Raw genomic sequence first — 142,483 nt, forward strand, 5'->3', positions numbered from 1 at the left:
AAGGTCACAAGTGTGGTGATTCCTGTCTCCCTCCCTCTCCCCGCCATTCCTCTATTTCTCTGTAGAGTGTTTTATCATACATATGTGTGTATCTCTTAACAACCGTTTTGCTTGGTTTGGACTTTATAAAAGTGTTACATCCCTTCTTTCACTGAATATTATGTCCTTAAATTCAGCCAGTGATGCTTGTAACTGGCAGCTCTGGTGCATTTACACTGCAACATAGTTTTCCATTGTACCAGTTTCCCACACGTTCCTTCCTCCACATTTGAAAGGCGATTATGTGCGCAAAGCCCTTACTTAGCACAGCTCCTGGCGCAGAGTCAGCACTCAGTGAACATTTGTTCAATTGTCGAATGAGACTGAGCCCCGACTAACTGCAACACGAACACTTGTTTCCTCCAGCTGGACTCTCTGCCCTTCGACCCAAAGCTGAGCATCCTGCTAGCTCTCCCGCCCTGCGTGAATCACAGTTATAACATTTTCTGACCAGCAATAAGAAACCCAAAGCCTGGGGTACCTGGGTGGCTTAGTGGGTTAAGCGACCGCCTCCTGATTTCAGTTGGGGTCGTGATCTCACGGTGGCGAGATGGAGCCTAGCGTCAGGCTCTGCGCTGTGCATACAGCTTGTTGCAGATTTTCTCTCTCCTTCCCGTGACCTTCCCACTTGTCTTCTCTCTCTTTCTCTCTCTCGCTCATAAATAAACACACACACACACACACAAATGAATAAATGAATAAATAAATAAAGAAATGAATACCCAATGCACTCCCAGCGCACCCACGACCACAATTCCCAGAAAGCATTGCGGCGCTCTCGTTTTGCGTCCACTTGTTTCCTTCCCCTCCTCAGCGTACTTCCGGGTGGTGTGGGCGGGGCCAATAGAGCTATCCAATGAACCCTTCCGCGGGCCAAGGGGGCGGAGAAATTGTCCAATGAGCGTCTGGGCAGAGGCGCCAATGAGCGGGAAGGTTGCTGGGGCAGCTGACGTGAGCGGTGTCACTGACCCGCGCCCGCTGAGGCCGCTGGAGCCCAGCCCCTCTCTCCAGCCTTTTCGGAGGCTCGCTCCGTTCCAGGGCGTTTGTGAAGCTCGCTTCCATGTCCCCGGTGGGCACGGCACCCCGGAACCTCCACGCCCATGGCCGCTAGCCTGAGGAGGCCCTCTTTCTCCGCCTCTTCTTCCTCCTCGGCAGACCCAGACGACGAGGGGGTGCGCGGCACTTGCGAAGATGCTTCTATATGCAAGAGGTGCCTGCCGGGCGCGGGCTTAGGGGCCGGCGTCCCTGGGGGGCTGGGGCCTAGGTGGGAGGCGGGCCTGTGATCCCAGGGTGTTAGGAACATCCTGGTGCGCCAGAAGGTACCCGTCAATTTCGGGCGACCCTGGTTTCACACCTGTGAAGTGCACAGAGCAGCGGTTCATTTATTTAACTGGTAATTGTCTCACTTCTGCCGTGTGTCAGGCCTGGGGAGAGCGTGACTGGGAATCCGGCCCTAAGCCAGCCGAACGGGGTCTTGTGGCCTTCGTGAGGCTCAAGTCTTGCTGGGAGACAGACTTGACTTCACAGACAGTGAAGCAAATAATTATAGTCTTGAGAAGTTAGGGGAAGTGCAAGTTCCTCCTCTTTAATAGGTTACGTTTCATTGGGGGTTGTTACGATCCCCATCGTGCCCCTGAAACTCAGGCCAATCGAGATGGGGGGGCGGGGGAGGGGGGAAATGGCCTGCCCGGGGCCCCATAATGTTGCTGTGCAGAGCCAGCATTTTCCAGAGCTCTTGCCTCTATGCCACAGGGGTCTACATTCTTGGGGGTGTAGTGAGGGCAGTATCGTGAGCACAGACATGTATCACACACCTGGAAGCACGAGGCTCGAGTGTATTTATTCATTCGTTCCACAGAAATTATTGAGCGTATCCGTTGTGCCAAAGCGTTCTTTTTTGAATGGTTGGTGGGTATTCAGTTATTGGGAACACATGATGAATAGGACTGACGTGGCATCTGATGGCAGCACCACCTCGTCGGAAAAGACAGGAAGCAAATAATTCCCTGTGAAATACATAATTACGGTTTTGTGTTGAGTGCTGAGAAATACGGCATGCCATTCGAGTTTGTAATTTAGGCAATAATGTTGAAGCTGAGATCAGAAGGCTGAATGCAAAACGGGGATATAGGAGGGTGTTGGGGCAGAGCAGGGGAGTGCGAACTGTTAAAGGAATGGGTAGAATGCCCTTGAAGCTGGGGCCACTAGGGAATGTAGGTGGGGAATGCCAAGGTTTTGGATTAAGGCTCGCACTTTTTGTAGGTTCTTGGAGACTAAGCATAGTGATTTAAAACATGGACCTCGGGGCCAGGCTCTGTCAAGCTGATCCTAGCTCTGCCACTAAACCATTCTGCATCAAGTTTCTTGATCGGGCTCTGCTTCTGATGCTGCGTCTCCCTCTCTTTCTGCCCCTCTCCTGCTCATGCTCTGTTTCTTTCTCTCAAAAAATAAATAAATGTTAAAAGAAAGAAAGAAAGAAACCACAGATGCTCACGTCCTACTCTAGACTCATGGAATCAGAATCTGCTGGGATAGGTCCTGGGCTATAAAGACTGGGCGTGTTTGCCATCTGGGCGCATTTCATTGAAGCTTCTTTTGCACTGGGCTTTCCCTCATCTGAAAAAAACACGCAAAAAGATTGTGAGAATCCGTGAGTTAGTGTTTTAAGACATGTTGTAGGTCTCTCTCCTTCAAGTTCCGTGATATCTTCACCGTAATGTGTTAAACCCTTCAATCTTGTCAAAAGATCACGTTATTAAACAGGGATTCCTTGCGTGAACCGTGGGCTGTCTGTCGGCTGAGTTTTGAAGTGGGGGGATAACAGTGGTAACCCACCTTCGGGATGCAAGGATTCAATGAGATCACAGACACGAGGCAGTTAGCACGGATCTGGCACAGCGTGAAGCCTTCAATAAATTGTTACTGCTGGTTTTGATTTCCCTCCATTCCGAACACTGTTTGGGTGAAGTTACTGAATGTGTCATCCCTGTGGATCAGGCTGGTTCCCCCCGCCTCAGGTTACGGCCATAACAGCCCTAATTTAACACAGGAGCCAGTTAGCTTCCCAGGACTCGTGCGGTTCTGTTACTTCTCTTGCAGGTTGTTCCCTCCTTCCTTTCAGAGCCCTCCCGGGGATAGTGGTGATGTGAACGGTGTCAGACGGCTGTCGGCAGGATTAAATGTGGCGCGCTCCCCCACACTGCCTGGCACATGGCAGGGGTCGAAGACTGGTGGTTGTTATCAGCACTGTCCCAGTTGTCATCGTCAGTGCCATGACCATCAGCATGGGCCTGTGCTCTCAGTCCTGCGGTCCTACAGTGAGAACTCTTCTGAGCGGACACTCTGGGCTTATGCTTAAAAATTCCATGGGATTCCGCAGGTATTTTTCCAGCACTTACTGTGACCGCTAACTCTCGCCACTACCCATCTCCCCTCTCCTTGTCTTCTCCGTCCTGTGCTGCCCGCCCAAGGCAGTTCCCTCTGTTGTTTACCCCTGACCCCCTCTCCCCAGACCCTCCCTGTGCCCTGGGAAATTCCCACTCCTTAATCGCCAGCCTCCTCTCTTTCCTCAGCCTCTCCTTAGCCATCTCTTCCCTCTCTTTGCTTTGACCCTGGTCCTTCCCCGGGGATATCCTTTTTTGAAGTCCTCTCAGATGGTGCCTCTGTTTTCTCATACCCCGGGGTATGAGATTTCAGGATCAGGGTGCAAGATTTGTGTCCTTGTTCTTTGACCCCCCCCAACCCCCCGTTTCTTTGAGATCCGTGGTCCCCAGATGCAGCATCCTCTCTTCCTCCTCATTACTGTTTTCTCCTGGTTATTCACCTGATTCGTGGACGTCTTGGGTGCCTGGCCCACAGTCCTCCTGTCTGTCTCGACCTTCTTGCCATCAGCCGAGTCGGCTTCATGGTGCGTGTGGAGGACCGAGGCTACGCACAGGGCACTCGTTTTCTGGAACGCCTCGTCTGTAGTGATCACCTCTTCTCATCCATGTCTGTCACCATCGCCGCAGTGGCACCCTGCGTTTCCGCCCTGGTGCCGCGCCGCCTTATGCGTGAGCAGCGCGGCCTCTCTCGACCCCCCCATCTCTGCTTTCCACCTTGCTTGGTCAGTTATTTCTGCTATGTCCTCAGGGTGTTTTTCCTTAGGACCTGAGGGGTTTGGTTTTTTGTTTTTTTTTTTCTGTCCTTTAGATGCCCTCTAGGCTGGCATCTCTGAGTAGAGCTTAGAGTTTCCCCTGAGATGACTCCCTGAGAAGGACAGCGGTGGGGACAGACTTGTAGGAGGTGAGGGAGGGAGCCCTGTGGATGTCTCTGGAAACGGTGTCCCAGGCAGAGAGCAGGGAGGGTAGGAAGCCCCATGGAGGGAGCAGGCCTGACTTGTTCCAGGAAAGACCAGGCTAGCATGAGGGAGAAGGAGGAGGGCTGAAGGGGTCTTAGGGACTTGTGGTGGTGTCCGATGGAGAATTTTGAACCGAAGAACGAGGTGACCTGACTTGGGTTTTAATGGGATCACTCTAGCTTCTCTGTTGAGAGCAGCCTGTAGGGAGCAAGGACGGAAGCAGGGAGATCAGTTAATAGGCTGATGGAATATTCCAAGACAGAGGTGCTTCTGTCTTGGGTCAGGATGGTAGCACTGGAAGGGCTGAGAATCGACCAGATTCTGGGTACGTTTTGAAGGAGGAGGTGATGGGATGTGTTGACAGATCGGATGTGGGTGAGGCCAGTGAATGAAAGAAGAAGCCAAGCCCTCTGGCTCATCTCAGATGCGGCTCCCACCAGGAGGCCCCTGACACCTGCAGACCAGGCCCAGCCCCTTCCGTGTTCTCTGTGCGTGTCCTTGGCGGTGGTCAGTCCGGCTGCGGCGTAGGCATGGTGTTGAACGTTTGTCTGCCCCCGCGAGAAGAAAGGTGCGGGGAATGACCGTGTCTGCCTTAGCCACGTATCTGCTAGACCCATTTCTCAGGCGGCAAAGTGACGAGGAACTGAATGCTGATGCTCAGGGTTGCACTTCCTGATGAGGTCTCAACATTCTGCTGTCCTGTTTCACTGGATTTGAGTGGTCTGTCTGTTTTAGAAACCAGGCCAGGGGCTGTAAGACTGAAATCCTGTTGTAAAAATTACAGAAGTTAATCTGATTTCAACCGAATCCAAAAACGTCCCCCTTGAGGTGCAGGTGGGTCACAGGATCACCTCCCTGGAGAGGCGGCATTTTCCCAAGGGCCAAGGCCTTTCCAGCACACGGTTGCATCTTTGCAGCCGTGCCCAGAGAGCAGCACTTGAGAGATTGATCTGAATATTTGAAGGTGGGGGCTGCTGCTTTCCATCCTCAGAGAAGATGTGTCACTTTAGAATTAGAATATTCTGGTGAGGATAAATTAGCTGCCCAACTTGCCCATCAGGAAGGTCCCGTAAATTGTGGATTTTCTGCAACCCTCTCCTCATGTTTTCAAAAGAGGAACAAATTAAATTTTGGAAAATATCTATGAAAAACAATGATTTCAAATCTAGAATACTAATTTTTTTAAATGATTATGTTTTTAAGATTTTTTAATTTTTTAAACATTATTATTATTATTATTGATGCTTATTTATTTTTGAGGGGGGAGGTGGAGGAGCAGAGAGAGAGAGAGGGCGAGAAAGGCTCCATGCCATCTACGTGGAGCCCAGTGTGGGGCTCGGTCCCACAAACCATGAGATCGTGACCTGAGCCAAAATCAAGAGCCAAGCGCTTAACCAACGAGCCACTCATGCGCCCCTAAGACTTTATTTATTTATTTTTTGTTATTTTTTTAATGCTTATTTATTTTGAGAGAGAGCGTGCGCGAGCGAGCGAGTGTGTGCACGCGGGGGTGAGGAGGGTGGCAGAGAGAGAGGGGGAAGGAAAGAATCGCAAGCAGGCTCCACTCTGTCAGTGCAGAGCCTGATGCGGGGCTTGATCTCACAAAATGTGAGATCATGAGCTGAGCTGATACCAAGAGTCGGATGCTTAACTGACTGAGCCACCCAGATTCCCCCCCACCCCACCCCCATGATTTTGTTTTTAAGTAGTCTCTACACCCAACGTGGAGCTCAAACTCACAACCCTGAGATCAAGAATGACCTACTGTTTGAGCCAACCAGGTGCCCCCTAATGGTTAATTTGTTAAAGGGCAAAAGTGAGTACTTTTCCCCAACTCGTTAGTCTAATTTGAATATACTGTACATATAAGTTTTTGTCTCCATTTTTTTTGTTGTTGTAATGGCTGAACAGTATTCTACAATGTGGTTTTAGTTTATGTGACTGTTCTTCTGTTCATTTGGGTAGCTATGATTTTGCTATTAAAACGGGGCTGCGATAAACAATTTTGCATGTGCGTTTCAGTTTTCCAGTGAGATGGATTTCAGGGGAGAAGCCTTTGCAAAGTGGCCCTCGAAAGAGGTTGTGTCCGTTTCTGTTCTCATGGTAAAAGAGATGCTAAATACAGAATATTCTCAGTCTCTTAAATTGTTTGTCAGCTGGCAGGTGGATAATACCTCTTAAAAATTTTTATTTTATTTAAAAAACTTTTATTATACTCACTAGTAAGACTGAGTATTTTTATTAAAAAAAATTTTTATGTTTATTTTTGAGAGAGAGAGAGAGCAAGCGGGAAAGGGGCAGAGAAAGGGAGAGAGAGGATCCGAAGCAGGCTCTGTGCTATTAGCACAGAGCCTGACGTGGGGCTCGAACTCACAAACTGTGAGATCATGACCTGAACCCGAAGCCAGACGTTCAACCGCCTGAGCCACCCTGGCGTCCTAAGACTGAGCATTTTTAGTTCTTCACTATCTCTGATATTTTTTTACATGACGCCTTTCTCCTTACCATTTTCCTAACTGGGTTTTTGGTTTTTTGTTTCATTTATGTTTTTATTGGTTTGTAAGAACTTGTCATATGTATGGTAGTAGTCCTTTGCCTACGTATGTGTTCCATTATTTTCTCTCAAACTGTTGCTTGTCTTTAAGTTTGGCTTGTACCGTACATTTCATGATGCAGAAATTCTGAATCTTTATGGTGCCAAATCTGACAGTCTAACTTTCTGGCTTGGGGCTTTTGGGTAATGTGTTATGAGACCATTTTCATTCACTGCCTTTTCTTTTAGCACTTTTATGGGTTTTGGCTTCTATTGCTTAGAGCATTCATCTATCTTTATAACTTTGTATGTTATAAGTTAGCAGGTTTTGTTCCTACACTGTCCGTTGATGGTCTGTATCCTCCATTGACTTGAAATATCACTTACATACTAAATTCTTATGTATACTTTAGCACAGCAATGCGTAGATCGTTCTTGACTTCCAGTCGGAATTGCTTTTTTCATTTCGATGCCTAAACATTTTCACTTGCGAAGTGTTAGTCGTGACTTGCCAAGAGCTCCTCTAGCTTGGGGTAAAACAGGGTTGTATCAGGGACTAGCACAATCTCCTTAGTTCATTTGAGCAGCTGTACTCCAGGAAGAAAGAAAAGAAAGCGATACTAACCAAAGCATGTGTTTGAGTCCGTGAAAGCAATAGGTTTTCAGGGAGTCCCACCCTGTAGACTTCTACATACTTCTCATTGGCCAGAATTGGGCAGGTGACCTCACCCCTAGCTGCAAGAAAGTGTGGGAGGGGAGGATTTCTCACGGGGCAGATTGATACCTCAAACAAAATGGGGGTAAGGAGGAAGGGGTAAGTGGATATTGAATGGGGAACTGGGAGGGTCAGCTATATCGCTCATCTTTCTTGTTCTTCAGAATTTCCCCAGGTATTCTTAAGAGACAGAGGGAGAGGGGAAGGAAGAAAATGGAGGTGGGAGAGCAGGGGTGAGAGGGTGATGATTTATAAAATAAAATGCTCAGGTCTTTAGTGTTCAGTTTGATGAGTCTTAACAAGTGTATGTGGTTGACTCTTGAACAACATGGGTTTGAACTGCACTTATATGTGCTTTTTTCGATAAATGCAGTACAGTACTCTAAACGTATTTTCTTTATGATTTTCTTAATATTTTCTTTTTTTTAGTGCTTATTGATTTTTTTAAATTTTTTTTTAACGTTTTATTTATTTTTGAGACAGAGAGAGACAGAGCATGAATGGGGGAGGGTCAGAGAGAGGGAGACACAGAATCTGAAACAGGCTCCAGGCTCTGAGCCATCAGCCCAGAGCCCGACGCGGGGCTCGAACTCACGGACCGCGAGATCGTGACCTGAGCCGAAGTCGGACGCTTAACCAACTGAGCCACCCAGGCGCCCCAGTGCTTATTGATTTTTGAGAGAGAGAGAGAGCGCGCGCGTGCACGAGCAAGGGAGAGGCAGAGAGAGGGAGAAAGAGGATCCAAAGTGGGTTCTGCACTGACCGCAGAATGCCCAATGCAGGGCTCGTATCCATGAACTATGAGATCGTGACCTGAGCTAAAGTCAGACACCTAACCAACTGAGCCACCCAGGTGCCCCTCTTAATATTTTCTTTAGCCTACTTTATTGAAAGAATACAATATATAATATATCTAATGTACAAAATACATGTTAACCAACTGTTAAGTCTTCTGGTCAACAGTAGTCAATTTGTAGTTAAGGTTTGGGGAATCGAAAGTTATACTCAAAGTTTTGATTGCACAGGAGGTTGACACCCCAACCCCTGTGATGTTCAAGAGTCGACGTACACGGTATATCTGTGTACCACTGCCCAAAACAAGATATAAAATATATCTGAAACTCTAGAAACTTCCCTTGTTATATGTTTCTAATTAGTCTCCTTACTCTCACCAGTCATTTTCTGGTTTCGAAATCTGTGGTAGATTAGATCTGCCTGTTTTCGAATGTCATAGAAATCGGGTCATACAGTATGTATTATTTTGTCTTCTTTCACTCAACTGTGTTCCTTGAGATTCGTCCATGTTGTTTGCGTTATCAAAGATAAAGCCAGGGGCGCCTGGGTGGTTTGGTCACTTGAGCATCTGACTGTTGATTCCGGATCAGGACATGATCTCACGTTTTGTGGGATTGAGCCCCATGTCTGGCTCTGCATTGACAGTGCAGAGCCTGCTTAGGATTCTCTCTCTCTCTCTCTCTCTCTCTCTCTCTCTCTCTCTCTGTCTCTCTGTCTCCCCCACCCCCTGCTCCTCCTCTGCGTGTGCATCCACGCACACACACAGTCTCTCAAAATAAATAAACATTAAAAAAATTGTTTTAAAGATAAAGCCAGATAGTAGTTCACGTGGTGAGGACAGAGTTTAATCAGTAATTAACTATTCCAATAAGGAAAAGAGTCCAGAGTGAATGAAACTCAACTTCAGTTTGTACAGAGGAGATTTTAAAGAGAGAATGAGGGAGTAAAGTTGGGGGTGAATAAAGTCAGAAGTAAAAAATTACAAAAGCCAGGAAAGGTATTGGTTCATGTGAAACCACCTGGATTTGCTCACTGGGAGACAGGGACCTGATCTTTCAGTGTTGGCTAGAATAAACAGTGGATGCTTTCGGCAGCCTTGAGTTTTCTTGGGCAGGCACTAAGGGGTACTGGAATCATCCTAGGGGTGGAGCCTTGAGCTGTTAAAGTCTACATTGGTGTTTGTTTGAGTCTCTATACAGTAAGTCAAGGTTGAAGCCTAGTTGAGAAGAGGGCTCGAGGAACCTGGCTAGAGTTTGGTCAAGGAAAGAGTCTTTGTCAGTGTAAAGTAGTTTGTTCCTATACATCTATGAATACACCATGATTTGTTCGTGTGTTCTCCAATGATAGGACATTTGAGTTGTATCGAAGTTTTTGGTCATTGTGAATAGGCTACAAGGGACATTCTTATACAGGTCTTCAATTTCTCTCAAATAAATGTCTAGGAATAGAATTGCTTAGTCACAGGGTGGGTATATATTTAACTGCTAGACTAATTTCCAAAGTGGTTTATCACTTTACACTTCCCACCAGCAATATATTGAAACTCCAGTTGCTCAACATCCTTGTTAACATTCTGTATTGTCAGTGAGGGTGAAAGAGCATCTCATTATGGTTTTAAATTGCATTTCCCTGGTGACTAATGATCTTAGGCATCTTTTTGTGTGTTTATTGGACATTCCTACATCTTTTGTGAACTGTCTGTTCAAGTCTTTTGCCCATTTTTGTTGTTAATGGGTTTTGGTTTTGACTCATTGGAGTTTATTATATATTCTGGATAGGAATTCTTTGTCAGATAGATATATTGTACGTATACATACATGGGTAGGAAAATTAAAATTGAAAATATTGACAATAGCATCCAAAAACCTAAAGTGGGTAGGAATAAATATAAGGAAAGACGCAAAACAACTTTACACAGAAAACCGTAAAACACTGTTGAGAGGAATTCAAGAAGACTGAAATAAATGGGAGATACGCTTTGTTCATGCATTGGAAGATTTGATGTTTTGAGATTCCTGTTCTCCCTGACTTGATCCGTGGAATCAGTGCAATCACCGTCAAAATCCTAGCCATCTTTTTTTTTTAGAAGAAATTAACAGATTGTTTCGAAAATGTATATGGAAACGTGAAGGGTCTTGAATAGCCAAAAAAGTCTTCAAACGAAGAGCAGAGTTGAAGAACTTAAACTGCTTAATACTGCTTAATTTGAAGACTTGCAGTAAAGCCACAGCAATCAAAGTCTTTGGCATAAAGATAGATCAGTGAAACAGAATAAAGAGTCCAAGAAATAGACCAAACACAAGTACTGTTGGTTGATCTTCACCCAGATTGTCAAGCGAATTCAGTGGGCGAAAGGGACGTCTTTTTAATGAATAATTCTGGGTAAAGTGGATATTCACGTGGAAACAAAATGGGCCTTAGCCCCTACCTCGTTCTGTACACATTAATTTGGGATGGATCATAAACTGAAATATAAAAGCTAGAACCATAAATCTTTTATATGAAACCATGAGAGCATATGTTGACAACCTTGAGGTAGGCAAATGTTTTGGATACAGAACCAAAAAAAGCACTACTTACAAAGGAAAAATGGATGCACTGAGAAAATGAACAGGCAAGACAGACTGGGAGAAAATATTCAGACTACATGTGCTTAAATGTTTTATTTTTTCCAAAAGAACTTTAGCATCATTCAGGCCCATGACATCCTGTTACTATATTCTGTATTAACTGGGTTTTTTGTTTGCTTAAGTCAGATATGAGACATTGTACCATGGGAATTTTCTGATTGACTTCTCCTACTTAACTCACCTTCTTGTGAATGTTGGTTCCTTTTTCATAAATGCCTTGCCCACTAGTCAGTGAGTACTTACAGTAGCGGCAGTAGATTTTAGGACATATTAATCCTTGTAAACTAATTGGGTGTTAGCTGAAGCCAAAAGGCAATACCAGTAGCCTCTGTTGGGAAGAAACGATAGCGTGTGAGTTAATTGAGGCTCAGTTTTGTTTTGTTTTTTTTTAGGTGATTCAACACTTAAGGCCTTGCGGATCTACTTAAGAAAGCAACAGAGCTCACAAGAAAGGAAACAAACTGAAAGTCTGTTTAGGTACAAAGTCTGTTGCCCTTAAGACTTTGCTTCCTGCCTTCCATTTATAACCAAGAATAAAACTACCAAGAAATAGAAACAAACAAAAAAAAAAGAGACTAAAAGAAAGAACAATAAAATTAACAATAAGAGGTAGAGCAGTATCTTAGGCTAGTATGCAGTATGTAGTTCAAATTTCAAACTTAAAAATTGATGCTAAGAGTATCGGATTGATTTTTGCAATTGCATTTAAGTACGTTGTATGTATGTGTATGTGTGCATACGTTACATATATATGTTTAATGTACATATATATGTGTGTGTGTGTACATATATACACACACATGACCACGTAAACACACACACATACACACACACACTGATATCATTTAAGCAACTGAAGTGTCGGGGGAGAGATCCAAATCCAGGTGGGTAAATAGGTCAAAAAGCAATAGAATGAAATTGTCTTTTTTTTTTTTAATTTTTTTAATGTTTATTTATTTTTGAGACAGAGACAGACAGAGCATGAACAGGGGAGGGTCAGAGAGAGAAGGAGGCACAAAATCTGAAACAGGCTCCAGGCTCTGAGCTGTCAGCACAGAGCCCGACGCGGAGCTCGAACTCACGGACCGTGAGATCATGACCTGAGCCGAAGTCGGCCGCTTAACCGACTGAGCCACCCAGGCACCCCTAGAATGAAATTTTCTACAGGGTTCTGCAGCTTGAGGGACCGACCTTCACCTCAGTCTGTAAAGTAGTGCCTCCCACGGGGGGTCACTATGAAGGTTTTAGGCGTTCCGTTCCTAACGGTCAAGCATTTGGAATGATGCCTGGCATTGTAGTCAGCTCTCAGGAGTGTTGATAGAAGTAAAATGAACCTGGCCTTGATCCTCACTGGCTGGGAGAGCGCGGAGGGCCCCTGCCCTTTCCTTCAGATGAAGAAATCCCTGGCGGAGAGCATGTCACCCCTTTCCTGTTGCAGGTGGTACTCATGCCTATAGGGCAGAGTCAGTAAATGCTCTCGAGTAAGTAGGCGGTTGGCCCAGATCAGTGTTTCCCACGGAAGGAATGTGAAATGACTAGGTGGCACACAGATGTTTGAAATTTTAATAGTTAGGTATTTATTATAGCGTGTATTAGAAGAAAATCCCAGGTAGCACATCAGACCCCAGTACTAAAAAAAAGCGAGTTGATTTAAAGAAATGTTACACTGAACAGGTGGTATGTGAATGTCATGAAAATTTCAAAAGCAATAGGGATTGACCGAAGACTGCGAAATAGGTCTTCCCAAATCTGAGATTTTTGATGCTTTGGGTTTTAAACAAAGTCAGGATACACAAAGAGAGGGGCTATTTTCTGGGTTTGGGCAACAGAGGACTGTGGTGGGGACAGACAGACAGCAGCACTAGGTGCACAGTGTCAGTGTAGAGGCGACCACTGTTCACCTTTTGGTGCCTACTCTGGGAAGTCTCGATATGTATACTGTACATGTATGTATATTCACGTGTATATTCATCTAACAGAATTGGGAACATTCTGTACATAGAGTTTTGTAGCTTGCTTTGTTCACCTGATAGCGTAACCCCAGGTTCAGTGTTCTTACCGAAACCTTTTTGTGTTCATTCTTGACTATTTCCTTAGGGTAAAATCCTAGAAGTGGGATTGCTTGGTCATCGCGCAAATATAACTCTTCAGCTTTGAGTACCAGCAGCCGAAGTGCCTCGTGGCATGGCAGTGACAGTTTACAGTTCTGGTGGCTCAGGTGCCCTCTTTCTCATCCTCACCAAAGCCGGGTTCTATTAAACAGTTTTGTTGCTGATTTGATAGCAGATATACTGCTTGCTGTTTCTGCTTTCATTTTGCATTTTTTGGTTTCTTTATTTTGTATATTCAGTGATCACTTGGCTCTTTGGTGAACTGCCCATTTTTGGCCTTTCTTCTGGGATATTAGGAATTTTTTCCTTACTGATTCATAAGTTCTTTATATTTTAAGGATGTTACTCTGTGATGTCACAGGTACTTTTCATCGCTTAATATTTGCCTCTTATGTTTGCTTATGATATCTAAGCTTACTGTTGCTCATGTGGTGAAGGCAATACTGTATTTGATCCATGCTGTGACACACGTTCTTACGTCTTTGCCATCAGCTGTGATTTATTCTCGATGTGTCCCGCGGTCACTGCCAAGCCGTGTTAGAGTTGTCATTACCTGTGCAAGTGGATGTGGTCATTGTTGCTTGCAGCATGGCCGGAGGACTACACCGTCAGCTCTTGGGTGCTTCTGGCCACGTGCCTTTTAAGGGCCATTTGCAGAAGGAGCACAAATCCTGATGCTGTTGGAGAACCATCCATTGATACCTCCTGATGAGATCGAGAAAGGCTCAGTAACAAAACCTGCACCGGAGGGTCGGTAGCGTGGAAGGAAATCTTGGAGAGGATGATGGTGATCTCTTGGGGATGCAGCCTTGCCAATGCCCTTGGCGGCCCGAAGGTCAATATTGTGTGGAAACTCACAGATACCCCAAAAGGGAAGCCTTAACCCTCTTATTGCATTCATCCATTCCCTTTCAATCCGTTTAAATAAGCACAAAAGGGCTTTTGCAGGAGCGTCTGGCGGTCAACAGAGCATGCAACTCTGGATGTGGTTGTGAGTTCAAGCCCCAAGTTGCACACAGAGCCTACTTGAAAACTAATTAAACAAACAAGTAAACGGGCTTTTTCCAACAAGCACAAAATTAAAATTGTAAGCAATAAGAAAAACATTAAGCTAACTAACTGGCAGTGTTTCTTCTTTCTTTTTTTAGTCTTATAATTGATAATGTCTTAGATGAAATATGGCATATAGTTCATGGAGAAAAAGTTTAAGACATAGAGATAAATTAAAACACACACACACACACACACACACACACACACACACACACACACCAGAAATCGCCAGTTCCCTAGTCCTTGTCTGTAGATACGCACATACACGTGTTCACAGGCACGTTGGCTACATAGGTTTTTGGCCTAACATTTTTCCCTTCACGGTGTCTTGAACATCTTGGCATGTCTGATCCTTCTAGTTCATGTCTGAGATGACCGGTTAGTGTTTCCTTGTGTGGATCCACCATGTTCAGCTGGGCTCCCAGGGGTGACAGAATTCTGAGCTCTGAAACAGGTTGCCCATCTCCTTTTGGAACTCCCCATCAGCAGTGCCCGCTAGTTCTTTGACCCTTACTCTTCTTAGCAGTGCTCTGTAAATCTTGCCATGTTAGCCACTCTGAAGGGCAGATCAGTGACATCCTTTTCCTCCCAGAAACCACTGGCAGTCTTCTAGATCTGGAGACCGGAAGGAGACGCATGTTGGAAACATTAGGAAGTGGGAGTCGTAAGGACTCGTGACCGGATACGTTTGTGTTCTGTCCCCACCTGTTACGTTTGTGCACCTCGCCGTGGTTTGGGGCTGCTGCACGTGGCTGCAGAGGTCTCTCCCTGGCTCCCACCACCCGCCTCTCTAGTTTCTCCTGTTTCTCCGCTGTTCTCCAGCCTCCCTACCGACTTTGTTACTGGAACATTCCAAGGCGGTTCCTGTCCAGAGCATTTCTGTCTGCTCTTCCTCCTGTCTAGAACGCCTTTTGCACAGCTTTCTCCAGTTCTGTAAGGACCCAACTCAGCCCATTCCCTTTTCAGAGAGGCTTTCCCTCTCACATTCTCTAACGTAGGTCCATCCGTCCTCCATGCTGTTGTCCTTCATCTGTCACAAGCCCTTCCTTCTCTTCGTGTCTGGTTCACTACTGTATCCCCAATGGCTGGCACTTAGCAGACACTCACCAAAGATGGCTTGACGGAATCAATAGTATTAACTTGACGGAGGATACGGTTGAGAGGAGGGGAAACTGCTCCTTGTCAACCAGAGGAGAGCGGTAGTAAGTCCAACGCAGAGCTTGCGGAGGGGGGCAACTCGATCAGCTTTTCAGCAGGTAGGGCTGCTGGGCATTGGAGTGAGTGCCTTCTTTGTGGTGCATAGTCAGGCAGTGGCTTGGTGTTGTTGAAGGATTCTGGCATCGGATGTCAGGGTTGACCAGGTCAGTTCCAAGGCCGCCTCCAACCCTTAGGTCCATGTTTGATGTTTGCATCACTAGTCTGTGGTTCTTGGACTGCAGATACGGCCTTTACCACTAGATGGCACTAGGTGATTCCTTTGAGGCCGGGGCTCCTCAAATCCGCCAACAGTGAGAACAGCATCTTCTCTCTTTTTTTACTTATTGAAGTATAGTTGACATACAATGTTACATTAATTTCAGGCGTGCGACAGAGTGATTTGACGAATCTACATATTACTCAGCACTCACCACGGTTAGGTGTCGTCACATCTGTCACCATACTGGATTCCCTATATTCCACTTTTCATCTTTGTGCGTTACTTATATGACTGGAAGTTTGTACCTCTTAAACCCTCTTTGCCTATTTTGTCCATCCCCCCGCCCCCTCTGGCAACTACCACCTTGTTCTCTGTGTTTCAGAGTCTATTTTGTGTGTTCGGGGAACAAACTTTTCATTGCATTTTACCCCAAACACCCACTTGAACAAAAGCTTCACAAAACCGTCTTAACTCTTACAGTGTGGAATGCATACTGATATTGTCTATTTCACTCTATTCGACTGCATTTTCACAGATGAAGACTTGCAAACTACTACACTGATTTTATTATATGGATGGGTCCTAATTCATTGTTTGAAAAGCACCGTTTTAGACAGCTGAGCCTGTTCACCCTTGGAAAACTTGGACAGTCTGGGCCCGTAGCGAATCGTGTCCCTTAATGAGTACTTTGTGCATTTCTGTGCTGACTTGCTGCCTCGAGAAGCCAAAAGTATGTGCTTCCTTGTGTGTGTGTGTGTGTGTGTGTGTGTGTGTGTGTGTGAACGTGGACATGAGAGAGACTGGGGGGGATAGGTTTGTACAGGATTAGCACCGACCACAGTCAAGGCAGCGGTAAGCCTTGTCAGTGGACGTAAAGAGAAGATACAATATCTGCCTCTGGGAGCTCAGACTCTAGCTGGGTAACAGTCACTCACCCCTTCCCCTCTCCGCTTGTTCATCAAGAAACATGGAAATGAGCTCATACACTCAGGATATCACTTAGGATGCTTCAGGGTGTAGCAGGTAACAGAAGCCTGACTCCGTTTGGTTTAAGCGATAAAGACATTTGGAAACTCTCAAAATGTCTGTGGAGAGGTAGAGCGGGGTGCAGGCCCACAGTGGCTCGGCCTTAAGGATCCAGGTTTCTTCCATTACATGTCCTTGTCCTAAGGCTGGTTCCACTCATGGTTGCCAGAAGACCTTAAGTGGTCGTTGGGGTTTCAGATCCCTGGCTTAGAACACTAGAGCTTTGATTCCCTGTCGTGTGGCCTGGGGAGAGGTTAGGTTACTGTAGCATTTTCCAGGTTGTAGTGCATGCCAGAGAGGGTAAGCTACAACGGCAAAATTTTCTAGGTTGTAGCTGTTCTGTTTATTTGTTCCTGGTTTTCCCTTTTACTCCTTAAGGGACGTGAAATGACAGAGCTGGGGGAAATACTTAGGGAGTCATTATCGAATTTGACAAAACAATTCTAGATCTTTCCTGTGGACCCAGAACTTCTGGTTGAGTAGGGCTGTCTGAATAGTTCTGGCCAGCGAGTTTGCCGAGTGAATAAACGGTTGCACGTCTTCTGGGTGAGGGATGAGGTGAGGTTATATGCTCTCCAGGGTCCTGGGAAAGGAATTAGCAGTCAGAATAAAGAGAGGTGACACATGGCTGCCGTGGTAAGGGTGAGAGGAGTGTAAGTGAGCACCTCGGCGGATGGCTGAGTCTGTTTACATTTGTAACGGAGTGCTAAATGGGAGCGTGTTGGCCTTGTGAAGTAGATGGTTTTCCTCCTTGACCTGGTTCCCGAGAACCTGAATCTACTGCCGTCTAGTCACCTGCCTCCTTTTTATCCCTTCCAGGTTTGCAGTGAGCCTTGGCTACTGGCATGACCCTTACATCCAGCATTTGGTAAGACTGTCTAAGGAGAGGAAGGCCCCCGAAATTAACAGAGGCAAGTGACCCCCTCCCTTCTCACTATTCCCTCATCAGCTGAGAGGCCTGGGGTTTTAGGGATTCATTCTTTTTTTTTTTTTTTTTTTAACAATACAAATTTATTATCTTACAGTTCTGAAGGTCAGAAGTCAAACATGGGTCTTACTAGGCTAACATCAAAGTGTCATCAGGGCCGTTTCTTTTGGAGACCATAGGGGAGAGTCTATTTCCTTTTCTTGTCTACCTTCTAGAAACCACCTACATTCCATGGAAGATGGCCCCTTCTCCATTTCAAAGCCACCAGTATAACATAGGGATTCATTCTTAACGTGAGAGTTCCACTGTTTCTTCTCTCCAGTAGTATATGAAAGTGCTTATTTCCCAACATCCTCACCAACACAGTGTATTATGAAACTTTTCATCTGTGTTAATCTGATCCATGAAAAATGGTATCCTACAGTAATTTTATTTTAGATTCCTCTTATTTTTGGGTGAAGTTGAAGATCATTAGGATTATTTTTTTAATATATTTTTTAAATGTTTATTTTGAGAGCAGGCGAGCGAGCGAGAGTTCACTTGCTTGCAAGCAGGGAGGGCAGAGAGAGAGAGAATGAGAGCATGAGAGAATGAGAGAGAGAATCCCAAGCAGGCTCCATGCTGTCAGCACAGAGCCCGATGTGGGGCTCAAACCCTTGAACCGTGAGATCATGACCTGAACTGAAATCAGGAGTCGGACACTTGCTTAGCCCACTGAGCCACCCAGGTGCCCCAAGATCATTTTATATGTTTAAGAGCCATTTATATATCTTTTACTATGAACTATCTGTTCCTGGAAGGAATTACTTTTTTTAGCCTTATTAAAGTGATAGTAACACTGTTAGGCTGTACAAGTCATTTCTATCAAGGCAGTGAAAGGATTTGAGACAGGTGGGTGACTTAGTCTCAGCCAGATTGAGAAATTGGCCAAATGACCATAGTTCTTGTGGGTGCAGGGCATCTTGGCCCTAAAGATGGATCCTATGGATAGTTTCAATGAGAAATGCGAAGAAATTTTAAAGTGGTGCTTCCTGAGAATAAGGACATGGTACTTACTTTGAGCTGAGGGTGAAACCAGGCATCAGTAAGATTGGACGAGGCCTGGCTAAGAGGCCTTAAGCCTCCCTCCCGCACTCTTGAGGACGCTTTCCTAACAGACGCTGCAGAGGCAGGGCCCCACCATGGTGCCCTGGGTGCTGGGGGCCCTGGGCAGCAGGTCAGCCCTCCGGCCTTCCTTCTTCCTCTCCCTGGGTTGGCATCGCTAGACTAGGGCCCCATAGTAGGAGAGTGCTTCCCAAACAGCGTGTGGGGAGCATTTTTAAAATTTTTCCAATGTCCAGTCCATTGTGGATGATACTCTGTAACCCACGGTAAAAAGGATTTACTAGAAAAGTAAAATGGAAGAGACATGTAACGTTTACTTATTTTTGAGACAGAGAGAGAGACAGAGCATGAACAAGGAGGGTCAGAGAGAGAGGGCGACACAGAATCTGAAACAGGCTTCAGGCTCTGAGCTGTCAGCACAGAGCCCGATGGGGGGCTCGAACTCACAGCCTGTGAGATCATGACCTAAGTCAAAGTCGGACGCTTTACCGACTGAGCCACCCAGGCGCCCCAAAGGAGACATGTAAAAAGACAAGCTCAAATTATTTACTAGTAGAATCCATAGACATGAAATCCCTATGTCAAATTGCAGTAAGTGTCTAAATGCCACTCAAATTTTGTTCTTAAAATAGTAATACTGTAAGCAGAAGGGTTTAGAACACAGATCAATTTTATCTTCCTTTCACCCTCTTTTATTTCTTGTCTCCTCTGTTCCAGCTTCCCACGCCAGAGCTTAACAAGTCAGTTTATTAGGCACCATTTGCCTGTGCACTGCTCCCTCCCCAACCCCGCCTGTGATGTTTTACAAACATCGAGGCTCTAACCCACACAGGATGGAGATGAAGGGAGCATGATAAGAAATATGGCTGTCTTTGCTTTGACATTTATCTGCCCCATTTCCTGACCCCAGAATACTTTCCAGACGGTCTCCCAATTTTGAGTTTCAGCAGAATTCAGAGTAGCTTTCACTTAGCCAGGAAAAAACACATTTCTAAGAGGGACATTTAGATCCCATGTTTTGATGTAAAATATTTTTCTTTCATGTGTAGAATTAGGGGACATTGCGTTTTCCTTAATGTAGTTGATCCAACCATTGGATAGATTGTGCTTATTTTGGTTCAAATGGCTTTAAAAAAAAAAAAAAAGGAAGAGAATGTTAAAGTCGTTACTTCTCCCCTAAGGTCTATGGATAACCTAAACCGCTACCCCTGAAGAAGGGCAGAAGGGTTGTGTTTTGTCCTCCTGGTGTGAACTTTGCAAGGCTTATTTCCATCATCACTGAGTCATGACTTGTCTCTGTCTCTCTCTCAGGATATTTTGCTCGGGTCCATGGCGTCAGTCAGCTTATAAAGGCATTTCTACAGAAGACAGAATGTCACTGTCAGATTCTAAATCTTGGGGCTGGGATGGATACCACCTTCTGGAGACTAAAGGTAAATTTAAAAATACCGCCCCCTTGTTTCCCGAATTGTTTACTTTTGTGAAGGTTCCCACCGGGTTCAAAAATGTCAGGGGCGCCTTGGTGACTCTGTCGGTTGAGCACCCGACCGTTGACTGCGGTTCAGGTCATGATCTCTCAGTTTGTGGGTTCAGGCCCCGCATTGGGCTCTGTGCTGACGGCACAGAGGCTGCTTGGGATTCTGTCACTCTCTCACTCTCCCTCTCTCTCTGCCCTTCCCCCATCTCTCTCTCAAAATAAGTCAATAAACATTTTTTTACATGCTAGAAATCTATTCAAAAGGAATGCGGTGACTGCCTGTCTCGCGTCCCTGTCCCCATCTGCTTGCACCCGCTGTGCCACCACTGTCAGCCACGTACGTGATGTCACCAGGGCCCTAGATATGTGCCTTGCTTCTGAGCTCCTGCTGTTACAAACAGGGCTTTTGATCAGAATCCTTGTATACATTCTCTGCGTGTGTGCAAGAACCCTGCCAGTGGAGTAGCTGAGACCAGGGGCCCATGCATTTGCCGTTTTGACGACAACAAAAGACTTTACTGTCGTCGTGACGGTGTCTTCAGCATAGCTTGGAGATTTGCAAGGCTGGGTGATGGTAGCATGACACAAAGCCCTTTTAAGTTTATTTATTCATTTGGAGAGAGAGAGAGAGAGAAAGAGAGAGAGAGAGAGAGAGAGAGAATCCTAAGTGGGACTTGGATGCGGGGCCTATCCCACGGAGCACGAGACCGTGACCCAAGCCGAAATCCAGAGTCAGAGCCCAACTGCCTGAGCCATCCAGGTGCCCCTCCATTCTCTGATTTGGTCCCTCACCTCCTTCGTTAGGGTTCAAGGGCAGGTATAATTACACTCCCTCACAGAAGAGGAAATGGGTCCAGTTAGTGGCAGAATCAGGACCACAGGCCTGGTCTTTGATTCCGGGCTGGAATTGTAGCACCAAACCTTTTCTCTACAACGATCTCACTGATTGCGTTTTCTTTTTTGTAGGTTTGTACAGATCTCTCTTGGTTCTCCTGTCAGGTCGGTCATGTGGCAGTCGTGGGTACGTGCATTTCCCCAGATTCTTGCAGAAGTACACCAAGATAAACTAGAGTGTGTGGGCCTAATGCGACCTGAGTGTGTATTTTGTCCCTCATCAGCTCACCCGATGAGGTCTTTGGTCATCGGTGCCCCCAGCCTCTCTCTCACTGAGGTGAGAAATCAGTGGCCTCAGCACAGCCTTAGTATTAACCGGTTGCCTCTGCATTCTTCATTCGGGATAAGATAGCTAACGTTTCTGAAGTGCGTGCACATCCATGACCTCGGGAATGAACATGAGAGCTCTGCAGGTGGGGGGGGGTGGTTACCCAGATGGGGCAAGGCGGGCTCCGAGAGCTTGTGCCGTCCCCAGGTCGGACAGCCAGTGGCACTGGAGCGTGGAACAAACGACGGACTGCAGTTCGTCCACGTCCAGATTCCCTCCTTGTTCTCTCCAGAGAGCCCTGCGGCTGCTCGGGGGGTGGGGGGGGGGCTCTTTGCTATAGGTCGGCGGTGCCTCTGGGCCTCAGAGACCACGGTGTGGTGGAAGGAACTAGAAGAGAATGCAGTGGCAGAATGTGTGCAGTGTGAACAGAAGCCACGGGAGAAACTCCTCCTTTGGGCTTGACACCCTTTTCAACGTGGTCCCGTGGTTCGGTTTCTCCCCCCGCCGTGTAGGTGGGTTAATCGTTACTAAATCTGAGATTTTTATTTCTGAGCAAGGTACACTGAAGCTCATGTGCCCCTTCCAAGAAAAAGGTTATCTGTCAGCAGTGAGGAAGGAGAATAGTGCAGGGTCTGAAAAATTTGGTGGAGTTTTTTCGTTTTGATAATGACATTAGTCTAAAGGGTTTTAAAAAACCTAAGTTTCTTTTTAGAAAAATGATGCTTGTTTGCTCTTTGGAGCAGGAGCTGAACGGGCCAAACTTAGGCTGCCACCTGTGTTGGTAAAGAAAGTTTTACTGCGACACAGCCAACTCCCAGTTCCTTCCATCTTCCCTATGGCTGCTTTAGCCCTACGGCAGCAGAGTGGAGAAGTCACAGCAGAGACCGTCTGGCCTGCAAAGGCTAGAGTACTGGCTGTTTACAGCACGTTCGCTGAGCCCTGTTTTTGAGCTCTATGTGCTTCTGTAAAAGAGGAGGGGAAATCCCGTCGGCCAGTCTTGTTGTCTCGTGCACCTTCCACCTGGGAGGGTCCCCTGGCTGCACCAGCAGAGGCTTGGCTGTGGGTCACAGGCTTTTGGCTGCCGCTGTGTGTGAGCTCGTTCTGTATGACGTCAGGCCCCAAGACCACTGGGACAGTTGAAGGCTCCCACCTTCAAGCAGCGGGTGAGAGTAGGGTGCAGGAAAGCCAGCACAACCCCAGACAAAGAATAAAGGGTGAGTGAAACCCTTTAAGGGACCTCAGCTTCTTGGTGTCTCTTGAATCCTATTTCCACACGGCCAGAGGATCAAGGACGCAGGGGGTCAGTCTCAATATGGCAGCCTGTGCAGCGGTCGGCCACGTTGGATCTCCTTCGAGCCTACGGGATACTCTTCCTCACAGTTGTCCCCGGCTGCCCTCCGGTAGCTATGCACGGTCCTGGTTGCCTTCCATGCCTCCTGTGACGTGCAAGCTACTGGTGAGTGGAGTGTCGGAAGGGCTCAGGGAATCCCAGAATAAAAAGTTGAAGCCTCATGTCCCACAGCCATTTGTTGCCCCTTTCCCAAAGGCAAGAAAGAAGATGTCTGTTCCTTAAAAGCCTCAGGTGTGTCTTTTGGAAGCTTTCCCTCCATGGTGACCCCTTAATCGGCATTCTTAAGAGGGCAAGTAGCTGATGAGTGGGAAAGCTGTTTAGAAAGTCAGAAGTCCTAGACGAGCTATAGGATCGTATGCTGTCCTGCATTTGCTTTTGTTCTCCAGGCCTTCTAGAATTTTAGCGTGTCCTTAACTTCATATCGTGTGAGCGAAATCCTTAGAGGGTGTTCTGGAATTTCCTAGCAAAAGTCATCTTCTGGTATGCTCTAAACGTTTCCTCCAAATATCTTCGGACAGCTTTTTACCCGGCCCTGCCCTACACACGGGCAGGGGAGCGCGGCCACACCAAGAGAGAACGGTTGAGATCGGTGAGCGTGTCTCTTCTGATGGGTCAGGAGATTGTCTTTGTCTCTGTCTTCCTGTCTCCCCCTTCCTCCCTCCCCCTTTGTCCCCCAGACCAGATCCCCTGAGATTTTCCAAGGGCTGAGGGGTAGCTGGCTCTCACAGTTCTGACACTTGCCCTTAGGGTCACCTCCTACTGGAAAATGCTTGCTTGTGATTGCAGCACACCCCCCCCCCCCCGCCATCATGCTGTCTTGGGGGGCCGGCTCCCTCTCTGTCCCTGCTGTCCATCGCTCGTTACTGTGCACGTAAATGGTGTTCTGTGCAGTTGCTCAAGTCAGAAAGAGGGGTGTCATCCTCACCCCAACTCTTCCTTAATCCAGGGCCATACCTGTGAGGCCCACCACAGGGTTCTGGGCACCAACCATTGTCTTTTTCTTGGTCTTTCTTTCCACTTTAAGTAAGCGGCTCTGTACTTGTGGAATGTAAGTACAGGTGGATACGGAGGCGTTAGTAGAGCTCTTTGGGGGGGCGCCGGGCAGGTCACCAGGTTGTGGAGCGCCTTGTTTCTTTCCCCAAGCCTCAGGGGCATCGGGAGCTGCTGCAGGCAACACGCAGGGTGTCGCTGAGAGTCCAGACAGCGGTGACCTTACAGCGTGTGCAGTTGGCAAGCTGAGGAGGAGAGAATGCGTTCGTGAATACGCATCGGGGCTGAGGGATTGGTTGGACATGACAGAGAATGTGCTAGGATGGCCAGGGGGCCAAGGGGAGACCAGGCCGAGGATGCAGAAGGGGGAGCAGGGTCGTGTGTGTGTGTGTGTGTGTGTGTGTGTGTGTGCGCGCGCGCGCGTCTGCCACGCTTTTTTACTGCAGCCCTCAGTAAAGATAAATGTACACCCCAGGCCAAGACCTAATTTTAAGTACCCATGTCAATAAGGTTTTTAAGTTTATTTATCTAACATGAGAGAGAGAACCGGTGGGGGAAGGGCAGAGAGAGAAGGGGACAGAAGATCCAAAGCGGGCCCTGGCCCCTATGTGGGGCTCAAACTCATGAGCCGTGAGATCATGACCTGAGCCAATGTCAGACACTTAACCAACAGAGCCACCTCGGCGCCCTGTCCCCGTGACAGTCAATGATAAAGGCACACACGTGGCACTTACTAAGGCAGGCCCTGTTCTGAGTGTCCCTTGTGTGTACTTATTTCCTCATTACTCCTCACAACCCCGTGAGGTGCTGTCCCTGTCTCTGCTTCGCAGAGGAGGGAAACTTGGCCCAGGGAGTGGAGTGACTTTGGGGCCTCGCAGCAGACAGGCGGTGAGGCTGGGATTCGAACCCCCGTCCCCTGCTCCAGAGCACCTGCCCTTTACCACCCGCTGTATCCTCCCCTCACAGAAGAAAGTAAACCTGTCACAAAAGAGTACTCATCCCCACTGTGTGCGATGTTTCGGGATTTTTGCTGTTTTATTCCATTTTATCCCTCAAATGCTGGTCAGCATTGGTGTCCTGACCCTCTCTGATTCATCTCGATCTGCTTTTTGGAAAATTCTGTCAGGTCCTACTCCCCCAGCGCCTCCACATACCCCCGCCTCCATCCCAGGCACTGCTCCCCCAATTCAGGCTCCCTGTGACTTCTTCCCTGGACAGCTGTGAACCCCTGACTCCTGTCCTCCATCCATTCCCCACGTGGAGACCACAGTAAGCTGGAAAATACATCTCTGCCCGTATCGTTCCTGGATGTCAAACCCTTAAGTGCCCTGATGCTCTTCGGGGCCTAGTACTCGCTCGGTACATGAAGGTGGTCAGTAAATGTAGGAGTGAAAACATAATTCTAAAGCTTACTGCGTGTTTTTCCTCAGGACGAAGATCTTCTCCCAAGTAAATATTTTGAAGTGGACTTTCCCATGATAGTCACGAGAAAGCTGCACAGCATCAAGTGAGTATGGCTTTGACCAGATGAGAGAGCCCGGTAGGATTCAGGGGCAGCGTTCAGGAGGTGGCCTGTCTGAACGCCAGAGACCTCATTTTAGGGGACTCTTCCCTTTTACCCCCTTCCCACCTTCTTTCTGGCCCCAAGATCCCCATTCCAAACTGTCTTCAAAATGAAATGTCCCCTCCCTTGCAACTCTTCTGTCCGTTAACGTAATTCTCTGAACACTTAATAGAAATGACCTATAGTGGTATAATTTTAATCTGAAATTTAAAAAAATGTTTTAATGTTTTATTTATTTTTGAGAGAGAGAGAGGGAGACAGAGTATGAGTGGGGGAGAGGCAGAGAGAGAGAGAGAGAGAGAGAGAGAGAGAGAGAGACAGAATCCAAAGGAGGGCCCAGGCTCCGAGCTGTCAGCACAGAGTCCGATGTGGGGCTCGAACTCATGAACCGTGAGATCATGGCCTGAGCCAAAGTTGGACACTTAACCGACTGAGCCAACCAGGCGCTCCGATAATCTGAATTTTTATGTGTGCTCCGGCTACTTCTGTATCTCCAGAGCATAGAAAGGGGCCTGGCTCAGAGCAGATGTGTAGTAAATAGCGTTTGAATGAATAATGGGAGGCCAAATTGGCCATTTACTATATATGAGATAGTATGGGGGCCACCCTGAGTCCATGTTTTAAGAATTCTGCAGTTATAGATGACGAGTTTGTGAATCTTTGCTGAGAGCTTTTGTAGCACCATGTGAAATGCTTCACTCAGATGATCTCATTCAGCCCTCAGAGCCGACTCAGGAATGACATGCTTTTATTAGCAGTTGAGGAAACCAAAGCTCAAAGAAGTTACGCTAATTTCCATAAGGTTACCTGTTGACAAAGGGGTAAAGCTGAAATTTAAACCCTGACCTCAAGCCCAAGGTCAGATTTTCTCAGTGGTTTTTAACGTATACTTCTTCCCCTTCTTTTTATTTAAAAAAAAAAAATTTTTTTAACGTTTATTTATTTTTGAGACACAGAGAGAGAGAGCATGAACAGGGGAAGGTCAGAGAAAGAGGGAGACACAGAATCTGAAACAGGCTCCAGGCTTTGAGCTGTCAGCACAGAGCCCGACGCGGGGCTTGAACTCCCGGACCGCGAGATCATGACCTGAGCCAAAGTCGGACGCTTAACCGACTGAGCCATCCAGGCGCCCCTTCCCCTTCTTTTTAAATTAGTCATTTAAACAAAATCTTAATTCTGACATTTAAAAAAATTTCTAGTGAACATTAAAACTTTCACCTTGTCCTTTAAAGATGTGTAATTCCCACAAGCTAGAAATAGTTTCCAAGTTTTTTTTTCTAACTTATCCTATGGAAACAAGTTTTCCCCCTTTTCCAAATACAAGATTATATTATACAGAGTGTGCATTTTATCTAAATTTTTTTTTTTTAATATTTATTTATTTTCGAGAGAGGGAGACAGAGTGCAAGCTGGGGAGGGGCACACAGACAGAGAGACACAGAATCCGAAGCAAGCTCCAGGCTCTGAGCTGTCAGCACGGAGCTCAACACAGGGCTCAAACTCACGAGCTGTGTGCGAGATCATGACCTGAGCCAAACGAAGTTGGATGCTCAACCGACTGACCACCCAGGCGCCCCACGTAGTGTGCATCTGAGATGCGCTATGGCATCTGACGCTGTGCAGCCACAGAATATGACCTAGCTTGTTAGGACACCAAGTCAAATAAGAGCAGGTGGGCTCTCACTTAAGCCTAGAGGAGGTTTCTGGGGTGAAAGATGTGTGTATGGTGGTTGCGATACTGAAATCGGCTCTCTGATGTCTAATTTTTTGCACATTCTGGAGGAGAGCAGAGTCATCACATAAACGTTACTGAACGTCAGGTCTGAGTAGGAATCGGTTTGTTTAGTTGCCTGTGATTAATAATGGTTAAAATTTTTAATTGAGTGAGCAGAAGCAGGAAACGAGAGATGGCTTGGGAAACACTGGAACGTTTGGAAACCTATCGCTAGCCTATCTTTGGCGATTTCTACGTCTTGAGTGTTTCATGATCAGTTTGTGACTTGACGTCAGGTTCGGAGTGTAACGCTTACTGACCTACTCTGACAGCTGACCCACTGAATTTTTCATGTGTGTGCCTAGGGTCAGACGTGATTAAGCAGCAGGCCCTCTGGAGTCGCCCTTGCTTTGAGCAGTAGCGGTACCTATTGGCCATTTCGGTAGTGGGTGTTTGCGTTTTTTCACTAACTAAGCTACTTGACTCATTTCTCTCTCTTTCCCATCTTCCCATAGATACAAGCCTTTCTTATTACAACCCATTATAGAATTACATTCAGAGGACACACTGCAAATTGGCAAGTACCCTTAACCTAAGTAATACAGTATGGGCTACCTCTCTGCTTTTCTTCCCCTTTCTTTTTAAAGATGGTGTGTGTGTGTGTGTGTGTGTGTGTGTGTGTGCGCGCGCATGCACGTCTGAGTCTGCGCTTGTGTGCACATGACGTCACAGAGTGTATACTTCTGCATCACATTTACTGTAAAGGAACTTGAAACAATTTTTTGTATGGCCCCTCTTAGATGTCCATAGGTCCCAATGTTAAATCTTTTTAAAAACATTTCAGTGAGTTGCAAACATTTCAAATATAGGAGCTTTTTCCCGAGAATCTTTCCTTGGAAAAATCCAGTCCGGCAGCCTCAGACCCTGACTCCTACATGGCTGCTTCACTGAGAGGGAATGCACATCCCCACCACTGTTGTCTCGTACCTGACCCGCTTCACCTGTTTCGTAAGGTCTTTGGCCCCGGGGCTCAGTTTTTCCCCGTAAGTTTTCAGTATGAGTGTTTCCAACAACTCTTTCCTCCCTTCTAAGCCTTTAAAACTAAGATCACAAACACTCTTCCAGAATGTTCCATTGTGTTTGGTGTGTGTCTGACAGAGAAGTTCAAGGGGCTTATTAATAATTCAGGTCAGAAAACATGCTCAGAGAGGATGGCCTTAGATGGTGGGCACAGATAACACAGAAACGTCAGGCAACTAGACAGGCCTCTACACCAGCACAGTGCCCTCGTCATGCTCCTAGTGAACAGACTCCCACAGAAAATAATATCTCCCCCATTCTTTGTTTCCCTTGTACTTAACACTACTGTTAAGCAGGAAAAGCAGTTTTACGAAGAAGAATTGGCCCTGTTTTCTTTTTTCTGTGTGATGTGTGTGTATGTATTTGTGTGACAGAAAATGTCCTTATGTTGTGTGTATGAGTTTATATTGTATGTATAGAAAAAAAGACTGGAATGTTCTATACCAAAACATTAATAGTTGGAAGATGTGATTTTCGTTCATTCCACCCTCCTCCTTCTTGATTTTCTTTTTTCCTTTTTGCAGTGGGACATGTATTTCTGTAATGGAGAAAAAATAATTTAATTTTGAAAAAAAAATCCATTGAAATGATCATCTCTGGATGAATTTCTGTTGAAATGATAATCTCTTCTTGGCTTTCCAGATGGACACCTGTTGGATTCAAAGAGATATGCCATTATTGGAGCAGATCTCCGAGATTTACCTGAACTCGAAGAGAAGCTAAAGAAATGTAACATAAATCCACAGTGAGATCTTTTTTTAACCTCTTACGCGTTTGTGATTTCATGCGAATGCGAAATAAGGTCAGCTGAAAGTGCAGCATGAGACCCGTGTTCCGTTTTTAATTCTGAAATGTTTATCACTTCATTGCTATGAGGGAGGTTTTCCAAGTTTTTGAGAAGCATTGTTTCTCCTGTTTTCACATCAGAATCACGTGTATTGCTTTTATAACATACTGATGCCTAATACCATAAAGTTTGAGAGAAGATAATTATATGTATAGAAACCTACAACTGCAGGGCGCCTGGGTGGCTCAGTTGGTTAAGTGTCCAACTCTTGATTTCCGCTCAGGTCATGATCTCACGGTTAGGGAGATCGAGCCCCATGTCAGGCTTTGCGCTGACAGCTTGGAGATTATATTAAGTATGCGTGTGAAAGCAGTTGAACGGAAATTGGCGCATAAGCTATAATCTGTAGATTATTACAGTTGCAGTGGTAACCAGCAGCAACCCGCTGCGAATGTAGAAACACACCATTTGGGCAAATGTGCTAAATAGCCAGGAAAATAATCACTTACAAATCAGGAGAGCTCTTGGGATGCCTGCGTGGCTCAGTTGGTTAAGCATCCAACTTCTGATTTCGGCTCAGGTCGTGATCTCATGGTTCATGAGATTGACCCCACGTTGGGCTCTGTGCTGACAGAGCCTGCTTGGGATTCTCCCTCCCTCTCTCTCTGCTCCTCCCCTGCTTGCCCTCTGTCTGTCTCAAAATAAGTAAATAAACTTTAAAAAAATTAATCAGGGGAGCTCTTGATAGGCAAGTTTGCCTCACTTGTGGAGATCTACAAAATGGATAAGGAACAGCGGCTATCACAAGCATTAGAATTACATCCATAATTCTCTGGGGTTCATTTGTACTCTGTGTTTTCCTCTGTGGGCTGTTTTTGCTTCGCTTAGATTTCTCTTCTGAGAAGTATTAGTCCTGTTTTTAATATTGGCGATGGCTGCCTCTTAAAAATATATTGTAAACGTGTTTAACTTTTCATTTTAAAATAATTCAAATTTGTAAAAAAAAGTTGCAAAAATTGTACAGGAAATTCCCACGTAGCCTTCTTCACCTGGCTTCCCCATGTGGTAATACCGTATGTAATAATCGGTGCCTTTTACATTAAAAAGGTTTTTGAAGGGGCACCTGGGTAGCTCAGTCGGTTAAGCATCTGACTTCAGCTCAGTTCATGATCTCATGCTTCGTGGGTTCGAGCCCTACGTCAGGCTCTGTGCTGGCAGCTTGGAGCCTGGAGGCCTGGAGCCTGCTTCAGATCCTGTGTCTCCCTCTCTCTGCCCCTCCCCTGCTTATGCTCTGTCTCTCAAAAATAAATAAACATTTAAATAATTTTTTAAATAAATAAAAACGTTTTTGGAACTGTTTTTCTCTAATTACCAACCTATTGAGGTTTTGAAACTTTTTTTTCCACTCACTCACTTTTTCTAATTGTTCCTATTGATACAATCTCGGGTTTTAGACTTAGGTTAAAAAAAAATGCTTACTTTAAACTTCCTTTTAATGTTTTTCTTTCTGATTTTCAACTTCATCTGCAACTTGGACTTCATTGTCTATCCTCTGGATTTAGTTCTCTCATTCTTTGTACCATGACCCAGTTGGGTCCAGAGAGCATTTGTAGACATATACATATATATGTGTGTGTGTATTTGTATACACATACATATATTTTTATTTTAGAGAGAGAGAAAGAGAGCATGTGCAAGTCAGGGAGAGGGGTAGAGGAAACGAGAGAGAGAGATAAGATCCCAAGCAGGCTGCATGCTCAGCATGGAGCGCAACACAGGGCTCAATCCCACAACCCTGGGATCATGACCTGAGCCGAAATCAAGAGTCAGATGCTCAACTGACTGAGGTACCCAGGCGCACCTGGATATATGTTTTTAATTTCTTTTAGTGTTTGTTTATTTTTGAGAGCAAGTGTGAGCACGAGCCGGGGAGGAGCAGAGAGAAAGGGAGACACAGAACCCGAAGCAGACTCCAGGCTCTGAGCGGTGAGCAGAGCCCGATGTGGGGCTCGAACCCATGGACTGTGAGATTATGACTTGAGCTGAAGTTGGATGCTTAACCGACTGAGCCACCCGGGCACCCCTGGATGTATATTTTTAAGTCACTTGAGTTATACAACATTTCCTTGTCAAAAAAAGAAAAAAAAAAAAAACGGAAATCCTGATAAACAGTAACAGTGGATAGTTGGGACTGTCAGGTCAAAGCCAGCAGCATTTGTGGGTAGCCTTTCTCTCTAGCGATCATGAGTCCAGGCACTGAGTCTAACTGCATGGGTTACATTCTGACACTAGCGTACACGATGTTCTTTTCAGCAAATTTCTTGGGTATTTTCAGTTCAGACAATTTACTTGTTTTGAAATTCCCCGCCAATAAAAATAGGCAAAAATAACCTACTTGCTTTGTGAGAAAACTAGCAACCAGCCATGAGGAACAGCAGCGTAAAGGGGCAGAGGAGGAGGAGGATCCAGTAAAGGAGTCAGAAGGAGCAGGAATAAATCAGCAGAGCTCACGTAATTTAGGGCTGCCTGCGTTCCCTTCCAACATGTAAAGCTTTTAGAGATTTCTGTAGGAGTTTATTGCTTTTCCTGTTTCGTAATTTGTTCGTTACTTCGGGTCTGGTAACTCAGACCGCATACTAATGTGTCATTTGCTGAAGACTGCTCGTGTTGTTTTTAATTCTTGACGATAAAAGTTTGTGTAAGAAGAATTAGATTCTGTTAAAGGGACAGCAGTATTTCTGCATTTTATCAGTCAGCTTTTGACGTGTAACAAAATCTCTGCAGCCTCAGCGGTCTCGAACAACTCACAATTCAGAGCAGTTCACAAGTTGCTCGGGATTGTGTGAGTTGACCATTTGGACTGGGCTTAGCTGGGTGGTTCTTCCACTGGAGCCAGCTGCAGCTGAGGTCCCCTGGGGTTCACTCCTGTAGCTGAGATCCCCTGGGGTTCCCTCCTATGCAGATGCCTCATTCTCACGCACAGGGCCTCCCCTCCGATAGCAAGCCAGCTTGCGTTCATTGCCACACTGGTTCAGGCTTCCGAGCAAGAGGGCAAGGGCCAACGTGCAAGTGATTTTCAGCTTCCGCTTGCGTCGTGTTTGCTACTGTTGTATTGGCCACAGCAAGTTACAGGCCTAACCCAGATTCCAGGGGAAGGGAACTAGACTACCTCGGAGCAAGGGGTCTGCAGGGCCACCTCGTCACCACGTGCGGGCATGCCGGGGGAGAATTTGTAGCAAGCCAGACAAAACCTTGCTCAGTGCTCACGTTGTTACGGTCTGAAACTTTGGGTCACAACGGGGCTCTCCACCTCTTACCGCCCTGATAGTTGACGTGCTATTCGGGGCTTCTCCTCTTCCTGCGGTGTGCACCCCAGGGTTTTCCTGCCCTGCCAGCACTATCCGTGGCTGCCGTTAGAGCCCGATTTGATGAATACATACTTAAGTGCCTTTTTTCTTCTCTGAAGATTGCCAACACTGCTGATAACGGAATGTGTGCTGGTTTACATGACTCCGGAGCAGTCGGCCAACCTTCTCAAGTGGGCAGCTAACAGTTTTGAGACAGCTATGTTCATAAACTACGAACAGGTAAAAGGAAGCTCAAGACCTTTGCGTGCTGTATGCATTCGCGTGGTGGCTAACCTCTCTGAGCAACCTCAGTATAAATTTCCACTCACTCTTTTCCTTCTGCCTCTGGCCACACACACATCTCCTTTTTAATCGATTCTAACAATTCCCAGCGTTCCTGATTTCTTAACTTCCTGCAAACTCACAGCCAGGGTTTTTGGAACTTCTCTCTTGGCCTTTACAAAAACTTTGTAAAGTTCACATTTTACCGTTGTATTAATTATAGAGTCATAGACCGCGATGGAAGGAATTTTGGCTAACATGGGTGTCAGGGTAGCGAACCCTGATTCCTTCCGAGGCAGGCAGGTGATGCAGTGGAGGAAGTTGGCCAGGTGTAAGGTAGACAGGAGTGCTGGGGACTCTGATGAACCACAGTTCACCCCTGCTCAGTGCCACCTTGTTGTTCCCATGTGGACATGGGAGCCTGGAGTTGAGAACCCCCAATTTTTCAGGAGAAGTTACAGTGTAGAATTTTAATGTAAAATTCCTAATTTGTAAGATCCCCGAGTTTGGCCCACTGGTTGCCTGTTTTTCTCCTCTGATCTGGTGGGAAGGGTTCTGTTTTAGAGCTTTGGAATTATTCAGCGTGGGTGCGAGTCCTGGCCCTGGCTCTTATGATTGGCCGGGTGCCCTTAGGCAGAATTGTAGGGTGGTTGGGAATCCATGCTCTGGAGGTAGATTGCCTAGCTGTGTGACCTGGACAAGTTTCATAACCTCTCCGTGCCGTCTCTTTATCAGGAAAATGAGAATAATAACAGTCCCAACGTTAATAGGGTGTAGTGAGGAGTAAGCGAGTTAATTTGTACAAGAGCATTTTCAGGATTGCCCGGCTGCTGAGCAGGTATTAGCTGTGATTTGGATCTTTCTGAGCCCCAGGTCCTTGTTTTTGTTTTTGATTTATGTTTTTAAAGTTCACTACTTATTTTGAGAGAGAGCATGAGCAAGGAAGGAGCGGAGTGGGGGTGGGGGTGGGGGTGGGTGGAGAGAATCCCAAGCAGGCTCTGCGCTGGCAGCCTGGAGCCTGACGCGGGGCTTGATCCCACGAACTGTGAGATCATGACTTGAGCCGAAATAAGGGTTGGATGGACGCTCAAGGAACTGAACCACCCCAGTGCCCCCGCCAGGTCTTTGTTTCTAAAGGGATAACTTCTCTGGACTATTACGGGAGTTCATGAGATGATGTGTAGCGGGGGGCACGTGACTGAATACATGACGCTAATTTTATTGCTTATTTCAACTTTATTGATTTTATTTTTGTCATCTCATTTTATTTTTAAATTCCATTACGGATGAGAGCAGTAAAGGCTTTGCCCCGTGTCACATAATTATGGACAGATCTACGGCTAGACCTTACCTTGGTTGACTTTCTCACCTCTTCATGCTCCAGGCCAGATTCCCATAGAGGTGGTTCTCAGTTGAGTTTTCTTCCTTCCCTCTATGTAACTGGGGGCATTCCTCAGACTCAGTCTTCAGTCCTGGTGAGTGGACATAATGGTAGCTGGCCTCATCTGGCTTCTGTAAGTCCTGGGAATCTGTCTTTGCTTGCAGGATACCAAGACTGGGGAAAATGAATTCTGCTTGCTTGCTTTTTTTAATTTATTTTATTTTTTTAGCGTTTGTTTATTTTTGAGGGAGAGAGAGCGCGTGAGCAGGGCAGGGATAGAGAGAGAGGGAGACACAGGATCTGAAACAGGCTCCTCCAGGCTCTGAACCGTCAGCACAGAGCCCGACGCGGGGCTCAAACTCACCAACTGTGAGATCATGACCTGAGCCGAAGTCAGGCACTTAACCGACTGAGCCACGTAGGTGCCCCTGAATTCTGCTTTGTTTTCACACATTGTGGGTGTTCACCCTGCTCTGTTCACCTTGTTTCATTCGTGCATTCTCTATAGCAATGGTGGATGAAGTGAATCTTGACCACGGACCCAGTCACTTGGGAGCAAGCCTGGGAATGTGTCCGTTTTAACTTAATTCAGCAATTTCCTAACAAATGCAAACCATCAGCCTCCTCAGGTGTACTAATTGCTCACATGCCTTCCATGATTTCCTAATCAGTATTTTAAAATGACAAAAATCACATGAATGAGGAAAAAAAAATTTTTTTTAATATTTACTTATTTTTTAGAGAGATAGCGAGCAGGGGAGGGGTAGAAAGAAAGACAGAATCCCAAGCAGGTTCCATGCTGTCCGCACAGAGCCCAGTGCGGGGCTCAAACCCACAAACTGTGAGATCATGACCTGAGCCAAAAATCAAGAGTCGGTTGCTTACCGACCGAGGCGCCCTGAGTGATGCAGATTTCAGTACTGATATAATAAGGGTAGCGAACTTGTAGAAGTTGCTTGCTATATAGCAGGCACCTTCCATGAGTGTGACCTGTATTAACCGACTTGTCACAGTAACCGGGGTGTGGCGGGTGTGGCCGGTAAGGGGACCGAAGCACAGAGGGATTGGACAGCTTGCTGCCCACGGCCGCACGGCCTCACGGCTGGTAAGTTTCAGGCCAGGATTCAGACCCAGGCAGGAAGACGACGGAGCACATGCTCACAGGCACCCAGTGTGACCATCCGTGCCACGTAAGCCTCACACGTCCACCGAGAGAGAGTGATGCTGCTTCTTGCCTGCCACCGTTGTCACAGGAGCTCTGGGAATCATTTCGTATAGTAAACTGTTGACGTTTTGGGACAAAGTAATAATAGTGCGCAGTGTATTATGTATGTTTTGTGACATTTGTGCGTATAGATACGTTAATGGTTTTTTTGAAGTGGTAAATGGGGGGCGCATGGGTGGCTCAGTCAGCTAAGCATCTGGTTTTGGCTCAGGTCATGATCTCACGGCTCATGAGTTCGAGCCCCACGTCGAGCTCTGTGCTCACAGCTCAGAGCCTGGAGCCTGCTTCGGATTCTGTGGTTCCCTCTCTCCCTGCCCCTCCCCTCGTTCATGCTCTGTCTCTCTCAAAAACGAATAAACATTGTAAGAAGGGGGTTAAGTGGTTTCTCATTAGATAAGTAACACCACATGCAAAACTTCAAAAAAAAATCAAATAGTACAAAAGGGTATGCAGGGAAAGGTAAGTCTTTCTTCTAACCCAGACCTTAGTGAGTCCTCCAACCTGGGAAGCAACATGGCCAGATTCCAGAATTATTCTGTGCATATGTAAATGTAGCTAGAGATTTTTTTTTTCTTAAGGGCAGACAGGAGCATGTTATGCACATCCCTCTGTACTATACTTTTCGAGAGTCTGTTATCTGACAATCATTCCACATCTGTATCTGTGTCTGTATGTGTGTCTACATCTGTACCTACATCTACTTGGATGTCCTCTTGCTGTTTTCATGGCAATGTAATATTTCATTAAACGACCATGCCACAGCTGCTTTAACCCCAGCGGATGGGCATGTGAGTCCTTTCCGTCATAGGTCCCGTTACACATCATGCTGCGGAGTAAACCCTCTTGCACCTGGCGTGCACGTGGGAGTCACCTGGCCACGTGGCGTGCACCTGGCCACGTGGTGTGCAGTGGTCTGACCGGCTCCCAGGCCGAGCGCACACCGCCCGGGTGCCCCGCAGGGGGCGGCAGCAGACGACGCTCTCGTCGGCCCTGCGTGCCGTGCCTGCACCCGACTCCGTTGACTGCACTGGGTATTAGCAAACATTGGCCTTGACGGCTCAGAAACAGAATACTGTTGTCTGATTTTGCGTATTCGAGAAGCCCTTCTGGCATTGCCCAGCCTCCTCTTTCCCTTCCCAGGTGAACATGGACGACCGGTTCGGACAGATCATGATCGAAAACCTGCGGAGGCGACAGTGTGACCTGGCGGGAGTGGAGACCTGCAAGTCGTTAGAGTCACAGGTCGGAGAGCAGGGCGGGGACATCCTTTGGTACCCTTAACCCCCCAGGGAAGGGCACGCTCCCTTCTCAGATCAGAGAATGTGAGAAGCCCTGTCGAGTGCCCACCTGAACAGGCAGCTGGGGTTCCACGTGGGCCACTGGTTCGTCACGCTAAAGAAGTCCAAGACCTGGGCCGCCATCTTGGTTTGGAAAATACACATTCACATTTCCCATACCCTATTATTCCAGTTTTTCAGTATGCATATTTTCAAACAACATGAAAGTAGAGGGAACGGTAGAATGAAAACCCATGTCCCACCAGCCAACTTTGGTGATTCACATTTTTCAATATTGTTTTATTTATCCCCATTTTTTGTCGGTGTTGTCATTGGAATATTTTAAGGCATATCCAGAGAGTATAGCATTACCCCCATAAATACTTCCCTGTGAATCTCCTACCAGTAAGCATTTTCTTCCCCCACCCCGGGATAATGGTAATATCATTATTGTACCTCACATATCAGCCGAAACTCCTCCATAGCACCCACTCCACAGTTCGTGTTTGGGTTTCCCCAGTTGTTTAAAAAAAAAAAAAAATTCTATAGGTGGTGTGTTTGAAACAGGATCCAAACATGGTCCAAACTTTGTACTTGACACGTCCCTTACATTTCTTAGAATCTGTAATAGAGACTTTAAATATCTTTTATTTATTGTTTGTTAGTTTGTTTGGTTTTTTCTTTTTCTTTTTTTCTTTTTCTTTTATTTTTTTTGCTTAAGAGACACCACCCAGCCCTGCCCCTATTAAATAGGTGAGGTTGTACATGTCTTATGTCACATTACCCCTCGAACGCATTCAAACACTCTTGCTCACGGACAAGTTCCTTCCTTTATTTCTCTTTAAATATACATTAGTGACTTCTCTCCCATGACAACAATGCATGTTCGGTGCAGAAAATTGGGAAAGAAAAAGAAGAAAGATGGGGGCCGGGATGGGCTTTTGAAAAAGGAGTCATCTAAGAGAAATTCTCATGTGCTCCAAGAGTGCCTTGGATTTGTACAACGGTGCCTTATGCCTTCCCTTTTCTCTCCACTGTACATTCTAGAAAGAACGGCTCCTGTCGAATGGGTGGGAAACAGCATCAGCCGTCAACATGATGGAAGTCTACAGCAGATTGCCTCAAGCTGAAGCGAGCAGGTGCGGACTGGCGAGAGTTAGTTTCACGGCGAACAATTTTGATTGATTAAAGACATAACTGTCTTTTTTTTTTTTTTTTAACGTTTATTTATTTTTGAGACAGAGAGAGATAGAGCATGAACGGGGGAGGGGCAGAGAGAGAGGGAGACACAGAATCGAAATCAGCCTCCAGGCTCCGAGCCATCAGCCCAGAGCCCAACGCAGGGCTCGAACTCACGGACCGCGAGATCGTGACCTGAGCTGAAGTCGGACGCTTAACCGAATGAGCCACCCAGGCACCCCCATAAGTGTCTTTAATGTAAACACAAACACAAAACAAACCTCAAACCTCCAACCCTCACTAGATATATTTTGAACCATGTTAATCTGCTAATACACGCTAAACCATAGCACCTTGAGAGGAACTCATTAGCCACTAACGGAGATAGGGTTTGTGCCAAAGCAGGTTATTTTGGTCAAAACGAAAGGTGTAGTCACACCTGTCGCACTCCCAGAGCACCCTGTGCGGTGGCAATTCTGCACAATCCCTGTGTTTTGGAGGAGGGAGATGACATTGCCCAAGGGCTTCTGAGGGGGAAAAGTCTGCTTGCAGATTTTTTCTTTGAACTTATTTTTATTTTAAGAGAGAGAGCGCGAGTGGGGAAGGGGCAGCGAGACAGGGAGAGAGAATCCCAAGCCGGCTCTATGATGTCAGTGCAGAGCCCGAGGTGAGGGCCTTGAACCCATGAACTGTGAGGTCGTGACCTGAGCCAAAATCAAGAGCCGGACGGACGCTTAACCGACCGAGCCACCCAGGCTCCTCTTTGTGTATATATTTTAAAGCTTCTATTTAAATGCTCTTTTGAAAAAAATCATACAAGCACATGATAAAACAGAAGACGACAGTGTGGAGTACAAAGACCAACCCTTCCATCCTGCTCCCCTCACCACGAGTCTCCCACCTTCTCTCAAGAGACAAGTGCCCTTGCCTGTGTCTTCCAGAAGTGAGCTATGCACGTGGAAGCACGTATGTCCCCCACTTGCTCTTTACGTAGATAGTAGCGCACTCTGCACGTTATTTACTCTACAGTTTGCTTTTCGAATTGCACGGTAAGCCTTAGAGACTGTTCCAGGTCGGTGCACACAGACCCATCGCATGCTTTCAGATAGCTGCATATCCTCCAGTTGTGTGAGTGCGCCGTAACCTCTTGAACCCAGCTCTCCTCGGTTACAGCTATGATGCAGCTGTGAGGCTGCAGTCAATATTCTGGAACGTACACCTTTGTACATACAGGGTAAACTCTTAAAGGCAGAACTGCTGAGTGAAAGGGTGTACATTTTAAATGCGGGGTGGGGGGGGCACCTGGCTGATACAGTCAGTAGAGCGTGCAACTGACTCTTTCAGGGTCGTGAGTTCAAGCCCCACATTGAGTGTGGGGCCTACTTAAAAAAAAAAAAGGAGGGCGCCTGGGTGGCTCAGTCGGTTGGGCATCCGACTTTGGCTCAGGTCATGATCTCCTAGTCCGCGAGTTTGAGCCCTGCGTCAGGCTCTGTGCTGACAGCTCAGAGCCTGGAGCCTGCTTTGTATTCTGTGTCTTCCTTTCTCTTTGTCCCTCTCCCTACTCTCACACTCCTCTCCTTCAAAAAAAAACATAAAAAAAAATTTTTTTTTATTTAAAAAAAAGTTAAAACAGGTTTTCTCATGATGTGTACCAGCTCTTTACATGGCAAGGAAATCTACCCTTTGTCATTTGTATACTAATATTTTTTTCTAGTTTCTCATTTGTCTTTTGACTTTGCTTATGGTATATTTTTGTACAACAAAAGTAAAACGGAACCATACCATACGCACTATTTCATATCCTTCTTTCCTCTTAGTATAAATATGAACATCTTTCCATATCCCTAAACTTTCGGTCATCATGTTCATTTTCATTTGCATAAATTCATACTCTGTTTTTTTATTCTCTCCCCAGAATAGAGTCACTTGAATTCCTGGATGAAATGGAGCTGCTTGAACAGCTCATGAAACATTACTGCCTTTGTTGGGCAAGCAAAGGAGGAAGTGAACTAGGTACGTGGTTTTACATCTGTTGATTGGACCTAGAAATGGGGACCTTTTTCTCTCCAAAGAATATAAGACATGCCTGGAGAAACGAGTATCGTATGTGTGTGTTCATGAGCCTATGCAGAAAACTAGCTGTTCCCTCCTCCGTGTTTTCATAGCACAGAAACCAGGTGAATTGTTCAAATAAGTCATGTGGACCACACTAACAAACCTACGACACTTTAGCAGTCTCGTGGCATTTTCTCAGTTGGAAGGGAAAAGACCTTGAGAGTCGAAAGCAGTAATCTTAATAAAAGTAACCACTGTTTGTCTCGTTAACCAGGTTTGCTAGACATAACCTAGACACATATGAGGATATGTCTTCATCTGTGTCTCCAGCAAACCCATGCAGCTGCGGGTCGAATTTCTCCCTCTTGCCTCTTTTTTATGTTTATTTTTGAGAGAGAGAGAGTGTGTGAGCAGGGAAGGGGAGAGAGAGAGGGAGACACAGAATCTGAAGCAGGCTCCAGTCTGAGAGCTGTTGGCACAAAGCCTGACGTGGGGCTTGAACCCATGAACCATAAGATCGTGACCCAAGCCGAGGTCAGACACTTAACTGACTGAGCCACTAGGCGCCTCACCTCTTACCTCCTATGATTAAGGTGAAGTCCTCTAGCCTGGCAGAAGAAGGCTGTGGAGGGAGCATGGATCCTCGTCTCTGTGTTTCTTGTTTCCTCGGTCTTGACCCAGTTCCTCATTTACAAGGGGCCCATGTTGGTCTCGCTTCTTCTGGGGGGGGTCATCCCCTAGGGCATCTCTCAGAGCCTCGTGGAGACCATGTTAGATCCCAGTTTTGGCCTTGATTGGAGTAGCCGCCCTTCACACTTCCTGCAGAGGTCATCCTGCAGCCGGTCCGATGACATACAGCCTGAGGCAGGGAGCCCACACGAAACAGAACTTGACGGAGCGAAGGCAGAACTTTTCTCCTGTGCGAAAATCCCATGTTGATATGTAGCTGTCAGTCTTCTCCCTGGGGCTTATCATTCCAGTAGTTTATAAATTTACCGAGCAGTTCAGCCCAAAAAATCCTTTTAAATGTGTCTTTTTATTTAAAATGATTTATGATTGGGGTTTTATAGTGTCATTCCCCTCCCCCCCCAATTTTAAAAACAACGTGATTCTTTGTAGACTTTGGAAGCTTCTAAAACGTAAGAGGAAAAGCTTCTAAAAGAAGAGGAAAATTGCCTGTGTGCCTGTCACTCAGAGATAACCCTAGTAGCTCTTTCCTTCCACTCTTTTTCTAGCTACTGTGCTCTTTTTAGCAGAACTGACTTCCTGTGCTGTGTAACTTGGAGTCCTGATCTTCTCCACTTAGTATTTTGACAGCCATCTCCCCTTGCTGTGAAAAACTTGCACTGAGGATAATTTTAACAGCTTTATAAAAATTCTGTCCTGAGGCTACTATGTCCAGATTGACTCAACTTTCCCACACTTTTGGAAACGTAGTTTGTCCGGAATACTGCGAAGCCGATTCTAGTTTTCATTTTTTTATAATTTTTTAAATGTTTATTTATATTTGAGAGAGAGACACAGTGTGCGAGTTGCGGGGGGAGGGGGCAGAGAGAGGCAGACACAGAATCCGAAGCAGGCTCCAGGCTCTGAGCTGTCAGCACAGAGCCTGATGCAGGGCTGGAACTCATAAGCGGTGAGATCATGACCTGAGCTGAAGTCGGACGACCAACCGACTGCCACCCAGGCGCCCCTGATTCTAGTTTTTATAAAGTTTTTTAATACACCGAACACCTCTGTGTCGGGGACAGCTTTGTGACACGGGTGCTGTATGTGTGAGGTGAAGAACCACCCTGTGTCTGCACTTGCTCAGAGTTCATTACTGAAAGGGTAGACTTTGGGCGTTACCTGCAGAGAGCCCGTGAACTGTGACCGTGCTCTCTTAATCCCCTTGTCACCCCTGCACACACAGCCTTGTCCAGTCTCTTGTTTCCTCGCGGCTGATCTCGTACCATGCCAGAGGCCAGAGCTGCCACGATGAGGCGTGTGGCCCGTGCCCCCCGAGCCGGTCGCCAGGGGCATGGGGTCCAGCAGGGCCTCGTTCTCCTGCCGCTGCCTGCTTTCTCTGCCCTACAGTGTGAGTCTGCTAACAGTATTGTGTGTTTCCCCTCCTCAGGTTTGAAGGAAATCACTTACTAATCTATTGGAAGCCCAGGCCGAGCTGGGAGCTGCTGCCACCAACCTTCCCAGAGTGGACTGGCCACGTTTCCTGGGCGGTGGCCAGCCCTGGGCTCGTCCCACACCCTGACAGACCTCACTTCCCAGGGCTGTCGCACCACCTGCTGTGCCCGTTGGCTTACCGTTTAAATAAATCTCTGTTGCCAATTGCCTTTGGTCCTCTGCACTTGCTCGTGTGCTGCTCCCCTGGGAGGGCTCTGGTTCACCACCACGTCAGCCAGAACCAAAGCTCCCGAATCTTCCTCCAGCCTTGGCTTGCTCCCTGTGAGTCAGACTCCGCTCAGACCCCAGCGTCCATTTGGGGGTTTATTCCCGCGTGCTTGTGTTGTGGCAACTGATGTCACACCTGGCACCTTGACCTCGGCCTCCACCTCCAGCTGAGGCACGTGCCTGCCTCAGCCTATCTTGGTTATTGCAGCAGGCTGGATGAAGGCCCCTGAGACGTCTGCTGCTGTCCCTTGAACCTGTGAATGTCTCACCTCATATGGCCAGTGGGGTTCGCAGGTGCGATTAAGCTAAGGACCTTGACCGACATGGGGAGATTATCCAGGCGGGCCCAGTGCAGTCACAGGGTCCTTACAAGGGAAGGCGGGAGGGTGGGAGGAGAAGGAGGTGTGATAGCGGAGACAGAGAACAGCGGTGCACTTTGGAGATGAGGAAAGGGCAAAGCCGACAACGTAGGCGGCCGCTAGACGCTGGGAAGAGCAGGAAGACAGATTCTTGGAGCTTCCAGAAGGAATCAGTGTCGCTGACAACTTGAGCCCAGTGAAGTGGATTCCGAACTTCTGGCCTCTCAGTCTGCGAGAGAATATTAGTGTTTGAGGCCACCAGTGTTTGAGTTTGTGCTGGTTTGTTACGGCAGCCACAGGATACTAATCCAGTTGTACAGACGAATAGGGCCCAGGAAGCCTCCCCAGTCAGGAAACAGAAGGTCTGTCCATCCCTGCTGAGCTTTCTGGCTATTGCCTGGGGCCTGGAACCTGAACCTGCACGAGCAGGACGGCAGTGAGGAAGCTGCTCCCCTTCCCACCTCCAGGATCTTTTGAGTCTTAAGAAATTCGAAGAGAACGGGGCGCCTGGGTTGCTCAGTCGGTTAAACATCTGACTTCGGGTCAGGTCATGATCTCAGTTTGTGGGATCAAGCCCTGCGTCGGGCTCTGTGCTGACAGCTCAGAGCCTGGAGCCTGCTTTGGATTCTCTGTCCCTCCCCTGCTCAAGTGCTCTCTCTCTCTCTCTCTCTCTCAAAAATAAAGTTCAAGGGAAGCTCTCAGGCTGGTACTGGTGTGTTTGAAAAAAAAATTTTTTTTAATGTTTTTATTTATTTTTGAGAGAGAGCACAAGCCAGGGAGAGGCAGAGAGAGAGAGGGAGACACAGAATCCGAGGCAGGCTGCAGGCTCTGAGCTGTCAGCACAGAGCCCGACGCGGGGTCCAGACCCACAAACCGTGAGATCATGACCTGAACTGAAGTCGGACGCCCAACCAACCAAGCCACCCAGGTGCTCCAGGTACCGGTGTGTTTTTAACACTTCTATAACATTCATTAATCCAGTGGTTTTGAAGCTGTGGTTCCAAGCCACGTGGTGAATCCATGTAATGGATCAAAACCACTAGTTTAGAAAGATGCAGAATAGAATAGAAAATATAGCACATTACTAGTAGGAAAAGTGAGTATTGCTTTTTGACACATTTCATTTGCACTGTGGCAGATTGTTCCTAATGTTTTGGTTTTGGTTTTTATCAGTGTGTTAGCACTTTGTGAACTGAGGCAGCCACAGAATCTGGCTAAAATTCAAAACGCCTTGCTTTGCTTCCATTATATTTCTCTTTTCCCTAGAATTTATTTTTTTTGGATTACCTTCTGTTCAAGGCAAATGATAACACCATTACTGTTGACCATTGTGTTATGAAATGTCCACTAAAGTACCTACCAACTTCATTTCATTTTTTAAATTAAAAATTTTTTTAAGTTTATTTATTTTGAGAGAGAGAGAGAGACAGTACAAGTGGGGGAGGGGCAGAGAGAGAGAGGGAGAAGGAAAATCCCAAGCAGGGCTCATTTATTCCTGATAAACTTCCACATTTATCAGATTGGCTTGTTTCCCATTTGGGGGCCGTTCTAGATGTCAGTGATGAAGAGTGACCCCTTTCTCCAAAATCTTACAGTTCTTTGTGAGGCTTTTGAATAACTAGTAGCAGAAATGGCTAAAAAACCAAAAATGAAACAACCCCCCGCCCCCCCAAAAAAACCCAGTCAAACAAAAACCCAAAACATCAGGGGGTATCTGGAATGCTTTCAATTTCAGTAATAAAATATTGGAGAATATCATTAAGGACGTCAGTTTGCTCTTTGTGCTCTGTCTTCATCAAGATGTTGACTCTCAATCTTTTCTTTGTTACCTTATGATCATAAAGTAGCTGCTAGACTGCCAGGCATCACAGCTGCCTTCACGGGTAGGAAGAAAGGTGAGTCTTTTCTTCAGTGGTCTCCATCATTTTATTCAGAATGAATTTGTTCCCAAATGTGCCTGAATATACGTTGCCTATATCTCATGGTGGGAACTGAGTAGCATTGCCAAATAAGATACAGGGTGCCTAGCTAAATTTGAATTTCAGGCAAGCAACACGGAATTGTTAAGGTATAAGTATGTCCCATGTAATGTGGAACATATTTATACTAAGAAAGTTGTATGTTGCTTGTCTGAACTTCACGTTTACCTGGGTGTCCCCTATTTTTATTTGCTAAATCTGGCCACCCTGGAACTTGGCCTCCTTGCAAGAAGGGCTAGGAAACAAAATATCTGGATTTCTGGCTTTTGTAATAATCCCCGATGGGCAAGAGAGAAAGAAATTGGAAAGCTTTTAGGTCATCGGCCACCGAGTGTGGGGTCATTTTGATTGTGTTTGCTCCACTGCACGGAGAATATGTTTACATAATATCAGAAAATTTATGAAGTTCAAAGCAGAATCAAACTATATCTTCATTTTAGAGTTTTTTTACTTTTTGGGGGGGAGGTACAGACGGTTTTGTATAAAATGTCTTCTGTGGGTAAAATAATTTAATTTTAGTTTACTTTTTTATATCCCTCCTCGTTCTACAGAAAGGATTGAGACAGCTGATAAAACTCCTTCATCACAAAAGGCAAAAATAAATACTTTGGGGAGTGGAACATAAGCTTAAAAAATTACCAAAGGCCCTCAGATGTGTGTATTTTTTTAATGTTTATTTTAGACAGACAGAGTGCAAGCGGGGTAGGCGCACAGAGAGGGAGACACAGACATAGAATTGGAAGCAGGCTCCAGGCTCCACAAACTGTCAGCACAGAGCCCGACGTGGGGCTCGAACTCACAAACCGTGAGATCATGACCTGAGCTGAAGTCAGACGCTCAACCGACTGAGCCACCCAGGTGCCCCAGCTGTGCGTATTTTATCGTCGGCACAGGTACTGCTGGGCTGCAAATCTGACTCCCGCAAGTCCTCACAGAGACAGAAACACGCTCCAGCTTCCAGAAAATCACAGCCAGCCTCGTGCTCCAGAGAGGCACACCCCTTCCTACATAGAGCCCCGAGAAGCTTCTCCTGGGCCTTGTCAGTGGGATCTCTGTGAATGCTGGGGGCCGGGCTATGGAGGGCCTGCCCCAGGGCCCTCTGACACAAACCTGTGCCTTAATGCCGATGTGAAACTCCATGAGACCCAAATCGTACGGTCCAATTATCTATCTCTGGGATGCTAGATTAATTCCAGAGTAGAAGTTAGAAAATTTGGGGACAGTGAAAGGCCCGCAGAACTCACGTGCCTCAACATCGTTTCTGAAAGCTGGACACTTTATACAAGATTCCCCTCCAGAAAACCTGGAGGCTCATTGGCTGAGTGGTCCAGATCGAAGCGTTTTTAAGAGCCAGCCAGGGGCTGGGACTAAGGTCTTCATAAGAGAGTATAAGAGTCTGTACAACGGGGAGAGCTTCATTCCAAGGTAGCTGCCTCAGACATAAAATGGGCCGTTTGCGACACCCCCCCTTAAAACCCTCAAGGCCCCCTCTTCCCCTTGGTATGAAGCCCAACTCCTTCCCATGGCTCACAAGCCCGAAGACTCTATGTGGTCTGGCCCCTCCTCCCCTCTCCTGGTCATTTTGTGCCACTCTCCTACCCATGACGCTTCTTCTAGCCCTGTCTTCTTTCTTCTCCCTAACCTGCCCAAACTCTGCCTCTGCTGGCCTGTGCACCTGCTGTTCCCTTTCCTGACTCAGCCTTCCCCCTTAAGGCTTAGTTGAAACCTCAGCTCCTTAGAAAAGTTCTCCCCCTTTACCATGTGTAAATTTCCCCTGTGGCTGTATCTCAGCACCCTCTTTGGTGTCTTTGTGGTTCTTTCCTGAGCTTCTCATCATTTTTATTCATTCCACAAGTATTTATCGAGCACCTTCTATGTATCAGGCACTGAAAGACAGTGAAGCAGGTGAACAAATAAATAAATAATATAATTATGGTGCTACTTGAGTGCTCTGATGACTCAGTGGTCATGATGTGAAAGATGATGTAATCCTACCGTATCAAGGTGTTTGATTTATAGCTCTGGGTAAACATCGCCAGAGTTCTGATGTGGGGGGACTCAGCTACTATCATTAATAGTAGGTTATGAATATGGTGACACCTGGTAGGCTTTTACTTAAAGATCAACACACGAGTGTGGGGTGGGGGGGAAGATGCCTCCAGTAACAACAACTCTTGCAATAATGTGGTACCATTCAAGTGAGGCACCTCTCCAGGCCAGCGCACAAATGGCTGTTGAGCCCCCAGAGAGAAAGGCAGATAGAAAACATCCGAAACCTTGCTAAGCTCAATGTCAGAGAAATCATCTTGCTCTGTCCGCAAACAGAGAACTTGTTAAACTCAGTGGTTGAGTAATAAAGTGTCCTGGGAGAGCTCTTGGGAACTCAGGTAAGGCTCACTGTTCACATTTTACCCACCCACTGTTTCCCAATTGTGGCTGAGTTTGAGTGCCGGGAGGTCTGAACCCTGAGGGTGGCTCCTGGCTTGCAGAGCGGGGAGAATTTAGAGATGTAAGGAGATGGGACCACTGACGGAGTGGGAGGTGGAGGTGGACCACCTTGAGGGGTGAGAATCGGGGAATGGGCTCTTGGAATATCCTGGTGAAATCATGCCAAAAGGAACACTGCAGGGAACCAAGTGTAGGAAAACGAGTCACAAAGGGCAGCAGCTTTTGGCTTTGGTGCTGGTGGTGAGGGGTGGCAGATCCCAAGGAATGGCCATAAAGTCTTCCATAGTCTCTCTCTGCAGCTTGAATCAGGAATGGCCATGCGATTTGCTTTGGCCAACGGACCAATAAGAAACAGGACATGGGCATCAACTTGAAGGTGCTTGTGCACTGGGGTTCTCCTTCTCTCGCTGCTGGGGAACCATGTGGTGACTAGGATGTGAATAAGCCCCAGCTTGCCTGTGGGATGGGAAGACCACGTGGGAGCAGAGATGAGCTGTCCCAGATGAGGCCCTCCCTGGAGGCCCCAGCCAACACACCAGCGGACCACAGATGTTCGGGAGAACTCAGAGGACGTCAACCAAGCCGGCCCAGACTAGAAGAACTGCCCAGCCGACTCGCAGAATCGTGAGCTCAATGAATGGTTATTGTTTTAAGTCACTGGGTTTGGGGATAGCTGGCTATCCTTCAGTAGCTAACCAGTACAGGTGTGGGGGTGTGAGGGTTGCCGGGAAGAAGGCAAGTATTGGTTGATCGGTTCTTTCATTAATGATTATTCTGTGCTGAGCTGCGTGCTAGGTATGAAGATTTCACAGTGGACACAGCGGATGTGGCCTCTGCACTTGCAGAGAACCATGCAGCAGCGGCCTTGATAAAGAACTTGGCCATTTCAGTATCTTGTGGCAAGTCCAGGCGATGCTGTGGGAGGTGCTAGGACGTGCTGGGTTGGGGGAGGGGCGGTGCCTGGACCAGAGGGCAGGAAGAGAGTTTCTGGCTGTCAGAGAGTCTGGATGGTTGAAGAGAGAGCATGGCCACTTGGCAGGAGCCTGAAAGGGGCTTCAAAGGGGCACACATTTCATCTGGAGTCACGGATTGTTCCCAGGGGGTCCATGAGGATCCTCGCAAGGCGTCCATTCCCAATGGAGGTGATAATGCTTCCAACGGGGCAAAACTTCTTTCTTGGGGGGAGGTTTGTAGCCCTCCAAAGAGCCAAAGTGCACGAACAGATTTAGTGTGTCTGTGGCATTAAAACTTGATGGAGGGGAGATTGGGAAGAAAAAAAAGTCTAGAAAGTCTCTATGGGGGGGGGGGGACAATGAAGAAAAGTGGAGACACTGCTTAAGGGACTCTGTTTCCAGATCCTCACCTCGTGTGCCTGGCTCGCTTTCTCCACTGCTGTCCTAGCTCACAGAGGAGCATCCTTTTCCCCCCAAATCCAGCCTGGTGCGTGCCCTGGGAATTAAAGCCTGGGATAAGGGAGCACTTAGAAATGCTTAGTGCGGGCATTGAAGAAGTGAGTTGACGGTGACCCAAGCAGCGAATCCTTTTGCAGGTATGGGAAGGTTTTGTTGCTTTCAACAAAATTGAAGGGGATACGATAGGATTGTCAGCTGGATAAAAACATTTGTAAAAGGGGCGCCTGGGTGGCTCAGTCGGTTGAGCGTCCGACTTCGGCTCAGGTCATGATCTCATGGTTTGTGGGTTCGAGCCCCGTGTCGGGCTCTGTGCTGACAGCTGGAAGCCTGGAGCCTGCTTCAGATTCTGTGTCTCCCTCTCTCTCTGCCCCTCCCCTGCTTACGTTCTGTCTCTGTCCCTCAAAAATGAATAAACATAAAAAAAAAACTTTAAAAAACCCCACATTTCTATAAGAATAGACACTAGGTTATGTTTGGCATATAACTCAAACAGTGTTCAAAGAAGTGTGCAGCATTGCTCTAGAAAACGTCTTACAATCTCCTTCTATTTATTTTTGTGAAAGGTCTTTCCATGCCTACATCTGTAAAAATGAAAAATGGAAATTGAATTGATATTGAGCCCTGACTGGTGGAAACAAGCTAGAGTCATCTTGAGATATATAAACTCAATTGAATAAATAAGTAAAACCTGCTCTATCCATCCCATTAAAAGATGCATTTCCAATGAAGTTTTAGTTTTTATGTTTAATAATTATCAACATTTGTAGTACATTGGGTTACATGGATTGATTGCCTACTACTAATAATTATAATGATAACTCAATCCAGAAGGGAATAAAATTAACTTTTAGAGCCAGTGGTCACAGTGAACTTTTATAAAAGTATTCTTTGTGTATGTATGTGTGTATATATACACGTATATGTATAATATATGCAATATACCATAATATATTTCAAGTATGTAATTATTAGGGGGAGAGGTATGACAGGATGACCAATAAAAAACTTTGAGCTTAACAAAATCTGGGAATGGTGGGGAGGGGGTTAAGTTAAATGAAAATGGAAGTTCAAGTTACTCCTTGAAAGAACCACGTTAAGATTTCCGACTCCTGAAGTTGAGCTTGTCTGTATATATTTTTTTCAATATATGAAGTTTATTGTCAAATTGGTTTCCATACAACACCCAGTGCTCATCCCAAAAGGTGCCCTCCTCAATACCCATCACCCACCCTCTCCTCCCTCCCACCCCCCATCAACACTCAGTTTGTTCTCAGTTTTTAACAGTCTCTTATGCTTTGGCTCTCTCCCACTCTAACCTCTTTTCTTTTTCCTTCCCCTCCCCCATGGGTATCTGTTAAGTTTCTCAGGATCCACATAAGAGTGAAACCATATGGTATCTGTCTTTCTCTGTATGGCTTATTTCACTTAGCATCACACTCTCCAGTTCCATCCACGTTGCTACAAAGGGCCATATTTCGTTCCTTCTCATTGCCATGTAGTACTCCATTGTGTATATAAACCACAATTTCTTTATCCATTCATCAGTTGATGGACATTTAGGCTCTTTCCATCATTTGGCTATTGTTGAGAGTGCTGCTATAAACATTGGGGTACAAGTGCCCCTATGCATCAGTACTCCTGTATCCCTTGGGTAAATTCCTAGCAGTGCTATTGCTGGGTCATAGGGTAGGTCTATTTTTAATTTTCTGAGGAACCTCCACACTGCTTTCCAGAGTGGCCGCACCAATTTGCATTCCCACCGACAGTGCAAGAGGGTTCCCGTTTCTCCACATCCTCTCCAGCATCTATAGTCTCCTGATTTGTTCATTTTGGCCACTCTGACTGGCGTGAGGTGATATCTGAGTGTGGTTCTGATTTGTATTTCCCTGATGAGGAGCGACGTTGAGCATCTTTTCATGTGCCTGTTGGCCATCCGGAGGTCTTCTTTAGAGAAGTGTCTATTCATGTTTTCTGCCCATTTCTTCACTGGGTTATTTGTTTTTCGGGTGTGGAGTTTGGTGAGCTCTTCATAGATTTTGGATACTAGCCCTTTGTCCGATATGTCATTTGCAAATATCTTTTCCCATTCCGTTGGTTGCCTTTTAGTTTTGTTGGTTGTTTCCTTTGCTGTGCAGAAGCTTTTTATCTTCATAAGGTCCCAATAATTCATTTTTGCTTTTAATTCCCTTGCCTTTGGGGATGTGTCGAGTAAGAGATTGCTACGGCTGAGGTCAAGAGAGGTCTTTTCCTGCTTTCTCCTCTAGGGTTTGGATGGTTTCCTGTCTCACATTCAGGTCCTTTATCCATTTTGAGTTTATTTTTGTGAATGGTGTGAGAAAGTGGTCTAGTTTCAACCTTCTGCATGTTGCTGTCCAGTTCTCCCAGCACCATTTGTTAACGAGACTGTCTTTTTTCCATTGGATGTTCTTTCCTGCTTTGTCAAAGATGAGTTGGCCATACGTTTGTGGGTCTAGTTCCGGGGTTTCTATTCTATTCCATTGGTCTATGTGTCTGTTTTTGTGCCAGCTTGTCTGTATATTTTTAAAAATAGTTGTCAACTACATATGAAAGTCACTATGGTATTTGTATTTTATTGCTTAGCTTTGAAATAATAACACTTAAGTGACAATTTTGACATCAGCTCAGATCATGATCTCACAGTTGGTGGGTTCGAGCTCCATGTCGGGCTCGGAGCCTGGAGCCCGCTTCTGATTCTGTGTCTCCCTCTCTTGGCCCCTCCCCTGCTCATGCTGTCTCCCTCTCTCAAAAATAAATAAACATTAAAAAAAATTAAAAGAAAAAAAATATTTTCCCTAAGGCTGAAGTTTGTCATTTCACCCCCTTACAAAATTTTTTGAAGAGCTAAAATTGGCATCAAACCTCAGAATTCTTTGTCTTGCCTAGCTCTAGATCCTAAAGGTATTCTCTTATGTTTTTTTTTCTAGAAGTTTTATAGTTTTAGAACTTACATGTAAGTCTATGATAAATTTTGAGTTCATTTTTTATGAGATGTGAGACTCTGGTTGAAGTTCTTTTTTTTTTTTTTTAATTTTATTTATTGTTGCCTATGGATGTCCAATTACTTCACCATAATTTGTTGAAAAGGTTTCTCCTTTGGATTGCTTTTGCAACCTTGTCAAAATTGTCAGTCTTTTTCTGTACATGGTATGTATTTTATGTCCTGCTCAGACAGGTCGTCCCCATTTCAATAGTAAAAATTAATCTACATTCTTCTCGATTTTTTTACATCTAAATTTTTACTCTATCTGAAGGTGATTTTAGTTTGATTTTTAAAAAAACATTTATTGATTTCGTTTGAGAGGGAGAGAGTGAGCTAGTGGGGGAGGGGCAGAGACAGAGAGGGAGACAGAGAACCCCAAGCAGGCTCGGCAGTTGTCAGCGCAGAGACTGACCCGGGGCTCGGTCCCTGCAACTGTGATATCACTACCTGACCCGAAACCAAGAGTCGATGCCTAACTGACTGAACCGCTCAGGTGCCCCAAGGTTATTATTGTATTTTGTAAGGAAGAGCTAATGATCCAGTTTTCTTTTATTTCCCCAAAGGTCACCTAACGTCCCAGTATCCTTGTACTCCCACTGATTTGAAACCTCACTTTTATCATAAACTAAATTCCTAAAAATATTTGTGGCTGTTCCTGGGCTCTTCATTCAGTCCCAATGGCTTGTCTGTTTGTTTCCTCTCCACTCCTAAACTGTTGAATCTATTTTAATTGTTGTTATTTGGAACCGGGTAGAGCCAGTTCCTTCTACTTCTCCTGTTTCTCTCCTGGATATTCTCACGTGTACTTTTCCTTAGGAAATTCACTGGCAGGTGTAGTTAGCTATCCCCCAGACATTCCTTCCTTCCTTCCACAGTGTTGGGATGATGGGTATGAAGCTGCTGGCCAGCCTCAGACTACATTTCCCAGCATGCCCCTCCCTCTAAGATGTGGTCATGTGACTAGGTCTCACCAATGGGATGCCAGGGGAAATGATAAGGGTCCTGCTGCCCCTGATGGGGCTAAGAAGTGGGTCTCCTTCTCTACCTTTTCTATTCTCCTTTTCTGACAACCTTGGGAGCCAAAAGTTTATAATTGTGGGGACGTGGGCCGGAAGCAGCTGGTCTCTGAATCACTGTGTAGATGGTCCCCTGCTGAACACTCAGGCGTGAGAACAAAAACAGCAAAAAACCCCACTGCACATTTGGTGTGTTTAGCCAGTGACATGAAAAGTTTGTGTCACAGCAACTCCTGGTATTTTAACGGCCTTAATATCACTTCAGCAAGTTCTCCAAAACTCCTCGTCTTACTTAGGGTGGCATTGAATTTATAACTCAGAGAGACCTAGTATCATCACAATATGGAACATGACATCTTTCTGTATAATTAGGTCTTCTTTTGTGACCATCAGTAGAATTTAAAACATCTTTCTTACCATCCAAAGATAGTGATAATTAATATATGGGACTATATTTCAGGAATCTCTCCATGCAGTCATATACGGTATACATATTTACTTTTCCCTAAATGGAATCATATGACACATGCTGTAATTTTATAAATATGCATGTTTTTTCATGTTTATTTTGAGAGAGAGAATGAGCGGGAGAGGGGCAGAGAGAGAAGGGGATGGTTTTTGAAGCAGGCTTTGCACTGACAGCAGATAGCACCTGAGCTGAAGTTGGATGCTTAACTAACTGAGCCACCCAGGTGCCCCTATAAATTACATTTTTATTCCAAACTTTGTACAACACTACATAGAGATCTACATACAGAGGCTGGAAAAATTGTTTTCAAAGGCCAGATCATTAATATTTTTGACTTTGTGGGTCCAGAGTGTATTATTACAGAGGTACTTAACCGTTTAAAATGTAAAAACCTGCTTAGCTTCTATTCAATAAAATAACAGGCAGCCAGCCAGAGCTGGCCCACAGGCCATAGTTTGCCAATCGCTGGTACACGTCATCATTTAAAAAACTACTTACTTAAGCAGTCTTATGTTAATGTACATTGATGTGGCCTTCCATATCAATTTGCTATTATAAATACTGTGGCAACATTGTGTGTAAACCCCTTCACACTAATGTATTTACCCCCAAAGGGTGAATTCCTGGAAATAGAATTGATAGGTCAGAACATATGATATTTTACTCTGTGATACATACCATCAAGATATTCTCATTTATGTTTACAGTCTCATCAGTTATGTGCAAGACCTCCTGTTTCACCACATACTTATCAACACTGGATATTATCAAACTTTTGATTTTTTCGGTCCAATAAGTGGGGAACAATGATGTCTCACTGATGTTCTTACACTTACTATGGCTGTCTTTTTGCATATTATTGTGAATTTATTATTTATGAATTCCCTCTTTGTGCGTTTTGCCCATTTATCTCCGTGATTTTTTCACATTGATTTGTAACAACTCTTTGCATAATAGAGATAGTAACACTTCATCATTTGTGGGCAATATTCCCCCCCCCCCTCCCCAGTTTTTCATTTATCTTATTTCTGGTAATCATTTTTCCTTTCCATTGTATAAGTTTTATATTTTACCTGGTTCAGGTCGTTAGAAACTTTTACTATGTAATAAGTGTCTGCTATGCATTACCAAGCCTCTCCCCTTTTATGATTACAAAAGCATTCGCCTGTGTTTTGTTTTAGTGCTTTTATGGTCTGTCTTTTACATTTTAACCTTTGGTTTATTCAGAATTTATTTTGAAGATTCACCCTTATTGTTTGTGTTTTTTTTTTTTTTTTGTAATAAGGCTAGCCAGTTTTCCTAACATTTTTTTTAATGTTTATTTATTTTTGAGAGAGAGAGACAGAATGTGAGCAGGGGAGGTGCAGAGAGAGAGGGAGACACAGAATCCGAAGCAGGCTCCAGGCTCCGAGCTGTCAGCACAGAGCCCGACACGAGGCTCGAACTCACAAACGGTGAGATCATGACCTGAGCCGAAGTCAAGACGCCCAACTGACTGAACCACCCATGCGCCCCTGTTTGGACATTTTTAATCCACAATTTTGAACCCTGTTATAAATTTCCATGCATTTAGCCTAAAAAATGTCATTGAAAAAACTCACCAGATATCAAGGAACTGAGTATTTTGATTCTAGCAAGTTATTCACTTCTGGCTTTAAATGAAGAATTCCTTGAAAAATGAGGTATGCCTTATCTTTGACTGGAAGCTTTTTTACCTGATGGTAATTTGTGTATCAAAGATAAAAGTCTTATTATTCAGGTGGATAGGGTTGTTTGTATGTCCCCTGAGCAGACAGATACAATTATTTAGAATTGAGAAATACAGCTATACTGTTGCTGTGCAGCTATACTTTGCGTGTATGTGTGACCACGATTACAGACACGAACAAGTTTGCACAATGGGTCACCAAACCTAAATGTGGGGTGTCCCGATCGGAACGGGGCAGGGGCACCAAATGTAGGGTGCTCTGATTGGGTGGCAGCCGGTGGTGCGGGAGGTGAAAGAATTCACCCAGAGCAGAACAGAAGAGATCAGAGTTTATGGAATATACTGCAGGGGGGCAGCGGGCAGGACAGCAAAGGAGAGACTGCCTTATAGAGGGGTGTTGAGGGGTCGCAGTTATAAGGCGGAGTGAGGGAGCCTGGGGACGGATGGAATTTTCTGTTTTTTGGGAACTTAGGCGCTGTGCCCGGTTGTGACTGGTCAGTGAGGGCCTCTGGCTCTTTTGGGGTGGGTCGCCTAAAGAGCCTGTTTGCATTCAGCTCGGTGGCTTTGGGCCCTTTGGTTTTGCTCTATGCTAAAGAGTTAATGATCCTAAGATGACGTTTCACCAAATTTAAAGAATAGAAAAGGCACCAGTTTGGGTGCAGCCTTGCATCCAAATTCCAGCTCCAGAGTTCACAAGTCTGTGGTCCTGAGTGCGGCCCTTCCCATGTCTGGGCCTCCGCTCTCTCATCTGTAAAATGGGTTAATAAGTATAACACCAATCTCACACTGCTGTTGGCAGGACTGGAGGAAAGCTGTAATCTGCTGTGGCCAGGGTTAGCCGCTGACACCCCAGTGCCCTCACGCCTGTGGTCTTAATGTAAACTCCCTTCCCATCTCACACCAACACCTCAGTTTCTGGTTTTTTTTGTTTTTGTTTTTCTTTTTGTTTTTATTTAACAAGGCACAGTACATGTAGCAGAGTCCTTGACCTCGGCTTTGTTCCTGCCCACCCTTCCCCCACTGCTCCCGGGGTCCTGCACCCACTGAGGTCCAGTGCCACTCAACTTCCATTCTCACCCCAGCCCGGAAAGCCCTGGCCCAGCGTGGGCGGGACCTTGTTGCTCCATCCAGAGCTCGCCCTGTCCTCTGAGCCCCCTCTGCATTGGGCTGCTGGCTGGGGTCCCACTTGGTCCCGCCACCTTTCCCTTCCCTTGGAGGATACTTACCCCGAGGTGTCTACATTCCCAGAGAGGATGATCGGGAATACGGATGTCTGCTCTTACTGTCCGACTTCCTGGCGTCATGACAAAGAGGCTGTCGGATGGCCCAAAGTCAGGTCATCAGGGTGGCAGCCATCCATTCCAGGGCACTTCATCGGAAGGTGGCTTTTGCCCTCACACTTTGCCTTATGTAACAGTTCTTTATGTGCCTGGCACATGTCCCTGATTCACGAGAACTTATCTCTTAATCATCTCTATTCTGGGTAGGCAGGCGTGCCTCTGGGTGACTAAGGCCTTGCCCTGCCCCGCACCCACCAACAATTGTCTGTGGTCCTGACACACCAAGGACAGGTTTGCTTGCTCAGATTTCAGAATTCTGAAATCTGAAAAAACAAAGGAAAGCTGGGGAAGAAAAGAGAGTGTTGTAAGTAGGAGTCTTCTTTTTTTTTTTTTTTTTTTTTTTGCAAGGGAAAGAAACCCAGCTCCAACTGGCTGAAGAAGGACAAAGACCTGACCGGGGAAAATCCAGCCTGGCTGGCTCGGGGCCCGGTGGGCGGACAAAATATCGAGCTCATCCACCTTGTGCTCCGTTTGCTTTCTTCTCCTCAGTGAGTTTTCCGTTCTCTTTGGGCTCATCCATCATGGTGGCAGTGATGGCCGCTGGTGACTCCTGGTCCCTCCGCCCCTCCGAACCGCCACCCCCTTCCCAGGAACTCCGGAGGAATAGCACATCTCGTTCCCAAAAAATCTCCAGAAAAAATGCCTGGAATTGCAAGTCAGGGCCTGACTTGGACCATAAGCTCATCCCCAAGTCAGTCAGGATGGCCTGAGTGTTTGACTGGCTCGACCCAGGTGGATGTCCTGCCCTTGAAGGGGTGGGGAGGACAGGTTGGGGAGCTGAGTGGTGGCAGAAGGCTGTCAGCTCTTCCCAAATTGTGTGAACCGAGAGAGCCAATGGAAGACCTGTGGTTTCCCCTGGGAAAATCAAGAGGCTATCACCCAAAGAAAGAGGGATTAGGTCTTAAGTAGACACTAATGCCAGGTATCCATTACGGGGACAGAGCAAGAGAGAGAGCAGATGAGAGAGAGACACATACAGAGAGACAGAGATATTAGGGAAGCCGACCACTGACACAGAGGAAAAAGACATTTGCAATTTTAAGAAAAGAAGTTCCTTTTTTTTTTTTTTTTTGCTAGCAATCAAGAAAGAATTATTATACCCATGTTCCTAGTAGCATTATTCACAATAACCATAAGGTGGAAACGACCCCAATATCCATCGATGGATGAATGGATAAACAAAATGTGGCATATCCGTGCAATGGACTATTATACGGTCTTTAAAAGGAAGGAAGTTCTGACACCTGCTCCCACCTGGGTGGCAGCTTCGTCGCAGGATTTTTTTTACCCAATACCCGGGATTCGTTGTCTTGCCACTTTGAAGCATGAAGAGGTGGACAAAAGTTTATTAGAGCATCCGATCAGAAAGGAAGATTAGCAGGAAAGCTCTCTTTACAGAGAGGGGGCATCTGAAAGTGAATGCCCATGGACTACAGGCGAGGGTCCTTGTTTTATAAGGTCCTGGTCAGCCCTCCCTTCCCTTCCCCCTCGTTCTTTCTCAGGTCCTACGCTTACTGGCTGGATAGCTCTACGTGCTGGGCTGTGCGGTCCTGACCGGCTCGACTCCATTGTGTGAGAGCTCAGACTGGTCTGTGGCCATATCATTCCTTGTGGGTCATACGTTTTATGGTCCACTACTTATCTTTTGTCATGTCTTTTGTCAGATTCCTGAGGGAACCTGAGGGGCGTAGGTGGCATTGGTTACATTCTTAAGAGGGACCTGACGCTGGAGGGGGTTTGCTGTGATTAGCCGCTCCCAGCATTGTTCCAAAATCTGTTTTTTCCCATCCAGGGACCTCAGGCCCTAACCTTTCCCTCTCTTTTTACCTAATTTACCTATCTTTTCCTATCATACCTTGAGGACATTATGCAAAGTGAAATTAGCCAGACATAAAAGGGCAGATACTGTATGATTCCACTTATATGAGGTCGTCAGATTCAGAGACAGAAGAAGGTGTTTGTGAGGGACTGGGTGGGGGGCAGGGGGATGGCGAGTCATTGATGGGTAAAGAATTTTGGTCTGAGAAGATGAAAACATTCTGTAGGTGGATGTCATGATGGCTGCATGTAATATGAGCACACTTCATACCCCCCGAACCGCACGCTTACAAATGGTTCAAATATTAAATTGTCAGTGCGGGAGACAAGCCTCAGATGAGGAGAAAATATTGCCAAACATATCACTGAAAAAAGGACTTGTATCCGGAGTATATATGCTAGTCCCAAAACTCAATAGTGAGAAAACAACCAAACAGCTAACATATGGGCTTGAAAGATTCGAACAGACATCTTAGCAAAGAAGATAGGCACGCGGAAAAAAAAAAAAAAAAGTTCAACAAAATGAGTCATAATTAGTGCAAATTAGAACGTCTGAACTCCAAAAGACAGGTCATACCCGCTGTTGGTGACAATCTGGAGAGCCCGGAAGTCTCATACACTGCAGGCAGGACCTGGAAAACAGCTTGGTGGTTTTTTAAAAGTTAAATTCACACCCACCGTCCTTCTCTTAGGTAGTCACTCAAGGGAAATGACAACACATGTCACTGAAAGACTTGTACAAAAACGTTTACAGCAGCTTTTTGGGCAGCATCCCCAAATTGGAACAAGGCCCATCCAAGGGCGAGTGGGGGAGGAGGCTGGGGCATGATCACACCGTGGAGACATCCACAGCAACCAGAGGCAGGGGACCTCGTGCGTGCTAGAACCTGGATGATGCTAAAATACATACGTCCAGGGAAGGAAGCCAGATGCTTGGTTTCACTTATGGAAAATTCTGGAAAACTCAAACCTATTCATAGTGTGAGAAAACAGATTAGTGGGGCGCCTGGGTAGCTCAGTCGGCTAGGCGTCCGACTCTTGATTTTGGCTCAGGTCATGATCTCACGGTTAGTGGGTTCGAGCCCTGGGTCAGGCTCTGTGCGGAGCCCGCTTGGGATTCTGTCTCTTCCTCTCTCTCTGCCCCTCTCCCGCTCATTCTTTCTCTTTCTCTTTCTCTCTCTCAAAATAAACATAAAGAAAGAAAGAAAGAAAGAAAGAAAGAAAGAAAGAAAGAAAGAAAAACAGATCAGTGTTTGCAGACAAGAACAGGGTCACAAGGGAACTTTGGGGGATGATACATCTGTGTTTGCCGTCTTGATTGTGATAAAGGTCTCATGGTGTCAAAACATCAACGTTTAAATATGTGTAACGTATTATCTATCAACTAAACCTCAGTAAAGCTGCTCAAGAATTGATAAAAAAAAAATCCAAAAGATACTTCTGGTTTCTATTTTGAGATCGTTTACCGTTGGAAAGCAAACCGATTCTGAGCCCAGTTACCTTTGACCTTAATTGAGTTGCTGGGCCTTTGAACTTTGATTTCCACATTTGCAAAATGGGGACAATACCTGCCTCACGAGACTGCCCTGAAGAAGCAGCAAGGTCAAGTTTGTTAAATGCTCAGTAGGAGGTCTGGGAGCGGACTCGACCCCTAACTTTTGTTGTTATTGACAACAATTTCAATTACTGGAATACTAAAGGGTGTGGAGTAAAGCCTTCCGATTTTTAAAGGCAGTTTCTAAAATGGCATATTCTTATATTATGGGCATAAAACCTGGCAGCCCAGGACACAGAGACTGAATTCAGTGTTCTCTCCCAGGGACCCGAGATTCGCCTGCAAATTCCCTCCTGATTTTATCCAAAAGGTAACTTCCTAAACACAGACCGGTTTTATTTGTAACTTTTTTTTATTGAAATGTAATATACACACAGAAAAGCACACAACTGTAACAGCTCAGTGACCTTTCACAAACAGAACTCACCCTTGCCAGCATCCAGGTCGGGAGACAGAAGGTGGTAACGCCCCGGAAATCTCCACGTGCCCTGTCCTTGGCTTTGCTTTGTTTGGAACTTTTTATATAGGACGTGTGCTTTTTCATGTCTGGCTTCTTCCACTTTGTGACATGCATCTAATTGTTAGCTAGCCCACGTGATTTATATTTTCCATACTTTCTCTCTTGCTACCTTTACAAACATTCTCATATCTTTGTTCAGACTTGAAGGATGAGAGGTTTTGCCAGATTTAGAGAGCAGTGTGGGTAAAAGAAACAGGCCATCCAAAGGCTTGAAGATGTAGAGAACTATGGGAGACATGCATTCTGGGGTAGATATTTCCTACTTAGTTCAAGTGTTTTCATAATTATGATCCTTCAAGTAGTTCCCAGATTTTTCTACAGCAAACAATGATGAAATCAATGTCCCTGTGTATATACTCTTACCTATTGGAGGTTATCTTTTGTAGGATTGATTTTCAAATATGAGGCTTGCTGGGTCTGTGAGTTTAAATATTTAATAACTATTGCAAGATTGTGTTACAGAATATTGTAGCAATTTACATTTCCACTAGCAATACAGGAGTTGACCTATTTCCCCATCCCAATCAGTATTGCTGTTTTTAAAAAGGGGGTGCCTGGGTGGCTCAGTCGGTTAAGCATCCGACTTCAGCCGAGGTCATGATCTCGTGGTTGTGAATTCGAGCCCCACGTCTGGCTCTGTGCTGACAGCTCAGAGTCTGGAGCCTGCTTCAGTTTCGATGTCTCCCTCTTTCTCTGCCCTTCCCCTGCTTGCACTCTGTCTCTGTCTCTGTCTCTCTTTCTCTTTCTCAAAAGAATAAACACTTAAAAAAAAAAACAATGTCTGTTCTGGGGATGGCCCGGTGGCTCAGTCAGTTAAGCATGTGACTCTTGATCTCAGCTCAGGTCTTGATTGCTGGGTCGTGAGTTCAAGCCCCATGCTAGGCTCTGCCCTAGGCACAGAGCCTACTTAAAAAAAAAAAAAAAATTCTGTCCTGTAGCTTTAATTTGAATTTTCTTTTTCTGGCTTTTAGAGAGACTGAGTGTCTTTTCATGTTTGTTGTCCATTTGGTTTTACTCTTCTGAGAGTTATTTAATTTGGATAGTAGACACAAGGATAAAAGCCAAAGCAAAAAAAAAAAAAAAAAAAGAGGAGAACATTCTAATCACGCATACGGAATAAGCTTGTGGTGTCCAGCCCACAGTAGGTCCTTAGTAAACGGTAGTCATTCTACCGTTTTAATTGTTCACCATTTACAGATGGTGACAGTGAACCTTATTGATGAGACTTAGCAGGCTGCTTCTTGAGTCTGATGACCTTCCTCTGGCTGTAAAGGGTTCTGAAATAACCCACATGACTGATGTCTTGTAACCAGTGACTCAAAAGGCATCAGTCAAGGAAAGGACGTGCTTAGGTTTATTTATTTATTTATTTATTTATTTATTTATTTTTAATGTTTATTTTTGAGACAGAGAGAGACAGAGCATGAACGGGGGAGGGGCAGAGAGAGAGGGAGACACAGAATCGGAAGCAGGCTCCAGGCTCCGAGCTATCAGCACAGAGCCTGACGCGGGGCTCGAACTCACGGACCGCGAGATCATGACCTGAGCGGAAGTCGGCCGCCCAACCGACTGAGCCACCCAGGCGCCCCAGGACGTGCTTAGGTTTAAACGAAACCTGCAGTTTCGCAGAGAGAAAAGTGGAAAAAAAAAAAAAAAAAAAAAAAAAAAGCTAGACTCTTTTCCAACCACTAAGTTGCCCTAAGCCCCTGGTCACTGTACACTGAAAACAACGGCAGGGCTATTTAGATAGAAATAAAGCCACTGTTTCAGAAGAGACAAAGAGTTCTGCTTTTAGTTTCTGTGATTGTCCATCTCAGGATCAGCCTGAATTATCAAGCATCTGCATTGCAAATACTGGCTGGTTTCAAGAAGAACTCATTCAATTGAAAGCCTGGTGTCGCCAGGCAATTGGGAGAGTGTGTACCAGCCGGAAACGTTCTCTGCTGCAAGCGATAGAAATCTCAACTCCCACTTCCTGAAACAGGACGTATATTGTTCATTTCACAGGCTCCCAAACTGTCTTGGTTCACAGCGTTCCTGGGCCAAAAGGAATGCCTACCGCTTCTTCTCATTAAACAAATAGGTCCAAAAGCACGTAGCATTTATGTCCTAACAACTTAGCCATTTGAAAAGAAAATACACATATATTGAAAAGTATTTTATTTATATTTTTATTTCATTTTCAGATGACTACACATAACTCAGTTGAATTGAGTCCTTAAATAACTTCCATTATTACATTCTACAGGTAATTACCACGAGATGTGTGTGTCCTTTGGGGGACTGCACAACTTCCCAGACCTCGGAGTCAGGTTGGAGACCCTCTTACCTACATTTCCTCTTCCACATTGATTTTTATGCAGTACTTGCTTTTTATTGTGGCAACTCCCATAAAGCCAGCTTTGCAAAGATATGATGTTATTGGAGAGAATGTAGGGCCATTTGATATTACAGCCTTGAACAACCTTGAGCTAGTAATTCACATGGTGTTTGACAGATATCGAGAATCACTATATTTCCCTTGAAGTTTTATAATCCCCCAAAGCCCCTGTGAGTTCAGCGTGGCTCTCTGGGGTGCCCTGGTACACAATCCGAGAAGCTCAGGTTAATTTAACAAGGAAGTCAGAAGCAGTTGATCTTGGGGTTAGTCTGGTGGCTTGGTGATATCATCAAAGATCCACCCTTCTGGCAAGTTGGACCTCTTGGTCTCAAGACAGCTGCCATGGCACCAACATCACATTCTTGCCCCACAGTGCAGCTATCAAAGTGAGAAAGGAAGGAAGAGCAGTGTGACAGGATGGCATAGAACTGCTTTTATACTCCATCTGGACCTGGTGGTGGATGGCAGACAGGTGTCTACAGCTGCAGAGACATCTTGAACTAAACAAGGATCTAAAGAGAGATAAAAATCAGAGGCCTCCGTCATGTCAACCAGACCTGGGATTGGAAGACTGAGAAGTTCTCAAGGAGACACTATCTCACTAGCCCACCGGTTATCCTAGTCGTTTGCGGGGGGACCAGTGTGTTGCTTATGGAGACGGCAGTCCACACGAGAAATCTTGAGTTGTGGAAATATGTTGTGCCTGAATGACATTCGGGTTTTCTTTGGAGAGCCACTGTTTTTGGAGCTACCAAGACAGTCCCTGGATCTAGTGAGGGAGGCTGTGTCTGGAGAGGTGACATCTAGTTGACCAGGGGTCACGGGAGAGACACCCGATCTGAGATTTAAACGTGCAGTGCAGGTTGGCCCAGGGGGCAAAACAGGACTTCAAACAGAGGGAACAGCGCTGGCAGGGAGGGGAGTGGGCACATGGCTCATCGGACTGTTTAGGGTTTGTGTGACGAGAGGTGAGTCAGGGTAGGACTCACAGCCTGTGTGGCCGGCTCTGGGAGTTTGGTTTTGCCCTGAAAGCCATAGGAAGGGCTGAAAGGTTTTAACGCAGGGAAGGATGTGATGAGGTTGATAGTCTGGGGAACAACAGCATCTATCATGTGGCAGAAATTTCTGGTGCTCACAAAAAGCCTTTCTTTTTCCTCCTGGGCACGTGGTTAGATTACATTTCCCAGACTCCTTTGTGGTCAGGTGAAGCCATATGACGGACTTCTGGTCAACCAAACATGGAGGAAAGGGATATTTGCCATTTTAGGCCTAGCCCCTAAAAACGTCCCCCACGTCCTCTCTCCCCCATCTGCTGGCTGGTGCAGAAGATCTGGGGACCTAGATCGTGGGTCTCCAAGATGGAAATGGCTTGGATCCCTGAGTCACCATGTCATAAAGGGCCTGCTATTGTGTCAACAGTGAATCGATTTTTATTATGGTAACCCATCTAAATGTTGGGTTCTTTTTTTACATGGGTTAGCCTACTCTGACGAAAGCCACAACAATAGGTGCTCTTGATGTGGCCTGCTCTGAATCTGGCACTGTCTCATTTAATCCGCACGACAGCCTTATGGGGATGGGGGACGCGGTCTTCCCACTTCTCCAAAAGAAAACACTGGGGCTGAGGGAGAAGCGAGCAGGCGATGGTGAAGAAGCCTGATCCCCACCTGCATCCAAGTGCTGAACCGTGCCCTGCTGGGTCCCAGCACAAGAGGAACAGATTAAAGTTGGGTGAGGCAAGGGGACCAGATGAGGAGCTATAGTGACCCCAGCTGGGAGTTCCTGCCTGTGACGCGGAGAAGGTATCAGATGATTGTAAATGTTAACCGAGAGAATGCACGTGAGGTGTCCAGTGCAGGGCCTAGAACCTGGCAGGTGTATCCTGAACGTTTGATTTTTTTTTTTTTTTCAAGACGCTAAGCAAGAACTCGCGGAGGCCTGGGTGAAACCAGGAGAGACGTGTTCTGGAAGCAGCTCTTGGCAGGACTTGGGCAAAGCGTGAAGGAGATGGGGAAGCACAAGGTTGGACAACTGCCTTGTGTTGCCATTTGCAGGGACACGGGAGGAAGGGTGTGAGACATCTTGCACAGCGTGAGCTGGGTACAGAGGAGGGAGAGCACAGGGCTCAAGATAATCAACCCTAAACCTTCCGAGATGTGCAGATATTCAAAAGAGGGGCTGCCTTCCTGAGCCTCCAGCTGAAAAGAGCTCTTAGCAAACCATCAGACCCTGGATGGATTCGCTCTGTCCTGGAGTGGATACTTTTTATCTACACAACCTTGGGCAAGTTCTGCAACTCTTTGTGCCTTGGTTTATCTTTGTGCCCTGAAGATAGGGATAAGAGATCATGGGGTTGTTGTGAATATATGCAGTGTGCTCAGCACAGTGTTAGATATGCAGTAGGAGTAGTAAATGGGAGGCGTTTTCACTACATTCTCTTCTCCCTGACGTTATTTCTCTATGGATCTCTATCTGCACAGAAAAATACTCAGGTAACAGATATGAGCACTGAAAGAATCTTTGCCCATCTTATTCACTGCTACATTTCCAATTAGCTCTTAGAACTAGTTCATGGCAGGTACTTAAATATTTGTTGAATGGATGAATAAAGGAATGCATCTCTCTCCTCTTTTTTTCTTCCTCCGTCCCTCCCTTCCTTTCTTCCCTCCCTCCTTTCTTCCTTCCCTCTTTCCATCCATCCATCCATCCATCCATCTTAAAAAGATACTAGACTGTAGTGGCTTAACCCACAAGTTCTTTTTCCAATTGTGGTGAAATACACATAACATAAAATCTACCATTTTTAACCACTTTTAAGTGTATAGTTCAGTGGCATTAATTACATTAACACTGTTGTGTAACCATCCATCTCTACGACGTTTTCATCTTCCCAAACTGAAACTCTGTACCCATTAAACAGCAACTCCCCATTCCCCTCTGCCCCCCCCCCCCCAGCCCCTGGCAACCACCGTCTCCTTTCTGTCTCTAGGACTCTGACTACTCCAGAGACCTCCTATAAGTGGAATCATGCAGCATTTGTCCGTTGTGACTCAACCCACACGTTTTGCAATCACAAAACCTATGTGACCCTGGGAAACGTAACTTTCCTGAATCTCCACCTCCCCTTGTGGAAAAGGAGGAGTACCTGCTTCACGGGCTTACTGTTGAAGTGAGATAATGCATATAAATAAGGTTCTTAGCCCGGTGCCCAGCAAGTAGAAGGCTTGTAGAAATTGCTCAATAAATACTTGTTACACGTAAATATCTGTTCTTCATTAGTAGACACTGGTGTTGTGCTGATCGTGTGTCTGCCAGTGTCATAAGCTCTTTGTCGTATGAACTCATTCAAACCACAAACGCCCCAATGTCGCCGGTTCTATCGCTATCGTTCACGCTTCACAGCGGAGAACACTGAGGCGCAGAGGGGACAGCAACACAGGGCTCCAGAGCCAGTTCACGGCAGAAACGGGCTTGGGATCCAGGCAGCCTGTTTCCGAGGCCCGCAGGCTTTCCCGCGACGCACGTTGTTACCGTGGCTGCCGCTGGCTGTCGGTGGGTGGACGGTCATCCGTCTACACGCATTCAGTCCTGGATCAGGTAGTGAGGGTGAGGGGAGTTGTTGAGGCCCCAGATACGAGGAGGAGACGTCTGAGGGAATCCACGGAAACATCACCGAAAATGCGCTGGCCATTATCTCCCACGTGCGGTCCCAGCCCAGAGGGGCCCTCCTCGTGCTCACATGCTGGTCTCCTTTGGACCCTTTTGGTGGCCGCGGGGACCCTTATGGTGGCTCCACGTCCTGCTGGGGAAGGCCTGGGGCGCTCCCCGGGTGGTGCAGGTCAGCCGGTGCCTTCTCCCCTTGTTGGCAGAAAGCTTAGCGATCCTTGACTATCCCCTGCCCTGCCCAGTTGAGATTAAAAAAAAAAGAAACTGTTTCCTCTTCTGGGCCCTAGGGCCACCTCCCACCGCGCTTTACTGCTTTCTTGGCACCCTAGGGGAGGCTCCGCAGCCCTTTAAAAGGAGCAGAGCCTGAAGTAGAATGAGCAGCCCCGGTCTGAGATAAGAGCCCGACAGCAGGTGCACTCTCCCAGCCAGCTCAGGCAAGAGCAGGTGCGCGGGTCACTCGGGCCCTGATGTCTGCAGAGGGGAGCCCGCAGCTGGCCTCTGCCTCTGCCTCCGCACCCTGGCCCTACAAGGGGTGCTGAGAATTGACAAGGCTGTGGCGCTGGGGGCTCCTTCCAGGGCTTTCCTCCCACCCGTGTCCGCTCTCCCTTTTCCCCGCTGCAGGCGGCTGTGTCTGTGCGTGACGCGGAGTTTATCGGTGGCAAGGGGAAGCAGCCAAGCATGGGAGGCAGGTGTCGTGAATCCTGGTATGAGCGGTTCCTGCAGCCCTGTCTGGTCGAACTGCTGGGCTCTGCCCTCTTCATCTTCATCGGGTGCCTGTCGGTCATTGAGAACGGGCCGGACACTGGGCTGCTGCAGCCGGCCTTGGCCCACGGGCTGGCCCTGGGCCTCATCATCGCCACACTGGGGAATATCAGGTGAGACCAGTTCCGAGGGATTGGCCTAGGCTAACCTGGGCGGGCAGAGGCGGGGAGCAAAGCTATCAGCGGGGACCCTGGGCACATACGCAAGTTTCCCAGCATTGTACATAGGAGCGTGGGCTGGGGACTCGGACTGCCTGGGTTCAAATCCTACCTCTGCAGCCTATGGGCTTTGTGGCTTTGGGCAAGTCCCTCTCCAAACCCTAAATTCCCCACCCGTAAGATGGGGAGAAGAGAGTATTTTTTAGTTTTTTTCCTCAAGCCCACACATATACAATGCTAACCCAGTGCCAGGCACTGTTCTAAACACTTCCTTCCTCCCTCTCTTCCTTCTTCCCTTCTTTCCTTCCTTCCTCCCTCCCTTCTTTCTTTCTTTCTCTTTCTTCCTGCCTGCCTTTATAGATAGATAGATAGATAGATTTTTTTACATGTTTATTTATTTTGGAGAGAGAGCCTGAGTGGGGGAAGGGCAGAGACAGAGGACAGAGGCTCCAAAGCAGGCTCTGCACCATCAGCACAGAGCCCAATGCGGGGCTCAAACCCACGATTCGTGAGATCGTGACCTGAGCTGCAGTCGGATGCTTAACCGGCTGAGTCACCCAGGCGCCCCTCTAAGCACGTTCTAGATATGGACTCATTGAATGCTCTCAACAACCCCTTGAGGGTAGTTGCTATCATTACCCTCACTTTCCTGGTGTGGCCGAGAAAGGCCACGGGACTGGTCCACGGTTTCTTGGTTAGTAAGTGGCAGAGCCAGGAGGAAGCGCACGCTGAGAGCCCCACGGGAATCAAACGGCACCAAGTGCTCAGCTCCAGCGTTACTGGTGCCATTAGAATAGGGTTTTCCTCCAGCCTAGGGAAAGGCGGAGTTCAGCCACTCGGGAGCTCTTTTGCAGAGCCCGGGCACTGGTAAAGGGACGCCAGGATACCTCTCTCTGTCTCCTAATTTGGAGTCTGGGGTCTCATTCTGACTGATGGCCACATCTCTTGAGGGCTGGAGCTCTGAGTGAGTCCGGAAGGAGTTAAGGGATGGTTGCCCACCAGGTCCTTCCTCTGGGCACCGTGGGCTCTGGGTGTAGGGCAGGAATGGGGCTGCCCGCTTCTCCCCGGCTGTCCCCCGCATCCCTCACCCCACCAGTGGGCACCTCAGGGAAAACGGGCAGGATCTGGTGCCTGTTTTCTACTTGGGCAAGGTCCTTGGCTCACTCTGGTGCTGCAGGGCCATCCTGGGGGGCCACCTGGGGGGACACATTCGCTCTAGTGTTGGCCTAGACCTTGGTCTCAAGACTTCCTTCTGCTTTTGCGGGTGACAGCGGTGGGCACTTCAACCCTGCGGTGTCCTTGGCGGCCATGCTGATCGGAGGCCTCAACCTGGTGATGCTCCTTCCCTACTGGATCTCCCAGCTGTGCGGGGGGCTGATCGGGGCCGCCTTGGCCAAGGTGGGTGATCCCCACGGGGGCTGGGGTGAGGGGAGTGGGGAGTCGGAGGCGCCCCACTTTTTTCCTCTAGGATTTTCCTTCATTGGGATTGGGTGGGTCCTTTTCTCCTGGGAAGGGGGCCTTTGGCTCTCCTTAAACACACCCTGTTCTGTCAGTGTCTGGACATAGCTCTCCCCTGGACAGACTAGGAAGCAGAATTTGGGACTTGAAGTTTCTCTCCCTGAGACCATTTCTGGCTTTGGAACGGCTTTGGAGAATGTTTCTAGTGTTTTGCCATTAATTCATTCACTCACTCATTTGTTCATTCTACAAACTGAGGGTGTGGGAAGGCTCTGGTAACTCTCCTTGAACTAACTTCTCTGCCTGTTCTCCAGTTTGCCTGCCTTTAAACCGAGTCCCTCGACGTGTGATGGGAGTTCACAATCAGTTTATGTCTGGAATCTTCTCCTGGCAGGACGGCTACCGCCTCCTCCCCGCCACTCAAGTTTTTATAGACCCACACATCACTTCACGGATGGACTCCCTCCTTGCCTCCTTCCCTTCTTTTTCCCCCCTCCTGTTGCTGTTAAGTCTCAGTACAACCAGGGGCCCTGCAGGATGTAGGGCTTGTAGGCATGCGTGTTAAGGGGCCTGGGGTCGGGTTGGGGGAACAGGGGGCGCCCGTTAGCCTGGCTGGGGTTCGGCCTGTAGCTCTAAGCACTGGCCCATGGCAGACTTTGGTCTGGAGTCCCATTTTGCTGTCTTCCCTGCCCTGGTCTCCCCGTGTTCCCCTTTGAGACCCTTATCCCCTGTCTGCAGAGTGGGGGCTGGACCTTCCCGCTCTGATCCCTGATGGAAAGCAGTTCCTAGGCTCTCCCTCCAGCCGGGCCACCCGCAAACCCGCCCAACACAATCTGGGCAGTGCAGGGCGGAGGCTCTGGTCACTGAGCACACCCTCCCTGCAAAGCAATTCACACAGCTTCTCTCGGTAAATCTCCTGGCCACGTCACAAGGAGCCACAGTCGGTTCTTAGAGGACACTCGCTGCCTGAGTTCAAAACTCCGATTACCATCACCTCCACTTTACGGAGGAGGAAACGCAGAAGTCGTCGGTAGCTGGCCCAGGTTCAGCCGAGCCGGGAAGCAGCCGGGTCCAGATTTAGGTCCAGGGTCCAGAAGCTTGCTCTGCTCTCTTCCCTTTCCAGGTGCCCTGATGACTCCTGAGGCTGACTTCCTGTCAAGCCTCGGGGTTCCCTCACCCCTTCAAAGGGGCCTTAAAGGGGGCTGGCAGTGGGGTGCATCTGGTCGGATGTGTTTGCAAGTTGAGTAAGGTTTTTTTGTGTTCTTTTTTTCAAAGAGGATCGTCTAGTTACATGAGCTCAGGGGCCCCGACCCCTGCAGCCACTGCTGGGTTATCCCATTTTACAAATGAGCAAGAGGAGGCTCAGAGAAGTCCGGTGGCTCTCAGTGAAAACTGGAGCTGGGGTATGCGTGACTGTGGATTGGACAGAGCCTGTCACTGCCCCAGCGGTTGGGGGGCACGCGCTTCCCCTCGCTGCCCGCCGTCCCCCTGCCCTGCCCACACGGTGAGGCCAGTGGCTTCTCTTCTCTCCGCAGGCAGTGAGTCCTGAAGACAGGTTCTGGAACGCGTCTGGGGCGGCCTTTGTGACGGTCCAGGAGCCGGGGCAGGTGGGGGGGGCGGTGGTGGTGGAGCTGATCCTGACGACCCTGCTGGCACTGGCTGTTTGCATGGGCGCCATCAACGAGAAGACGCAGGGCCCTCTGGCTCCATTCTCCATTGGCTTTGCCGTCACCGTGGACATCCTGGCCGGGTGAGCGGTCCTGGGCCAGCCTTTGGGGTTGGGGTACCCAAGGAGGCACCCCTCTGCCCCTCTAGTAAGTTATTGCCGTGATGGAACGTGGGCCTCAAATGACCCTTCTAACATCATTCCAGGGAAGTCAGAAAACTGGCTTCTCATGTGAAATTTTCCTTTCTTTTGAAAAAAGTTTTTTTAATGTTTATTTATTTTTGAGAAAGAGAGAGAGAGAGAGAGAGAGAGAGAGATGGAGAGCAAGTGGGGGAGGGAGACACAGAATCTGAAGCAGGCTCCAGGCTCCGAGCTGTCAGCACAGAGCCCGACACGGGGCTCGAACTCACCAACTGTGAGATCATGACCTGAGCTGAAGTCAAGACACTTAACTGACAGAGCCACCCAGGAACCCGGAAATTTACCTTTTTTTGTAGCGTTAAACATTTCTGTGAGCTGTGTTTGTTCAGTCAGTGGGAAGCCAGGTTTTAGCCTCAGCCTCACAAAGAGCTTCCATACTCACTGACTCATCTAGGGTGAGCCCCTCAGGGGTGCAGGAGGGGTTTAAGGAGACAAGCTTGGGTCAGGGATTGTTTCTCCCATTTTATATATGAGGAAACTGAGCCCAGAGAGAACACACGTGACTTATTTAAGGTCACTGGACAGTGGCAAATTAAAGGACAGATCTGGGACAAGAGCCCAAATCTCTTAGTAAAGGGGACAAGCCCCTTACTTTTTTTTTTTTTTTTTTTTTTTTTTAGTGTTTATTTATTGGAGAAAGAGAGGGAGAGAGGAGCAGAGAGAGGGGGGACAGAGGATCTGAAGCAGCCTCTGAGCTGACAGCAGAGAGTGGGATGCGGGGCTCGAACTTATAAACCAGACCTGAACCAAAGTCAGCCGCTCAACTGAGCCACCCACGTGCCCCGAGGGAGCCCCTTCCTAATGCCCACCTCCTTTCTTTCTCTTGGACACAGAACCAAGTCTAGGCGGTCCCGGCTCTGCCGCCCACATCGCTGTCATCCTTTGGGAGGTGGAGTCTGGGGAGCTTGGGGGGGCGGGGGCGTGCGGAAAGCGCGTGTAAAGCCGCGGCGGTGCTTTGCTGCCCCCTAGCGGCTGTTGGTTCCTTTACAAGCCAATGATTTCATCCTTTGGACTTTGGCTGCCAGGCAGGGGACCCCGGGAGACCCTCAGCAACGCGGCAAGGATACCGACCCCAGAACCAGAGAGGTGGCCCTGGAGAACAGCCCCCCCTCCTCCCGTAGGAGACGCCAGGCCCCAAGCTTGTGGCACAAGGGCTAATAAGGGTTAGCTAGATTAAACGCTTGTACGTGAATTATATTTTGAGTCTTGGGCTCCTAAGTGCATTTTCGCAGTGGCTCCTGACAAGAGCCTATGAGACAGGCACTTTCTCCTCAAGCGAAGGGCACACAGCTAGAAAGAGCTGGGCTGGATTTCGGATGCAGGTCAGCTTCACTCCGAAGTTCATGCAGTCGACGGTGACTGCTTGCCTTGGTTTCTTCAACGTCGACGAGGACCTGGACCCGTTTTCTCTTCCTGTCACCACTGAACACTCTCTCTGCTGTCTGTTCTTCTAGAAGGGCGTGTGGGGAGTGACAGAGAAGCCTTCCACTTCCCGGTGCTAATAGCCTCTTCGCCTGTGTCTTCTTTGGGATCCACCCCCCTCCCCCCGCCCCACCAGAGCCCCACAATATGGTGGCTTCAAGAGGGTTTCTGGGTGGTGTGTGACTTAAGCCTAGTTGGGGAAATGAACTTGACCTTGACGCGGGCTGGGGCCTGGCTGGGATCTGGTGACCATGTGGCTGGGTGTTTGCAGGGGTGCTGTGTCCGGAGCCTGCATGAATCCTGCCCGTGCCTTTGGACCTGCTGTGGTGGCCAATCACTGGGACTTCCACTGGATCTACTGGCTGGGCCCGCTCCTGGGGAGCCTCCTCGTAGGAGTGCTTATCAGGTAGGAGCGTGACCCAGGGTCACTGGCCCCTCTTGTGGGCACCTGGTGTCAGTTCCCAGAGCATCCAGGGCTGGAGGGCTGGGATCTCACTTGGGTTTGAAGAAGGGAAGAGGGAGGAGTCTTTTCCAGAGACAAAGATTATGGCTCCAGGACCTTTGGTTCCAAGTGACGGAAATCCATCTCCACGTAGTTTACGTCACAAGGGGGAATTCACTCACTCACATAAATGAGAAGTTCACACGTAGCACCGGCTTCAGGTGGTGCTCAAACAGTGTCTTTAGGACTTGGTCTGCTATCCTCTGGGCAGGCTTCATGCTCCGAGAGGCTCTCCGGGAGAGGCAGAGATGCTCGCCGGAAAAGCTAGGCTTCTATGTCAGCAGCTTAACAACCCCAGAAGAGATAAAACAACAGCTCTAGCAAAAGCCCGGGGTCTCACGTTCACTGGTTTGGACTGGCGCAGCATGGGTGGTGTCCCCCTCTGCATCCACCCCTGTACCCACGGGGCTCAGGCACTCTTCCTGGCTATGTCGGGAGTTGGGGTGAGGTCAGCCTCACCTGCACAGCCACGTGGACCACGAGTAGGGGAGCTCCTCACGGGGCGGGGGAGTCCTATCCACAGAGAGAACCGTGGAAATGGTGCCCCCAAGAGCACGCGTGCCAGGAGATGCCATTGACACGAAATGCAACGTGAGCAGAGCTCCCTGGCCTTGTGCGGTGGGGAACAAGGTTGATGCCACCACAAGGATAGTATCTGCTTGACTGCTTCCCCTTGAGCTCTCCTTTTGTGAGCTTTGAAGGTCTGCAGGGGCCTGGTGTGTTTTTTGTTTGTTCGTTTTCCCTGCTCCAGGCCCTGCAGGGACTAGGGTCTGGACTTGGTACACGTTGAACCTACCTCCCGCAGTCTGGGAGGGCACGGTCGCTGGGCTGGTCTCTAGCGTTTGCCGTCATTGCCCATCTGCAGTCCGGCTTAGCCCACGGGTTGGCGATGAAGGGCATCACTGTTGCTTTCGGAATGGCCGAGAGAGCATCTCCAGGGAAAGGTTACTGGAAAGCAAACAGGAAAGAGTTTCTCCCTTTCCCTGAGGGGATTTGGCTATTGAGGCTGGAAGGGCTCAGGAGAGCATCTTTCTGGAGAATTCTGGGCCTGGAGACACTTGATGAAGGGCTGGGTCTCTCCTCCAGAGGCTCGGGGGCCTCATGGGGCCTTTTTTTTTTTTTTTTTTGTAGGTTCATCATTGGAGATGGGAAAACCCGCCTAATATTTAAGGGACGATGACCCTGGTGGCATTGTTGCGGCCCCACCCAGAATGCAGACAGGTCACCTTCTGCATTTCCTGCCTGGGCAGAGGCCCAGAGGAGCCCCTCACTTGCTTCCCCCCATGTGCGCCTGGCTTCCCAGATAGACAGACTGCCGCTAAGTTCTGAGGATGCTCTACGTTCTCTGAACTTCACTGTGCTCGGCGGAGACCTCAGCCTGGGGGGCGTGTTGCCAGCATGAGGGAGAGGTCTTTCTCGGGAGGGAGGGTCCCAGGAGCTGAATAGGTGGCTGTTTGTGCGCAGGAGTTCACTGCCCCCGGCCCCCTCTCCTTCTCCTTCTTCGCTGTTACAGAAGGGCCTTCAGGGGGTTTCCCTGCTTCCTGAGCTGCCACTTTAGCTTTGCAATAAATAGTCCACTATTTCCTTTTGGGTGCATTTGCCTTTCATTTCGGACATGGGCGCTGCTGGGGAGGAAGCAAAAGTCTGGGCTGGGCCTTAGCTGTCCGGAGCCTGGCTTAGGGTCCGCATCAGGGTAGGTACTGAGGACGTGGGCAGTCCTAGAGCCCGTCTTCCACCAGGCCAGACCCATCCTGGAGCCCTGCCAGGAGCTCAGAGTCAATCCCTGATCAGAGGCCGTAGGGTCCAGGGTCTGGTTTAGTGGCCAGTATCACCTAGGACACGGATCAGCCCACTTGAGGTGCTTGGCTGGGGATGGGCGTGGGTATGGGGGTCGGCCAGAGCTGTAAGGATCTCCCAAGGAGATCAATAACATGGCATAACATAGGTCTGGAGAGAGAGTGGTTTTTTGATGGAAGATATGACTATCACGAATAAGGAAGGATTGAAAAAAGATACGGAGACACATTCGTAACCTCATACCTTCCAAAAAGAGCGCATCATCTCTACAATCTATGGGTCACCGATGGAAGTTGGTCATTGTAACACCATGAAGAAGGGCCAGGGAAAAGTAATCCTCAACAACGAATGAAGACTCACCCACTTCTACAAGATGAGCAAAATGCTCACCCGAGTAAAAATGAACAAAATGCTTAGAGAAAATCACCGATATGCTTTGAGGCTGCCTGGTGAGAAAATGGGCACACCACATACCCAAACATCCAGAGCAGTTTTGGGAGACAAGGAGAATAGCAAATAACAACAACAACGACAACAACAACCCAAAAAAAAAAAAAAAAAAAAAAAAAAAAGGAAAAAAAACCAGGCAATAATATAAAACCAGTAACAAGCAAATTAGAACATTTACAAAGAGTGACAAGTGTGAAAAGTTACTGTTTCATTTGTTTATGTGATGAAGTAAACCTTTGCAGGATGCTTGGGTGGCTCAGTTGGTTAAGTATCTGACTCTTGGTTTCAGCTCAGGTCATGATCTCACACTTCGTGAGATCAAGTCCTGTGTGGGGCTCGGTGCTGACAGCTCGGAGCCTGCTTGAGGTTCTCTCCTTCTCTCTCTGCCCCTCCCCTGCTTGTGCTCTCTCTCTCTCAAAATAAATAAACAAACATTCAAAAAAATTTAAAGAAAGAAAGAAAGAAACCTTTGGTAAATCTAGTAAATAACAAAATAGTTATATATACATACACATACATGCGTACATACAAACATATACGTGTACATACACACATACGTATACACATGCGTGCATATGCATGAACACGTGTGTAACTAACACTGATCATTTAGTCCATGCTTGGCACTGTGCATAATGCTTTCTATGCCTTATCTCATTTGCTCCCCACAGCCCTATGAGGTACAGCACAGTGGGTTGAATAGCGTCCCCCCACACTCATGTCCGCCTGGAACCTCAGAGGGTGACCATATGTGGAAGTAAGGTCTTTGCAGTGTAATTAAGGTAGGGATCAATCAAGGTGAGATCAGGTTGGGTTAGGGGGGGCCCTAAGTCCGATGGGAGTGTCCTTAGAAGAGACAGAAAAGGACACACAGAGACACAGAGAAGAAGGCACGCGGAAGAAGGATGGGGGCAGAGACTGGAGTTACTGCATCACACGCCAGTACCAGGAGTCCCGGGAGCTGCAAGAGGCAACGAAGGTTTCTCCCTCACAGCCTTGGGGAGCCTGGTGTTGCTGACACCCTGATTTCAGACTTGTGGCCTCAGAACTGTGGGAGAATAAGTTTCTGTTGTCTTAAGCCACGCAGTTTGGGGTAATTTGTACAGCAGCCCCAGGAAAGTAACACAGGCAGGTACCCTCACCCCTTCTCATCTTCCATGGGGACAGATGCGGCTTCCAAGCGATGGTGTCACCCAGAGTCCCACAGTCCGTCGGTCGAGCCAAAATCTGAGATCAGGAATGTTTGTAGGGTTCGTGATCTTTGCCATCACACTTGGACGTTTCTGAATGAGGGACAATATGTCTCCTGCCTTATCTCCTATTTGCCGGTTAGTCCCCATTAGGAGGGGGGCAGGAAGACACGCGCTGTACCTTCTCACTGCTTACTTACAACTGGACTTCGAGTCCTGGTCTCTCATGACAATTTCTGGACCATAAGCTCTCAAGAGGAAGGTTGTTGCTAATTCATCTTTGCATCGCCACATTATTTGGTGGCAAGTACGGCACAGGCTATGGCACAAGAACAGCCACTCAGATCAATGGCACAGAATAGAGAACCCAGAGGTGGACCCACGAACAGATGGCCAACTCATCTTTGACAAAGCAGGAAAGAATAGCCAATGGAATAAAGACAGTCTCTTCAGCAAGTGGGGCTGGGAAAACTGGACAGCGACATGCAGAAGAATGAACCTGGACCACTTTCTTTCACCAGACACAAAAATAAACTCAACATGGATGAAAGACCTCAATGTAAGACAGGAAGCCATCAAAATCCTCGAGGAGAAAGCAGGCAAAAACCTCTCTGATCTTGGCCACAGCAACTTCTTACTCAACACGTCTCTGGAGGCAAGGGAAACTAGAGCAAAAATGAACTATTGGGACCTCATCAAGATACAAAGCTTCTGCACAGCTGGGGCACCTGGGTGGCTCAGTCACACGTCCAACTGCGGCTCAGGTCATGATCTCACGGTTTGTGAGTTCGGGCCTCGTGTCGGGCTCTGGTGACAGCTCAGAGCCTGGAGCCTGCTTTGGATTCTGTGTCTCCCTCTCTCTCTGCCTCTCCCCCACTTGTGCTCTCTCTCTCAAAAATAAATACATTTAAAAAAATTTAAACATAACTAGTGTAGTATAATAAAAAATTACGGAGAGCCTGTGTGGCTCTGTTGGTTGAGCGGGACTCTTGGTTTCAGCTCAAGGCAGGAGCTTTGTGAGTTGGAGCCCCACACAGGGCTCTGTGCTGGCAGCACGGAGCCTGCTTGGGGTTCTCTCTCTCTCCCTCTCTGCCCCTCTCCCCCTCTCACGTGCTGTCTCTCTCAAAATAAATAAACTTAAAAAAATTATATTACGGTCAAAAGACCCTAAATTTAGGACCTAGTTTTCCCACTTTCTAGACCTGTGACCAAGGAAAATTTCTTAAATTTTGTCAATTTTTTTCTTTTTTTATTCTTAAACGAGGACAGTAATATTAAGTTCTGCAAGTCCTTTCCAAGTTCTAATGTTCTGGGAATCTACTGCAATAAATCACCTCTCCAAAGGCAAAAATAAATAAGTAAACAAATAAATAAAAATAAAAAATAAATACAAGAATGGCACAGGCAGGCTGATCCCAATGACTCTCAAAAGTCATTCAGACCCTCCAGAGTAGAATCCAAATTTGACCCAGATCATCCCCACCCCACCTCTCATCTTCTCAGAACAAGGAGGAACTGGAAACGGGGGATGTCAGAGCTGGAAACTCCATGACGGTAAAATGCAGTGGCTACGAGTTTGGATTCTGAGCAAGATCCGAGCTTAAATCTTAAGACTGTTCACGTCTTTGCTGCGTAGGCTTGAGAAAGGCAACTTCACGTCTCTCCGCTGCTTTTTCTGTACAGCGGAGGCAGGGCCACAGAATGCATGGGAGTATAACTTGCCGTTTGTAGAGTGTTCGCACGATGCCCAGTACAGGCGAAACGGAAGACGTGTCAGCTCGTGGTACGTGGTGTGATGTAATCAAAGGCTCTGACTTTGCAGGTACCAGAGTCATGGTGAGGGGTGGTGGTCTAGAAAGGAGCGTCTAAATGACCTTCGCACATGTCTATTTTTTCACCTACCTTCTTTGGGCCTCTCAAAGGGGAAGAAGTTGGGAACCACTCACGGCTGTCTGACCCCAAAACCCGGCGCAGCTGAATAATTTGATTAAATCACAGAGCGATCTAATGGCAGAGCTCAATAGAATCCAGGATTTGGGACACACAGTCTAGTTTTCTTTCTTTAAAAAAAAATTTTTTTTAAATGTTTTATTTTTGAGACAGAGAGAGACAGAGCATGAACAGGGGAGGGGCAGAGAGAGAGGGAGACACAGAATCGGAAGCAGGCTCCAGGCTCTGAGCCGTCAGCACAGAGCCTGACGCAGGGCTTGAACCCACGAACTGTGAGATCATGACCTGAGCCGAAATCGGATGCTTAACCAAGTGATCCACCCAGGTGTCCTTTTTTTTTTTTTTTTTTTTTAACTTATATATTTAAATCCAAGTTAGGTAACATACAGTGTAATAACGGTTTCAGGAGCAGAACCCGGTGATTCATCACTTACATGTAACACCCAGCGCTCATCCCAGCAAGTGCCCTCCTTTATGTCCATCCCGCCTCCCCTCCAGCAGCCCTCAGTTTGTTCTATTTAAGAGTCTCTTCTGCAACTCTCCGTCATCAGCCTGTCCAAGAACCCTGGGAGTTGCGGCAGCCCCGAAGAGCAGAATGCCGGTCTCCTACCCTCCTGCCAGGCGTCTGTCTCCGTGCCTGCGGTGCTGCCCGTGTCTCTCTGCCACGTGGTGCTGCTGTTGGGGCTGGTCCTCGGACGTTGTGCGTGCCCAGTCGCGCTTGTCCAGGCCAGGGTAGCTTCTTGGAAGAGGGATCCCTTACTGCCACTTCCACACCTTCCATGTCAAACACGCTAGCATGACCCGCGGGCCCTGTGCTCAGGTATCCAAGCACCTTACGCCTTAAGGCTGCGGGCTTTCGGATCTTGTCCCCCTTCCTCCATTCTCAAGTGCCACCATGTCCAGGTGGGTTTCGGTATCCACCTCTCGTGCAACCCAAAGCCACGGTTTCCCTTCGTGTCCTCGTACTCATCATGAAGTTTGGGCGGTGTGTGTGTGTGTGACTAGCTGTAGACCTTTTTTTTTTTTTAATTGAAGTATAGTTGACACGTGTTATATTAGTTTCAAGTATACGACAGTGATTGGGCAACTCCGTCCTTATGCTGTGCTCACAAGCGTATTCACACTGCCACCTGTCACCATACAACGCTATTACATTGACAACGTTCCCTGGCCCTTCATCCCGTGGTGACGTACTCATTCCATCGCTGGAAGCCCGTTCCTCCCACTCCCCGGCCCCCAGCTATGTTCCTTTTAGTCCTTAAACACAAAAACGTTCATTCACCTCCCTTCAAGTCTAGTTGATTTAACCGTGTCTAGAAATTGCAGATTTGTAGCCCTTACAGAATTGTTTTTCCCCTTAGAGCTCTAAAGTCTCTCGTGTCATTCCCAGACCTGGGTCTGTTCACAGACCTCGATGTCTGTGAGGGAACGGAGGCCAGAGGATGACGCATTCGTCTTCACTTCCTCCCAAAGGGTTGTGCCCATTTACTCAAGGAAAACACGGAAAATTTCCAGGGATGCTTAGACACTGACCCGGCAGTTGTAATTCGCGAGGACACCGGGCACCGGCGGTCCAGCACAGGGCAGAGGCTTATAGAGCCCGGGGAGAGGCACACGCGGCCCACCTCACATTCAGGTGGATGGCTCCCAAACCCCAGGACTCTTCTCGCAGTGCCTGCGACTTTAGTTAGAAACACGTCCTCGCCCAGTGGCAAAGTGTCTACACTGACTCTATGACCGTGGAGTTGAAATTGTTGCCACAAGAAGGGCAGACGGAGGCCGCTGGAACTCTTCCAGGGAAAACGGTAAATCTAAAGCCTCCCTGTGTCTTTGGGGAGATCGTCCATACTTGTTCAGGCCGCCAGGAGAGGCCGTGCGTGGGGGCCTCCAGGGCGAACTCCACCCTGGAACCAGAGCCATTCCTTGGGACTTCTCTGACCGTGACAGAGAACAGCGGTGGCCTCGCAAGCCCCCCGGCCCCTCAGGGCAGGGAGAGCAGGGAGCTGCAGTCACTCTGAAACTCTCTTGACACAGCCACTGGGACCTGCTTTTATTACCTCTGTAAGTTCTCTTTTCCCTTAATAGAACGCCTCCTTCAAATGATGGCAAAAACCAACGGGAGTCATTTATTTTAGACATTTATTTCACAGACAAGTTTTCAAGAAGACAGCTAAGCAAACGCGGATACAGAACAACGAAGAGACGCACGCTGACAGGTGGAACGCCCTCGGTGGCCGAGCGAACAGCTGCATGGGCGGCCGGCACTCCTTGCTTTGGGGACTGCCCCCACTCGTCACAGCCCAGTCCGGCCCGGCCGCCAGACCTCCCACACCGCTTCCGTCACCGCAGCCACCTGCCACTGGCTACCGAGGGGGGGAGCCGCGGGGGCTGCCTGCTGGTGGACACGAGTGACCTGACCTTTCTCCGCACTGCGCAGGCTCCTGGCACCCCTCTTCCCAAAGCACGCAGCGGTTCCGTGTGGCCTGCACGTCGCACGCCGTGGTGGGCCAGGCTGGGCACCTGGCCTTATGACCTCTTCCTCATCTACACTGTGCCCCGTCATCGCAGTAAACATTAGAGCCACAGCAGTCTTGCAGATCAAGTTCAACGTATCTCCAGATAAGGAACACGGGCCAGAGAGGCAGAGATGTGTCACACGACACTCAGTGATAGCGACAAGACTAAAACGTGTCCCTTTTGGTTTCTGGTCTAATGCTCAGTCGCCTGGGGCAGGTGGCCCTGAGGGGCTTAAGCGTATGTGTGAAGTTTCCCTCTTCAAAGAAGGTTTATGAATAAATTAGGGCATACGGGTAATAAAGTCACCGGTAGGAACTGGAGGTATTTGTGGGGATAACAAAGCAAGTGTAGGCAAGGAATACAAGCCAGTCTCCAAAGTGCCTTGGATAAGATGTCAGAGAATAAAATGTCTGCTAATTCGAACTACTCTAAAAAAATAGGACTGGGCATAATTTTTAAAGAAACACAGTAGGGTCAAACAAATACGGGTTTTAGGTAGTTGGCTGAGGTGGCCTGTATGTTTTGTTGAGCTTTCCAGCAGCCGGAACAGAGAGAGAAAAGGAAGAAGTTATAAAAATCACAGTGTTTGTAATTTTTTTTTTTTTTCTGCTTAGGATCAGAGGTTTCCCTGGTACCGAGACCCAGAAAAAAACCTTTTCCTATGGATCTTCATAAAGGCAATGTAATGTGATATAAAAGACACATCACTACTCATTTTGACTTTCATGCTCCAGTTGGAAAAAGACAGAATGCAAGATGTCTTGGCCTAAGATGGTGGGTGGGACCTTCTATTTCCTCAGAACAGAGACAGAGTTCAGGAAGTCAGTTTAACCCATGTCCAAACAGCCCATTTACCATCAGGAATACGGGTAGGGGAACCCCGGTTCCACCTCTGCGCGACCCCAGATGTGTGAGACTTCCACAGGACCCGCGTGTTCCGCTCGAGATGGAATGAATCCTGCACCCTTCCCGCCATCGGGCACGTCTGAGAGGCGCAGGTACAGACACAATTTGGGGCAATTCGGAACAACTCTTTTGCAGGTGAAAGTGATTTTCTCACAGTCGAGTCACTGACCTTCGGCAAGTGACACGAAGGTAACCGGCACTAATGACCTTTTGCCGCGACACTTCCTCTGTCAGACTGCAGGTTCCTGGAGCATGGGCACCGTGTCTTCTTCCACTTTCGCATCCCCTCACTGTGCCTGGGAGACGGCCTTACACATAGCAGTACTTAATAAATACGTATGAATAAATCATCTACTTTCCTGAATCATGCTTCAATATAGTTATCAGTCCCGTGTACACATTGCTAAGTGGTGATTCCTATCAATGTGCATCTTCTCTAGCACTGGGATTCCAGAGCATCTACGCACTATCAGCACACGCCCACGGGCACGCACGCGTCTTACTGTGCTAGGCACACTACCGACAAGACACTGCACTCACCATTAAAAGTCTATAACTCGGAACACACGCAGGAAGTCAACCTACTGAGGTGTGAACAATCGTAACATCTCCAACCAATGTAAATCAGAAACATCTATCAATGCGTACCTGAGTCACCTGCCTTCCGGCAGGCCACACCCTATTCTGGCACCACGAACTCGACGTCTTTCTACACCGCCCACCCTCCTTGGTATTCTGCTGAACAGGCTTGGAAAGATTCAAACGTCCTCAAAGGAAAAACATGATCTCCAGATGTCTCCAAGTAAGAGGACACCTGACACAGGAGAGGAGGTAAGATCAAAAGTATAATCTCTACACAGCCCTGACTCTGGCTGTCCTTCCACTAAAGTCGGGACTTCCCTTCCCTAAGCCAAAGCCGCCCCAGGTTGCCTATGTACTAAGAGTATAAATGTCACTGGTCTCATCCTGGAGGAACCAGCCTTGGATGACCAGGTTCCCTGGTTTCACCTGTAACTTCCAGGAATGAATTAATTACCTCCCTTCCCACCCCCACCTCCCCATTTTGACTTTTCCTTCAATACCCGTTGGGCTAGTGTGAGGGGGTTATTGAAGAGATTTCTCAGACCAACAGGTAAACGAGGAAAACAACAGTGTTCTGGATTGGAAGTTTCTGCACATCTTTCCACTTTTCACTCAGTAAGCTACAGAGTATATAAATTACTCCGGGCTCTACAGTTAGGTTGACGACCCTAGGAACAGGGAAGAAGCCTCAGAGATGGAGGGTGTATTTAACAAACAGCCTGGAGGTGGTGCTCTGAATGAGGTGGGGATCTGATCTACAGCAGGCCCAAGGGGTCTGACTGCTGTTAGAGAATGTTTCCGGTTTCTACCTCACTTCCTCCCTAACCTCTTAAAGTTTTAGAAAACTATTATTATGTAATGTCATACTAAGCCGTGGGGTTGGGAGGCATAAAATGTGCCAACATGCCAGTCGCGTTCTAGGTAAGACCCAGAGCAGGTGGAGGGCAGAACGTGTCTGAATGAAGATTCTACTTTATGTTAATGCCACACACCACAGGCATGCATCCTGTTCAATCTGGAGAGGGCCCAGTAGTTCAGGAGAGTCAGATAAGAGCACCCGGAACAACTAAGAGGTAAGTGTGGGACTTACGAGAAATGGTAAAAGGAACCGGATGATTACGTAGCGGCTGGAGAAACCGCAGCCGGGGGCAGAGGGGTTCAGTCTTCAGGTGCAGAAAAGGTCAGCCTGGTGGGTGGTGGGTTGCTTCTCGTCTCCACGGAGGGTGAGGGGACAGTAACGTGGTTTCAGTGGCAGAACCTCCACCCTCGCTCTGTGGGTCAACCGGCCACCAAAAGAGCACAATTGCAACAGACTTCTGAAGGGGGTTCAATCTCCTTAACGACTGCCTTCAAAACCGAGATGCATGCGATGTCATCCTGATCAGACTTCTGAAAGTTCTACCCCCCAAAGAAATCTGGGATCAAGTTGCATCCAGGATCCCACGCGGTGGACAACGGGAAACCTTCGGCAGGTCGGGTCTGCTCGAAAACGACTTTCACAGCGCGGAGGGACCTTGAATGTTGCTGGACTCGGCGGTCCCGCAGCAGAGGCCTTGACATGCCGAAGGGGCCGCCGTTCTGAACCCTGACAGATGTCCTCCCCACTTGGCCAAGGGAGACGTTGAGACGCACAGAAGGAGAGGAACGGATAGGTCAAGTCAGAGGCAGAGGTGAGGACGCGAGGCAGGCCCTTGGTTGGTTTATTTATATTGTCAAGCTGGCCTCGGGAATCACCCTCCCGAGCTAAGAAAAGATCGCTTCCGAGGATGAGATCGGGTGAAACGACTAAAGGGGCACGTTAGGAGGAGGAGACGTCAACGTCAAAACGTTTTCCTGAAGTCATCAGTCTTTCCCTTAGGCGGGCTCTCCAGGGCACGGGCGGGCGGTGGGTGTGGCAGAAGCTTCTCTCTGGAATGAACCTCCCGATGCTTGGCGAGGACAGAGCTCTTACTGAAACGTTTGCCACACTGGGCACAGCCGTAGGGCTTCTCTCCGGTGTGTATCCTCCGGTGCTCGCGAAACCTCGTACAGTTATTGAAGCTTTTCTCGCAGTCCACACATTTGTAGGGGTTCTCGCCAGTGTGCACCCTGCGGTGGGCGCTGAAATGGGAGCTGTTGGTGAAGCTCTTCCCGCACTCCCCGCACTGATAAGGCTTCTCTCCCGTGTGCGTCCTCTGGTGGATGATGAGGCTGGAGCTCTGACTGAAGCACTTTCCACACTCTCCGCACCTGTAGGGCTTCTCCCCCGTGTGGATTCTCTGGTGGGCACCAAAGTTGGAGGAGTCGTTAAAGCTTTTCCCACAGTCAAGACACTTGAACGGCTTTTCTCCCGTGTGGATTCTCTGGTGTCTGATTAGGCTCCTGCTCCTGCCGAAGCACTTCCCGCAGACACCGCACTGGTAAGGGTTTTCCTTCTGGTGGGTGACCCGGCACATCAGACGAGCATTCCGCCCCAAGCCGTCTCCGTATTTGAGAAGCCGGTAGGGTCTCCTCCCCACCAAAGGCCTCGGATGCGCTGCGGCTCTCCCTAAATCTCGAGGCTGAGACATCAGCTTTCCCTGCCTGACCGCTTGAAGGCTTTCCCACTGTCTTCCTGAGATGCATTCCCTTTTCCGGTATTTACCTGGATCAGTGTTCTGGGAAACAACCCTCGTAGACTTTCCTATCAGTGCCCGATGCTGTTCCATGTCCTTGTAGATTACCTGCGTTGCATCCTCCTTGATACTACGTCCAATTTCAAAATCTGGAAAGGAAGAAAGAAACGAAAGACGAGAAAGATTTCCGAGCGGTCCCATATTAACACAAACAACACGGCCTACGAGGCTGTGTTAGGATCCCTGTATTGTCCTCTGGCCTCTTAAGTCCTGTTACCCTTCTCTGATTCATTACGCCTTATTTGCACTCTGTTCCCCCCACAGCCAGCAACACCTCGTACAAAGGAGGCTTCCAGAAATGTTTTCCAAAGCAAACTGTTATTCCCCATCCATGTCCTGAGTCACACGGGACCAGCTCAGCTTTCTCCCCAAGTTCCACTCCCTCCCACCCTGCTTTCAAAATTTCACATCTGCGCTCACACACCCCGTGTGGCACTAGTGTTCAGAGCAGAGTCCAGTGCCCAGGTTCCTCAATGGACCTCCAAGTTCATCAGTATCTGATCACGTTTCTTTCTCCTCCCCAAATGGTCTTTGTCACTGCTTTTCTCTGGCTGTCTCGTACACGGGCCACACGGGCTCAAATCTTGCTTCTCCCCATCCCCTTCCCCAAACTGGAATTACCTTCCCTCACGCTTTCACCCACGCCCCATACACACTGCAAGGTGCATCCTGGATGCCAGCTTTCCAGGAAGTCTGCTCGACAGACAAGAGTGAGGTGGTGGAAAGACACAGGCTTTGGAATCACACAGCCCTGGTTCAGATTGCATCCTGGTCACTTATTAACTATGTGGTTCTGTATTAACTTTTTATTATGGAAAATTCAAACATGTAGCAAAGTAGAGACTACGGTATGTAACATGAACCTCCACAAACCACTCACCTGGCTTTGACAATGACCTACTTCTGGTCAATCTAATTTCACCTCTATTCCCACCTGCTTCCTGCTCCCTCTACCCAGATTATTATTATTATTATTATTATTATTATTATTATTATTATTTTATTTTTTTTAAAGAGAGGGAGGCAAAGAGAGGGAGAGCATGTGCATGCACGAGCAGGGAAGAAGGGCAGAGGGAGAGAGAATCCCAAGCAGGCTCTGTGCTATCAGTGCAGAGCCCAACGCAGGGCTCAATCCCACAACCCTGGGATCATGACCTGAGCTGAAATCAAGAGTCGGACACTCAGCTGACTGAGCCACCCTGGTGCCCCTACCCAGATTATTTTGAATCAAATTCCAGATATCATATTATTCCATCCAGGTTTGTCTTACCCCCAAACCCTCATTCCTCAGCACTTTGCTGTGCTGCCTTGTTTCTACTTGCCAGTTTCAACACGCCTCTCCCTGCACACATCCCTCTCCTTGCACGCACCCCTCTCCTTTCAAGCACAGAGTTGAAACTGCAGATATCCTTCCCTCCCAAGTTTGGTGGCTGTGGCATGGGTTGGGGAGAGGAGGGCACCCATCAGTTGGTCCATTAAGGGAAAGCCCTAACCATGCCATCATCTTCTTTCATTCTGCAGTTCTTCTGAAGCAACCTCATTGGGTCCAACATCGTCCCGGGGTTTGGAGGAAGTCATAGCCTCACGGTTGGCTCTGACACAATCTGACAATTCACGGACAGGTCTGTAGCTCGATTTAAGAAATGAGATTCATAAGGGATGGCACCAAAGGACTTTGTTTCCAGTAATCAAAACCAGGGTTATGTAGCGCTCAATGATTTCAGCCTTCAAACTACAATTTCCCACGTAAATACTAGCAGAAAACACATGTATGTTCCTTCTCTAGCGTTTGTTTTGAATAAGCACAGAGTGCTGGAAGGAAGATGGTAACAGGTAAGCACAGAAAGAGGAGCTCAGACTGAGGATGGCTGTGGAACTTAACACAAGACTGATGGGGGAACCTGGTTTGGAGACTTTTACAAAAGTCTAGGCCACAGACAGAAAAAGGCTGAACCAGGGCAGTGGCTGTGCTGACTAAAGAGGGAACAGAAGTTCCAGAACCGTTGACAAAAAAGTGTTATCTGCTTCGATGTATATGAGGGAGAAAGCATCAGAAACGTCTCTAATGTGTTCAGGCTGGATGTGAGAGGACACAGGAAAGACCCAAGGTGTGGGAAGAAAGACGGTGACTTAGTTTTGAAAATTTTAGGTCTGGGCCACTGCAGAGGTAGACGCCCACGAGGGTACCAGCAGTCAGCAGGGAAACACGCAGGTGGGGCTGCGGGGCTGAGAACCAGAACAGAGTCTCTCTCTCGTTTTGTCGCTGCCTAGACTCTTCCTCACGCACATCACAGAGAACTGAGATGTCTGTGTTTTCGGCCTACTTGCTCTGAGTTTTTTCTCCACATATGTCATGTGTAATTCCAAGTTCTTCTTCCGCACAGGATTTTCAGAAGAGATGAAACATGGGCCCGTACAGACCAACACTGAGGCTGAGACCCCACAGACTGAATCCCTAGAAGGTAAGCTCCTTCCCCGAATAGAAGCACCGTGAGAAAAGAGACTGTGTTTTATTCGCTGCTATATCCCCTGTTCCTCATGTAACACAGGGCACTCAAATATTTGTGGAATGAATAAATACTCACAAGCAAAATGCCAGAGCTACTGATTTCTCAGTAAATCCCACTTTCCCCTGATGGTCCTTACCGCTCGGGCTTTGCAGTAGACCCGGGGGCCCCTGGAATTCCGACTCGTGTACGATTTCCTCCTCACTCGTTCTCTCGCTGCCAGAATCTTCTCCCGTTGCCTCCTGTGAGGTCTCCTCAGGTTCCCAACCTGTGGGTTCCTGGGACTCCATCTCAACCTCCTCTCTCTCTTGCCCTGAGGGTGATGGGACTTCCTCTGGAGTGTCGGCGGAAGGGGCAGCGGCCCGAGAGTTGATCAGCGCGTCCATCTCCTTGTAGAACGCACAGGACTCCAGCACGTGACCGTTTTTCACTTTGCGGTAGCTCTTCTGGAGGCTTTTGAACTTGGTCCGGCACTGCTCCGGCGTCCGGAGGAAGCCGCACTCCCGGAGTTGTTCAGCCACGGCCCCGTACAGCTTGCTCTTCCGATGACAGGCTTGGAGGGCTTCGTAGAACCGAGTCTCCCGCAGGATATCAAGAAAAGTCTTGGTTTCCTCGTAGCCCCAGTGCACACCTGCCAGGGAAGGATAAAGTTCAAAGATGTAAGAAAAAGAGTCTATAGCCTCTAAATATAAGGAGTAAAAGAAAGCAAATCCCATTCACTGTGGCAATAGGAACTATGATATGCCTGGGAATAAGATGTGCAAAATAAAGGAGAGGGTCTATATAAAAGAAAAAATCGGTAATTTACTGAAAGACATAAATGAACTATAAAAAATGGAAAGACACTCCGTTTCTGGATAGGAAGACTCAAACTGTACAGACATCGATTCCCAAATGAATCTGTAAGGTCTAAATCCCAATGGGATTTCAAAATTGAAGTTAATAAACTGATCTCAAAGTTTCCTTGGCAGAGGAAGAACACAGTCCCCCAAATCTGCCATGGCTATGGTGGTCAACTGAGGATACAGCTATCTTCTCTAAATGGCTAAGAATAACAGATCAGGACACGTTTTTAGCCAGCCTTCCTTGAAGAGTACAACTGTGTCCAGAGTAGTCTTTGATGTCCCTGAGTCCTCTACTTGGAGAGAGGAAATGATCTGCAAGACAGGCAGACGCTGTGCTGTTACAGCAGAGTAAACCTTTCCAGGACGTGTCTGAACACAGTTTGTTAAACTGCTTTCTGTGCGTTTTGTAAGATGAAGTCACTTCTGTCCTCAGTCTCACCAGGTGGCCTCCTCCAGCGTGGGCACTGCTTTCCCGAGTCTGGGCCCGCCCTCGTGTCTATGGATTTCCAGATTGCTGAGCACCTGTATGTGTACGATGTATCTTCCCGTCTTTTCCTGAGCTGTCTCCCTTGAACAGATGCGGTCATGAGGACACCCCCCTGCTCTCCTTCCTGGATTTATCTTTCCACCCTAAGAATTCACCATCTTTTCGTCAGGCGGAGTGGAGAAACTTTCCTGGTAACAGTGACACCGGGCAATGCCTCCCCGCAGTTAACATTTGCGGAATGCTGTCATCGATTTTTTTAATCTATTACCTCATTTCACACTAACAACCCTGGAATCCTCAGTTGCAGTTTACTGATGAGAAAACTGAAGCTCCAAGTTCTTACATGATGTGCTTACTGTCACACAGTCACTAACTGCCACTTTAGTTCTGCATGTTCCCAGTCCCCAGATTTCAACGCCAGCCTCCGTTTACATGGTATGTGGTGTATCTTTTTCTATCTTTTAATTTCAAGGCCTCTGGTCTTCACATGTATCTCTTATAGGCTATATTTAATTGCCTTTTTAGACGACTGATCATCTTAGCCTTTTACGTTTGTAACGAATGACGTATTTGGATTTACATTTACCATTTTCCTGTGTTTTGCATTTGACTCGTCTACTTTGTGTTCCTTTTTCTTTCCTTTCCTGCCTTTTTCTACAATTCCACTTTTCACGTTTTTTCGGTTATACATTCTTATGCTACTTATCCTAGACAGTGCAACACCGTATCTTTGACTTATTATACTGCAATTCTGCTAGCTGCTTTATACAAGGCTCAGATGCTGGATTCCTCACAGTCCTTGGACTCCACCTATCTTCCTTCCACAGGCTCCAAATACGCAAATCCATGCTGCGCTCTAGCCCGAGAACGGCCCTTTGCAGCAACAACCCCCCCACCCCACCCAGAGTACTTTCAGCGATGGGGGGCAAGAAGCGCAGGCCAGCGCTCCCCAGGTTTGGCTGCCTCTGGTCTACTCCTGCTACCACAAGCCCGTATCATCCATTTTCACACCCAAAGCAAAGAGCACAGTCCTTACCGCTCAGGTTCTGGAACAAGACAGGGGCGCCACGAATCTCAGACTTCCGGATGAACGCAACACCCCTCTCGTCACCATCGGATGCCTCTGCGGCTTCCTCCTCCTCCAACAAACTGGTCTGTTCTTTAGCATTGACATCAACTCTCTTCAGTCTGGGGAGAGAGATAATCTCCTTTGGCTTATCAGCGGCTGAAGCATGGGCTGCGGGGTTCAACAGGGCGTCCATGTCCTCAAAGAAGGCACAGGGTTCCAGCACGTGGCCGTTTCTCACCTTCCGGTAGCTCTTCTGGAGACTTTTGAACTTGGTCCGGCACTGCTCCGGTGTCCGGAGGAAGCCGCACTCGCGCAGCCACTCGGCCACGGCCCCGTACACCTGGCTGTTCCGGGGACAAGCCTGCAGCGTTTCATAAAAGCGAGACTCCTTGAGAATCGCGAGGAACGTCTTCGTCTCCTCATAGCTCCAGTGCACGCCTGCTATTTTCTCATCTTCCAAACCCCAGTGCTGCTGCTCGCCCCACATTCGCCCCGCACTGTGTGCGGGGATCTGAGTCGCGTGAACCGGCTTTTCCTTGATGTAGTTGCTTCGGAGAATACTCCTTTTGTTAGAAGAGTGTATACCTAGGGTCCATGGCTCCTTTCTTTGCTCCAACCGGGCAATCTTGTTAGACACGGACACGGCACTTCCTACAGGGAGAGAAATACATTCCATGCTGAACACGGAGGCCGTAGCCGCACAGCCTGCTCTGCTGCCATAGCGCGATGTCCTGGACACCTGTTCACGCCTATCCTTGAAAGGTCTTGTCCAACCCCCTCGTCTTTTAGAAACTTCCTCAACCATGACAGTGTGCAGTACAGATATTCCTCCTACTTACGGTGCAGGATATAGTTATTCTGACCCCTCTCTTCTTTGTCACAACCATCTAGGAACTTACATTATCATTTTATTTCTCACGTATGCACCACCTCTTTCTCCAGCTAGTTCTTAAGGGAAAGTCTTTAAGGTTAAGAAACATACAGTTTATTACCTTTGATTTCCTCTCAGTGTCTAACGTTGTATTAGTTTCAGTGTCTGCTCCTAACCAGTATTTGTTACTTATAAAACAAAGCGTGTTCATATCTGCCCACCACATACCCCCACCCCAACCCGCACGTGCACGCATGCACGCCTACACACACACACACACACACACACACACACTGGGGCTAGGACAGGCGAGAAGGCAAGAATTTGTGGATACATCTGACAAGGTTAATAGGAAGAGACAGAAGGCCAGGGAAGCATACCGACAATCTGTTGCATTACAGCACTATGGAGATCAACGGGTAACGGGTCTTAAACGTGAACCCTGGCTCCATCACCTGCTTTACTCTTGGGCCAGGGGAACTCTCTCAATCTCTGAGCTTCAGCTTCCTAGGGAATGATGGCCTCTATTCACAGAAGTGCTGGGAATATTAAATAGATGATCGCCTGTGAAGTATCCGATGCCCAATAGGTATCGTAATAAAATTCACTTTTCTTCCTCTAGGTAACACACACAGAAACTCCATGGAATTCTCAAGGGAAGGAGCATCACAGCAAATCCTTTCTGAAAGAACCCCGGGGATGGAGTTCTGTATTTTTACTTGATATAGGAAGTGTAGGAATAATGAAAGCTCAAATATCCACAGTAAGGACCAGGCAGGCAATGCAACTGAGGGAGAAATGTGGCAGTTCAGCACCAGCTCCTTGATTCAGCTCTGGCGGATTGTTGCTATGTGAGAAGGTGGGCTCGTGGTGCCTGACATTTGATTTTTCAAGATACACAGGAAATCCAGATTTACAAACTAATTTTAAATTAAAACTCTGTGCAAGGCCAAAATGTGTGTATAGGCTAGATTCGGCCTATGAGTCATCCGTTTACAGTCTATGATAAAAGATTGGGGCAGCTGTCTCCGGGCCTGGGCCTTTCCACATATAATCACCACTGATCCTGAACAAAGTGGGGGCTGGGGGAACCAACGCCCCATAGTAGAAAAATTTGTGTATAGCTTCTGACTCCCCCAAAACTTAACTACTAATAGCTTAGTGTTGACTGGAAGCCTTACCGATATCATAAATAGCCTATTACTATGTATTCTGTATGTTATATAGATTACATACTGTATTCCCATAATGAAGTAAGTCAGAGAAAAGAAAAGGTTATTAAGAAAATCTTAAGGAAGGGAAAATACATTAACTAAGTTAACTGTGAGTACTTTGGGTAGATACTGGACTGTATTTATCGAAAAAAAATCCCCATAGAAGTGGACCCATGGAGTTCAAACTATCTTGTTCAAGGATCAGCTGGCTAAATCTGAATTCTCAGAGGATGACCCCCAGCCCGCCAGCGGCACTTTACTCAGGGCTCTCACACGGCACCCTCCAAGGCCTGGATGCACGCTCCAAGGTCACGCCAAGAAAGGCCTGTGTGAAACCCTGGCAGGACGCTGGGTGCCTGCTGCTACGGGAAGACTGCTTTGCCACCAGGGTGTGGCAACCTATGTTGGTCATTCTCAGAGGACTTAGTTGCGTTCTGATTATAAACAACTGTTGGTGTTATCTTTTTTATTCGGTTTGATATAGTCCATTTTATAGTCTCTATACTTCAGTGTCTACAGGTAGTGTGTCCAACAGAACTTTCTGTGATGACAGCAGTGACCTCTAACTGTGCTTTCCAACATGGCTATCAAATATCTTAACTGCGACTACTGCCCCTGAGGAACTAAAACTTTTAACTTTATTTAATTTTAATTAATTGTACAAATTTAAATAGCCGCTACCCTATTAACACATATCTATAACGTGTCTAGTGTGGATCAGTGCACATTTCGGGCCTGTAATTTTATTAACAAGCAGTCTTCGACTTTCAGCTTACGTATAAATGAACTGTACTTGTCCCCACTACTAATGCAGGTGACATAATCCTTCAGAAGTCTGCTTGTAAAGTGACACTTCAGTGGTTACTTGTGCCTGGAAATTCGTGCTATTCAAATAACTCACAACACACTACCAAGGTATTGAAATTGTATTGTGTTGAATTGTACTGAAATTACTTTTTTCCTTTCATCTGTAAGATTTCCATCCATCCAACAAATATTTGCTGGGCACCCACCTGTGTGTCCAGCTATGTGCAAAGTGTTGGGTTGCTACAGTTAAACAAAAACAAATCTTACAAAGACCTTGTGACTTTATGGTACTATTAGTCTAGTGGTATCTGTAAGCTTATGTTTAAGTAATACAAATATGACAGTCCTATATAACCCCTTGCCAATGTCTTCACCCCTAAGTTAGAAGAATATGCATATATTCTAAACTGGAAGGGAGGAATGAATGACTGAGTTAAGACAGCATGGACAAGAGAGGACTAGGTCTGGTAAACCAGGCCACAGAAATGATTAGACAGCATGGAGGTCCTTTAAGTGTTGACATTTTAATTATTGTATTATTGGTAGAAATAAAGATATAAAAAATCCCCAAATCTTTTATGTGCAAAGGGAAAGAATCCTTACCCAGGGAGACCATATTCCCAGCACTCTCTTTCCTAATATCCCGGTACAGGTCTCTGTGAACGGGAATCTGATGTACGCTCTTTTTGTAGGAAAAGCCTCTCGCCACGCGGACATCTTTCACCGGCCCCTGTAACAACAACAGCAATGACTACCGAGATAACCACGTGGGTCTTTAAAGGGTGAATGGTCGTGGAGGAAACACAGAAGGGAGGGCCCTAAGGGAGAATTAAAATCAGGGAACCAAGTGTGTATGATGTGCCAGATGAAGCAAATGTTATAAAGGATCATAAGACAGATGATCCAGCAAGGAGTCTCATTACTCAGAAGGCTGGGTCCGGTCTTCTCTGCAAAAGGGGTAAGGGGTAGGGGGTGGGGGGGGTAGTCTCTTTGAGGGGGTGTAGAAGTTTGAGGGCAGTGAAGGCACGGAAGTCCTTGTGACTGGATACTCTAGGAAAGCAGAGAGAAGATCTACAATTTACCTGAGACACAACAGGTAGTGGTGTGGTTGTTCCTTCCTGACCTATGTTGTTCCATTCAGTAGCAGGGACAGGAAGCCAGGGAGAAGGCCGAGCTGTAAGAAGAGAGAGAAACAATTAGGGTTCTGGGCTCCGGCCCTTTAATTTGTGCAGCTTCTCCTTTTAAGAAATGAACATGTGTGTGTGTGTATACGTACATATACATGTGTATGTATATATATATATACACACACACACACACACATATATACAGACACATATACGTATATATATATGTATATACACACACACACATATATAAAATAAAAAAAAAAACAAACCAGTAAATAGAAATTGATCATTTCATCAGTGAGTTCAGAACAAATGCCCGAAACCAGGGTACCCTAAAGCAGGGCTCACAGATGCGAACGCTTTCAGGGAGTTAGCAGGCAAAGTAGATTATGAAAGGGGCCAGGTAAGGAATGGGGGACCTGGAGAGCACGTACACCACTGAAAAGGTGTGGCCAATGCCCAGTCCCAGTTGATGCTTCACTGTGATAGTCAGAACTTCTAATATTTTTCAGGAGAAGCCAGAAATCTGGACTTTTCTATGAAATCTCAAAAACCTTAAACCTGGGAGGCTCAATTGGTTAAGCGTCCAACTTCAGCTCAGGTCATGATCTCATGGTTTGTGAGTCTGAGCCCTGCTTCGGATCCTCTGTCTCCCTCTCCCTCTCTCTCCCTCCCTGGCTTGCACACATGGGTGCATGCGTACTCTCTCTCTCTCAAAAGTAAATAAATATTTTTAAAAAATCTTAGGGGCGCCTGGGTGGCTTGGTCGGTTAAGCGTCCGACTTCGGCTCAGGTCATGATCTCATGGTCCATTGAGTTTGAGCCCCGTGTCGGGCTCTGTGCTGACAGCTCAGAGCCTGGAGCCTGTTTCAGATTCTGTGTCTCCCTCTCTCTCTGCCCCTCCCCTGTTCATGCTCTGTCTCTCTCTGTCTCAAAAATAAATAAACGTTAAAAAAATTAAAAAAAAAATCTTAAACCTTAGAACTAAAAGCAAACAAATGCATAAAACCCCAAACCAAAAACACATTGCAGGTGAAACAAAAGAAGTCTGACCTGGCATGTGAGTTACCAGTTTGCAATCTCTAGTATAAGTCATTCAATGCTTCAATATGCTAAACAAGTTAGCACACATAGATACACAGTCCTGGACAGGCAAACACACAATACACTCCCTCAAAAGTGTGGTCTAACTTCTACTCTGCAACTCACTACGTAGGGAAAACTTCCGGAATGGATTTTACTGTGGTCGAGAACTCAAAAGCTTGTTCCACCACTTTCTAAAGAAGCAAACTGAACCACTTCTTTGGAAACACAGTACAGGTATCCCTTGCTTTTCAAAAGTTCATGTCATGCCACTTTACTTTTACAAAAGACACACATCAGTACCTATTTTTGCTAACCGGAAGAAATCCAAAAAAGGATCTTCACTTTTACCAAAAAAGGGGGAAAAGCAAAGATATTGTTCAGAGTTTGTTTTGCAGCGAGCTATTAAAAAAAAATTTTTTTTTAAGTTTACTTATTTATTTAGAGAGAGAGTGAGCAGCGGAGGGGCAGAGAGAGAGGGAGACAGAGACCCCCAAGCAGGCTCTGCACTGTCAACGCAGAGCCTGATGCAGGGCTCAAACTCACGAACTGTGAGATCATGACCTGAGTGGAAATCAAGAGTCTGACTCCTGACTAACTGAGCCACCCAGGCGCCCCTGCAGCGAGCTATTACAGAGGCAGTGTGCACCTGAGCAGGGGGAGAAGCACGACCACAGTGTCACTGTCCCTGTAAGCACCTCGACAGAACCCAGAACACACTTTTCCACTTTGTGAATTATCACCCTGAGCTGTCAAAACCCAGAAACACCATAAATTTACTGTAGCTTATCAGCTACAGTAGTAACTCAGAACATGTAATCCATGTGAACTTTGAAATTCAGAAAATATTAATATTTGCAATGAATTCTATCACAATGTGAATTTCAGGAAAGGTAAGGAGGTTGGGTGCACAGTAGTGAATCTTGCCACTTGGTGAGGGACTGTGTAAGCCAGACAGATTTGAAGTTTAAAGATAATTGCGCTGTTACGGGAGAAAGGAAACTGACATTTACTGAGCACCACTGTGTACTGGTCTATTTACGTTGCCTCATTTAACCTACACTAACCACCTTATTATTTTCCTTTTACAAATGACAGAATGGAAAGTTTGAGAAGCTTAGTAACCTGACCAAGGCCACACAGATAAAGAATGGCAGAGCTAGGTTTTGAGTCGGGTTGTCTTCCTCTAAAGCCTAATTGCTTCACCTCTATGCATTAATGTGCCCTTCCGTATTACTTGCCCGAGGACAGATGGAGACAGGTGCAGAGACAAGAAAATATAAACCCAAGCCTCCTACTGTAGGTTCAGTGATCTTTCCATTCCTCTCTTTCGGCCTGATACCAGACTACAGGGATGGTGAGATTACAGTGGACGGGGAAAGACAGGGTGTTTAATTTCCTTCTACTTGACTTATTAATGCCCAGGGTGGCTATGAAACCTGTGTTCCCTTGTCTATGAAATCTTACTGTTTACCTCTCTCATATGCCACTTCTGGGATGCCTCACTTGTAATTTAAAAAAAAATTATGTTTATTTATTTTTGAGAGCAAGAGAGACAGAATGTGAGCAGGGGAGAGGCAGAGAGAGAGGGAGACACAGAATCTGAAGCAGGCTCCAGGCTCCGAGCTGTCAGAGCAGAGCCCAATGCGGGGCTTGAACCCACGGACTGTGATATCATGACCTGAGCTGAAGTCAGACGCTTGCTTAACCGACTGAGCCACCCAAGTGCCCCTGGAATTTTTAAAAAGTAAATATCTTGTTTCCCTTTCCAAACAGTTTTGAAAGTTGTTTATAGCCAGCCAAGAACATATACACATATACACACAGCAGGACTGAAAAACACAAGCTGATTACAGAAAGGAGATTCTTAAGTTACACTGCAAGACCTTGAGGCCAGTCTGGGAAAGCCAAGTTTTCCCAGAGTCCATCCCTATGAGGGCTTTTACTTATGCTGCATGTGTTCCCAACTCTTGAAGCTGATGAAGTCTTGCTCCCCAAATATTTAATTTATTCTCAAATATGTACTGAGGGGATCCTAGTCTGAACCAGTCACAGTGTTATGGCTAGAAAATAAATTTGGTCTCTGCTCTGGGCATGCTCTGAGTCCTTCTCACCATTCTTGGGTAAGGGCCGATGCTCTCTCTTCCAGTTCAGCTGCTCCTCCCGTCCTGAGCGGAGGCTTCCAGCTTCCTCCAGAGACACCAGTCTGGGTTGGGTCTCCACCTGCTCTGGCTGAAAGTCCGTTACCTCCCATGCTGCTCCCAGTGGTACCTGCTTCTCTGAGTGCACAGGACTGCTAACCTGGGAAATAAAACCAATGCCATAATGGAAAGAGGGAGGAAAACAGGGCCCAAAGAGGACCAAATTTCCCCCAGGAAGACATCAAAGAAGGAAAGATGTGAGAAGGAACGAAAATTTCACTCCATTCACAATGGAGCCTCCAAGGGCATTGGGTGAACAGTACCGTCCAGGAGTCTAGGCGAAAGGGAGCAGGAGAGTGCTCTTTATTAGTATACAGAGGGGGGAAATCTAGCAGGAGTAAAATACAGAGCCTCCTTGTTATTAGCATAGATATGGAGTCCTCACATCTATTAGGTTCACAGAGAAGCGAAAGCTATCAGAACAGAAATAAATTCACTAGTGAACTGAAAACAGAAAATTAATTTCCACATGTAGTGTCTATGCCTGACCAACACAGCAGCCTGATAGGCAGGTCTTTATACAATGCAAATCCCGTGCAAGGTGAAACTGCAAGTCTTGCAAATCTTGCAGGATTTCATGAGGTTAATGAAAAGGCTCTTGAAAATGACTAGAAGACCATGAAATGCCACCGACAAACAAAGATCTGGCAGTTAAGCTAGACAAGAGTGACAAGGATGGTGGCATTGAGGGCACTTTGGAAAACACACATTGAAATATTAAAGGACTAGAGAGAGCCCTGGGATAACTGATGAAGTCCGTCCTTTCTTTTTTCCTTTCATTTTTTTCTCTTTCTTTCTTTCTTTTTTTTGGTTGTTGTTGTTGTTGCAAAAATAGCCCTCTTTAGGATCAAACTACAAAAGTCCAACCCTGCAAAGCATAACGTGGCGTTCCCTTATATAATTTTTTTGGGAACGATAATGCCAGAGATTTATACAAACACTTAGATGTATAATGTTTAGCTTCCTTTGCAAAATAATATTTTAACCAAGGTGTTTTTTTTTTTTCTGTTTAATATGAAATTCTGGTCCTCTTTCAAATTGATTCGCTTTAGACGTCTCTCAGTACCATTTATCCCTGCATAATAAGCCCTATCTGCAGGGCACCCCGGCCCCCCTGCCTTAGCCATCCCCTTCGTTCTAAAAACAATTTGGAAAATCCTCTCTCACCTGCTGTCTTAGTCTTCCAGTCTCTTTCTCCAAATGTATTACCAGGGCCACCGCCTCCTCTCCACTTTCCGGACACTGTTTCTGAGCCCACGCCTGAATCTTCTCGGGCAAAATGGTGAGAAACTGTTCAATCACCAGCAGCTCAAGGATCTGCTCCTTGGAACGCATTTCGGGCTTCAGCCACCGGCAGCAAAGTTCCCAGAGTTTACTGAAAGCTTCATGGGGTCCAGTCACATCCTCGTAACAGAATTGCCTGAAGCATTTGCGAAAGGTCTCAGACTCAGAGCTCTCCGATCCTTCCAGAGTGGGCTCCGATGCCCACTCGGGGTCCTTTTCTACCTTCATTATTAAGCATCCCTCAACCTCCAGGGGTGCGTCCATCTGAGGGTCCAGGGATGCATCCATGCTCTAACCCCGGGGTCAACCTCACGTCTAGCTCAAAGTAGACGCAAATAACCCAATCCTCGGAACGCTCCCTGCTTAATGATTTTGGAAGTGTGGGAGGGTAGGGACGTGAAAAACGGCAGTGTCAGCAGGAACAGGATACCCCAGGCTCATTAATCAAATCTATCCTAGACGCTTGAAATGGTGAATGTGTACCCTAAGGTCCCAAACCCGGCCTCTCCTCCAAAGAAGATGGGGTTTTCCGGGGTGCATCTCTTTAGTGCAGTGTCCAAGACCCAGGGCAGGGGATTGGGAGAAAATCTGGGGAACTGAAGCAAGGGTGGGCGGGGGCGGCCGCCCGGGCCGGGAGGGGGCTGGGCTCTGCGGAGGCGAGACCCCGGGTGGGTGGGGCCGGATGTGCAGGCCCCGCCCGGCCCGGGGATCGGGGTTCGAGGCTCAGCCCCGCGGCGCTCCCAGGCCGCTGCGGGAGCCGGTGAGGCCGGCGGCGTTCGACGCCAGCGCCGGGCTCTTCCGGGCCCAAATCGGTCCCGGCCGTCCTCAGGAAACCTCCGCACGCCGAGGAAAGGCCGCGAGGTGGTTCCGCCCCTGAGGGGAGAGAAGCCGCGGGGACCCAGCGAAGCTTCGCGGGGGGCGGCTGTCGGCTCGGCGCGCACGGCCTGCTCCGCTCCGCCCGCGGACTGCGCGGGGGGCGCTGGGAGCCGCGGCCACGCATGCGCCGCCCGCGACCGCGCGCCGCGGGGTCCGGGGAGGCTACCTCGCGGGCGAGGGGCTGGGGGAGAGGGCTGCGTGGTGGACTCTCGCGAGAGCGCGCAGCGTAGCGACTCGCCGCTGAGGGACTTCAGGAATGAGGGGGGCGCGGAGAAACTGCCCGGGGGCGGAGGGACACAGTCGGGGGCCGAGCAGACATTTTGCGGGAGACGGTGGAACTGCCTGGAAAAGGGGGGTGTCCCTCAGCGGTGGATCTGGGAGGCGGGGAGACGTCTCTGAGGTGAAGGAACACTATTGGGGAGGGGGTGCAAAGGTCGTTCTGCGGCGGAAAAGGGAGAGAGACGGGGGACTCCTTTGCCTGGCGGAGGGGTCTGTGGCAGAGGGATGGGACGCGTTTGGGGTTGCTCTGCTGGTACCCTTCGCCGGGGGGCTTGGGCGCCAACCCCTCCTGCGGGAGCGTCTGGGCGAACCTGTCCAGGCCCCCAAGAGTGTCGTGGGGGCGCCCTTTCCACCGCTGCGGGAGCACCTGGGCAGCCCCCTTCAGGCCCCCAAGCGTGTCGCGGGGGCGCCCCTTTTGTCCCTCGCTACGGGAGCACCCTCTCAAGTCCCCCAAGGGTGTTGCGGGGGCGCCCCGTCTGTGCCCCGCTGCGGGACCGTCTAAACAGCTCCAATCAGGGCCCCAGGGGTGGCGCGGGAACACCCTGTCGTCTGGGGGTCCTACTGTCGCACGCTCTGGGAAAATCTGGTGTGGCTGACCGTGAACGGGGGGGGGGGGGTCCTGGCCCAGAGTCCCCGCTCCTCCTCCCCACCCGCCACTGTGGTGCTAGAAGGAGCTGTTGACGCCTCCCAACTTCTGTGAAACTCGGAGCGTTGCCTGCCTGCCCATCCATCTGTTCCTTTATTGATGAGGTGCCGGGCAGTGTTTTAGGCACTTGGCATACATCAGCGGGCAAAACAAAAATCCCTGTTTAGGGGTCGGTAGCCTATTAGAAAAGAAAGCTTAGTGACTTATTTTTCAGCGGAAATCTAGTTAAAATTCGACCTACATATCCTAGCAGCCCAGAAGCTAGGAGTAGCGTCTACGTCACAGGGAAGGTCCGAGAGAATCTGTCGGGCAACCAATGTGTGCAAAGGGGTTGTCTTTGCACAGTTTACTTTTCTTTCTTTCTTTCTTTCTTTCTTTCTTTCTTTCTTTCTTTCTTTCTTTCTTTCTTTCTTTCTTTCTTTCTCGTTAGTACTTTTTGAGCATCTATTTTGGGCCACACGTGATGACAGGTGGCGAGGGAAAACAGCCCTCGTCACTGTTGCACTTTCAGCCTGCTGGGAGGGGCAGGCATTAATCCCGTAATCCACGAGCTAAAGTACGATTGTGACTGCAACAGGACCACGAAGAGGAATGTGCCGTGTAGATTAGAGGGATTTAACCTCGCTAGTCAGGCGTCTGGGAAGGTTTCTTTGAAGACGTAGTGATAAGGAGATCCAGAGACGGAGTGAGAACTGATGGGGCAATGGCTAGTCCTCACAGCAATCCCATAAAGCAGATACCATTGCCTCCACTTGACAGTTGAGAACATTGAGATCTCCATGAGGTGATCTAACCACCCAACGTTACTTCAGACTAGTGGCAACCCAGGATATGGATTCAGCTAAGAATAGGGTCTTTAATATGCTTGTTGGGCCATTTGGTGGTTTCAGGAGAGACAAGCGTCACAAGCAGCTCAGGGGCGTCGGAGAGCATGGGTCACAAACGCACAAGCCTGCAGAGCTCAGGCAGATGGCATAAAAGAGTGAAGTCGGCAGAGTGCAAGACAATAGGGAATGGTGGGGACTGCAGCAAACTGGAAGCCACAGTTTCTGCCTAAATGAAACAGCCAGTTGGAATTCACACGCCTGGCAAATACATTTATTTGTCTCCCTTACCAGAAGGTTAGCTCAGTAAAGCTGGATTTTTTTTTTTTTTCAATCATGTTCTCTGGGGACTTAGAGCAGTGCCTCACACATAGTAGGCCCTCAACGTTATCTGCCACCCATAGTCTCTGAATGGTTCTTACCATGAGTGTGCTTACATTCATTCTCTTATTTTATCCACCAGCCTCTCTCTTGGCTTCTTATTTTCTTCTGACATGGCTGCTGCATGAAAAATCCCTAGTTGGGGCGCCTGGGTGGCGCAGTCGGTTAAGCGTCCGACTTGAGCCAGGTCACGATCTCCCGGTCCGTGAGTTCGAGCCCCGCGTCGGGCTCTGGGCTGATGGCTCAGAGCCTGGAGCCTGTTTCCGATTCTGTGTCTCCCTCTCTCTCTGCCCCTCCCCCGTTCATGCTCTGTCTCTCTGTCTCAAAAATAAATAAAAAAAAAAAAGTTGAAAAAAAAATTAAAAAAAAAATCCCTAGTGGCACCCCCCCCACACACACAAAATATTTAGGTGCGTCTTCCTTTTGTACCTCTCCACCCTCTTCATATTTTAGCTCCTTTCCATCCTAATGTGCTTGGCGTTATATCTCGGTTCCCTCTACTTATCTAGCCCATTGAACACTTAAACAGTGTTTTTGTTTTTGTTTTGACTTAGAACTTTAGTGTATTGACCTTGGGCCCACCCAGAACTTCAGTGTGTGGACCTTGGGCTCACTCTCACAACCACCTCCTACACTCAGCCTCATTCCCTGCAACCCTAGGCCGCAGCCCCCAGCTGCTTCTTATCAGGGACAGTGCATGAGAGGTTTCATTTCTTAGAAACTGCTCTCCTGAGACATCTTGCTCCTCAAGAAACTGATCGTCTATAGACGTCTGAACTTCCTATTCCATCACGCCGACTTCCGCAAGACAAATCTCATGTGCATGGGAAAGTTACAGCCTAGCCTTCTCAAAACTCCACTTGGAACAGAGGGTACTGGGGCTTATTGTTCATTATCTCTTACATGTAGGATCCTAAGGTCTTTAGGAGTTAATTTTTTCTTTCTTTTTTTTGGTGGCCTCTCAGTAACACACATGGATATTTTTAATGGAAATTTTCAAAAATAAAAAAGTAGAATTAATTCTCATGTTCTCCCCTCCAGTGTTAACAATAAGCCACTGTCTTTGACTGATCCCCAGAGAAACATTCACACCAGTCTTTCTGAGATCGCAGCTGTCCTACAAGCTGCCTTAGAGCGACCTTTCACGTGCTATTCCTCTGTCCGTGGTGCTGATCCACCAGCCCTTTGGCCAGCAGCCACACCAGCTGCTATACCTTGCTTTTGGTCAATGGGATTAATGTAGTGTTACCACAAAAGTAAACATTAACTATACATGAAATAGTCCCAAGAAGTGCTATCTATGGCCTATGCTAAGTTAAAAAAAAATCCAAGCTACAGAATCTCCTAATAATGCTAGTTACTTCTCATTTCTTTTATGCCCTGAAAATTTAATTCATTTCTTTAAAAATCAAAAAGTGTTCGTGAAGAGGTTGAGTATATCTATTGGTGTGCCTATTTTGGACACAGAATTTTCAGCTATGGTTTATTAACCAAGCCATAACTAGTTGAAATAGTTTTCCTTTTTACAAATTAAAAATCACCTCTCCCACTGGTTCATTAATGATGGGCAGATAGCTGACAGAATAACAACTGTTAAAATGTTCCAGTGCCTTTCACTCCACTGAGAAATACCATAATGAAAAATTCTTAACTATATATTCATATATAGTAGTAGTCAACAATTTTTTTCTCTGCATATATCTCTATGAGGCACCATGCTAGGCACTAGTGGGATAAGTATAAGGCATAATCCTTTTACTCAAAGTATTAAGAGTAAAATGGGGAAAATTAGTCCTAGGATTGTCACCTGTTAGAATAAATATGGTAGAGGAATGTATAAAGGCCTGTGACTCTACAGGCTAATAGCCTCTCTGGCTACCAGGAAAAGCTTCATAGAGGGAATCTGGAAGGATGTTTGGCAGGAGGAGAAAGAAAGGCATTCCAAAGAGAGGTAACATAAACATGAGTGGTATTTTCATGTAATGGTATGAAGCTAAGTGTACCATGAACTTACTATAGGGGAAGGAAGTGGTGGAAGATAAAGTTGTACAGACAGGTTGGAAGGAATTTGGACTTTACAATGAAGGCAATGTAAAGTGTGCCCATTGTTGCAAGAAAGTGAGGGCATCTCTCTGTCTCTAGGAAAAAGAATTCTTCCTCATCTAGACTCCTGGAAATAGTGTGCTAAGAGAATACTCAGCATACAGGGATTTGAGTAAGAGGGTTTCTAAGGCCTATTTTTCTATTCATCTCCCCATCCATTAAACACATATATAGAAGTTAATTCTGTTTCAGGTAAAGTATTGAACACTGAAGACATAGTGGCGAAGGACACACCTGGTTCCTTACATTCTAGCGGAGCTTGGAGAAGGAGGCAAAGAATATACAAGTACCTATATAAATAAACAGGATAATTTCCGGTTATTGTAAATACTAGAAGGAAGATAAATAGGGTGATAGAACAGACAGTAACTGGGGCAAGGGTTACTTTAGAAAGTCTGATCAGGGAAAAGATTCTCTGAGGATTGATATTTGAGCTGGAGTGTCAAGGATGAGAAGGAAGCACATATGTGCAGAATCTATGGGAGAGCTTTCCTGAAAAGGGGATTAGCAAGTGTATAGAAAAGCCTTGAGGTGATAAATTGTGTGAGGTGTTCTACAAACCAAGGAGACAGCATGTCTGCAGCATAACGAGCAAGAGGAGAGATGGGTCCAGAGTAAAGATGAAGGCAGGCAGGGGCAAGACCATGTTGAAAGAGCATTGTGGGCCATAGTAAGCAGTATGTCCTTGATTCTAAAAGTTGGCATTTAAGGATTTAAAGCTACTGAGTATTGTGATCAGATGTATACTTTCTCAAAATCACACTGATGCTGAAGAGTGGACTGGAGGCAGGTAGAGTAAAGAATGGTAAGATACGGGCCTACAGATTTAGTTCTGGCAAAAGATTGGTAATGGCTTGGGCTTTGGTGTGACAATAGAGGTGGAGAGAAATGGATGTGTTCTATATATTTTGAATACAGAGCTGTTAGGACTTGTCTTGCTTGCTGTGGGGCATAAGGGAAAGGGAGGGATCCTCAGTTTTTTATTTGAGCAACTTTGATGGTACTATAGTTTTTGACGTGGGGAGACCTCATAGAGTCCAGTTTGTTGGAGTGGAGTAATGGTGAATATTATTAATGCTGTTTTGGATGCCGTAATTTTGAGATCTTTATTAGATATGTAAGGTTCAAATGGACAGTGGGTATGCCTCAAGGGAGAGGTCAGAGGTGGAAATATAAATCTGGAAGTCATCAGCATTTACTTAAAGCCGTCAGATTTGATGAAAACATATAGGGAGAGAACACAAATGTAAAGGGAAGAGAAGGAAGGTCCATGCTCATTGTTAAGTAGATAGCAAAGGAGGGGAATTGTAAATTGAATTCTGTGCCCCCCAATTCATATATTGAAATCTTAACCCTCAGTACCTCAAAATGTGACCTTATTTGGAATTATGGTCATTGCAGATAAGTTAAGATGAGGCTATGCTGAAATAGGATACCTAATTCAATATGACTGGTGTCCTTATAAAAAAAGGAAAGTCCATGTGAAGACTGTACTTCACTACCACAAGCCAAAGAATTACTGGAAGCTAGGAGAGAGCCTTCTCTAGAGCCTTCAGAGGGAGCACAGCCCTGCCGGCAGCTTGATTTCAGGCTTCTGGCCTCCAGAGCTCTGAAATGAGAAGCTTCTGTTAAGCCACTCAGTTTGTGGTGTTTTGTGATGGCAGCCCTAGAAAACACATAGAAGACTAATTAAAAATGACAAGAAATAAAAGGAAGACCACCACAGTGTGGTGTCATGATGGCCAAGGAAAGCATGTGTTGCAGGAAGAAAGGAGTGGCCATTTTTATTGAGAGATTTTATTGTTTTATTGTTTTTTTTGTTTTATTGTTTTTATTGTTGAGAGATTAAATGAGAGAAGGAGAGAGAAAGGGCCATTGGATTAGATTTTGCAGTATATTTGGGGATTCTTGCTCCTCCCATTTCTTGTGCTTGAGATATTCCATATCTATCTCTTGATGATGATTTTGGTTATATTCAGCTGCTAGAAGGCAGTGGGTATGCCACCAGAAAGAGTGAGCTGGTAGCTTTTCCTCTGGTTAGAACGTTTCCTGTCTCTCCTAGGAGCTGGAAGGTGCCGTGGCAGTATCCTGTGCCTTCCTTCTTTGCGTCCATAGCCACTGCTTTATTCTGCAGAAAAAGGTGCTTGCTGCCTACTCCCCCATGGCATGAGTGTCAGTAGCTGAGTTGACCATCCAGTTGCTCCGAACTCAGTTCTCCATTTACTCTACCATTCACTACCCACTGCTTGCTATTCTGAGTTTGGACTTCCCCCAGAACCACTCCCCTTCATAGCCGATCCCCTCCTGCACATGTAGGAGTAAGCTCTTCTCCTTCTGTTCGGAAGATCCATTGTGTACCTTTTCTTGATTTTCATCAATATTGAATATTTATTATTTAACAGCATCTTTTCTTGGGTCATTTCCAAGAATTTGGACTAGGAGCAGAAATAGGCACTGGCATACGGTCTGACATCATGTCAGTGCTCTGATATATTCCTTTTGTTGTGGATTAATATTGATTCCATCATCATGCCATGTTTGTGCTCATGAAGCACATATATCTTTCGGCTGCCAGGGTCTAATCAGAGCTCACTGGCAAAGCTCCTTAGACATTTCTTCTGAGCTATGCTCTTTGAATCAATACCAGGAGTGGTAGTTCCCAATAAATGTAGCCTTTATTGACTTAACAAATAATTTGTTAATTATTTACTGCGCACATATCACAGTTGGTGATATAGAGACATATAATGTGTGGCCTCCATTCTCAATGAGTGTACTTGGGAAAAAGAGGCATTCACATGAAGGATGCTAAATAACAATTCATGAATTAAGCAACATGAAGACTTCTTTGACCAGGGCTAGAAATCTAGCTTACATTGTATTAAGTAAAAAAAAAAAAAAAAAAAAAAAGTGTATCCCTTGTATTCTAGTGTTTAGAGCAGTGCCAGGTACACAATAGGCCTTCTGTAAATATTTGTTGAATGAATGAATGAAGGGAATTTATTGTCTCACATAATTGAAATGTCCAGGTGATGTTGAGGTTTAGGTGTAGCTGTATCCTATCGTGTCCTTAGGCGTCTGATTCTCTCCTTTTTTTTTTTTTTTTTGGCTCTTCTTTTTTCTGAATTGGCCTAAGTTTTAGGAAGTTTGTCTCCATCCTATGGTGGTTGCTGGTCTTTTGAACGAGAGATTCCTCCCTCCCCCTTTCTCAGTAGTTTCAGCAAAAATCCTGGAGCTGAAACTCATAGCATTGATTTGGGTCATGTGCCCAGCCCTGAACCAATCGTTGTGACCAGGGGATGGAATACTCTATGCATCAGGCCTAGTCACATGTGCACTCCCGGAGCTGAGCCTTTTGAGCCATGTGGACCAAGAGTTTGGAAGGGCTTTTTTTCCTCCAAAGAAAAATTGGGTAAGTGTTACTACCAGCAGAAGGAATGAAGGATGCTATCCAGGCAAAACTAATGGATGTTTGTTGTTCTGCAGGCCCCAGTATAAGAGATGTCATAAGGCAATGATAATTCCACATGATTGTATCAGGAAATGAGTATCAGCTCAGAGGCTTTGGAAGGGGTCAAAGCAAACCTCAAGGAGGAGACTGAAATTCATTTATGCTTGAGAAGTGAGCAGGAATTGACTTGATAAGGAAAAGGAATTCTAGAGGTGAGTGGGAATAGAGTATACATAGTGGCCCAGAGTGACTTGAGTGGGTAACTGGTGAAAGAGAGGGAGGTTGGGAATGCCAGAATGTGAGGGTGACCTGGACAAGATGACCGTGGGCACCATAGCTGCAGCCACGCTTTAGGCAGACCGTGCTTGAGTCAGCCTATAGTGCAATCTCTACCCTCATCTCTCATATCTGGGTTCTAACTTGCCTTTGCCTTTGGAGTTCCAGGAACACCTGTTATTGACCCCAGTGCCTGCTTGTGATGCTGCTTCCCAGTTGTTAGCAAAGGCTGATGTCCACTTAAGCCCTTCTGTGATCAACCCAGCTCACCCTTGTAAGTGACTGTGCCAAGTCTTTTCAGCCTAGGGCAAGAAAAGTACACTGCAGACCTTTCCTTATTTTCAGAGTAAGCCAATGCAGGCTCATTCCAACACTGCCAAACAGAAGAAAAAACCCTTTGCATCGGAATCAAGTGCAGCGACAGCAAGTAGCAATTTGTGAACAAATCAAAGCTCCTTGGGTGCAAGCTGCACCCCTCTTGGGTACCCCCACTTTGCATCTGTGAATCTGTAGAGAGACTCAACAACGCTTGTCCTGGGGTAATCACCCAATCAACCATGTACATGTAAACAAAGGGATTCCCTGAAGGAAGGGAGTCCAGCTTGCTGTTTGTATAAAGCCAATATATATGCAGTGTTTATTATGAGCCAGGTTCAGTTTTAAATAGTTTATGGATATTAACTAATTGCCTTCTCAGGCCAATCCTGGGAGGTAGATGCCATTATTTTATCCTTATTTACCAATCAGGAAACTGAGGCTCAGAGAAGTTAAGTAACATGCCCAAGGTGTCCTGTCTACAGAGTGTAGGATCCTAGGTTCAAATCCAGGGGATCTGAATCCAGAGTCTGTGCTCTTCACCATCACTTTGTGCTGCCTCGAACTCTGTTCCTTTAGCCCACAGGGACCGGAAGGGCAACTAAGCTCTGTTCGTTACAGACAGGACTTTGATGCTCCTCATAGCCAGTCAGGAAGAGATTTACAGTCCAGAAGCTGCTACCAACATTTCCTTTCTGTTTTATGTGTCCTTTCACAGACATCAGCAAGCCCCCTTGATCTTGATCTCCATCCCCCCATCCTTTTCCAACAAGAGCCACCAGCCTTCTCGTGCACTTGATTCTCTCATCTGTCCTGATAAGACCCATTTGCCCTGAATTCTCACATGTTTCAGAGCAAAGTACCTAAAAACTTCAAACCCTTATGGCTAATATTGATCAACTCTGCTAGGGTAACGGATGCATTATCACACTAAAGGACTCTCTTCAGAGCAGGGGAGAAATTGAGGAGGAGGGCCAGTGGAAATGAAGGGGCAGAGGATCCCATCTTGCCCCCGTAGTGGATAGAGCAGGATAAAAACGCTAAGTGATTAGGTAGACTGATGGGCCCTATACTTTCAAGACCAGCAGTACTGGTGGGGATATTAAGAATTTCTTGTAGGAAATGCCGTAAGCCTGCAGAGAGGCTTGGAAACAGAAAATGGCGAATGGTTACCTTGGCCAGATGTATCTGGGTTTGGGTCTATGAACCGCCCACTTTTCCCTGTTGGCCAAGTACTGAAATGGAGTCAACAGATGTGAGCATGTGTAGGAAGGGCTGACCAACTGCTCTCTCTGAGTTGAGCAAACTTCTCTTTCTCTCTCTCATTTCTCAGTACATCTGCTTATATGGAAGATTGAGTACCAATCCTGGAACTCCGATCCTGACATCAGAACCCCAGTGTTTCCTCTTACAAGCACTGGCAAGTGGGGCTGGCTGTCCTTCAGACTGTCTTGTTTGGGTTTTGAGACGAGATGTCCAGCTGTGTCTTCATATATGTGGCTGGTGCTGTGCATATCTTTGCAGTTTGAGCAGGGTCTATGTGAGTCCGCACTTGACCGCGCCCAAACTGTGATCTGGGAACGGACTAGCGGGCCGTTTTTCAAGTGAGATGCTATCCATGCCAGTTCTCTGCAGTCGCTGGGAAGAGAAGATCTGTGTGTGGAGCTCTTGATTGGTCTACCAGCTTGCCATAAATAGAGTCTGCTCGACAAAGAGGTCTGCACAGAGGAAAGAAGAGGGGAGGGTGTCATAGAGTTCCAAAGTCATTATTTGAGCGTCCAGACCCACTAGCACCTGAATTCAGAGCCCCTAGTCTTAATTTTTTTTAGCCGATACATCTCTTGCTTTGCTTAAGCCACTCGGGATTAAATTTCTGTCACTAACACCCCAAACAATTCTGACTAATATGCAAAATAAGTAATTTACGCGCTCTCTCGGGTGACTTGGCCATTATCTCCATTTGACGGATGAGGAAATGGCAGTTTGGAGGTTCAGGTAATTTGTACAGACCTTGTGGGTAGTCGGTGGAAGACCTAGGAACTGGTACGAGGCTGATCTTGAAACTAACTTACGAGAATGTTCTTTACCAAAAGCCTTGGAAAATGTTTTCGGTTTCGGTTTCTCCGAGGAGCACAAACACCTGTGATTCAAAGTCTCCTTTGGAGATGCCCTGTCGCTGCTTGCTCCGTTCCAGAGTCGACTCAGTGAGTTGTCGGGCTGACTCGAATTGTTGTTTATACGGTCTGTGAACTTGCAGTTATGGTATTTTGTAATTTTGTTTTCCCTGCCGTTCCGCCAGTGCGGCTTTGTGAGCAAACATTGCCTGTGATTTAAATTCACCACAGTAATGAAACGTGCGTGCGTGCACACACACACAGGCACACACGCTTCTTCAGAACAGCCCACAGCTTTCTGATTAATCACATGTGTAAAGTACAGTGTTTACAGGAAATCAGCAGGTGGCAATTAGCATCTTGGAAATTACCGGGGAAACAACTGGAGCTGCCACTTCGGGAGGGAAACATGGCGGAAATCGGCAGCGCGACAAACCCCGTCGGAGCTGGGCGTGGGGGGCTGCCGTGCCCACAACAGCTGGTGGGGGCAGCCTGGTGTGGGTCACAGGCTGCTTGCCAGCCTCTTTCTTTTCCTCCCAACACCGACGAAGCAGTCTTCGGGTTGAGATAGTTGGAGTGAAGCAGTTGCCTGACAGGCAGACCGTCTTAGAACAACCTTTAGAAAACACGCAGTAACAGCAACCACAACAAAACTACTCAGACCTCGGTCTGGCACAAGCAGATGCTGGCATTACTGGGCTGGTTGTTAAAATACGAACTTTGGGGGTGCCTGGGTGGCTCAGTCAGTGAAGCGCCCCACCCCTGGTTTCAGCTCAGGTCATGAGGCTGAGCCCCACGTCGGGGTCTGTGCTGACCGCTCAGATCCTGGAGCCTGGTTTGGATTCTGTGTCTCTGTCTCTGTCTGCCCCTCCTCTGCTCATGCTCTGTTTCTCTCTCTCTGTCTCTCAAAAATAAATAAACATGAAAAAAAAAGATGTAAATAGCCATTTGCGTTGTTTGGTGAGTTCCTTTTTTACTTAGAAATAGGTCTGTCTATTTGGACGATCTCTCCATGTCTGTAGATACAAGTCTACTTTGTTATTTTAATGATTTCATCTATCATATGAAGAGTTGGGTGCACCATAAGTTACTTAACCGCGCCCCCATGCTAGTGGGCATTTTAGAGAGTTTCCACATTTTCGCTCTTCCAAATAAATCTTCCGTAGACACTTTTGCACGTGCGTCTTTGTGCATGGGGGGCAGGAGGTGGGAGGGGGAGAGGTGGGGGGGTGTGGGGTGGGGGGGTAGTAAGTTTTCTTTAGGTTATACCTACAATTGAAAGCGCTCTGTCACAGGTCATTGCATGTAAAATGATGTTAAATTTTGCCTAATTGCTCTCCATAAAACTGTGCCAATTAGCATTCTTAATGATGAAGGAGACTGCCTGCTTTACATCTCTTTTATTTCCCACAGATTTTTTTTTTAACGTTTTATTTATTTTTGAGACAGAGAGAGACAGAGCATGAACGGGGGAGGGGCAGAGAGAGAGAGGGAGACACAGAATCGGAAGCAGGCTCCAGGCTCTGAGCCATCAGCCCAGAGCCCGACGCGGGGCTCGAACTCACGGACCGCGAGATCGTGACCTGAGCTGAAGTCGGCCGCTTAACCAACTGAGCCACCCAGGCGCCCCCTTTCCCACAGATTTTTAAAGGAGGTATGTATTTTTGTTTTAGGAGTGTATGGCCCAGGGCTGGGTAACAGGACTTAAAAACAAAGAGTCTCTGTCTTTTAGATTTCCCTAATGACAGGGAGCACCTTTTCATGTGCTTATTGGCCCTTGAAGTTTCTGTTCAAGTATTTCGTCCATTAAAAAAGTAGGGCTTTGTGTCTTTTGCATTTCAGTGCATGGTCCATTTCAAGCACATTTTTGTGTATGCAGTGAGGTAGAGGTGGAGGTTCTTTTGTACTTTTTTCCTATATGGATATTCAGTTCTTCCAGCATCATTTGTTTAAAAAAACTTCTGCCCTCTCTTTTGCATTGACTTGGCACCTTTGTTGAAATGAGTGGATTGAATACATGTAAGTCTTCCTGGATTCTATTGGACTCTATTCTATTCCATTGATTAGCCTATCCCTACTCTGAGTCTTTGTCTTTTAATTGGAGATTACTGATGTAGTTTGTTGACTCCCTTCTATTGTCCGAATTTTTAAGTCAGGCCCAGATTTTCTCGGTAAAAGCAAGGGATAAGAAAAGCAAACAAGAGAACTGTCAGAGAGCTAGGAAGCCAATTCACAAACCCATCAGGAGACGGAGCCCTGAGTTTTACCTGTGGTGGTGTCGCCTGCCACTGATCAGTGGCTTTCAGGTGGCAGAATTAGGCAACCTGGCTTTCCCAACATTCTCTGCCTAAGTCATGCCCATGTCAGTGTAGGTAAATAGGGCTGCGGTGATCAAGAATTTCCCGAGCGTCCAGTCCCTTAAATGTACACCCCGAGTCCATTTGCCACTCCTATCCTTTGCTAACGGCCGAAAAACCTTCCAAACTATGCCCCAGACCTCCTGCCAAAGTGGAACCTGCTAGACCCGTGTGCAATTCTGCCTACAACCCCTGTTTATTCTGTCCACTTCATGTGCATGTGACGTCTCTAATCGTACTATCATTATCAAGAAGAGGAGATCCTCTGTGCCAGTTTGCTCGGGCTGTCCTAACAAACTACCATAGGTTGGGGGGCTTAAACCACAGAAACTTCAAGGTACTGGCAGAGTTGGTTTCTTCTGGGGCCCGTCTCCTTGTCTTGTGGAGGGCCATCTTCTCCCTGTGTCTTCACACGGTCCATCTTCCCTTTTCTTAGAAGGACACACCAGTCAGCATTGGATTAGTGGCCTCATTTTAACTTCTTCACCTCTTTAAAGACTCCATCTCCAAATACAGCCACATTCTGAGGTCCTAGGGGTTAGAACTGGAACATTGGTTTGGGAGGACACACTATTCAGCCCACGACACTCTCTCTCGGAATGGTCAGACATGGGCTGGCCCATTCAGTCACTGCTCGACTCAGCTATGATTTTGGCTCACCTCACTCCTGTAGCCCCAAGAATATACAACCTTCTGTTCCCTCTTTTCCCAAGGGCCTTCCTGAATTCCCAACTCAATTTGATTACTATTAACATGACATACATAATATATCCCAACCTTTTGTAAATGTATTTCTTACATTAATATATTTCTCTTCTTTAACGCAGTCGATTGTAGCCTTTGATCAATTTGCCTTTTTAAGAGTTTTGCTTCCTTTTCCTCCCATGATATTTTATATTTTCTGTTTATTGTAATTCCTTGTTCTTTGCCCCCCCCACCCCTGATCCCCATTCTCCTGCATAGTGTTGCATTGATTGAGTTTCTTTGACTCATTTTTTCCATATTGGGTTTTGGAAATTATAGATCTTATTCTATTTTTCAGTGGTTGCTCTAATGTTTTAACACATTAAAAATCATTACAAAATTAGAGCACAAATACGAAAAAAAAAGAAAAAAGCAAAAAGCAGAGCTATATGGAAAGGCATACCATGAAAAACGGAAGTCTTTCAATTCCAATCTTCGGCCTCTCATGCTACTCCCCGCAAATAATCTATTTTTTAACCACTTCCCTTTTTAAGTATTCTGGTTGTTGCTTCCTTAACTTAAATAATATTTTTATACTTTTACTTTTTTAATTTATCTTACATAGGCAGTATTTACTGGTGCTCAACTTTGAAAGGTAAGAAGTGATCTTTTTTAAAATCCCACCACCAGATTTAGCTAGCTATCTTTTTTATTCGTAGTTCTCCTAGCAATCATTCCTATAAAGTCAATATGATCTTTAAAATTTAATTTCTTGTTCTGTTATCTTTAGACAGTATCTCTTGGTACTATCAAAACTGTGGATATTAGTATTCTTACAATTTTTTACTTCCATCTGCCCCCCCAACCTTCTGTACGTTGCAAGGTTGATAACATTTACATTTTGCTAATAGGTTTAGCACAGAAATTGAAAATGAATAAACACCACTTAACAGTGTTATGATGATACAAATGTTTTTCATTGCAGAGCCAAGTGATATGATAGGACTTGTAGAGAAGTCTGTTCTTAGAATCCATGAATCAATTGTGCAGAATCACTTCCTGTTGTAGTTGGCTTCATATTTGATCCTAACTTTCTTATATGGCTTTTTTCTTTTTGGTCCTAGAATTTCTAATTTCCTCCCCCAGCACCCCTCTGCCCCCCAACCCAAGAAGCATGTCCTTGTGATTTCCCTAAGATTGCCAGTATTTCTTTCTTTTAACTTTTAAAATTTATTTTAATTTTTAATTGTTTTTAGAGACAGAGAATATGAATGGGGGAGGAACAGAGGGAGAGAGAAAGAGAGAATTCCAAGCAGGCTCCACACTCAGTGCAGAGCCCAAGGTGGGGCTCGATTCCACAACCCTGGGATATTGACCTGAGCTGAAATTGAGAGTCGGATGCTCAACCGACTGACCCACCCCAGCGACCCTGATCATATTTCTAACAGATTTCTAACTCCACCTTCTCTCTGTTTAAAGACATCTACCCTCGGACCCCCAGCTCAGATATAAACGACGTGCTACCCAAGTGGCTGGTGGGGGGGGGGTGTCTCCCGTCCTTGTACTCTTAGGTTAGTTCCATTCTATCTTGGAGGCTGTTTTTGTTTTTTAGGAATGAAGACTTGAGAGGTCAATTTTCTGAATTCTTAAATGTCTGAAAAGATAACTTTATTACATTTTATGCATAGTTCGGCTATTCATAGATTTATATTTTTTCACCTGGGGGAACATTTGCTCACATTATCTCTTTTCTTATTTTACCCCCTCTGTTCTCTATGTTCCTTTCTTCTTGAGCTACTGATAGACCAGTGGTGGAAGGTCTGTATTTATTCTCTATGGCTCTGAACTGTGTTTACCTCAGACCCTTTTGTGATCCATTCCGGAAATCTCCCAGCTCGATCTCTGAGATCATAAATTCAGGCTTCACCCCATGATGCTATGCTGTCCTGATGCTGAATGTCTTAAACAATAGCAAATACGGTTTTTAAAATTTCTTTGTTTTTTAAGAAAAGATTATTTATTTACTTATTTTTAAGTAATGCCTACACCCAACGTGGGGCTCAAACTCACAACCCTGGGATCGAGAGTTGCATGCTCTTCTGATTGAGACAGCCAGGTGCCCCAGTTTTTAAAATTCCTAAGTCATTAAATTACTTATATTTTATTAACATGATTTTTTTAATGGATGTGATTTCTTACTGAATATTTCTGAAATTATCAAGTATAGAATTTTGACTTTTGCTTCTTCAACTAATTTTTTTTTAGGGTTTTTCCCCTCTTACATGAAGATTGTGCTTTTCTTTCATGGCACTGGTTTTCTTCAGAGGTTAGACTAGAGCTTGAAGTCTAGATTCCACATAATTTTCCCTCATAACTTCATGGACATTTCTTTTCCACCTTCTGATATTCAGTGCTTAACAAGTCTGATGTTGTAATTATATTTTCCCTCTGTGGGAACTGGCTTTATGTTTTTTTATTTCTCGGAATTTCTTAGTGCTTCTAAGTTATTCTTTTTTGTCAACTGAAAGATAAGCACACCTTCAGGAATCACCAGCTATTTGGGAAATAACATTACTAAAAGGTTGATAACGATTTGAGTGAACTGAAAAACCAGCACACAAGGAAACGGGAAAATAAGAAATATGGAAGAGAAGGCCTTTAAATAAGCAAAGCTCATGTTTTAATAGTCGTTAGACAAATCACATTCAGAAAATGTTTTGCAGGGGCACCTGAGTGGCTCAGTCGGTTGAGCGTCCGACTTCGGCTCAGGTCGTGATCTCTCGGTTTGTGGGTTTCAGCCCCCCACCCCACCCAGTAGGGCTCTGTGCTGACAGCTCAGAGCCTGGAGCCTGCTTCGGATTCTGTGTCTCCCTCTCTCTCTACCCGTTCCCCGCTCATGCTATGTCTCTCTCTGTCTCTCAAAAATGAATAAACGTTAAAAATTGTTTTTAAAAAAATTTAAAAAAAATCTTAAAAAGAGCACACTGCTATAAAAAATTCAATATGCATTAAGTCATTGAAAAGACACCATTGCAAATATAATCTGTGATGGTTTGTCCCAGCATGCAGCATAAAAAGACAACAAAAAGGAAAGAAAAGAAATTGAGAGAAAAGTTAGGAAGTAGGAAGGATAAATCCAGAACTCCCTGGAAGACAATACAATCAGCACTTTCAAATTTGTGAGGCAAAATGATTTTGAACTGAGAATTTTATGTTCCCCTAAACCAACATTCAAATGTCAAGTTCTCTTCCTGCTTGAACAAGAATGAGAGTTCTCTTCTGTGAACTTGGGGTTTCTTTCCAGTTTGCTGGAAAGATCTGTTTTTATGCCTGTGGGACCTTCTTCAGGCTCTCGTTTTCTCTCCTTTTTTTCCTCTCTTTCTTAAATCAAAAAGACCAATCCATAGTCTTTTTATGTCTCAGAAACAGAACTCCCTAAAATGTCTGGTTTTTAAAAGATGAACAATTCTGAAACTATTTTATGTGTATCTTACTAAAGAAATGTGTTGTGGATAATGAGAGAGAAATTTCTCACTGCTAGAAAAGGGGAGAATGTGGAAAAAGGAAAGGCTAGAATAAACCTGGTGGTGTTGAATTAGAACTGGATCCAGCAGTGTGAATTCGTGGTTTTAACTATTGGTAGATAAATTCCAGAAATAGACATATTGTGTGTCTGTCCATCTGTCTCTCTGTCTCTCGATGTATCTCTGAGGTGGGCTGGAAGCAATGACACCCCAGTAACTAACAACGAACGTGCCTAGTACCCATGTCGTGGTGTGTAAATACCATTCTCCAATGAAAGGAGGAGTCAAAGTGGCTGAGAGAAATGGCTGATTCCAGGGCAAGGGCAAGGAAAGTACAATACTTTTTTTTTTTTAAGTTTGTTTATTTTGAGAGAGAGAGAGACAGCGCAAGTGGGGGGTGGGGAGATAGAAAGAGAGAGGGAGAGAGAATCCCAAGCAGGCTCCTCACTGCCAGCGCACAGCCTGATGTGGGGCTCGAACTCACAAAGCCGTGAGATCATGACCTGAGCTGAAACCAAGAGTCAGACGCTTGACGGACTGAGCCACCCATGCACCCCTGAAAGTACAAGGAAGTAACTCAAATGATGGGGACATGTCAAAAAGACTCAGGAGCCCATGTTAAGGGGCCCCCACTGGCCAAACCTGGGATAGTTTGAACGCCAAAGTAAATAGTAAGTAAATAGTGATGGATGATGATCTATAGAATTACATAAGAATCTATGTGTCCATATAGATTTAAGTACATACATGGATGAGTAAATAAGTGGAGAGGCAGGAAACCTTTTGCTCACAGTTGAATTCCAAGTAGGAAGTGTAGAAACACTGAGAGAATTTAAATAATCGCCATTTGGTAATCGCGACAGTCCTGTTTCTGGCAAAAATCACCAGTGGATGCTAAAACCAGTAAGCAAATGTATGATGAGAAACTGAACACTTCACATAATCTCAGAGTACCTCCCCAAAAGAAATGTATTATTTACAAAAGGAAAAATAGTAACTTTAGAGTGGAGAAACCCAGCAGAATCCCCTTAACTCAATGATCATATCTTTCTGCACTGACTGTAAATCTCCAAGCATGGGGATTTATTTCCGTTGTATTAACTCTTATGCCTGAGCGCCCAGAACAACGTTGGGCACATAGTAGGTGTTCAGTAAACAGCTTTTGACTGAATATCCATAGTCATGTTTATGCCTATATTTATCAGCTCAAATTCATTAGCTACATTTTTTTGTGAACTCTGTATCCTTACTTATATTTTATTTACTTGATCTGTCAGGGGCCAAGAAAATGGAATGAATGCTTATTGCCTTTGCATTTTTGTCTAATTCTCCTTATGAGTTCTGCCGTTCCTGTTGTAAGCATCTGAGGGCATGTTATTTGGTATGTAAACATGTATGATGGTTCGATCTTCATGTGGGTTGTACCTTTGTCATCATCAACATTGACTTCTTTGTTTAGTTTAATACTTTCTTCTTGTTAATCCAATCTCACAGTTATGATGCGACTCATGATTTCTTTTTTTCTCTGCATTTTCTTTTTTAGTGCTCTAATTTATTGCCTGTTCATTCATTTCAGCCAATACATTTTTCCTAAGATTCTGCCCTCTTTTCCTGTGTTATCCCCAGCAGTCTAGAGAGACATGACTATTTTGAGGCAGATTCTATTAGCTCTAGCAGAATGATTTCCTCTTTACATCTCCATCTGTCCGACTGTCGTTTAGCATATTTGTTGGATTAAATTTTAATGATTTTTGCAATAAAGACGTTCCATTCTCTGTAGTTTTGAATGTCCTCAGGCCAAGGATGCCCCCATAGTCTGTATACTGGCTTCTCCTCATGGATCACTGCAGTTTTCACCTTGTGATACAGTTAAAGCAGGACTTGGTGTTTCTTCACATCCCCTGAAAAAGAAATCACACTTCCCTAAGCATTAGTAAGCAGTGCAGATCTCACTGAAGATCTCATAGGGAAGCAACAGAGAGTTTTCAGCGGCACTTCATACGGCACACAGCTTCAAAAAATGCCTTCCGTGGGGCGCCTAGGTGGCTCAGTCGGTTAAGCGTCCGGTCTCTTGGTTTCAGCTCAGGTCATGATCTTGCAGCTTTGTGGATTCGAGCCCCGAATCAGGGATCTGCACTGGCAGTGCGGAACCTGCTTGGGATCCTTTGTCTCTCCTCTTTCTCTGCCTCTCCCCCACTCATGCTGTCTCTGTCTCTCTCTAAATAAATAAACTCAAAATAAAATGCTTTCCTCAAGGTGTCTCCTAGCCTGTTTCTCTTGGGCTGAAGCTTCCAGAGCATCAGGCTCCAGCCACCCTTCCCCCCTTCTTTCACCTTCCTTGAGAATTGTCTTTCCCTATCTCAGATCAGATAAGTTAGATCCCTCCCAGCTTTTGTACCCAAACTTGCAAACCATTGCCATTTATCAGTACTGCCTTCCCCTTTGCCAGAGACCGGTATAGAACGATGAGAATAGTTGGCTATTAGCAAACAAAAAAGTCCTTTGGTTAACACCTACTTTAGAGTGGGGTCATATGATTATTTTTTATTTCTTTTTGAGAGAGAGACAGCGTGAGTAGGAGAGAGACAGACAGAGAGAGAGAGAATCCCAAGCAGGTTCCACACTGCCAGCTGCACAGCCGGATGTGGGGCTCAAACCCACGAACCATGAGATCGTGACCTGAGCTGAAACCAAGAGTCCGCCGCTTAACCGACTGAGCCACCCGGGCGCCCCAATCGTTTCTTGAGAGGGGTCGCACTTGTCCCTCTGGTGGCTGGCCAAAGTGGACAGTGTTTCCAAGCAGGGTCACATTCCCTGCTTCATGGGTCCTCAGCTGAACCCCTTGAGGTATCGTGAATGTCAAAGAAGCCAAAACCACAAGGTTGAGGGATTTGTCTCAAACCACTTCCATGTGTGTGTGTGGGGGGGGGGCAGGACTAGAAGGCAGGTCTTTTGAGCTGAACTTCAGCACTGTTTCTCTTCTTTTTAGCGGGTACACTTTTCTCGGGCTGCAACCCTCCAGTGTGCAAACACGTCACCTCCTTTGATCTTTATACCCCAGCTTGGTTTCTATTCTGAGTCCCGCTGTGCGGAAGGTGGGAATGTAATCTTAGTCAGTTTAAACTAAGTTCTTTTAATTCTAGCTTTTCTGAGTCCGTTCCCATCACTCTCAGTCAATTCCCTCATGTTCTCTCTCCCCCTTGTGTCGCTGTCCCCAGGGGGGGGGGTGCTCACGAGGTTCCTTGGCATCGGTGACCCCACCCACCCACTCTCGTCTGTCCCCTCTGGCATCCAGTAATATGGCTCATGTTCATCTGTCCCCAGGTTTCCTCTGTGTCATCCTCTGCCAAACTGCAAGGGCTCCTTGGGGGCCCGCCATCCATCCCTCAGCTACCCATGGATCCTTCCTGAGCGGAGGTAGAGGCAGGGAAAGAATCAGATGGGGACTCAGAGCAGGGGCAGGAGGGGCGTCCTGGTAGGGGTGGTGACGACTCACAGCTCTTTATCCTGGATTTGCTGCTTCACGTTTGTGACTTTGAGCAAAAGGCACCTACCCTTTTGTTGGGCTTCGGTAGGTCTGGAGCAGCCGGGAGGCCCGGACTTTTGTCCTGATTTAACCATGCACTGGCTAATGAGATGGAGTGCACGGTTCACAGCCTCCCAGCATCCATTCTCTCACCTGCAGAATGGGCCAACAGTGTCCACACGGTTTGTGAGCGCGTGGGTAAATTTTGAGTCCTTTAAGAAGTGGAATATATGGGCGGACGATGAATGGGTCAAGATGGGGAGGGGTCTCCTCTCCCCGCTGTTAAGGGCTTCCTGACATAGTCGGGCTTACCGGCAAGGAAAACAGGGGGCTTCTGTCAACTGGTTATCTTTTTCCCCACTGGGGCAGCGACCTTGCTCCTTCAGGCGACGCTTGTGAAGGTGCCAATCCAGAAGCCGACAGCAGAGGGCAGCCCGCGCCCAAAAATGACGGTACTCTCGTGCAGGCTCCCTGGAGTTCTGAGCCTGCATGGCCACGGATTATGATAACGCGTGTGGAGTCCAGTAATACTGGAATCTGGGAGCTATTTGGTTTTGCTCTCTATACTTCTTTAAAATTACTGTTTGAGGGGCACCCGGGTAGCTTAGTCGGTTAAGTGTCCGACTCTTGATCTCAGCTCAGGTCATGATCTCACCCTCAAAGGTTGAGCCCGGCATGGGGCTCTGTGCTGACAGGGCGGAGAAGCCTGCTTGGGATTCTCTCTGTCTCCCTCTCTCTCTGCCCCTGCCCTGCTCTTGCTCTCTCTCTCTCAAAATAAATAAGTAAATAAATATATAAAAAAATATTGTTTGAAAGGAACAGTTGGTTAAAAAAATTAGACATGTACGGGAGTTTACAGCAGACTCCTGATAAGACCCACAGGGCCTACACAGCATCCCACCCCACCTCATTTCACATTTCTGACCTCGAATCCTGCCCTCTCCTCTGGCTCCAGACTGCTTGTTGTTCCCTGTCCCTGGAAGATTCTTCCTGTAGATATATCCGTGAGACTCATTCTTCACCTCCTTCAAATCTTTGTTCAAATGTCACCTTCTCACAGAGGTCTGGTCTGGCGGCTTTCTCATGTAATGCACGCCACCCCCCCCCCCCATCCTTATTTATTTATTTATTTATTTATTTATTTATTAAAAAATTTTTTTTTCAGTGTTATTTCTGAGAGAGAGAGAGAGAGAGAGAGGGAGATAATCCGAAGCAGGCTCCAGGCTCCGAGCTGTCAGCACAGACCCCCACCTGGGCCTCAAACCCACAAACCGTGCGATCACGAACTGAGCCCAAGCCCAACGTTTAACGGCCTGCGCCACCCAGGCGCCCCGCCCCGTCCTCATTTAAATGGTGCCCGGAACGTGATGTCATACGTTATTATTTTCGGTCTCCAGAGTGCTTGGTACCCTTGGTCAAACAACATATTGTACTTGGTCATTATTAAAATCTGGCTTACTCCTAGAATATGCGCTTCATGAGGACAGGAACACATTTCATCTTTTTCCTTTTCGTGGGTACGTTGTCAGTGCTTAGAACAACCCTGGCAGGTCATAGTAGGGGTGTAGGAGGTATTTGTTGAGTGAAACTGCATGGTAGCTTTACTTCTGAAAGACACCCTTAGGAGAATATGATAAAATGAATTGGCATCTTTTAGCCGCTCGTTCTGGAATTCTGGGATTTGGCAATGTGGGCCGGGCTCTGCTGGGTGGCTTTTCTGTTGTAGGCCAGGCGTGGCTGATCGCAGCCGGCCTCGCGTCTGTCTACACAGGGCCACTGACGCACCTTGACTTCTTCTACCTTGACTTTCCTCTCATCCGATAGCAAGCTCGCTGGCTCGGGCTCATCACGTAGTGGCTTCCAAGCATGTTGGCAGAGGCAATTCTCAAGCGTACAAGTGCCGTTAAACCTGCCGTGTGTCACATTTGCTGTGGCCTAGGCAGGTCACGTGACCAACCCACACTCATGGCGGGAGGAGTTGCGAAGTCACATTGAAACGGGGAGGAGAAAGGGCGCCTGGGTGGCTCAGTCGGTTCAGCGTCCGACTCTTGGTTTCAGCCCAGGTCATGACCTCAGGGTCCGTGGGATCGAGCCCCGTGTTGGGCTCTGCGCTGCTTGTGCAGAACCTGCTTGGGATTCTCTGTCTGTCTTTCTCTCTGCTCCTCCCCAGTTCGTACGCACGCTCTCTCTCTCTCTAAATAAATAAATAAATAAATAAATAAATAAATACACATTAAAAAAAGGGGAAAGAGAAGAATTTGGGGCCATTTTGGCCATCTTCCACAGTAAACGTGATTCAGTTATCTTCTAAAAAGATAATATTCCATCAGTAGTGTGTTAAGGTACCTGTTTCTCCAACCCATTTCAGGACTGTGTATTACCACAGGAAAAGAAAAAGAATTCGCTAACCAGATAGGTGAGAAGTAATGTGTTATTTGCTCAGAGAATTTAAGAGACACCCCTGGTAGGAGGCAGAGCCTGACCTCTAAATACAGGCTCTCACCTGGCTTGTGGTACCTGCCCACTGTGGGGAGGTGCACCAGGGCTGCCCTTGGCTCTGGGCTCAGCCCCAAGTCCTCTGGATTTGTTTGGCCAGAGGAGTATTTGCAGATGTGATGCGAGCAGTCTTGCTCGCTGTCCCTTGTACCTTTCTCATTGCCACAAGACCACGCTCAGGGTAGCGCAGCTGGAGAGTGAGAGACACTTGGCACAGAGCTGACTTAGCCCAGTCACCCGGCAGAGGCCGTCCGGGTCAGCTGACGGCCGGCCGACACAGCAACACTCGGGCAGGCCCAGCCAAGATCAGCAGAGCTGCCCGGCTGCTCCTCTGCTGACTCTCCCTCCAGGTGTGTGTTCGTCGTTCCCATCTCCCTGGTTTTCCCTGGCGATCGACGAGTTCAACGCATAGAACGTTGGGACTCCACAGTGCCGGGTTACAGAGGAGCCCGCTTAGACCCCAGGGTCTTCAGGCCTCGGGGAGCCCCTGTAGCTACGGCTGGACCTGTGGGCTCAGGCATTCCGTGGGAGCGTCCTCTACAGCCCTGGTCGTCCCTCCCTGGGCTCCGGTAGTTTCTCCAGCTCTGGAGAGCTCTGATGGTGAGGAGGCTGTTTGGCTGGCCTAGGAAAATCTCCAGTCGTCAACAAGGTGGCCAGAGCCAGACCCGACATCTGATGGAGAGGGTCATGAATGGCGGGAAAGGAGGCCGGCCGCGGCTGCCCAGAGCCTGACTGGAATGATGGATGGGAGGCCTAGCACGCCGGGAAGGATAGAGATGTTTATGTTTCCAAAGGCAGGGCACTTTCTCCCAGGGCACAGGGCTGGTGGAAACAGGGTCGGAACAAATCACTTTACATTTTCTCTCTTTGATTTTTTTCTTCTGATGAGAAATAACTCTTGCTCCCAGGGCACGATAGACCAAGGGAACTGTGTTGGAGCTATTACATGTATCCCATGAAAATATTTGTTTCTTGAATTTTCATCTTATGGGACTCTGACCTCTCTGAGAATATGATGAAAGCTATGGACCCATTCCCCAGGAAAAATACTCATAGGTGCAAATTTTTACTTATAATGCCAGGGGATTTATAGTTTTTCTGAAACCCACTCATGGAACCTAGATTAGGGGATTCTAGGAGAGAGGGAGGGAGAGAGAGAGGGAGGGAAAGGGAGAGGGAGAGAGAAGGGGAAGGGGGAGGGAGGGGGAGTGGGAGAGAGAGGGAGGAAGAGAGGGAGAGGGAGAGAGGGAGAGAGGGAATATACTGGAAGAGAAAGGAGGAAGGCCATCGTGAGGGTGGTGCAAAGAAGTAGGGGGAGTTGAAACAAAATGTCGAGGAGTTTGAACCAAAGATTGAAGATTCCTCTGGTCCCAAATATATCCCTTTCCTTTCTTTCTTTCTTTCTTTCTTTCTTTCTTTCTTTCTTTCTTTCTTTCCTCTTTCTTTCTTTCTTTCTTCTTTCTTTCTTTCTTTCTTTCTTTCTTTCTTTCTTTCTTTCTTTCTCTTTTTTTCTTATTTATTTGTAAATTTACATCCAAGTTAGTTAGCATATAGTGCTCTAATGATTTCAGGAGTAGATTCCAGTGACTCATCCCCTATGTATAACACCCAGGGCTCATCCCAACAGGTGTCCTCCCTGATGCCCCTTCCCCATTTAGCCCATCCCCCCTCCCACACCCCCTCCAGCAACCCTCAGTTTGTTCTCTGTATTTAAGAGTCTCTTGTGTTTTGTCCCCCTCCTTGTTTTAATATTATTTTTGCTTCCCTTCCCTTATTGTTCATCTGTTTTGTATCTTAAATTCCTCCTGTGAGTGAATTCATATGATATTTGTCTTTCTCTGACTAGCTAATTTCACTTAGCATAATACCCTTCAGTGCCATTCCACATAGTTGCAAATGGCGAGATCTCATTCAAAGTTTCTCTTTGAACTGTACCTGGAAATTCCTGGGTTATGAGACATGAATATTTTTTAAAGATTTCTGGATGCCATTGCCTTGCTCTCTGGATTCCTGGAATCAGATTTCAACTCCCACCAGTGATGTCTGAGGGCTGTGTCCCCCACATCTTTTCAGTGCTTGTGATTTTCTGACTTTTGCATATGAAACTAATCTGGTGGGTGTAAGGTGTTATGCATATAGATTTGGTGGTAGGGTGTGGGCAACAGAACATTTAAAAAGCCCTTCAGGCAAATTATTGAGTAGCCAGGGTCAAGAGCCACTGATCTATATACTGAAGATACCCATTTTCACTTAGTTGTCCGTCAGCAATTTCGGACTTAGTATGTCCAACACTGAAAGCTTGATTTCCCACCTCCTCCCCTCTGCTTACCCATTTCTCCTGGGATCTTACCATCTTGGCAAACAGCATGCATCATTGTTCTTCCAACTGGTCAAGCCACTGATTGACCCACTTGCTCTGTCCATTTTTTTTTTCCCCCAATCCATCAGTCAGTCCTGCCAATTCTCCTTCTAAAATCCATCCATACCTTTCCCTTTATTGCCACCACCCTAGCCAAAGTCACCACCACGTTCTCTTCCCGGGATATTTACCACAGTGGTCTCCAACCCAGTTTTTTGTCTGTTTGTGTTTCTTTCTTGCCTTTGTTTTTACTCCTCTCCAGAGCATTCTCTACAGAATGAGCTTTCAAAAATGTGAACCAGATCATTTTATCCCCCTTCAATTGTTTCCCCAGTGTGAAATACTTTATTGTGTCTCTTCGGGGTCCTGTGGGGTTTGGCTTCTACTTACCTCTCCAAACTTCTTCCTTTGGTCATTCTTCTGTCTTGCTCGCTTTGCTCCAGCTGCTTTGCCCTTCTGGTAATTCTTGGAACACTCCAAGCTCAGCCCCTACATCTGAGACCCTGCCACATCTTTTCCTTTGATCATCCTTACTTCAGTCTTTTTAGACTCTATACTTATCACGTCTCAGCATGTCACCTTGCCTGAGAGCCACTCTCTGACTGTCCTGGCCTAGAATCAGTCTCCTATATTCTTTATTATAGAACTGTTTTTCCTTTATTTATTATTTTGTTGCTTGAAGACTTTTTGTATTCTCCTTCAACTAGATTATAAACTCCATGAGGGCAGGGACCATGGTTGTGTTGCCAGATTTAGCAAAACAGACAACACAAAAGACCAGACAGGAATTATGTCAAACTTTATCACTTTGGGGAGAACTGACATCTTTATTATCTCAAGTCTTCGAATTCATGTACATGGCATGTCTCTCTGTGTATTTAGATCTTTGATTTTCTTTCTTTCTTTTTTTTTAATGTTTGCTTATTTATTTGGAGAGAGAGAGAAAGAGAGTATCAGCAGTGGGAGGGGCAGAGAAAGAGGAGAGAGAGAATCCCAAGCAGGCCCCGCTTGAGCATGGGAGCCTAGGTTCCCTGGGCTGCCATCTGTGAGATCGTGACCTGAGCCAAAATCAAGAGTTGGACGCTTAAGCAGCTGAGCCACCCAGGCACCCCTTAGATCTTTGATTTTGTAAGTTTTCAGCTTTATGTAATTTCTGAACATGTTTCTTTATATTTAGATTTATACCTATATCATTTTTTGAGCAATTATAAATGGTGTTATATTTTAAATTTTGGTTTCCATGTGCTCATTGATAGTACATAGAAATACAATTGAATTTTGTATATTTGTCTTGTATTCTGTTAACTGGCTGAATTCATTTATTAGTTCTAGTTGTTTTTTTGTGGATTCCTTGGGATTTTCTGTGTAGAACATCATGTCATCTGCAAATATAGGCCATTTTATTTCTTTGTTTTTAATAGTGTTATTTATTTGAGAGAGACAGAGACAGAGTGGGGGGAGGGACAGAGAGAGAGAGGGGGAGAGAGAGAATCCCAAGCAAGCTCCATGCTGCCAGCACAGAGCCCGATGTGGGGCTCAAACTCACGAAACCACGAGATCATGACTTGAGCTGAAACCAAGAGTCGGTCCCTTAACTGACTGAATCGCCAGGTGCCCCTGTTTCTTTTTTGATTAGTATATTCCTAATTTTATTTTCTTACCTTATTGCACTGGCTAGAACTTCCAGCACTATGTTGAACAGCAGTGGTGAACAATAGCCTTGTTCTTGACTAGCTCATTTGTTTAAACACAAACCTGCAATGTTCCATGGAGAGACCAAGCATAGGTGTTAATGTTAATCTCGCAGTCAAACCAGGCCTCACAAGATGCCACCTGTGTGATCTTAGAAGAGTAGCTTTTGCCTTCCCCATATTCCCTCATCCCCAAAGTTGAGATACTTGTGCCTTGGCTTTGTTAGAGGGCACACAGGATGCAGAGGTTGGGAGCTAGGTTCCCTGGGCTCGGATCCCAGCACCACCACCACTCCCAGCTGTGTGATCTCAGGCACGTTTCTTACTCTCTGTGCATCTGTTTCCTCCTCTGTAAAGGGAGGAAAATAAGATTAACCACATCATAAAGTTGTTGCAAAGACGGACTAAGTTGATAAGTGTAAAGTGCTTAATACCCCGCACCCAGGAAGAGCCAGGGAAGTGTTTGTTCTTGTTGTGAGGTTTGAATGAGGTTTGAACGTGTGTCAAATGCTTGGCGCAGGGCAGATGCTCAGTAAAGCTTTTTCTGACACTAAGTCTCATGCTAACTAAAAATAACTAAACAGCACTGAAGGGCTTGTAATGAGAAGCAACAACCTCCTTCCTCTTCTCTGGAGGCAACCATTTTTACCTTTTTGAGCTATTTTCTAAATAATGAGCTCCTTTACCTGTTCCTTGATGTATCAACTTTAGATATTATCTGTTTACATCCTGAAATAATGGTTGAGGGTTTAGCTCTCTTATACTTCCTATCTCCCATCCTTTTAATATAATGATATCGCTGTTTATAATTCGATCACTAGCCAATACTGTTCACCGAAGAGCCAAAAGGTGTGTTGTGATTATATTTCTTTTCCTGAAAAATTTTCCTATTGCCCTTCTTTTTTTTTCTTTCATTTGTACTACTTGCCTTTCTCATACACATCATTTTTTCAAGTGCTCAATCCTATCAGTTACTCTATCAGATTCACTTTTTTTCTCCCCTAGTGACTTCCATGTCTTATATTATTTTCTGTTACTGTCATGACAGTCACAAAAAAAATGAGTCTTTTTCCCTTTCACCTCCAGCCTAATATCACCCCCCAGTCCCCACTGGCCGTTGTTACCTGCCTGCGTCTCTCTTTGTTCCTTTCCTCTTCCGTCCATTCTTCTGGTCATCTCACTTCTCTTTCCCAGCCATGTTCCTTCTTGGTCCATCCATGTGGCCTTCTCAACAGTCCACTCATAGTAAAGTATTATTACTCTGTCAGTCAACTTTTGGCTCATTATAAATCAGCATTTTGAAGTGTTCTCATTTACATAGGGCACCCCAAAGATAACTTGATCCACAGCAAAAAGGGCAATTGTTCTAATGCATATGTGATTGAGGCAGAGCCCTTGCAGGGAGTAGCTAGCTAAGGGCAGCTGATTATAATGAAAGGCTTAAGTAAGGCAGAAATGCTTCAGACATGACAAGAACACAGGCTGAAAGACCTGATGATCTATTTCAGCAGAAAAATATCCATCAAAAGAGAAACCTCTCCTAAAGGAGTGCCCAGCCAAGGTGTGGGTCTTAGAAGAGCTGGATCCATATTTTAGGAGCAACAACCCACTTTGTTGACAGGTCGTAAGTCAAGAAACAAGTTTAATAAAGAATTCATTGAAAAACACTATTTCAACACCAGGCTATAAAGGTGGCCCCAGAAGAGTAGGACTTAGGGTTTTTGAACATGTTACTGGTTGATATCAGATGTTGAACTTAAAAGGCTACTTCCCTAAGATTTATAGAGCAGTGTCCAAGCATCATGACCTTGGACCTACCCCAGAGGCCCATGCATTATCTAAAGGAATCCATTCGGACCAACTCGGTACCTATCTGGCTTTCGCTGGGCGTTCTCTGCTCGTTAATTCCTGTTGTGTACGAACTCGAATTACCTCTAGACAATGGCTCTCACACTTTCCCCACCTAACTTCCGTATGACTGTTCAAACAACCGGATGGTGTGGAAACCAATTTGACATACATTTCATATATTAAAAATAAAAAATAAAAAAAATAAAACAACCGGATGGTGGTCCCTGGAGCCCATGTTGCTTCATGGATTTAGGCTTCCACTTCACCTTCTCTTGGTGTCCTAGTCATTAGTTAGGATTTTACCTCCCTCGTTCATCTTTGACCCGTCCCGTGGCCTATGCAGCTTGAATGGGCACTGCTTCTCCAGCTCCTGTTTTATTAAACCAACTGCTGATGCCGGTTCCTTGTCTGGTGTCTGAGTTGGGTCCACCCCAGGCCTTCTTTCCCCCGACCGATCCCCGCTTTCCCTGATACCTAGAAGAGGGCGTCTGGCAAGTCCTCTCATTCAACCTCCCTGCGTGGCATAATAATTTCTCTTCTCTCAGAGGTGTGACCTAAGGGTCATACTCCGAGGCCACGCCCATTATGAAACTACAGTGCGGGGCAAGGGAGGGGGAGACTCTATGTAGAAACACACCCACCAGCTTCGGAAGTGCTCTTTATTTCCACCTCACCTCAATCTCATGAACTGTTGAACTTAGTTGCCTTTTCTCTCCTTCTCAATCATCCTGCCAAATAGTAGCGGAGATGAGATGACCCTGGACAGTGGGGAGGGCTGGGTATTGAAATCAGCTTGTTGGGTGCTGTAGCAGAAGCGGGGGGGAGTGGAACAGAGAGGTCACAGCCGATGCATTCACCGGGGTGAGTTATGTCCTCAGTCAGCATTCATCCTCTCTATGCTTTATGCACAGTCTTTTTTGACTCCCTCAGCTCACTGGGGCCACACACATACCTGTGTCAGCCCTGAAAGGAGCCTTCTGAGGAAAAAGAAGCCCCTGAGGAAGGTTTTCCCCGGCCAGGTTCCCCTGAGACTTCTGCCATCATTGCTGCCGCATCTATTCTTCCTTCTGGTGACAGAATGCGTTATTCTTCCTGGGGAAACGCTCCTTTCCCTGCACTAAGCCTGTGTTCCAGGTAGCCTATGACCCAGGTGTGCTTAATCCGGGTTCCAGTCCCTCTGGCTGTGGTGTTCACTTAGGGATGGCATGTGACCCAAACTCATCCAATCACTTGTGATCACTCCTCCTGTCGGAAGAGTATCCTCTTTCCGTTAAGGTTGTTGGGAGGATAAAACCTAAACCCAAAACTGACGTCAGCCATCATGCTTTGATGAAGGGTCAACTTGCTTGATAAAGCAGCCCACATACAGGAAAGCAGAGTCAGGCAGAGATGGGGAGAAATGAAACTGAACTGGGTAGCCGTCATTTGAGCCCCTGGATCCAGTCGTGCCTGAAGCTGTATTTGCCACCCCTTGACTTTACAGCCATTTGAGCCAACAGTAGTCCCTCCTTAATTTTTTAAAAATTGATTGAATACTTTTATTATTGTCATTGTTATTATTATTATTATTATTATTATTTTTTACATAAGTCAGTTTGAGTTTCTGTTAATTGCAACGCAAAGAATTCTGACTCGTACAACCGGTTATTTTATTGAAACTCCCATACTCTGAGGAACATGTTTGCCAAGTTTTACGGTGCATTTTCAGATATTTGTTTCCCCAAAGTTCTGTCATGATGTTTTGGGATTTCTCCTCTTTTCTCTATACTCTTTCCCTCAAGGAATCTTTCCATCTCAGCGTTGGAACTATGATAGGTCATCCATGCTCCTCAGCGTCAGCAACCTATTTGGGAGTCAGAAACGTACTTCACTCACATTTTCCAAAAGCAGTTGTCTTTTAGGTGGAAGAATTCATGACGTACAACTGGAAAGATACGGAGGTTTCCCATCTTATAATATCCTCAGCTTGTGAACGGGTGTACATTTTAGCAGGGAAACAACAGAAGGTGCTTAGGCTCCCAGGCCAACCCACAAGACCAAATTCACCCCGTAGCGTAGGTGAACAATAGTGCTATCCCTGATTATCCCATAGGATCAGTCACCACTGATGGGGTTATATGGGGATAGTTCATTCAACATTCTACCCGGAGAGAGAGTAAAATCTGTTTCCCACCTGTATTCCTACCGTCTCTCACCCCCGACTGCCGGATACCGCGGCAAAGCTTCTACTAAAATTCTGGGACCTACCATTTCAGCGGGGTCCCCTGCAACTACCATTTATATGAAGAGACTCTTTGGTCTAACCCAGATCATCTTCACTGGCTTGCAAAATTCAATATATACAGAATTGAACTCACTCCTTCCTCCCCAAACTGTCACTCATATTCCCTAACGTGGTGGGACAGCTACTGGCCCAGTTGCTGAGGACAGAACCCAAGGAGTCATTTAAGACACACATCCCCTCTTAGTTACTTGCTATCGTCAACCAGTCGCTGTGTCCTACACGTTCTCACCTCAGATGCTCATTACTCCGTTCCTTTTTCTCCACCCCTCTAGTCGCCTTCGTCATTAGGCCTTCGTAAGTTCTCATTGGGGGCTTTCGCCTCGGAAATGGTCTTGCTGCTTTTTCTGGGCTCCCTTAGTCTCAGTTGCACGCTTCGGCCCGGGAGAGTGTTCTTCAATAGGAGTCTGGTCAGATTGTGGCCTGCTGACATCCTCCGTGGCCCCTCACAGGATTTAGGCTTAGATTCACTGGCCTTGTCTTAGCACACAGGACTCCATGTGATCTGGTTCTTGACAACTTCCCTTTTGCTTTAGCCATTTGGGGAGTGGCCACATTCATTCTTTCCATAAACATTTTTCCAGTGCCAGGGACTGTCCTTTCTCGGCACTGGGAATACAGCGGTGAACAGAAACAAAATCCCTGACCTCATGGAGCTCATTAAAAAAAAAAATATTTTATTTATTTTTGAGAGAAAGAGAGCAGGCGTGGGTGGGGTACGGGGAGGGGCAGAGAGAGAGGGAGACCCGGAATCCGAGCTGTCAGCACAGAGCCCGATGCAGGGCTCGAACCCATAGTCTGTGAAATCATGACCTGAGCTTAACCGAGTGAGCTACCCAGGCGCCCGGCATGGGGCTTCATTTTAATTGGGGATGGTGTGTGTCAGAGGCAGTAAGTACGATGGAGAGAAAGCAAGAAAGGAGTAGAAGGTGACAGGTGAGGGCGGCATAATTTTAAAGAGGGCCCTCAAGGAATAGCTCAGTGAGGAGGCGATGCTTGAACCTTGACTTGAAGAAGGTGAGGGAGCAAGCCATGTGGATGTCTAGTGGAAGATGCTGTAAGTGCAAGGGCCCTGGGGTGATTTCAAGGATCGGTAAGAAGGCTAGCATGGCTGGAACACAATGGGAGAGTGAGAGGGAGTGGGTTCAGGCGGATCACATTGGGTCTCGTAGACCCTTCATTGTAGCTACTTTGTTATCCTGAGTGAGATGGAAAACCACTGGATTGCCCTGATCCTAAGAGCAATGTGCTCTGAATTTATGTCTTAAAAATGAATGATTTGTTCCCTAGAATGTGTCACAACTCCTCCTCCATCCTGACTGTGATTGACATTGTTCTCCCTGCTGGCAACAGCCCTCCTCACATCTTTGTTTCTCTGAGTCACCTCTTCATCGGGACCTTCCCGATGAAGGTCGACGTAGGTGCATCTCTCGGGTCCTCATAGCCCCGTCATTATACGTGTTTACGGATTGAGGAAGTGAATGAGTAAAGGTGCAAATCTGGTGGAAAGTGAAGAGTGCCACGGATGCCAGGGGGAGGCAGAGAAGGAGACGCTCCTCTTAATAACTAACATTTCCCGAGCTTGCTATCTGCCGAGCATTACGCTAAGTGCGTCCCACGGATCGTGTCCTTTAGTGCTCTTCTGCTATTGATGCTGTTTCGAAACCCATTTCACAAGGAGGAGACTGATCATGGAGAGGTGAAGTGACTTATCTCAGGTCCTATACCCGGCAAGGGATGGAGATGGGACTTGAACCAGGCAGTCAGGGTCCAGTGGGACTTCATACCCGGATAAGGGGAAGTAATTCATTTCCCCATGGGCTTGCTTTCTGGAAGATTGCCGAGCCACATAAAAACTACAGAAAGCGGGTCTGGACAACCGAACTGCTACAAAAGTCCAGGACAGGCAGTATATCCAGCTTATTCTGGGTGGCGCCTTGTTGCTTCTCTGAGACAGCGTCTGCACAAGTCAAGGTAGAAAGAAGTGTTCTCACCAGAGGCAGTGGGAGAACTAGGTGGAGCCTTTAAGAGCAGGGCTTTGTGTCAGGGAGACCTGGGGGTGGCTCCAGCCGCCCCCCCCCCCCCAGTTGTCACCTGTGGGACTTGGGGAAGTAGCTAAGATACCCTGGACTCAGCTCCCTCATCTGTAGAATGGGAATGCGATTGTTTTGTACGGATTACATTTGATGAGTCTGATAAAGATCCTCCAGTCCCCAGTTCATGGCTCTTCATGTGTTTTCTCCAGTTCTCCTGTCTCACAGCAAGACGGCCAGCAGACCCAGCCCTAGCAGCCAGCCTGCCCCATCTTTTTTTAAAAAATTTTTTTAATGTTTATTTATTTTTGAAGGAGAGAGAGACAGAGTGTGAGTGGGGGAGGGGCAGAGAGAGAGGGAGACAGAGAATCTGAAGCAGGCTCCAGGCTCCGAGCTGTCAGCACAGAGCCCAATGCAGGGTTCGATCCTACAACCCTGGGATCGTGACCCGAGGGGAAATCAAGAGCCAGACGCTCAACCGACTGAGCCACCCAGGTGCCTCTTCTAAACTATCATTTTAATGGAAAGAAATGAGTATCTACTGGGGGTTCACGCAGAACGTCACAAAAACGTAGAGAGGTGGCCTTGGGATAACTGAGGCACGGTGACGTTATGTGATGTGCTCCTACTCACATACGGGATTGAGGCAGAGCTAAGCCGGGGTCCTGGAGTTGTCTGACCCTGGGACCAAATCGTTTCCTGCCTGCCCAGTGGCATCAGATAGAGGAGGCTCCTGCTGGACCGATGAGCGAGGCTGCCCCAGGGGCTAACGCTGTCAGACAAGTACTTTGATTAGCTTCTCCAGTGGCCAGTGATACAAACCCACTATCAACTGGCTTACGTTAAGAAAAAAAATGTCCTAGAAGGGACACTGGGATGTTTGACATAAGAAAAAACGAACAGTTAGAACCTGGGCAGGCTGCAAGCAGGATCTGTCGAGTCATTGAGATGCCACAGAGCTGTCTCTTGTCTCGTTCCCAGGTCACATATTCCCACCTCTATTTGCTGGTCGGTATGTATGCTTCGTACCTTTTCAAGAGACTGGCTCTGTCTGCTTTTACAATCCCGGCGGACCCTGAACTCCCAAGTTACAGGTCTAGCATCCAAACAGCTTCCCATATTCCCTAGCATCTATCCCTAATATCCTCAGCTCCAAAGTGAGAAGAGATCTGTCCCAAGCTGAACCTGTGTCCACACTGACCCACTGAACTATGCTGCGAACCAGGGCCAAGTAGGCAAGTCAATTTGACTGAAGTCCAAAAGGGAAAAGGTAGTTCTCAGAGAAGAGGGTGGGTCAGGGGCTCTTGGGTCAGTTATGCTAGAAAAAAGTTCTAAGTAAAATAAATGACAATGAACTGATCATGAATACGAACACCTAAAATATTTTTTTAAAAGCAAAATTTTAAAGAATATGAACACCTTTATATGATTTAGCATTTTTCTTTATACAGGTAAGCTGCTCATAATGAAATTGAATCTAACCCTAATTGTACTACTAGGACTCAAAAGAAGGATATGTTTCTAAACCTGAAATTCTACAAGATTGCAATCAGCTCCTGTGGTTTGAACTTCAGAGAGTCTACAAAGTCAATAGTCTTTACAGGGGACTGTCATCCTAGTTCCCGAAAAGCCTCTGATGCCTCCTTTCATTTCTTTCACTTCTAAATTTTCTATTTTTTTTTTTTTTTACTGTTTATTTATTTTTGAGACAGAGAGAGAGAGAGAGAGAGGGAGACACAGAGCACAAGTTGGGGAGGGCAGAGAGAGAGGGAGACACGGAATCTGAAGCAGGCTCCAGGCTCTGAGCTGTCAGCACAGAGCCCGTCCCAGGGGCTCGAACTCACGAACTGCCAAGATCAGACCTGCTTCCTAATTTTCTAATTACCATTAGTACCCATAGCATCCTGCCTTCTCTGAGACTCCTTTCCAAGAAGAAGTGATTCCTCACTAATCAAGTTTCCTTTTTCAGCAGATCAGCATAAGCTGGAAAAGGAAGAGAGGCATGTTTCCATAATCTCGATGCCTTTCTTCCTAAAACTCCACTGCCTCTACTCAACACCAAGTATTTATTTATTATTTATTATTTTATTTATTTTTATTTATTATTGAGCACCTGTGAGGTGCCACGACTTGCAACGGAGACAGGTTCTAGTGGCTGCTGTTTTATTATCTTGCTGCCCTGATAACAGATCTTCTTAAAGGACAGAGTCACATTTTCTCGGGCTTTCTAAAGAACATATTAAAAATTAGCTGGGGCGTCTGGGTGGTTCAGTCGGTTAAGCATCTGACTCTTGGTTTTCGGCTCAGGTCATGATCTCGTGGTTTCATGAGTTTGAGCCTTGAGTGGGGCTCTGCAGCACAGAACCTGCTTGGGATTCTTTCTCTCTCTCTCTCTCTCTCTCTGTTCCCCGTCGCCCCCCTCACCTGCACTGTTTCTGTCTCTCTCAAAATAAATAAATACATTTAAAAAATATTTAAGCTAGGTTATACATGGATATCTCCAAATATGGATCTGGAAAATTCAAAATGAGTTGAAGATTTAATACAGGTTGCTTCCCCCCCCACCCCCCGTTTTAAAGCATATACCAGAATTTCTTCAGCTTACATGTTTTCAGTACTCTTGGACTGACGACATGGTTTATACAGCAGGTCATGAGTCCGAAAGTATGTTGTTCCCTCTCATAAGCTAACTTGTAATTGAACCTTAGCTGAAGTGTGTACCAAACTAACACTTCCTGTTAAGGATGTTGAAAAGTAGTAACGCATTCTTTGATTGAGCCAGCTGAGACGGTTTTGGGGGGAGAGACGGCTGGGGTCTGAGATGCGCCCGCTTCCTGTTTGTGTGTTTGATCCTGGAGCAAAGGCCAGCCTTCAGGACAGCTGCTGGAGCACCCCAATCCACATTTGTTCACGAGTTTCTTTTGGTCAGGAGACGAACACCATGAACTCTCCCAGTCTCCTTGCTGAGAGGGGAAGGATGCTGCAAAACCTGGCTTGTTGCCAAACCTCCTGGAAATGTCTATTTACCGTGCTTTGCAGAGAGATGTCGATGATTGAATAATGATGCTTGAGTTCTTGACTGCAGCCTGTGGGGGATGCCTCTCTCGTTTGCCACCTGAAAAGCTGCAATTACCAAAATTGCTTATAATGCCTCTCTTTTAGGAGTTCCTATTAGGAACCCCTTCAGGAAAATTCGTGCATGCATTCATTCATTTCTGTCTCCTCATGGCCCGTTTGAGCAGACCTGTTCTACCGAAGCGCAACGGCCCTGCCTACCAGAAAAGACAACTCATAAATTTGGATGGCTAAGACGAGCTGATCACCTGGGATGAACCCAGTGGCATGCTGGGAGATGTTTGGCAGACAGCTTGCTAAAAAAAATTAAAAGCTCTGATTTGTAGTGTTTGCCGATGTCCCTGGTGTAAATACGGTCTCCGTGGCTGAGTTCGAGCCACCAATGTGATGCCACTCGAAGGCGGATCTGGTGGGAAGTTGTGTGCCATGGCCCCCGTGGGTCCTACGAGCTGGCTGTGTGTGCGCTACACCCAGATGTTCACACCCCTGCTGCTGATCTTCTTTTCCTCCTCCCCCCTCCCCTCCCCCTCCTTCTTTTCTGACCTCTTAACCCCAGCATTTGCTTTCTTCTCCCTTCCTTGTTCCTGGCTTGAACTCTTAACCTGTTCTGCAGCCCTGACTCAGTTCTCACCTCTGGCTCCTTTGGATTTCTTGTGTGTGATGTTCTCTTCCCAGCCCGTGGGGCTCGCCCTCCTCCTGCCCGGCTGCTGCCTTGGCACTTGCCATTTCGGGACTCGTGGACAGAAACTCCTTCCCAAAGGCTCCACTCTGGGAAGCCAAGTCCCTGCCCTCATTCACAAGGCAGACAGGCTGCGGCTCCCGCAACACAAGCTGGGGGTGGTGGCGAGGGCAACATTCACGACGGACAGCACGGCCATTATCAAGCGAGGGGACTGCGTCAAGGGCACGCCGAAATTCGGATCTCCACCCTGCCGCTTCTTGTATCATCCTGGGCATGGTACTCATCTTGCCGTTTCTGGCTTCTCATCTTTAGCACAGAGGGCCTCATTGGGCTAGTCCTTGATGGAACAGATTTATATTTATAAAGTGCTTAGAATAGCGCCAATCACCCAGTATGTGTCGTGCAAATGGTTGTTAAATAAATAAGACCCATTCCACAAATATTTACTGGGTACCTAGTTTGGGCCAAGTGCATGTAGGAGGGATTGTGGGCACTTTGGAGACCGAAACGGTTTCTTCTCTTCGCTGTTCCCAGTGTAGCTCAGGGAGGGGACTAACGTGTATACACAAATTGCCTTGATGGAAAGAAGAGAGGAAAATAACAATTATTGAGAATTATGTGGTAGATACTGTGATAGGGACTTAATATCCATTATTTTACTTAATATAATTTGGTTATTATGTAAGAGATATCATCTTTATAACATTTACATTAAAAAATTATTAGAAAGACCATGGGGCCCCTGGGTGGCTCAGTCGGTTAAGTGCCCACTTCAGCTCAGGGCACGATCTCACAGTTCGTGGGTTTGAGCCCCCCCGTCAGGCTCTGTGCTGACAGCTCAGAGCCTGAAACCTGCTTCAGATTCTGGGTCTCCCTCTCTCTCTACTCCTCCCCTGCTCATGCTCTGTCTCTCTCTGTCTCTCAAAAATGAGTAAATGTTAAAATATTTTTAAAAATTATTAGAAAGACCAAACATTTAAAATCATTTGCCTGCATCTTTTTCATGGATTATCAACAGTTCCTTTTGATTATACAGTTGTTTTTTTTTTTTCTTTTCCTGATGGGGCATTCATGTTTTTAAATGAATTTTTCCTTTTATTATGGATATTTCAAACATACACAAGATAGACGCAATGATACAACGAACTCCTAGGTACCTGTCATCCAACCTCAATCATTATCAACCGATGGATGATAATTGTTTTGATTTGTTCATATCCCTGCTCACTTCCCCCATCTAAGTTATGAAAAAGGAAAATTCCAGACATCCTATCATTCCACCGGCACCGTTCTCATTTTACAGGTGAGCAAAGGGAAGCTTAGAGACTTCAGATGATTTGGTGAAGGTCACACAGCTAATAAGTGGCAAAGCCAGGACCCAAACCTTGGTCTGTTTTACTCCAAAGCTTTTAACTGGAATGCTAAAATTTAAGAGAGGCTACAAGAGCTCAAGGGAGGGAAGAAAATGGGAGTTAGAAGGGAATCCGAGACGGCTTTGCAAAGAAATGGCACTTTAGGCCATAAAGTGGAGGTAGAGACTTTTAAGAGAAATGAAGAGCTTACATTAAGGCACAGAGGAAAGCGATTGTGCGTTGAGCAGTGGGTTTGAAGAGTATTATTATTTAATGCGTGGCAAGCAGGTTAACTTGATCAGAATCCTCCAAGGGGAGGGCCTTGTTTAAAATGCTGATTGCTGGGACCCCACCTTGAGGGAGGGACTGACTGTGGTTTGAGGCGTCCAGATCTATTTTTAAGAAGCTTCCCTGGAGTGTCTGATGTGCTCTGCAGCTTGAGGACCACATGGCCGCATTAGGCGCATTAGGCAGGACCAGCAGGACTCTGGAGATAATCACTCAGCAATTTGGCTTTTGTTTTCCACTGTCTGTTCAAATCCATTCCATAGCCCTGAGGGAAATCCCAGAGAAGCCCCACGAAGTTCCAGGTCATTGTTAATCAGGTCTCCACTCATCTCAAGCCGAAGAAAAGTTTTATTTCAGCAAATACATCCCATGCAATACTTCAAATTCAGCCGAAAGATTTTTGCAAGGAGAGTGAAAGCCTAGGCCATGCTTGGGCTGGCAGTCTACATTGGGGAAGCAGAAAGCAGGGATCTTTTTCTCCTCCTGGTTCAGACTTCTCCTCTTGTCCCACTCATCAGATTGCTTCCAAATTTTCCAGAGCAGCAGTGGAAGGAGGGAGAGTGTCAGGTATAGAAAAAAATGCTTTCTTTTACTTTAGCACTGCTCTCTGGAGAATCAACTATTTTGGTTTTGCAGATTCCTAAATTGGTCTTCGTATGTGTTTGTCCTGTTATTCAGCTTTGATGCCGAGTTTTTAATTTTAGCAAGCCATTATTTAAATTTCCAAGAGTTCTGCTTATTTTTATGGTTGGCAGCCTAATTTTGATTTAAGAATGCGACATCGACTTAAATAGCTCTTAGTACATTCATTAACTATACTCACGTCCGAGTTCTCTTTGGATTCCCGTGTTAACTTTACTTCATTTGGTGTTAGTTTCTCTTTTACTCAGCCTCCTACCTCTCTTTCATGCTGTTTGCCTCAACTGTTTGGTTATCTGGATTGATCAGTGTGGGTCTTCCAGTGCAACTGAAAATCACTGGCTCAGGCAGTGAAAGTGGATTATGATCACAGGGGATTTGTCGTGGGAATACATAAGGACAACTGAGTTTTCCTGAAAGAATGCAGAAGATGCTTGCATTCTGGACAAGGGGACTCCTTATCTATTGGGCCATCTGGAAGCGCCTGGAGGCACTGATTTGCTTCTCGCTCCAGCCCTAATCCTTCCTCATGGGATCCACCTGTGGCAGACCCCCTACTGCATAAAGAGGAATGTTCTTTTACCCGGAGAATCAATAATGCGAGGATGATTCAATATTAGGTTATCTAAATTACCATGTTAATAAATCAAGGGAGAAAAACCATACAATTTAGACAAATGCAAAAACACATTTAGTAAATTTCAAAGTCCAATGCTGATATTAAACATTTGGTTACATTACAAAAATGGACATGTACCCAACACGACAAAATATGTAAAATTCACGCACCTTTGTACACATAGCAAAAAAAGTCGTTTTTCTTCACAGTAAAACATGAAAGGGAAGGGAAAAAAATGACACCTACAGTCACCACTATTAATATCTTTTTAGTATATAGGTAATAAATGTTATATATAAAATTTGAAAATAACAGAAACATACAGTGGAAATTGAAAGTCCCTCCTCCCATCATATCATGCTCAGGAAATAACCAGTATGAGTATTTTGATGACTTTTCCCCAAATTTTACTTTCTTTAGCAAATACTAAGACTCATAATGTTTTTCAGATGGATTACAAAATAGGATCAAAGAAGCAGCCAACGCACTTAGACAGGAGTGTAGAGTAGCATGATAGTTTCAGTTCAGGACACGAAGCTGCTGTTGTTTTTAAATTCAAATCTATTTTTTTGAAGTTTTTATTTTAATTCCAGTTAGTTAACATACAGTATGACCTTCGTCTCAGGTGTACTGTTTAGAGATTCAACACGGTCATACACTGGGTGTTCATCACAGCAGGTGCACTCCTTAATCCCTAGCATCGGTTTCACCCATCTCCCCACCCACCTCCCTTCTCAGAACCGTCAGTTTGTTCTCTATAGTTAACATTCTGTTTCTCTCTCTCTCTCTCTCTCTCTCTCTCTCTCTCTCTCTCTCTCTCACCACCCCCCCCCCCCCGCCAACGTTGTTATTTACAGATGTTTCAATTATTTATTGATGTGTAACAAACCACACCAAGACTCTGTGGCTTAAGATAACAACCCTTTTATTTGCTCAAGATTCTGCCAGTTGGAGTGGTTCTTTCTCCTCTCTCTTTCCATGTGGTCCCTCCAGCAGGGGAACCAGACTTCTTACAGGGTAGATCCAGACTCACAAAAGCACAACAGTAGAACCTTCTAGGCCTCCTTAATTCTTGGCACAGTGGAGTGCCATCTCCACTGCAGTCCATTGATTAAAAGGAAGTCACAGGCCCAGTGCAGAATCAATGGCAAGGGACTACACAAGGATGTGAATACCAAGAGGCGTGGTTTGTCGGGACCACATTTTAACAGACTGCCACCACAGATGATATGCTTTTGGTTATAGACAACCCAAAAGAATCAACTGGAAGGTAATTAGTAAGAATAGGAGAGCTCAGTGAAATGACCGGCAACAGAGCAGTTAACAACAATTATACACCTGGGGGGGCCCCCGAGTGGCTCAGTCAGTTGGGCGTCCGATTTCAGCTCAGGTCATGATCTCACGGTCCATGAGTTTGAGCCCCGCGTCGGGCTCTGTGCTGACGGCTCAGAGCCTGGAGCCTGCTTCCGATTCTGTGTCTCCCTCTCTCTCTGCCCCTCCCCCACTCACACTCTGTCTCACTCTCTCTCTCGAAAATAAATACACATTTAAAAAAATTTTTTAAAAAGCAATTATATACCTAAGCAATGTTGCAAAGTTTAATAAAATCAGAGATAGTATTTACCATGAAAAGTTTACCATAGTTATTTTTCATGAACATTTATTTAGCCACTACTACATAATGAGTATTATGCCAGGCTCTGGCGATATAGAGGGACACAGAATAGACACAGATTTAACCCTCATGAAACTTACAGTCTAGAGAATTGGACATACATTAAACAAAGTCGCAGAGGTAGGAGAGAACTGGTGCATTAGTTAGCTATTGCTGTGATGAATGCTGTGTAACAAATAGCTCCCAGGTCTTAGTGGCCTAAAAAAATAAATACCTATTGTTCTGCTCAAGAGTGTCTATCGCTGGTGAATGCTAGTTTTGCATACAGGGTGGGCTCAGGTCTGTTCCACTCATGTCTCCATGTGAGACCAGCAGCTAATTAGAGTGCTCTCCTGCCAGATGACAGAAATCCAAGCCAAACTGTGCCTGCCCATTTAAAGCCTCTGTTTGCACTGTTTATTTACATTGTGTTGGCTAAAGCAAATCACATGGCCGATTCCAATAGCAATGAGACTAAAACGTCTAATTCTATTACAGGGAGGAAGTGAAGAAATAGACATGATGACCTAATCAACCACCATCAGTAATTTCAAAAACCGAGGTAAGTCCACTGGGGCTTGGGTGTCACGAATGAGGACAGTGGTGGGATATTTAAGGTTGAAGTGATTGATAGGTACGGGCCAGATCGTTTACAGCCTTGTTGGCCTTGCTAAGGACGTTGAATTGGCATCTAAGTGCAATGCAAGGCCACTGGGGCTTTCAAGCATGAGAGTGATTTGGTCAATTTACCTTTTAAAAAATGCTGCTGTGTAAAGAACGGAAGAAGAAGAGAGAACAAAATAGTTATCGCGTTATTGTAATGAGTTAAGATGGTGGCTTGGCGTGGACAAGGAGACTGATAGTGTAGATGAGGAGAGGTCAAGGCGTTGAGATATGGCATCCTTAGATTTGGTCAGGAGTTGGACGTGAGGTCGAAGGAGAACTCAGGAATGACTCAGGTGCTGGACAACGGCACCAGGTGAATACAGGTGCCCCGATTGCACCAGGGAGGATCTGGCAAAGGAACAGAATGTGACGAGGTAGATTAAAAGTTCAGTTTTGGAAATACTGAATTCCATATTCTTGTGAGACAATAGCCATAAATATCTAGGGATAAACTTAACAAGCATTGTGAAGGATCTATACGAATAAAACTATAAACCTCTATTGAGAGCCATAAAAGAAGATTTGAATCAATGGAGTGTCAAACCTTGCACTTGAATAGGAAGACTCAAAATTGTAGAGATGTCAATTTTCACTAGATAAATCTATAAATTCAATGCAATTTCAATCAAAATTTCAATAGCATTTTTTTTTCAGAACTGGTAGTGATTACCAGGGACATTCTCTAGAAGGAGAGTAATGAGAAGTAACCTTCTCCATTATATATTAAAATACATTATCAAACAACAAAATTTATAACAGCAGAACATAGACCGAGGGGGTGCACTGATAGCTCAATGGCACGGAATAAAGTGTGGAAATACGGATCCAGGAACGGATGAGGATTTAGTATGTTACCAGGATAGCATATCCAGGTAGTGAGAGAAGAGACTCTTCAGTAACTGGCTTAAAGGCAACTGGATAGCTGTTTGGACAGAAAAAGAGACAAGGCAGCATTCATGAAGCTCTACTTTTCTCTTTTTCTCTGCTGTGTACTATTCTATTTCAGTATAGCATGGGTTAGTAAGTTATATTCCTATCGATGTGCTTTTAGGCTCTTCCTTTTTGTTATAAACAATAACGTGAAGAGACAATTCTTATATAGCATCTTGGGACAAATGTGTGAATTGTTCTCTAGTGCAGATGCAGAGATGTGAAATTGCTGGTTCAGAATGCACGTACTTTTTTTTTTTTTTTAAATGTATGTTCTCGGGTTGGAGCCCCCAACCCGGGGCTTGAACTCAAGACCCTGAGATCAAGACCTGAGCTGAGATCAAGAGTTGGATGCTTAACCGACTGAGTCACCCAGGCACGCCTACTCCCCCCCAACTCCTTACTATTATTATTATTTAAGCTTAATTTTTTTAATGTTTATTTATTTTTGAGAGAGAGAAAGAGTGCAAGTGGGGAGGGGGGCAGAAAGTGAGGGAGACACAGAATCCAAAGCAGGCTCCAGGCTCTGAGCTGTCAGCGCAGAGCCCGATGCGGGGCTCGAACTCACAGACCATGAGATCGTGACCTGAGCTGAAGTTGGACACTTAACCGACTGAGCCACCCAGGTGCTCTGTTATTATTATTTTTTATTAAGGACTGCTTCATTTGCATTTTGAAATCCCAGACGAACTCCAGCAACAGGAGACAAGAAAACAGGCATGAAATAAGCTCAAATAAAATGGATGGATCAAGTTAATAAAAATAAAAGCAGAAATAAATGAAACAAACAAACAAGGAACAATAGTTGAGATGATCAATAAAACCCAAAGCTGGAGTTTCTGAAAGAATGATACGCACATACCAACTTCCTGCACGTATGATGAAGGCAAAGAGAGAAGACACACGTGATATGATGCAGGACGAGAGGGCACGGACACAGAGGAGATTCTTAAAATTAGGAGACTTCTTCATGCAGCATCCTAGCTGAAGTCAGAGGGTGAGGTAAGAACCGCAAATAAGGAAAGTTGCCAGAGAAATTCTTTTGTAAGCTGGGCTGATGTTGCAGGTAGATATGCTCTTGCAAAAATCTAACGATTTTTCTTCGGCTTTGAATCCCATCATTATTTTTTTGGTTCATGGCCGACTTATATGAAAAATGTCTTTAAACTATTGAATTA

General features: G+C 46.5%; 3 protein-coding genes and 1 long non-coding RNA gene across 7 annotated transcripts; 2 read left to right on the plus strand and 2 right to left on the minus strand.

The window, feature by feature from the left end:
- The first annotated feature begins 964 nt into the window (after nt 1-964).
- Nucleotides 965-41,890, plus strand: LCMT1 (leucine carboxyl methyltransferase 1). 4 transcript variants are annotated; one of them, XM_030300699.1, is made up of 12 exons: nt 1,138-1,249; nt 11,444-11,528; nt 17,478-17,569; nt 20,002-20,123; nt 25,101-25,177; nt 27,464-27,525; nt 28,671-28,773; nt 32,282-32,402; nt 36,191-36,292; nt 37,375-37,466; nt 39,422-39,519; nt 41,678-41,890. In XM_030300699.1, the coding sequence occupies exons 1-12, from the start codon at nt 1,231-1,233 to the stop codon at nt 41,698-41,700; spliced, it is 996 nt and encodes a 331-aa protein (XP_030156559.1). In that variant the 5' UTR covers nt 1,138-1,230; the 3' UTR covers nt 41,701-41,890. The 4 variants fall into 4 exon arrangements, with proteins under 4 accessions (XP_030156558.1, XP_030156559.1, XP_030156557.1 ...); XM_030300698.2 differs by lacking the exon at nt 11,444-11,528 and having other exon boundaries at nt 965-1,249; XM_030300696.1 differs by lacking the exons at nt 1,138-1,249; nt 11,444-11,528 and adding an exon at nt 3,328-3,418.
- LOC115504051 lies at nt 28,568-34,074 on the minus strand. Its single transcript, XR_003965571.1, has 2 exons — nt 33,796-34,074; nt 28,568-28,678 (listed from the first exon to the last, which is right to left on the minus strand). It is a non-coding gene; the product is annotated as an uncharacterized LOC115504051 (long non-coding RNA).
- A 3,231-nt stretch (nt 41,891-45,121) lies between the features above and the next one.
- On the plus strand, nt 45,122-73,373 carry AQP8 (aquaporin 8). The gene is made up of 6 exons (XM_032591632.1): nt 45,122-47,359; nt 66,242-66,495; nt 67,812-67,938; nt 69,534-69,748; nt 71,559-71,693; nt 72,921-73,373. Exons 1-6 carry the CDS (start codon nt 47,285-47,287, stop codon nt 72,967-72,969), a joined length of 855 nt encoding a protein of 284 aa, XP_032447523.1. The 5' UTR covers nt 45,122-47,284; the 3' UTR covers nt 72,970-73,373.
- A 9,595-nt stretch (nt 73,374-82,968) lies between these two features.
- Nucleotides 82,969-97,828, minus strand: ZKSCAN2 (zinc finger with KRAB and SCAN domains 2). Its single transcript, XM_030301477.1, has 7 exons — nt 97,217-97,828; nt 95,963-96,149; nt 92,718-92,809; nt 92,239-92,365; nt 88,711-89,394; nt 86,482-86,973; nt 82,969-83,924 (listed from the first exon to the last, which is right to left on the minus strand). The coding sequence occupies exons 1-7, from the start codon at nt 97,619-97,621 to the stop codon at nt 83,002-83,004; spliced, it is 2,910 nt and encodes a 969-aa protein (XP_030157337.1). The 5' UTR covers nt 97,622-97,828; the 3' UTR covers nt 82,969-83,001.
- Nucleotides 97,829-142,483: the final 44,655 nt, after the last annotated feature.

The sequence above is a fragment of the Lynx canadensis genome, chromosome E3 (genome assembly GCF_007474595.2).
Source record: "Lynx canadensis isolate LIC74 chromosome E3, mLynCan4.pri.v2, whole genome shotgun sequence".
NCBI lineage: Eukaryota > Metazoa > Chordata > Mammalia > Carnivora > Felidae > Lynx > Lynx canadensis.

What these genes read in the sequence shown, in the direction of transcription:
- LCMT1 (XM_030300698.2), top strand. Translation starts at nt 1,140, where the DNA reads ATGGCCGCTAGCCTGAGGAGGCCCTCTTTCTCCGCCTCTTCTTCCTCC. An exon ending in AGAAAGCTGCACAGCATCAA is followed by an intron (nt 25,178 to 27,463) that starts GTGAGTATGGCT and finishes ATCTTCCCATAG; the next exon opens with ATACAAGCCTTTCTTATTAC. An exon ending in AAATGTAACATAAATCCACA is followed by an intron (nt 28,774 to 32,281) that starts GTGAGATCTTTT and finishes TCTTCTCTGAAG; the next exon opens with ATTGCCAACACTGCTGATAA.
- AQP8 (XM_032591632.1), top strand. Translation starts at nt 47,285, where the DNA reads ATGTTCGGGAGAACTCAGAGGACGTCAACCAAGCCGGCCCAGACTAGA. An exon ending in GCCACACTGGGGAATATCAG is followed by an intron (nt 66,496 to 67,811) that starts GTGAGACCAGTT and finishes TGCGGGTGACAG; the next exon opens with CGGTGGGCACTTCAACCCTG. An exon ending in TCGGGGCCGCCTTGGCCAAG is followed by an intron (nt 67,939 to 69,533) that starts GTGGGTGATCCC and finishes TTCTCTCCGCAG; the next exon opens with GCAGTGAGTCCTGAAGACAG.
- ZKSCAN2 (XM_030301477.1), bottom strand. Translation starts at nt 97,621, where the DNA reads ATGGATGCATCCCTGGACCCTCAGATGGACGCACCCCTGGAGGTTGAG. An exon ending in TCGGCCCTTACCCAAGAATG is followed by an intron (nt 92,810 to 95,962) that starts GTGAGAAGGACT and finishes CTCTTCTTACAG; the next exon opens with CTCGGCCTTCTCCCTGGCTT. An exon ending in TGGGAATATGGTCTCCCTGG is followed by an intron (nt 89,395 to 92,238) that starts GTAAGGATTCTT and finishes CTCTCCCTGTAG; the next exon opens with GAAGTGCCGTGTCCGTGTCT.